This window comes from Pleuronectes platessa, chromosome 5 (genome assembly GCF_947347685.1).
Source record: "Pleuronectes platessa chromosome 5, fPlePla1.1, whole genome shotgun sequence".
NCBI classification, from domain to species: Eukaryota; Metazoa; Chordata; class Actinopteri; order Pleuronectiformes; family Pleuronectidae; genus Pleuronectes; species Pleuronectes platessa.
In genome coordinates this window covers 2,950,240-3,092,162 of record NC_070630.1, presented here as the reverse complement: position 1 = coordinate 3,092,162, position 141,923 = coordinate 2,950,240, and the positions used below count along the sequence as shown (strand labels likewise).

General features: G+C 44.2%; 12 protein-coding genes across 13 annotated transcripts; 8 read left to right on the top strand and 4 right to left on the bottom strand.

Annotated features, from left to right (window-relative positions):
* The first annotated feature begins 5,652 nt into the window (after positions 1–5,652).
* Positions 5,653–12,210, top strand: ppp5c (protein phosphatase 5, catalytic subunit). The gene is made up of 13 exons (XM_053423458.1): positions 5,653–5,781; positions 7,730–7,971; positions 8,682–8,829; positions 8,963–9,084; positions 9,172–9,237; positions 9,417–9,515; positions 9,665–9,770; positions 9,955–10,097; positions 10,351–10,438; positions 10,530–10,570; positions 10,719–10,897; positions 10,990–11,071; positions 11,325–12,210. The coding sequence occupies exons 1-13, from the start codon at positions 5,685–5,687 to the stop codon at positions 11,385–11,387; spliced, it is 1,476 nt and encodes a 491-aa protein (XP_053279433.1). The 5' UTR covers positions 5,653–5,684; the 3' UTR covers positions 11,388–12,210.
* Positions 12,211–13,422: 1,212 nt separating this feature from the next.
* Positions 13,423–17,631, top strand: LOC128440628 (THAP domain-containing protein 5). The gene is made up of 5 exons (XM_053423398.1): positions 13,423–13,596; positions 14,417–14,600; positions 15,357–16,108; positions 16,744–16,930; positions 17,279–17,631. Exons 1-5 carry the CDS (start codon positions 13,529–13,531, stop codon positions 17,396–17,398), a joined length of 1,311 nt encoding a protein of 436 aa, XP_053279373.1. The 5' UTR covers positions 13,423–13,528; the 3' UTR covers positions 17,399–17,631.
* A 4,677-nt stretch (positions 17,632–22,308) lies between these two features.
* Positions 22,309–25,963, bottom strand: LOC128440627 (claudin-3). The gene is made up of 2 exons (XM_053423397.1): positions 25,301–25,963; positions 22,309–23,449 (listed from the first exon to the last, which is right to left on the bottom strand). The coding sequence occupies exons 1-2, from the start codon at positions 25,797–25,799 to the stop codon at positions 22,812–22,814; spliced, it is 1,137 nt and encodes a 378-aa protein (XP_053279372.1). The 5' UTR covers positions 25,800–25,963; the 3' UTR covers positions 22,309–22,811.
* A 3,874-nt stretch (positions 25,964–29,837) lies between these two features.
* LOC128440147 (claudin-4-like) lies at positions 29,838–30,506 on the bottom strand. Its single transcript, XM_053422754.1, has one exon. The coding sequence runs from the start codon at positions 30,504–30,506 to the stop codon at positions 29,838–29,840; it is 669 nt and encodes a 222-aa protein (XP_053278729.1).
* Positions 30,507–37,950: 7,444 nt separating this feature from the next.
* LOC128439884 (claudin-4) lies at positions 37,951–39,098 on the top strand. Its single transcript, XM_053422373.1, has one exon. It carries the CDS (start codon positions 38,149–38,151, stop codon positions 38,770–38,772), a length of 624 nt encoding a protein of 207 aa, XP_053278348.1. The 5' UTR covers positions 37,951–38,148; the 3' UTR covers positions 38,773–39,098.
* Positions 39,099–39,958: 860 nt separating this feature from the next.
* LOC128439882 (claudin-3) lies at positions 39,959–43,854 on the top strand. Its single transcript, XM_053422371.1, has 2 exons — positions 39,959–40,503; positions 42,703–43,854. The coding sequence occupies exons 1-2, from the start codon at positions 40,028–40,030 to the stop codon at positions 43,466–43,468; spliced, it is 1,242 nt and encodes a 413-aa protein (XP_053278346.1). The 5' UTR covers positions 39,959–40,027; the 3' UTR covers positions 43,469–43,854.
* Positions 43,855–45,176: 1,322 nt separating this feature from the next.
* LOC128439883 (claudin-4) lies at positions 45,177–49,189 on the top strand. Its single transcript, XM_053422372.1, has 2 exons — positions 45,177–46,083; positions 48,217–49,189. Exons 1-2 carry the CDS (start codon positions 45,608–45,610, stop codon positions 48,881–48,883), a joined length of 1,143 nt encoding a protein of 380 aa, XP_053278347.1. The 5' UTR covers positions 45,177–45,607; the 3' UTR covers positions 48,884–49,189.
* Positions 49,190–50,659: 1,470 nt separating this feature from the next.
* On the top strand, positions 50,660–51,298 carry cldnj (claudin j). The gene has a single exon (XM_053422957.1). It carries the CDS (start codon positions 50,663–50,665, stop codon positions 51,296–51,298), a length of 636 nt encoding a protein of 211 aa, XP_053278932.1. The 5' UTR covers positions 50,660–50,662.
* Positions 51,299–52,503: 1,205 nt separating this feature from the next.
* On the top strand, positions 52,504–53,753 carry LOC128439925 (claudin-4). Its single transcript, XM_053422447.1, has one exon. The coding sequence runs from the start codon at positions 52,514–52,516 to the stop codon at positions 53,186–53,188; it is 675 nt and encodes a 224-aa protein (XP_053278422.1). The 5' UTR covers positions 52,504–52,513; the 3' UTR covers positions 53,189–53,753.
* A 751-nt stretch (positions 53,754–54,504) lies between these two features.
* sbds (SBDS ribosome maturation factor) lies at positions 54,505–56,966 on the bottom strand. The gene is made up of 5 exons (XM_053422446.1): positions 56,747–56,966; positions 56,494–56,623; positions 55,511–55,711; positions 55,252–55,416; positions 54,505–55,046 (listed from the first exon to the last, which is right to left on the bottom strand). The coding sequence occupies exons 1-5, from the start codon at positions 56,872–56,874 to the stop codon at positions 54,921–54,923; spliced, it is 750 nt and encodes a 249-aa protein (XP_053278421.1). The 5' UTR covers positions 56,875–56,966; the 3' UTR covers positions 54,505–54,920.
* A 348-nt stretch (positions 56,967–57,314) lies between these two features.
* Positions 57,315–117,026, top strand: tyw1 (tRNA-yW synthesizing protein 1 homolog (S. cerevisiae)). 2 transcript variants are annotated; one of them, XM_053422442.1, is made up of 16 exons: positions 57,315–57,452; positions 57,722–57,849; positions 58,548–58,673; positions 59,148–59,249; positions 62,085–62,279; positions 62,404–62,721; positions 63,651–63,773; positions 69,790–69,922; positions 78,046–78,098; positions 78,190–78,308; positions 79,264–79,373; positions 83,368–83,545; positions 86,331–86,466; positions 89,790–89,900; positions 107,379–107,546; positions 115,193–117,026. In XM_053422442.1, the coding sequence occupies exons 1-16, from the start codon at positions 57,389–57,391 to the stop codon at positions 115,412–115,414; spliced, it is 2,286 nt and encodes a 761-aa protein (XP_053278417.1). In that variant the 5' UTR covers positions 57,315–57,388; the 3' UTR covers positions 115,415–117,026. The 2 variants fall into 2 exon arrangements, with proteins under 2 accessions (XP_053278417.1, XP_053278418.1); XM_053422443.1 differs by lacking the exons at positions 107,379–107,546; positions 115,193–117,026 and adding an exon at positions 92,577–92,595.
* On the bottom strand, positions 72,793–74,401 carry LOC128439923 (tripartite motif-containing protein 16-like). The gene has a single exon (XM_053422445.1). It carries the CDS (start codon positions 74,399–74,401, stop codon positions 72,851–72,853), a length of 1,551 nt encoding a protein of 516 aa, XP_053278420.1. The 3' UTR covers positions 72,793–72,850.
* Positions 117,027–141,923: the final 24,897 nt, after the last annotated feature.

Genomic DNA, 141,923 nt, shown 5'->3' with positions numbered 1-141,923 from the left:
AATATTTTAACCATCCATAAGCTATAATGTTATATATTCCTGTAGAAGCCACAAGTCTGTAAAGCATTTTAAGAAAATCTTGTTTTATTCGGGATATCGAGGAGACGTACTACATTACCCATAATCCTCAGGTGTAGTAGTGGTGGCTGACAGTGGTGGAGCTTCCTGTTATCGCGGAAAGTTTTGCCACAGCCATGAAAATCGTGAGTGATTGGATCATTCAGCGAAACATTTCTTTACCTTCATCACGGAGCGAATATGATTTCTCTTTTTAAACAAGGTTAAATTCAAGAAGCGCCTGTAAGTCACTGAGAAGGATCATTTAAAATGGTTAATGGGATGTAAAGTTCCTTCACTCTTGAAATAATTATGTATTCAGTCTTGTACTTTTGTTTTTGTTTCTCCAAATAGTTTTTTGCACTGGATGAAATATTCTATGGTCACGATTCAAAGCTTATGAAGCTTTTACACAAATTTTCTGAAACGTCAATGGAGAAAGTGAACAGGAGATCTGAGAGCTGTTCTTAAATTGGGCTTAATGTTTTTAGAAAGACACGAAAGTGACTTTGCTGTCATCCGGCTCCACAAGATGTATTTCATTTGTTTTTGAATGTAGCTTCTGGCAGAATATCTCCACATGAATCTCCAGAGATCTTGACCCTGAGCTCTCACTGTCTGACAAAAGTATTTTCTTTTCTTCTCACACTCTCCGACGAAAACAAAGCAACACTATTAATTGTGTTACTTTCTAAATCGTGTAATCACAATCCCTGGTTTGATGAGGGACTTTCTGTGTGGAGTTCCCATGTTCTCTCCACACACATTAGACTCATGGTTGATTGGAGACATTAAAACTGACTGCCAGTCTGAACTTGAGTGTCAATGGGTGTTTGTCTGTGAAACACTGGTGACCCGTCCAGGGTGTCTCGCCCAATCAGCTGGGATTGGCTTCAGCTCCCCCCCGACCCTCAAGAGATTACATGGTAGCTTCTTGAAGATGACGGATGGATGGATGGAATGCATGGTATTGAACTTATCCTACACACCACAAATAGAAAACAGGTCAAAACCCTGAATGCTGGTTCCCAGTATGACATTTTTAGTGACCTTTCCCCCCCCCGGCTGTGTGCTGTGTCTGTCCAGAAAGAACATGTTTGAGCTGCTGCTGTTTAAACGAGCTCTGGAAAGAAAGAGTTAGACAGTGACTGGACGAGCTCTCTTGTGCAATGAAGCCTTTGTGAGTCTCGGTGGTTCAGGAGGACGGTTGATGTCATCAGTGTTTGCGGAGGTCACTGTCTATAAATATCGTCCCCTGGGTGTTCCTCCTCTGTCTTTCCTCACACACAGTTTGTTAAAAACCTTTTTCACATCAGATACTTACCGCCTCTTCATCGTGTGTCTATTTCACATCCTCCACCGTCTGCTCTGCTCTATCTTTCTGCATTCCTCCCTGCAAGTTGTGTGTCCCTCTCTCTCTCTCTCTCTCTCTCTCTCTCTCTGTCTCTCTGAGGCACACATGCATTCACGGGCCTATTCGCTTGAATTTCTCATTTCCTGTTTGGGGTGTGTACCCGATCCCTTGTTCTCGTGCCCGGTGCACATGAAACGCTCGTGCTGCTCGAGAGTCAGTGAGAGAGACAGAGAGAATACAAACGAGGGGATGATGGCAGGGGGAGATGTGAACGAGAGAAGAATCAGGCTGAGGACAGTGGCTGGAAAAAGAAAACCAAAGGAAAGAGGAGGGGGAAACAGAAAGTGGTTGATTATAATAATATATACAGATATGGCCAAATAAGGCTTGTGCCATGCTGCAAGATCGTTTTCCATCCTAATCTATGTTTTGAAGGAATCCAGGCGGCTTTCCCTCCCCTTGGCAATTAGCTTTTATTGATTATAATTATCTGTTTAGCCGGCCCATTTTCTAAATTTCCCTTAACAAGCCGGTGGTGCCAGTCGATCGGGGGGGGGGGGGGGGGGGGGGGGGGGGGGCTGCAGACTATGAGCTCTTAAAAAAACTCCTGTGCAGTCTGTCTCACATTTCCACCATCGAGAACTGATTCCACTCGTGTGTGGGCTTCAGGTATGGAGCTGTGGTTTCACTGGCTTCTGCGACTATCCTTATTGTATTAGTCCATGAGTCAAAACTGCCTGTTTGATTGGAAAGTTTTCCGAGAGAAAGCCACAGGGATAGAAAACACACACACAGCAGCCCATACGATGTAAAACCAGACATGGCTTTTTATTATTCAAGTTAGAGTGCTGAAGTAAAAAAAGGAACCTAAATGATGGGGGGGATGGTGGAGTCGTTTTAGACTGTGGAATAAAAAAGTTCCCTATTATTTTAAACCAGTAAAAACAACTTTAATCAACAAATCAATCAGAACTTTATCTACATCACACATTTCAAACAAATCAGATGCATTTCAAGCTGCTTTACAGGTGAAAGAACATAGGAGGTTTAAAGTGAGTTTGAAATAATCAGATTTAGAGACTAAGATACAAATAAATGAATAAATGATAAATGATAAAAAAAATACATATTAATATAAATAAATGTGATAAAACCCACATGTAGACTAAATTGGTGGGAGTATAAGGTTTAGATGTGCATGTCAACAGAAACAGACCCTCAGTGTTTTATGAAATGATGGATAAATACCAGCAAAACACATATCTCACTTATAAGTACGTTAACAAGTTCAGGAACTTTGTCTAAAACGTGCAAAAAGTTCGAAAATAGTTTTTTAGAAACAAACAATTGTGTTTATCTGGTTTAGAATCTTATATAAATCCTCTGTGGTCGACTGCAGCTGTTTCCATTTCAGGCACAGAGGTCAGAAACCCCGACTTTATACTTAAAACAGCCCCACACGAGATGTAAACAGACGCTACACAAAATATATACACAATCGCTTTCTATACGCTGCTCCAGGCCCCACCCATAACCACCGGGGTCACAAGGCCAAGAAGCACAGGAGCGGAGCAGAGGAGGTTTGAGTGTGGAACGGTGAAGCCGGTAGCAGGTATGCATCACGTTCCCTTTTTCCACTCGCTTCATATTTCCAGCTCCGCACAAATAACATAACAAATAATAGATGTGTCACTGCAGGATGTTGATTTACACGTTAACTGATCAATCCGAGGCTCCACTGCTGGAGGGGAGACTTTGTTAACGCTGAGGAACAGTGTGAGCAATTTGCGGATGACTCAGAAACCATATCAGCGACAGAGAGAGATGCCAGTGAGCGAGCACAAGCAAGATAGAGGGAATTAAGAAAAGAGGAGGAAGGGTGGAGCTCCGCAGGATGACTTTCTTCTTCACTTATCTTTAATTTCACTTGAAGTCCTTCTTTGCCCTGCCTGCTAGAAAAACATATGGTTCAAATAAGCAAACCCCCCCCGCCCCCACCGACAGACCCCCTGAAGTCCAGCTCTCATTAGTGAATTATTTGAGTGGAGCAGAGGAGGAGGAAACAAGACTCCGGCCGAGTCAGACATGACGGTTGAAGGGATGGAGGAACCTCAGAGATTAGAGTGTGGTGTTCAAAACACTGTGTCACTGGGTCCTGCATGCTCCAGGATAATAAATAGCAATAAGGTCTGGATCAGGACTGTGTAACACACACTCGGCTCGAAGGCCTCATCGCTCATTGGCTCGCGGCCCTGGAATGTCACTCACATTCTCCCTGACCTTCATCCGTCCCTTTCTCTGGTTGCTCGTATATCTCCGCGCTCGTCCATTATGTGTTTGCTTTAACTTTCTCAGGACCCCTCCGAAGCCCACGCTCATGCATCGTGCACCCAGGAGGACGGCGGTTTCCCTCCTCCGAGCTCCCAGCAGGCCAGAGTCTCTCTACCTCTCTCCCTCCCACTCTGTCTCTCCCACTCACTGTCTGCGTTTACTCTCATGTGGGGCCGAGGCAGTAACGTCAGCTCGCTCACAGTCAGTCTCATCCTGTGTGTTTTTCCTCTTCTTCCTCCCCTCCAAGCTCTATTATAGTAAAACCATCACGGAGCTAGACGTCTTAGGGCTCAGACGAAGAGGCGAGTCATAGGTAATCTTGCTATAAGGGAAAGTGAACTCACTCTCTGGGGCTGGTAAGTGCTCGACAGGGGTCGCGGTGACTCAGCCGGCTGTTTGGCCTCTTACTCTTCACTGCGGGGTGTTGCTTGTGAGTCAGGCCGGCAGACTGGACAGGCCTGGATCCTCCGTGTCACATGCGTCTCTCCAACGTCTCCTTCTCTCTTGAACTTCTAACCCTAACCTTCAAAAACCCAAACACACCAAACCACAAGACGATTCCTCAGAGCGCTGACTTCTCCTCGTCCCTCTCCTCCTGACTCCACTGCCCCTTTTTTAACCCTCTGTTGATGGAAAGATGTTTCGTGTTGGTTGTGTTTGTGCTTAAACGTTGCGTGATGTTGGTTCAAACCAGTTGTGTGACACCGGTGTGTGTCAGATGCCATTTGTGAGTGACTAAAGTTGTAGAGACGTGCACCTGTGCCATGTTTGTCCCCTCGTGAGGTTTGATGAGGACGACTTTGTCTCGCCTGGAGGCATCTGGAGGAAACCCAACCTGAACTCTCCTCTCACGTGAGCTCACATTTTAATGGATTGGAAATGCACTCAGTCACAGAAGCAGAGACCCGAGGACAAACTATTACTACTAACAAATAAAGTCATTACTCAGCATTGATATGGACCGTTTACCTAATTATCAGATAATGATTCACTTGAAAGTCATTACTCACAATCTCAAAAAATGTCTGGTTAACCTCACAAATGGAACTCCCTCGATCAGCAGCTTCACTCAACTCACTTCTGCTCAATCGCACGAGTAGTTACTGCAGCGACGAGTCTATACTGACCCCTGCTGGTCAGTGAACCTAAAGGGCTCAGATGGAAATATTCATATATGTTATTTTATTAATAAAAATAATACTAAGTTTTGAAATTGATATTGTCAGTGTCTCTCATACACACTTTTATTGAACATTGATTTTCGGTGAATGTATGAGTATGTATTAACAATAGAGGGCTGTAATTTAACCTGACGTATTAAGATGATGATGACAATTTTAATAACAATAATATATATGATAATAATAACAATAATAAATAAACAATTTATTTGAACAGCACCTTTAATACAATAAATGCAGCTCACAGTGCTTTACATATTCTACAGATAAATATAAACGTGTTAATATGTAGTTCATATAAGAGAATAGACTTTAAGTAACATTAGAACATGTTCAAATTACGCTTAAAAGAAAAATAAATGAAAAACGAGGAAAGAAGGGAAGAGATTTAAAGATCATAAAGTTACAGGCTGGAGTAGAGAAAGATGTTTTAAGTTTTCGTTTAAAGACGTTTACTCAACTAGCTTATCTCATAATAAAAAATCATAATAATAATAATTAAATACTTTCATGCATTCTTAGTTATTTCTTGTTAATATTAACATGAACACTTTCATAATATAATAATGCAAATACTATTATTATTATTAGAAAGACTCAACTAAATCCTTTGCGTGGGTTTATTATCTGCATTGATATGTCCCTGTATTTTTGTCAAGTTAATAATAATTATGTTTTATTACCATTTTAAATATAATTTATGTCCTCGCGCAGTAACAAGAAAAAAAACAGACTTCCCGACCTTTGCGACAGTTCGGTCAATGGCGCACGGATCGGCGTACGGCAGCGAGAAGAAGATGGCGGAGGGTGGAAATGATGCGGAGCTGCTCAAGGAGAAGGCGAATAAGTACTTTAAAGGTAATTTGGAGGGCTTGTCAGGTCTGTGGCTTTTGTCGGTGGTTTGCAACGGACACGGGTGTGACCGTGAACCGCGTGGGGACGCGGTCGTGGGCGCGCCAAGCTCCAAACCGGAGCCGGGAGCTAACGTCAGGCTAAGCTAGCAGCGCTCGGACAGCATGCTAGCGGTAAACCCCATTCATTGGATTAGCTGCGGCGGCTAAGCGCTAAAGCTGCGGTGTTGACGCACGCTGTGCCCATGTGCCCCAAACACCTGCAGGGGGTTCGATTCCCTCCGAATTTGTGGCGACATTTTGTTCCTCGTGGATTTGTGTAGATTTTCTGCGCAAATGCAACAACTGGAAATGAACGTTGTTGAGCAGCGACGCGTGTGAGCAGCAGCAACAAGGCTCGTGACGCTCACTGTTGATTATCAGGCACTTTTCTCTCCACCTCCATTATTATTCATGATCCTGGATTGTTCTCATCTTTTAAGACGATTTCATTTTGTGAATTATTGATTTAAAGTCTTATTTAGCTTCCGTTTCGTTTCGAGAACTGAGGTTTGACCTGGAACTTGATTTAAGCACATTTCAGCCCCGGGGACATACAGAGACTTCCAGTGACGTTATTAGTGATGCTTCCTGGAGAGTGAACTTTGACTGGTTTCTAAATGACATAACCAGGTGTGTCACGGATTCCTGTAAAAAAACAAAACAAAACAAGGAGTGTCTGATTTGAATTCCTTCTGCACGAAAAACAGAATCATGGCAAAGTTAGTTATTCAACATAATCACGTGGAGCGAGTGTAATGTCAAATCATCAGGTCAAACTAGACAAACTGTGCCACGAGTTGTGTGTTTGCTGTCTTATTCTCACGCTATCACAGACTCTGGAATGTGGATTGTCCACAAAGACAAGTAGGGCTGGAAAATATGGCCAAAAATTGAATCAATAATGGCAAATATTATCATAATTAATGTCCCTTTTTTTTATTTCTTTAACTTTAAAGGTTGATCTTTGACCCTGTGAAACAGCACAAGATGATAAACACCGTAGAAGCATTATAGATTTTGTTTTATTGCCTTTTTTATTAGGGTGACATACAGACCAGTATATCATCCGTCCATAAAGTTGTTGTAACTAAATTATTGTATTAAAATCAGATCAAGTCTCAAGTGGGTGGAAATCAACCCTGTGGATTGATTTAAAGCATCAACATGAATTCACAACCATATTATGTTTATTTTATTTTTAAACTGAAAGCTCTATTTACTCAGCAAGTTAATGTAATTACGTTCTGTGTTTTGTAAACTATATCGAATGTTAAATTTCATATGTTCCTCTGCCATGAAGTTTTCACTTGTGTTGAGTCAGAATAATAATAGCAGGCATCAGGGCTGTGATTGGCTTATAAGCCATTGCAGGTTTTCCATCACTTCACAGCCGCTCACTGGGAACCAGACTAGACAGCTGTTTATCCTGAGTGCACTGGGTTAGCAGTGGTTACATCCTCACAGTTTGCCCACTAATGGGATCAAAGTATGATTTTCTCTATCTCATAACTTCCCCCTGGAGCTAAAAGATTGTGTTACAAAACTCTTGATCTGGTAACTTGAGCCAAAATGTCATCTGTGGTTTTGATCGCTGTAACATCCTGATGAAGCAAAACTATTGTTCCTGGACTCACTGATCCAGGAGATTATATAAATGAAGGTTAATGTGTGTTTTTATTTAAAGCTGCAAATATACAGTTTATGTTTAATGTATAAAGTCCTTTTGGATTAATGAAGTGTCATGATCATCACATTTCAAACGTAGAATACCAGAAACATGACACCAGAACCCAGAGTGATGTCCTCATCGTGTCTCTTATGAATACAGACACTTAAAACAAATAAGACCACTATTCAAACACTAATCAACCAACTGAGCACTGATTTTTATCATGTGATATTTGCCTTTTCAGATAAAGACTATGATAATGCTATCAAGTACTACTCGGAGGCCTTGGAGGTCAATCCTACCAACGCCGTCTACTACAGCAACCGCAGCCTGGCATACCTGCGCACAGAGTGCTATGGCTACGCCCTGGCAGATGCCACCAAGGCCCTGGAGATAGACAAGAACTACATCAAGGGGTATTACCGCCGCGCCACCTCCAACATGGCACTGGGCAAGTTCAAGGCAGCACTTAAGGACTACGAGACGGTGAGATGTGTTTCTTTCGTGTCTATTAGTGGCAGCACGCTTTAAGCTGCCATGTGGTGTGAAACGAGCACATATAGGACGGCTATAAATGTGTTTGCCTGCATTTTTCTCTGAGGAAACGAGTTCCCCTGCTCCATCTGCTGGTCTGTCACCGAGAGTTAGGCTCCTCATGTTGCCTTACAGGCCCAAAATAGGGATTATCCTTAAATCCAGCCATGATGCCAATTAGATCCGGTGTATAGGTTCTCATACCGCAGATAATTTAGGGTCTATTGTTGTGCATGATGTTCTCATAACGGGCCATTTAAACCAGGGCTGTGGCAACAAAGACTCTAAAGCTCAGCCGTCGCAATTTATTGCCCAAACTCGGAACAAGCACCATGACGACAAAAAATGAGTTAATCCTCATGGAGCTCCGAGAGGTTGGAACAAGATTCATATGTATTTATAGAATCCTACTGAAACTATATATATATGACATAGTTTGTTCACATGTATATTCAAGGACAGGGTGGGACTGTGTTTACATGTTGTACAGTATCACACACAGCAAACTATTTTAACTCAAGAAGACACTTTGCATAAATTAGCAATTTCCTATTTAAACTACTGTTTTAACTTTACATTAAATTCTCTGCTTTGATGTCTGTTTTATTAAATTAACCCTTTTGTTCACTTTGTGTCTTTCTCTCCTCTCGCTCTGGTCACAGGTAGTAAAGGTTCGACCAAATGACAAGGATGCGAAGATGAAGTTTCAGGAATGTAATAAGATCGTGAAACAAAAGGCTTTTGAAAGAGCCATCGCCAGCGATGAGATAAGAAAATCTGTTGTGGACTCTCTGGACATTGAAAACATGAGTAAGTTTCCTTTTTTTATTGGACAATGCGTAAATATAAGTTCTTTCCTAATCAAGCAAGGGATAAGAACTCATAAAATAATCCATTTTCTTTACCTCTGATTCTCACTCATTGATGTGACCTTGTGTTGCAGCGATTGAGGACGACTACGTGGGCCCCAAACTGGATGATGGTAAGATCACATCTCAGTTCATGACTGAGATGATGGATTGGTTCAAAGACCAGAGGAAACTGCACAGAAAGTGTGCTTATCAGGTAAACATGGTCATGTGACACCCAGGATGCTCACAGAGGGAATCGAACGTGCAGCTGTAAATTAAACTGTTTTTTGTGCTCTTTCAGATTCTGGTGCAAGTTAAAGATCTTCTCTCGAAGTTACCAAGTCTCATTGAGAACACATTAAAAGAGGTGAGCAGCACTTTGGTCATGATCACTAGTGAAGTGAATTAAAGTTGCATTCTTTCAAGAGAACAATGGAATAGTACTTTTCTCTGATTACCACGTATTTAGTTTTCACAGCACAGAAGTAAATGGACCATAATATAAGATTTAAATAATTTAAGTGTTTCTGTTTCTCTTTGCCACAGACAGAAAAAATAACTATTTGTGGTGACACCCACGGGCAATACTACGATCTCCTCAACATCTTCAAGTTGAACGGCTTACCCTCAGAGACCAACATTTACGTATCCTTCCCTAAAACATCTGGTTTTAGATTTGGGTTCAACGAAGTTATACGACTTGTTTCATGTCATTTTTTACATCTATCACAAAAAACTTCTCAAAGCACTGAATCCAAACCTTGTGCGGCAAAGTCCTTTACCACAGACCTCAGCTGTTCAACGGGGACTTCGTGGATCGTGGCTCTTTCTCCGTTGAAGTCATTCTCACCCTCTTCGGCTTCAAGTTGCTTTACCCAGACAACTTCTTCTTGCTCAGGGGTGAGAACACGCCCTCTGTGCCTCAGTACAAGTCTGTGGACGCATCTTTATTATCCACACACGTCCTGTCCATGTCATTATTAATGTGTCACAACTAATGTGTTATCATAAAGGTCTATGCACAATACTGAAATTTGTTCAATCAGGAACATACATTATACAATAACCAGGCTTGTCCCTGCAGGTAACCACGAGACCGACAACATGAACCAGATGTACGGATTCGAAGGGGAGGTCAAGGCCAAGTACACGGCCCAGATGTTCCAGCTGTTCAGCGAGGTCTTCCAGTGGCTGCCTCTGGCCCAGTGCATCAACAGCAAGATACTGGTGAGCGGTGGAAGAGACTTATTTTGTTGTTGTTCACCGAGGCCTTGCCACAAGTGTTGGGGGTTTAATCGGTGATAACTTTACCTGTCAGGACATCTTGATTCTGAATTTGAAGTTACTGGAGACTGTTTGTTGTTCTTTGTATAATAGAACAACAGCTATAATTGACCTGAATCTTGATAATGTTTTATGTTGGTGTTTAAGGTTTGTTTTTCCGTTTCACACACACTCCTAACAACACTGTCCCTCTCAGGTTATGCACGGGGGGCTGTTCAGTGAAGATGGCGTCACATTGGATGACCTCAGGAAGATTGAGAGGAACCGACAGCCTCCTGACTCAGGTAGCAACCGACTCTGAATCAGTGTCATCGGTTTAAAACTCGCTCTCAGAAAACAAAACAACCTTTGATCCTTCCTCCTCTTTCCCCACAGGTCCCATGTGTGACCTCCTCTGGTCAGATCCACAGCCGCAGGTTAGATTTCACCCACTCAAGATTATATACTCGTTTATTTCATCGTCTCCACCTCCTATCTTTTGGTTAAGAATTAGCTTCACCACTAATCTCATCTCTCTCTCTCTGTCTCTCTCTCTCTGTCTCTCTCTCTCTCTCTCTCTCTCAGAATGGCCGGTCGGTCAGCAAGCGAGGCGTGAGCTGTCAGTTCGGGCCCGATGTGACCGAGCGCTTCCTGGAACAGAACAAGCTCGACTTCATTGTGCGTAGTCACGAGGTCAAGGGAGAGGGCTACGAGATCACTCACTCAGGGAAGTGCATCACCGTGTTCTCAGCGCCCAACTACTGGTACGTACTGGTTTTTTGGCTCATCCTAGAAGTGTTGACTCAGCGTTTATTGCAGCGGTTCACTAACGTTGTCGTGTGATCTGTTCCTCCAGTGACCAGATGGCAAACAAAGGAGCGTATATCCATCTCAGGGGATCAGACCTCAAGCCAGAATTTCACCAGTTCAATGCTGTGGTCAGTATAAAGTTCTCCAGTCTGCAATGTTCACTGGAACCTTGGGAAATGGTGGTTTTAATATCTATAAGACTTTCTGTACCTTTTGTACAAAGGTTGGTCCAGTTTATACAATTTTGTGCTCATTTCCATAATAATAATATATCAGTTAAACAACCACTGACTTGTACTTACAACAGGCTAACAATGACTAATTTTGCAAATCTTTTAAAAAACCCTTGTTAAAGTTTGATCTAATGTTTTTCTTCTACAGCCTCATCCGAATGTTAAGCCCATGGCGTACGCCAACTCGCTAATGCAGATGGGGATGATGTAGATCCGTGTGTGACACTGACGACCTCCCATCTGACCCGAACCATCCCGGCCTCCTCACTCCCTCCAGTGCTCGGACATGCTCTCCTCCATGCTTAGCCTCTGGGATCCCTCTCCCTGACAAACCTCCGCTAGTTGTATGCTGAAAAAAAAAACACGTGGTGTAGTTGAGATGGGGAGAGATCACTCGTACCAGCCCGGCCCAGTTCAGAACTGGATCATGTTATCTGTTTAAAAAAAAAAAATACTGTTTCCATTGTCATTAGTCTGTTCATGAGTTCCATCACCGGGTAAAGACACCGGCCGTGAGATCTCCAGACGAGTCTCCTCGGAGCTGCTTGGTTTTTAAATATTCGACACACTCAGCAGATGGGATCCAGTAGATAGTACGTACCAAAGATCTGTGATTTAAAGATGATTGTTCAGTTTGTACGAGGAGCGTCTTGTGACTCTGAAACCCAGCGTGCCCAGCGAGGAGCGGCATGTGGATCAGTGTTTCTCAAACCATCCTGCAGTATGTCAGTCATTACAAATTAATCTTACGTGTGTGTGATCCCAGTCTGTCACGTGTCTCTGGGTACACTCTTAACGGTGCTGTTTGCCATTAGTGGTGTAATTAGCTGGTTCCGTCATTTAGCTGGTAACTTTTCTTTTTGCACCGCTTCCTGCCGAGGGAAGATTTTGCTGCTCTCCATGTTTTCATCCCCGACCGTCATGGTGCCCCTCACCCGGCAGCTCCTGCACACTCTACTCTCCAAACATAGCTCTGGTGTAACACTGATGGCACTTGATCCCCGGTAACTTCTGACCCCCCCCCCACCCCCCCCCCCCCCCACCATCACCACCACCACCACCACCGTTCTGTGGATGTCTTCAGTGCACAAACGTCCAAAATGCAACCCTGTCTTGAAACGCACAGCTGCATTGTCCAACGGCCCTCAACTTTTTAGATAAAGAAATACACCGACGTGTATGTATATATACTGTATCATTTAAAGATTCCGTGTAATGTTTGGAGAAAAATATTGAATAAAAAAATCCAGTCCTGTGATTTTAGAAACAAGCTGGTATCTTTATTTATGTTGGTCCATATTGTCTTTGTTTGTTTTGTAGTTCTGTGTTCTCTGTGGATGATTAGAATTTATCTGAAACACATTTACTCGAGAACACCATCAAGGAATTTCTTTAGATTTGGATCAAATGTTAGGAACCAACAGAGTTTGATGTTCAAAGGTCAAGAACATTGTGACCTCTCAAAACATAGTAAAATGAGACAATCCTTTTTCATATCAGAGAAAAGTGGATTGGTTTTATTTGGATGTATCATAAATTATATCCAGTTTATCAGTATTTAATATAAATTCAGTAGATTTTTGTGAGTAATTTTTTTTAAACTTTAGTGAATAGAATTATGAAACTTACAGTGAACAGTTCTGTTTCAACACTTTACAGAAAACTCTTTGCTCTCAAAACCAAATCATAAAAAATTCACCACAAGGGTAGAAATCATTCATTATTTTATAATTTTGTATCTCTTTTTAATTGTGTAATTATTTAGCTATGGATGGAATCAGGTAGCGCTTTAGGAAACACTCGTGTTGTGGATCAAAAACAATATAATAAGGTTATTCCACAGTTACACAGCCAATCACAATGTAGATTCATGGATCTGCAGCTATTTGCTAATGAACATGCTTTCACTAATCTGAAATAGTCAATTTATTTTATCTTAATTTTTAACCCAATCCTATTATTTTCGCTTTTGCTTTTTATCGTTATTACAACTTGTTTTAATAGTTTTTTATTTTTATTTTATTTAATTTGTTATTTTTATTTTTAACCCGATCCTCCTGTTATTTTATCTCTTGCTTTTTATCCATTACAACTTCTTTCTCTTCTATTCCATCTCTTCTCATTGTTTAAAATAATAAATGTTTTTATTTCCATTTCAGTAAAAGAAAAGCAACGTGTTTACAGCCCTGTGTGTCGCGGGCCTATGACGTCGCTCTTGATTGAACAGCTGATCGCGTGACGTCACAAGGCGCCGCCAGCCGTCAGCTGACAGCTCACATATACACACACACGAACACACGGTACACGAGATTCCTGTTGTTGTGTAGTGAGCTGGACCCGCGGAACCGAACGATGCCGAAGTACTGTTCGGTCCCGAGCTGCAAGACCGAGTCCTGCATCGGGACCCGGAGCTTCTACAGGTCAGACCCGAACCGACCCGAACCAGGGGCTTCGTTTAATTCATTCACCTTCAGTCTCACTTCCTGTGTCTCTGCCCGGAAGTCGAGAAGCTGGATCTCTGTGTGAGAACTTTCCTGATGTTCGTAGAAAGTCCTGAAGGAACCACGAGGAGAAAGAGAAGAGAAGCCATCAGAGGGTTTATCTGTAAAACACTTTAAACACAGCTGTCCTCCTCCAGGAAGGAAACTTCAGACCTCACATATCAAGACTCAAGTTTTCACATCAGTTCATATCAATAATCATCAGGATGAACGTCTCATTATCATTTCTTCTGAGTTTAAAGACTTGTTTCTCCTCCTGAGTGACGGGTGTGGGTTCAAACTCTTCTTCATGAGCACACAACAATTTAATTATCATATTATTTCTATTTATTTAGTTAAAAGTCACTTTGGAAGCTGCATTTCTGTGATGGAGGTGTTAATTATTAATTTATCTCTCACAACAGAAGTAGAAATAGATTAGATGTAAAGTATGTGTGTGTGTGTGTGGGGTGGTGGAAGGCAGCAGCAGAGAACCAACACCCATGGGTGCAGCTGTCATGTATAAGAGAAACTTGTTTATTACGTAAACCACCACTGACGCTTTTACACTGGAGGTTAATCACATTACACGCAATGATCACATGATCACAGTGTCGATGATCACATGATCACAGTGTCGATGATCACATGATCACAGTGTCCTTGATCACATGACCACAGTGTCCATGATCAGACCTCCACGTGTTCTCGGCCTTCTCCACGTTTCTCACATGATATTAAACTCGTCCTCATATTCCAGGTTCCCTCTGCAGGAGCCGGAGCGGCTGCAGCAGTGGCTGAGGAACATGGGGCGTGAGAACTGGGCTCCCTCTCGACACCAGTACATCTGCCACCAGCACTTTGCGGCGTCGTGCTTCCGGGTGCGTTGGGGGATCCGCTACCTGGAGAGCGACGCCGTGCCCACGCTGTTCCACCAGGTCGAGGTAAAGAGAACCAGGTCATTATATTATTTAACTTGGGTCGTTAAGAGGCTGCTTTACAATAAACAGTTAATTGATCAATGATTGTTTAAATGATATGAAAACTAATAATTTACAGAATAAACAAAGCAGAACAGTTTTAACATTTTATTCAAGAAGAATCTTCTTTTCTTAATTCAAGTTCTATTTACTCGGTTGTATTTGTGTTTTATTAACTTATTAATAATAAAGTTTATGGTTAAAGTGTAAAATGTAATCCCTCAATTTCCTTTCTTTGTCGTACGAGTTTGATAAAAACATTTAAGGAAACTCTTTCTTTGTTTATTTTGTATATCAGCTGATGAATGAACTCCCAAACCTCAGAGTTGACTTCAGGCTTTTCAAGTGTGTCGAGCTCTAGAATCAACACACACACACACACACACACACACACACACACACACACACACACACTGCATTTCTCATATCACAAAGTTGTTTAATTCTTTAAGGTCGAGTGTGAATTATTTCCAGTGATGCATCAGCAGAAATTAAACTTAATATTCACAATTATGTTTTCATGAGAGGAACGAGGGATCATTGTGTTTTCATGACCTTAGAATGAGTCGTTTGTATTTAAATCAGCAGCCTCTTCTTTTCCACGGGGGCGGCCATGTTGCTACATGAGCCCAGAAGGGTCAAACCAAAAAGAGAAGGGGGAAGCGTTTTGATTGAGTGAGTGTTGCATCGGTCCCAAAACACACTTCTGCTTCTTTCTAGAAAAGAAAAGCTGAGGATCAGAGTGAGAAGAGGACAAAACGTGTCCGCCTGCAGGGGGATGAGGACGTCCCGGGGACAGACGGGAGGACGTTGGCTGTGGACGCTGTGGAGGTGGACAACTCGCTGGGCACGGTTCACCTGTATGAGATCACAGTCGACCCGGCGCTGTGCGGTGGCACCGGCCTGGTGGAGTCCAGCGATGGGGTCAAGTCTCTCCACGCAGACCTGAGCTCGCTGACCTCAGGGGACGGATTCCAAACAGGGACGAGTTTCCCTCTAACTCTGTTCCAGACAGTTGAGGACATGAGAGGGGACACGGAGGTGGTGGTGATGTCCGACGGCCTCGCTGCTGACGGGCAGGATGAGCTGGTGAAGGGAATCGCAGCCGCCATTTTAACTCAGGGCCACGACTCCACCCTGGAGGCCGCGGCGTCCCTCAGGGCAGAAGACGTGACCTGTTCCACAGAGGAGACCATCAGCTTCCAAGGAGGACATGAAGTCATCGCCGTCTTCCAGAAGATACCGAGCGTCCTCCCCCCCACCCGGCTCGTCTTCTCCCCGAACACGGTGCTGTCGTCCGCTCTGAGCTCCAAGCCCATCTCGTCCACTGTGCCCATCGTGTCCAAACACGCGTCAGCCCCCCCCACGTCCCTCGTCCTCACGCTGGAAAGACTGGACATGGACGAGGGGGACGAGGGGAAGTCAGACGAGGACGACACAGAGCAGCAGGACCACCAGCTGGAGGAGCACTGGTGAGAACCTTCAGGGGAAACTTCAAGATTTATTCAGAATCTTTAAGAACTGCACAGATGCAGCAGAGTCAGTCAGAGTGATTGACAGTCTCCTCATGATAAATAATAATAATCACAAATGTTGTTTATTCAGCAGTTTTTAAGCTTAACAACAAAATGCTTTTCAAATGCAATAAATGAAATCAGAAATCCATAAAATCCCCTTGTAGGACATTTTGGATCAAATAAAATACAAATAGCTGCTTAAAAAGATCAAAATAGGATTAAATACAAAGAAAATGTGAGCTGGTTTAAAGGAAACATAAAATAATCTATTAAATTAGTATGAACTGTATTTCTATACAATTAGTCAACTCGTATCACTATTCAGATTTATAAACAGTAGAAAAATGAAATTGTGATTTACACAAGGTCCAGATTAATATTTGGATCTGCACCAATATGCAGATTCATAAACATCAGTCTCCTAAACATGTCTTGATTTATTTATCATCAAGATCCATGAATATTGTTTCTGGAAAATTGATCAAAATGTAAAAACAAAACATATCTCACAACTTTGAAAGTATAGAAAAAAAAAATCCTGGATCTCTTCAGCGTTCCTTTCGTCTTTGCTCCTCACACGTTGTCTCCAGCTACCACAGGAGCAGTCTGAGCAAAGAGCAGCTGGAGGCCATCGTCTCTGAGCTGCAGAAGAAGGTGAAGGTTCTGCAGCAGCGTCACCGCCGTCACCTGGAGAAGCTCCTGGGTCTGGAGAACACCGTGAGCCGGCTGAGACAGAGCAACCTGCTGAACGAGGAGCGGCTGCAGCTGCTGGAGCGGGTACCTCCGAGAACCGAGTGTAGAACATAGAGTCGCTGTCCTGTGATGATGTGAGATGTTGACTTCTCTTCTGTCCCTCTCTTCTGTCCCTCTCGTCTGTCCCTCTCGTCTGTCCCTCTCGTCTGTCCCTCTCGTCTGTCCCTCTCCTCTGTCCCTCTCGTCCTTCCCTCTCCTCTGTCCCTCTCCTCTGTCCCTCTCCTCTGTCCCTCTCCTCTGTCCCTCTCTTCTGTCCCTCTCTTCTGTCCCTCTCGTCTGTCCCTCTCTTCTGTCCCTCTCGTCTGTCCCTCTCGTCTGTCCCTCTCGTCTGTCCCTCTCGTCTGTCCCTCTCCTCTGTCCCTCTCGCTGCAGGCTTATGAACAGACCAGTGCCGCGGTGATGGACGCCGGAGAGACTGTGGCCATCGTCTTCGAGGAGGACACGGCCGCGCTCTTGTACATGCCACTGGAGGACGCCGAGGAGGAGCTGTGACTGTCCACATCCTGATGTGTGTGTGTGTGTGTGTGTGTGTGGGGGGGGGGGTGATGGGTCTGCTGGGAGCTTTTGCACAAACACGGATGAGGAATAAGGGACGATGTTGAATGTTGTGTTTTATAAACCTCGACGTCTCAGCTTCTTTCTGCAGCTGCTGTGAATCTGTCGCCTCATGAGAGAGAGAGAGAGTTGGTTTCAGTTGTGCGACGGAATAAAGGGAATGAAACGCTGCAGTGTGTTGTTGTGTTGTTGTGTTGTTGTGTGACGACTGCAGGTTTGGTCGGTGGAAGTTTATTTGTGTTGGTACACGATGACTCAGCAGTGACGGGCAGCAGCCGGTTTGAAGCAGATTCACTGTTTGTGTAATTGAACAGAATCAATGTGAATTTATTAAGAGTCAAATCAAGTTTAAAGATTTTCTACTATTTTCCAGATCTGAGTAGTTCTGTTATCCAGAAAACTCAGTCAGCCTCTTGTTTGAACTGCATGCTGCCTCTGTCTCCACCAGATGGCAGCAGAGGCAGCTGTATCACACTGTAAAATTCATCACCGTCAAATTTAAATGTTGGGATTTGGGTGAAAGAAAATCGAAAATGTTTTTATAATTTTTACACATTTATTTGTCTTATGAGCATCTACTATTCAGTGATGTTTAAATTTAGATGTTTGGCTTCTTCATCTCAGAATCAACTTATTTTGTGTAGTAAATACACAAATAGTTTAGAAAATGAACTTTCAAAAATGATTTTAATGTTTTCTAATTGTTGATTTTCATATTGAAATTCAACATTGAAAAATTAAGATGAAGAAACAAAAATGTGCTGCATTAGAAAGGTGTATTTCTCATTTAATTCATTCACAAAGTTGTTTATTGATAACCACACTGTAAATATGCCAGAATTAACCAAGAGGCTCATTTTCCCCTCTGGATCCTGGTCACATGTAAAGTTCAAGATCAAATAACAAATAAGATAGATGTTTAAAGCAGATACAATGATGTCAATTAATATCAAATAAATTATAATAAAATAAAGATGAAGATGCAAGCAAAAATTTCGGATTTAAGAGAAGGGAACCAACAGTTAGATATTGTGTTATTCCACAGTAACAAGAGAGTAAACTCCTTTAACAACTAATTGTTGCAGGTTTTTAGTTTGACCACTAGAGGGCAGCAGATTGTTCTGATTCTTTCTTTGGGTGAACGTTTCTCACTGAGTCGCTGACGGGTTGTTTTTACTCCTTTCAGGTCATTTTAAAAGTTCCTCACTCAGCCCTTTTTCTTGTCTTCTTTCCCCAAACGTGTTGTTCTATCGCTTCCTTGTTGAAACCTGTGATCACAGATCCTCTCTCTCGTTCGGCCGGCGTCTCTCCAAACACCGAACCGTGACCTCAGTGGTTCGACCCCGGCACCGAGCCGTGAGGGCGAGAGGGAGAGTTTCTTATCTGAGCTCAGACACACGGCTGGAATGTGCAGGGAGGGATCCAGATTTATCGGCAGGTACATTTGCACATAAATCTGCTTCACCAATGAGCTCATACACACACACACACACACATTTATATATTTTACCAGTACGACCTGACCTCAGTAAACCTGTGGCTCATCCCTCTCATGCTGGTTTTCCCCCGTTAACTTTCCCTCAGTAGTTCGGTGGAGACTCAACTTTTCACTTCTCAACAGATGATATTGTACTTTTTTGATATTAGACGAAAATTAATGTTATATTTCATTTGAACGGTGGAGCAGCAACACAACAAATCATAAAACTCAACAATACACGCACTGTCCTCGTGTATTGTTTTTTTTTTTGTTGTGTTATATTTTCATGAGAGCGTCCGATTGGACAGTTTGAAGAGAGATGATGAAGAGTTGAGTAGATGCAGGAATGTGTCACTCATTGAACCTACAACTGAATAACAGGCAGAGAGAGAGAGAGAACGTTTGAAACTCTGGCAGCTCACAGGCGATTGGCTCAAGGCCACAGCGTCAGGCTGTGATTGGACGAAGAGAGAGAGAACGAGCCAGTGGAGCCGAGAGAAGAGCGAGAGCGGGAACCGTGCACCGTGCACGTGACTGAAGGAGGGATGAAGACGGACTGAACCTCAGAGTCAATGAGGTTGTTTCATGATGTCAGAATGAATCAACGACAGAGAATGGAAAAATTCAATCTAATAACAACAAACAGAAAACTACAATTTTAGAGATGATCCTGGATCTTTGTCTTTGTTGTGACTCTGTTGTGTTAAGTTTGACGAACACAACTTTGTGGATGAACAGATTTAAAGATCAGGAAGTCAAACTTTGGCTGATGATAATAATAAACTTTAATTCTTTAGCACAATATAGACAAAAAGATTAAACATGTTGAAATTTTACCAAAAGACAATTTTAAGAAACACAAGATGTTAAAATTACATTTAAAAGGAAATGAAATGAAAAAGAAAAACTAAATGAATAATTATCATTTAATTTTGTATTATATTCAGATTTTATTCATCATATTTGATCTTGTTTAAACTTTGTGCAGCACTTTGAAACTTTGATTTGAAAAGTGCTGTATGAATAAAGTGTATTATTATTATTATAGTAATGTAATAATCTCTAAATTTAAAGGACACACACAGTGAGGGGTGGGGGGGGGGGGGGACAAAGAGCTGAGGGTTTTTTCCTCCTCAGGTAAGAAGCCTCAGTGAGTTCTCGTTCCCACTGACTGGACACAGTGCATCTGTGTTATTTCCAGTGTGTGAGTGTGTGTGTGTGTGTGTGTGGGGGGGGGGCTTTTCTCTCTCTCTGCCTTCAGGTGCCAGGAAACCTCTCTGCCCTTCACATTCCCCAGTATCGGTCACGTGACCACAGCTTGACCAGAGGCAGCGGAGCGAGACCACAGAGACTCACAGAGTTCCTGAGTCAGTTTCCACCTGCTTACATAACTCAGTTTATTAATGATTGACAGGTTTCTTGTCTAAATGTTGTTTTGTCTAAAAAAACAAAACAATCCCTAATTAAAATTAAAGCAGTTTAAACATAATGTGGCTGAACTAGTATTTAATAAATGTGTGTTTAAGGGAATACGTGCCATTTAGTCAGTAAATAAATAATTTATCATCATAAAAACTAAATAAATTCACATATCGCTGCTAATTCTATGTGTTTTATGTTTCAGCGATGTCACACAACCTGGATTATATGTATTTATCATGACATATATTACAACTTGATGTGATCTGACTTCACCTGAACACAAATTAACTTGTAGGTGATAATGTGGTAAAACTTCTTTTCATCACAACTTCAGAAACTTGGTGAGTCTCTTGTCGAAATATTACAAAATACAAACAAAGGAAACTCAAAACAACAACAAAACAACACCTAGAACGAAAGAATATATATAAAAACAGCAGCAGAGTATGAAAGAGTTTTAGTTTGATTGATTTCCAATGTTTTTTAATCAGCAAATAAATAGTTATTGTCTAAAAGAGCAGTTAAATTCACAGAATGATGAACATTTATGCATTTTGAAGTCTGAAAATGTTACACAACAGGACAGTGTGTAAGCAATTTATGGATTCATCATGAAATATATAATATATTCAATTATTACGCAAACCTGACTTCACTTGAACACAAATCTAAACTTAATTTGTTGTGTACAAACCTAAAGATATTTGGGTAAATATGGAAATATGAAGTTTACTATCTTGACTCCATCCATTATGATTTATCTAGATAGAAGTTTTGGGGTTTATTTTATTTTATTTATAATTCAGGCATCTATACCTTCTAGTTCAGCTTCTTGAATAAACTCATCACACTATAAACTGATCTGTGATCTGTAGTTAATGTAACCGTGACTCATGGAGAGCAGATGTCGGAGGCGACACTGATCCGGCAGCGTAACGTGAGAGAAGCTCCGAGGCTCCTCGCCCATATTTACTATGAGATGCTCATGAATCCTTCAAGAGGCCTCCGTCAGCAGGTGTGAGTCCACAACACAGAGACACTGTGGGGTCATGGAAACTGCTGCTGATTGGATAGATCAGTGTTTTCACCCCCTCGTTGTGTGTTTGTGTGTTTGTGTGTTAGCTGGATTACACACAAACTACCTGAAGGATCACTTCAAAGAACAGGTAAAAGGATGTGGAATGGGTTTGAGAAGAGAGTTTGATCTTTAACATTGTGAGATTGTGGATCTTGATGAAAGGAACTGATATGTGTGAGTGTGTGATTGATTTGAAGAGGCCTGCTGGGCCTGGGTGGAGTTTAGAAGATAACAGCCCAGCACGGTGGACGAGAGAAGTGGATCCATCCAGGAATCTGCCACGAGGACTTAAAGCCTCTCAGTTGCCTTGAAGACACAAAACCCTCGAGTGGAAAGTTCCTCTGCTGGACTCCTCTACCTCCATCCCACTCGCCGGCCAGCAGGAGTGTGGTGGAACACGGCAGCTCCCACCAACCGATCTGTGTGACTGTATAAATACGTGTAGCCATCATTTTGGAACTAATCACGCAAACCTGTGGAGCCCGACTTCCTGTCCCCTCTGAGCTCACCGCTTCTCACCTCCGCCCGTTAGCCGATCCCGCGGCTAATCGCTGGGAGCGCGTGTGGTTAAATCGCCAGGTGACGTGGTCCCGGGGATCAGATGTCCGGGTGTCCGTTACACCGGCACCTGGCAGCGTCTCAGTGACTCACGCTGTGCAGGGATGTGAAGTTACACAACCTCTGATGCAGCATGAGCACAAAACGCACAAATGGGTGAAGAGAAATGAGAAAAGATCGTCGTAGAAAAAGTCACGTTTATTTATAAAAAACACTTGTGAGATACATGTACAGTCGTGGAATATAAGACACAGAGACATTTGAAGGCCTCTGCCACGTCCTCACCCCCCCCCCCCCCCCCACACACACACACCCTCAACTCCACTGCACAAAAGGCTGCGTTTAATACAGTTACTACAAGTCGTTACAGGTTATTGATGATTTTTATTCAGTATTTACAGCTTGTGAACCTGTCGATGATCAGTTCTTCAGTTCAGTTCCCAGAAGTGCTTTTATTATGACATCACATGAAGCAGTAACAGTTATAAAAAAAATGTTCAGTCGTAAACATGGAGGGAGCCTGGACTCTGTTAAAAAAAATAAGCAATTGTACAATCATTATTATTGTGTTGATGTAAAAAATAGAAAAAGGCACTGAGGATATTTATTTAGGTTTAAGGCTAAAAAATATAAATTCCACTCAAATGTCCTTCAAATGAACTTTTACAGCCTCAGAAAAACAAAGAGCCTCATTCACAGATTCCTAAATACTACAGGTGGATTCAAACACATCCTTCATCGTGGAGTCTCCTTGCTTCCTTGTCTCCTTGCTCCCTCAGTCCGAGCAGTTCAGTTCCTTTTCCCACCGTCACTCATACGTAGTCTTTCCTCTCCAGCCCGGGGCCTCCAGCGGACCGCTGGGCCGAGTAGGCCATCCTGGACGGGTTGTACCTGGTCTCACGTGGAGGACAGGAGCAGCAGAGGAGGCTGCCGCCGAGAATCATGAGGGCAGCCGCCGCCCAGCCGATGTAGAGCGCGGCGCCCAGCTCCCGCCGCTGGGCGTCGGTGAGCAGCGGGTTGTAGAAGTCCCTGATGATGGTGTTGGCCGACCAGGACACGGGAATGAGCTGCATGACCCCGGAGACGATGAAGAAGACACCGGAGATGATCATCACCTTGGCCTTGGACGCCTCGTCTTCGATGCAGTTGGTGCACTTGGCCCCGGCGATGGCGACGAGCACGGCGAGGATGGCGAGCAGGATGGAGATGATGGTGAGGGCGCGGGCGGCCTGCAGGTCCTGGGACAGGGCGAGCATGGAGTCGTACACCTTACACTGCATCTGGCCCGTGCTCTGGACCACGCAGGTCATCCACAGGCCCTCCCAGATGATCTGCGCCGTCACGATGTTGCTGCCGATGAAGGCCGTCACCCGCCACATGGGGAGGGCGCACGCCGCAATGGCAATAATCCATCCCAGAATGCCCAGAGAGATGCCAATCAACTCCAGCCCTGCAGACATGCTGACACGTCTTCTTCTTCCTCTGCTGCTGCTGAGGAGGAGGAGGAGATCACAGAAAGAACTCGATCTGCAAAGAGGGGGAAGACTCGACCTGAGACCCGACCTGCAATTAAGACAACTTCAGGCTTCTCATCTGTGGGACTGTGATGATCTGTTGCCTGGACTCCACCAGTATCCTTTATAAGGCGGCGCAGGCGGAGGGGAGGAGTCGTTGAAGGAGCTGACATCATGAAAAAGGGGAGGAAGGAGCTGAGCAGTGGCTGCTCTCAGTTTACATGGCCGGCTTCCCAATGGGCCTGACTGCTCAGGGGCCCCGTGCAGCCGAGAGGCCACGAGTGGGTTGTCAGAACCAGAGCAACGGCAAATGGAGACGTTTGAAGAAGATGAGTTGTTCACCTTATCTAACAGAAAGTGGCTCATACATGTATACACCCCTCACTCGAGTGTAAGATCAGATAAACTTCTGCAGGTGACCGGTGATGCTCCTCCACGTCTCTGCCTCCGTGTCATCGCTCTGTGGTGAAAACCTCTCGCTCCATCCAGAGCACCAGCGTGTCAGAGAACTTCCCACCTCCAGATCCACTGGGCTGTCGATGAGGTCACGCTGAGGTTTGGAGAAAAGGTTTCATAAGAACAAGGAACTTTCTGAAACTCTCCTCCTCGTCTTATCTCCTCCTCTAATGATCCTACCGGTCGGCAGACTGCCCTTGGAATTCTTCGGGACAGGGTCTGTGTCTCCCTTTAGCGACTCCCCCCCCCCCCCCCCCCCCCCCTCCTTTGGCATTCTGTGGCCCTGGTGTTGACAATGCCCCCCCCCCCCCACCTGTGCAGTCTCCCCCCCACCCCCCTCACATGAAGCGGGTCCATTGTCTGGGAGCAGGGAGCCGAGTGCGGAGAAGCCGACAAAGCAGCGGTTCATGTTTTCACAGACATGTGGGAGACAAGTGAAAAGATGCTGGGAGGGAAACTCCCATAGTCCAAAGGGGGGGGGGGGGGGGGGGGGGAACCAGTCCAACACTTATCTCTGCTCACGTTGAAGATCAAACATCTCACCGGGTTTACTTTTAAGCTACTTAGTTAAAATTCCAAAGTTTAGACGGAAGATCTAAAGTTTTTTGAATCATCCCTCAAAACAAGATCATTCATTTGTCCTTTTTCATCTTTTTACATTTGTTCCCTTTTGCCAATAGTTAAAAAATTCAGTTTGTGAACATTACAAAAATATGTCTACAATTTATTTTATACGATTTTCCTCAAAACTTCTTAAAACCAGATATTTTTGGCCTCTGAGCCTCAAATAATAACGAAACAGACAAATTCATTCAAAATTAAGAACTTTAATGAAAAAAACATGTCAACAATGCAGATGAGGAGATTTGAACATTAAGCATCATGTTGCTTCTTCACATTACACAAATAACTCTGGAGCTTTTTCATGAAACACAGTTAAAACAGTATGAGTTCTCTAAATGTAGGAAACAAATGTCACAAATAGTTTAATAAAGTATAAAATAAACATCACTAACACAAAGTTGTAGCTTCACTCTTCCAAACAGACACACTAACAGAAGAAGAGTGTGGTTCCTCCCTCTCAACAGTTCAGATCCGTGTTTCAGTTCGATTCCCGTCTCGGAGCAGTTTCTGTCCGCGGTGGTAAAGTGTGAGGAGGCTGCAGGACTGAGTTCACACATAGTCTCTCCTGTTGTAGTCACTGGGGGCGAGCGACCTGGTTTGAGAGTAGATCATCTTGGACGGCGGCCCGTAGCGTTTCTCGGGTTGCGTGGGGCAGCTGGAGCAGAGGAGCCCCCCCCCGATGAGCAGGAAGGCGGCCGCGGCCCAGCCCAGGTACAGAGCGGCGCCGATCTCCCTCTTCTGCGCCTCGGGGATGATGGGGTTGTAGAACTCCATGATGATGGTGTTGGCGGACCAGGACACGGGGACGAGCTGGGTCAGGGAGGCCAGGATGAAGGCCACGCCAGCAGCTATCATCACCCGGGCCTTGGCCGTCTCCTCGTCCACGCAGTTGGTGCACTTCGCCCCCATGACGGCCACCATGAGCCCCAGGACGCCCAGCAGGATGGAGATGATGGTGAGGGCCCGCGCCGCCTGGAGGTCGCCGCTCAGAGCCAACATGGAGTCGTGGATCTTACACTGCATCTGCCCGGTGCTCTGGACCACGCAGTTCATCCAGATGCCCTCCCAGGTGACCTGAGCCGTGACGATGTTCACCCCGATGAAGGCGGTCACTCTCCACATGGGCAGGGCGCAGGACATGATGGCCGAGATCCATCCCAGGACGCCGAGGGCCACTCCGAGGATCTCCAGTCCCACTGAAGGCATGTCTGAGCTCTGTGTGGCTGCGTGGGATCAGACAGAAGAGGATTGAGGGAGTGAGGCCGATCGGACAAATCAACACAACAGTTCTCCAGAGCAGGAGGGGGAGTTCCGCTGGCTATTGGCCAGTGAAGAGTTCAGATTGTCTTGTGTCCCACCTCGTCTGAACAAAACAAACAGGACACCAGCCTTGGCATGTGAACGGCCTCGGCTTAATCATTCATCTTCCTCGGGCCCGGTAGCGCTCCCACCTGTCTGGGTGAGGGGAGAGTCAACAGAGGGCTGTGGTTAAAGGATAACAGACACAGTTAAGATCTGTGGATGAATGATTGAAAGTGGAAGGAACCAGCTTTCCCTCTACACTCGTGTCTGAGGAGACTTAAACTTTACGTTTTTGATGTTCAGACTTTTTCAACAAATCTCGATGAAATAAAATCAGGTTTATTTTGGGAACTGATTTCTATGAGTGTGTGAAATTGACGGGGGCTGCTGGGGCAGGAGATTGGTGCTCTCATGATGCTATGAACTATGTTTAATGAAGCTGTGGAAGAGGGAATCAGGGGTAAAAGGATCATTACTCTGATTATTTGCTCAAACTGAGTCTCTTAATGTTTAATTTACTGTAACCAGACTTTTTAAGGGACTCTGGGAGCTTTAGGCCAAAGGAACCTGAATTGAACTCACACCAGACTCATCATAACACAAACATCTCGTCTTCAAACAAACTTCTGAGATTCTGAAGCTTATCTCAGAAAGTGAGTCTCTGGGTTTGAACTCCTGCAGCTCATCATAGAATTTACGATCGGCAGCTGTTTTGCCTTCCTCCCAATTTGTGGCAGATCGGAATAAAAAAATTAGCGGAATGTAGTTTTTATTGGAGCAGAGAGAGTTCATAAATACTGAAGGACACAGAGGTGGTGAGGAAAAAGGCTTTTAGAGACACGATGAAGAAAATGTTTCTCTCAAAACAATCCTTGACCTTTTATAAGAGATTTAACTTCTCTTCTATTGTTTCTATTATTCAAAACAACAAGAGGATCAAATATGATGTAATGGAATCGATGGGGTGTTGAGCTATGTGCTTTCTGCAGCTTCCCTGACAGGGTTCTGTGATTAATCTGTTTCACTGGTGACCGTGGGAGCGTCATGATGGACACCACATGTGGGAGCTGCAGTGCAAACAACACAAACCCTCTGTACACACGCAGCATGTGCACAAACAACTGATACACACAACATGTATGAACCGGTGTGTATTTCTGTCAGGAATCGAACGTGTTTCCAGTGTTACAGAGAGAGTGTGGGTCTGAAACAATAGCTGGTGTGCCTTTGTGTGCACTGTGTTGATGTGTGTGTGTGTGTGTGTGTGTGTGTGTGTGTGTGTGTGTGTGTGTGTGTGTTTGTGGTGGGGCGGGGGGGGGGGGGGTTATCAGTGTCCTTGCTCTGAAGGTCACAGAGCATCGGGGGCTTCTGCCTCAGTTTAACTTCTGCACGTGCCACAAGAGAAAATACCCTCCTCTATTTACCCCCCCCCCCCCCCCCCCCCCACACACACACTCACCTCCTGTAGCTTCAGGAGGCATTAATCATTCTTACAGCTTCGAAACCCCCCTTTGCTGTTCACTAGTAAATTATTATGGTAGAAACCCTTGATTTCCCGGTGAGGGCCTGGACACGTGCATCTCCATCGCTAAAAGCAAAATCTACATCCTGTTCCCAGTTGTCCACTGGCCAGAAGGTTGCTGGTTCCATCTCTGGCTCTTGGGAGTGACCAAAACACAGAGTCTGATTGAAAAGAGGCGAATGTGATACTGTAAAGTGCTTTGAGGACATTTACCATTTATCTGTAATGGATAAACAAAGTCCTCACTGGACTTTAGGGGAAATTTTGCCCCAGACTGAAGCAAGGCATCATTTTGACGTGAGGGATAAAAAGAGTTACAGTCGCGGGGCAGAACAAACAAGACACACAAATGGTGAAATAGGATCCACACTCACTGAAAGTGTGTGCATGAGCGGGCACAAACCCAACAAGGAGAGAAGAGGGAGGCTTGAGCGAGCACAGACTCACATTAGAGGAGGAGACACACACACACACACACACACACACACACACACACACACACACACACACACACACTCACACACACACACACTCACTCACTCACTCACACACACATGGTTATGAGGAAACCTGTGCTAGAAAGAACATAGAAAGTGACTAACTACTTTTATTGGACAACAGCTAAAGACGCTATTAATGTACAACTACTATAAGATCTGCAGTTATTTGTTTTATTGTGCATCATCACACATCTCACTGACCACGAGCTGGAGACCCCTCCAGTGGGTTTTAACGAGCGTTTGCAAACGATCATCATGTTGTGAAACATTTGCCACAAACAGAAAACCAGCTGCAGGACAGACAGATAAATAAATGAAGCCAGTTCCTCTCATCTCATCGTGGTTCTGGGTTCTGAACAAGCAGTATCAGGGTCTCCGGTTCTCAGGAGGTTACACCGGGACCTTCTTCATGTGGTCGCTCATGCAGTTTCCTCCCGTGAGAACAAAGGACAGCACGTCTCTGTATCAGCTGGTGGCTCAGATTTCACCTCATCTTCATCGTCAGCCCCCTGCTCTCCTGCTGAGGACACAGATCTATAGAGCTGTGTGTTGATCGCTCGACCTCCATGACCTTGACCCACTCTCGGCCAGAAGCTCCTCAGATGTCTCTTATTGTTTTTATCTCTTTGCAGAATTCCTCCCATCTTCTTGTCAAAGCAACAGTTTTATAATGATGAAACGCATTGCTTCATCTAATCAGCCCCTTTTGGCAACAATAATGTGCAAGTTGCATTTTTCATTTCACCTCATCAACAGGGTTTTGTTATTGTTAAATAAAGTCTAGTATATATTCCAGTTTTACAAAACCTTGTTTATCCTAAGAGGCTTTTCCCCCGACAGCACCTGATTTTATTTTGACATTGTGAGCTGCAGAGTCTCGATACCAGTGAGTGTAGCTCAGGAAGTGAGCAGCTGATCAACAGGGTCTTTGTGGCTCCGCACTCTGGCTCACGTTTCCTCACAGATACAAACTTTTTCTTTTTTACCTCTGAGTCAGTTTCACCCTCACAAATGGAGCTCAGGCTACAATGGAAGGGAAGCAGAGGCTGATCTTCTGGAACAAGCCCCCCCATTGTTCCTCTCCACCATTTGCATTGAAATGAAATACCTAATTTTTGTGTGCGCCGGTCGAGCGCTCATTGGTCGGAGCCCGGCAGCTGCCACATACCTCGGTGCTCGTGATGTTACACTTTATATCCATCAACGTCTGACTCAGTGGCAAAGTTACAAACTGCTAAATAACAAGAAGAAGGTTTTTCTTTTCTCATTTAAAAGTTTTAATCTGAGCTGATCTGCATCTGGATATCAAAGACAGCTGAATTAAAAAAAGAGAGAATCTGCTTGTGGAGCAGTGAATCCCTGATAACCCAGTGACCGACATGTGATGGAACACGTGACCCTGGAGCTGGTCTCAGGTCAGACAACGTGATTTACAAGCTCACAGATCTCTGCAAAGTGGGTGAGTGCTGGTGAACGTGCACCAGTTCTCAGATCAGCATTTACAAGGTTTCAAACCTGGAAGACAAACTGCTGCACTGATGAGAGAACAGGGACACATGTGGAAATCTGCAGAGATAAAGTTCTGCAGCTTTGACTTTGAAGAAGAATGAAACCTCAAATACAAAATAAGAGAGATTAGGTTTTTTCAGCCCACATTAAAACATTATGCTTCAAAACTTAGTTTCAATCATGCAAAACCTTTTTTATTAGATTTAAAGCTTTCAATGCCTTTCTTCAGTTTCAGGATATGACATATTTACTCCATATAAAATGTATTGAAACACAAAAATAAAATAAACATAAGGCAAATGGTCTTGACATCATCAAATCATGAAGCTTGCAATTAAAACCAGCGTCGTCCTCCGCACACTGACCCTGGATCAGTCAGTGTTATTGTTTCTTCTTCACGCTCACACACGTTTACACATAGTCTCTTCTGGTGTATCCGTTCACTGACAGCGGTTTGACAGCCGAGTAGTCCTCACGCGGCGGCACAGGGCCCCCCCCCCTCGGCGCCGCGGCCGGCCTGGGGGGGCAGGAGCAACACAACAGGACCCCCCCAATGATCAGCAGGCAGGACGCAGCCCAGCCAAAGTACAGAGCGTTGCCGAACTCCCTCTTGCCCGTCTCCTCCAGCAGCGGGTCGTAGAAGCCCAGCACGATGGCGTGGGCCGTCCAGGACACGGCCACCAGCAGCAGCAGCCCGGCCACCACGAAGGTTCCCCCGGCAGCCACCACCAGCTTCGGCTTGCTGCTCACGTCCCGGCTGCAGTTGGTGCACTTGGCCCCGGCCACCGCCAGGCCGATGCCCACGATGCACAGCACCATGGAGACGATGACCAGGGCCCGGGCCGCCTGCAGGTCCTCGGGGAGCCCCAGCATGGAGTCGTGCACCCTGCAGTGCATCTGACCCGTGCTCTGCACCGAGCAGTTCATCCACAAGCCCTCCCAGATCACCTGGGAGATGACGATGTTCTGACCGATGAAGGCGGCCACGCGCCACATGGGCAGGCCGCAGGCCACCATCACCCCCAGCCACCCGGCCACCGCCAGGATCATGCCGAGGATCTCCACGCCGGCGGAGTACATGGCTGGAGCCGGGGATGAAGAAGGAGCCGGTCAGACCGAGTGCCAGGTCTGAGTGGATAGAAGGCCCTCTGTGTCCGAGGCTCAGCCCTCCTGAGATGGAGGCGATATCGGATCTCGTTGACTCTAAGTCCTGCGTAAGAGTTTTAGAGAGGGTGAGGGGGGGGGGGGACAGATTCTACCTTCTTTATACAGCTTAGACGACTGAAGGTGGAGTCAGCTTCAGGTGGCATCATGTTTACCTTCAATCTACACATGAAGACACTTCAGATTTCTATACGTACGTAAAAACACCTTTAAATGTATGTAAATCAGTCATCAGCAGAAACCATTCTGTGAAGAACAATAAAATATTAAACTTGGTCTCTGGTCAAACATGTTTCCTTTTCCACACGTCATTTACACAGAGTACACAAGTACCTGTAAGTACTCAGTTCTGATTATACTAAAACACGAGTGATTTTTTAAAGTATTTTTTACAAATTTGAGAAAGCGGACGTGTGACAACCTTGAAGAGAATCGCTGAGTCACCATCTGAATGAGATCTCCCTGCAAGATGAGAAGAGCAACAATGACCGGCCTTGTTTTTGTTGGTCCGCTCCTCGATCCCACCTGAGAGGAGAGAGAGAGACACAGGGACTCATTCTGCTTCAGTCCTGTCCTCAGACCGGAGGCCGAGTGGTTCCACATCCAAATAAACAAACTGGGAACATCAGTGAACTGGTGTGAGCCGATGACACTCCTCTGGATCCTAATGGCAAACGTTAAAACCATTAAAACATACCTGGGACTCAATGCTTGGTTCCCTATCCTAAAAATCTAACTCTTAATAATAAGAGCTCAAACTTCTGTCAGAGGAAGTTTATCAATCAGATCAATTCATTATTATTCCCTGAGAAAGATTTGTGTTCATCTGTTCAGTTGTTTTTGTGTAAACTCAGTCAAACTAACAAACACACAAAAACATCCAACACATAAACGATCAAGGGGGAAAATATAACGACAAAAGTCCCAGAAATGTGAGAAAAACATCCCAAGTTGAATTTGAATCTTTATCTGAATCCATGTTTATCTCGCTGAGCTCTTGATGAATAGAAAACAATATCTCCTCATGTATCTAGAACAACTGGTAGAATCCAGAATAGCTCCTTTGTGCGACGCCAGGTGAGCTCTCTGTCATTACAGGCTTTCCTCCAATGAACAGGGGTCACCTGGGGTCAGCGGTCAGAATGATCACTGCTGCTATCTTGTGGTTTACCTCCTCCACCCACACACATACACACACACACACATACACACATACACACACTCCCATCCTCCCGCACCAACACAGACACACACCTGACAGAAACTGGTTAGTCAGAGGAATGAAATCCAAAAAACATCGACTCCTCTGTTTTAATCGTTTTTTTTCTCCTTCAGTTGAGAAAATGTTGCTCATTCAAACTCAAGTTCTCCACATTTATTATATTTATGTTTATGATTTGTTCTCAAAGATCATTTCTGTCACTTGAGGTCTGAGGCTTCATGATTGACAGCCGTGGTCACTACTGAGCCGACTCATGGCTGCAAAGGACCAAGGAAAAGGATAAATATCTAATATATTTGAGATAATTTGGACATTGGTGGAGGAAGTACTCAAATATTCTACCTGGTAAAAGTGCAGTAAAAGTACCACATTTACTTTTCTGCTTGAGTAAAAGTATCAATAGCATAAGTACTTGCTTTAGTATATGCTTAAAGTATTAAAAGTAGTTGCAGATTGTCGCCTATTCCTTAAAAAACGTCCTACTACATCATTATCTGTGTCCGCTGTGTATTTTGTTTAATTCAACATTAACACACAGAAGAATGAAGCTCATGAAAACACAACTTAATTAATGTCATTGTAAAAATGTAGTATTCGAAAAGTACAGATATTTGCTGATCTAGGTAGATGAGTAAATAGTGAAAGTATCCACAGATAAATATATACAAGTGAAGTACAGATACATGAAACATGGAGTGATGCAGTACTTTGGTCACATCCCACCACTGGAAGTTGAGATGCGTTTCTGCTTTAACAAACAAATCCAGTTACCACTTTGGAGAACTGTGTTTATTTGAAAGATTACAATTGTACCTTTGTGTGCGTTAAACTGTAAACATGTGTTGTTACAGGCAGGGGGAGCCAGTATCTCATTATGTCCGTGTTGTGTTGATTATATTTGTCTCTGAGAAAACGCCCTGCATGAGAACATGGGGAGGGGGGGGTGGGGGGGGGGGGGGGCACGTTGGTGTGTATTTCTCATATCAGTGTTTATAAAAATGTGTTACTGTTTACACACAAAACTCCGGTTGGCTGAGAAACCAAGTCTTTAACTCGTCTTGTGATAAACACTTCAAAAAGATTAACATCAGTTTGTTATGTATTACCTGATTTATACTCTGTTTGCTTTTATTTATTTTCTCTCACATATTGTCCCCTAAATGCAGATTGTGAGTCTTATAATGGTTCAGTCCTCCGCTGTCCCTGAAGTGTCCACTGAGGACGTCCTTCCAGTCAAACACTGTGTCCGTCCTCGGCCTCACTTCCCTCCGGGCGGCCGAGGGGAGTTCATCTCTACGTCCTGGAGGTGAAAGGGGAGTTTCTAATTCCAAGGAAAAGTATTTGTATGTCTCATGGAACCTCAGTGGATCCACAGATAAGCTCTGATAAAACAGCCTGAATCCCTGCGTGTGATTGGTTAATGCATCTGGGAGACGCTCACATTTTTTTGGGCCTTTTACCAACTCAGGTTTTTCAGTAGCAGTAAACTGACCATGTGTTTTTCTCAACGCCCTGATAACAGCTTTCTACACACAGTGTCCAAAACACACGAGAACACTTCAAAAGCATGTGAGTTGCTCAATAAAGCAACTGACCAAAAAAACATTATTGCACAATAAAGGTAGACTCACAAATCATTGTGAAAGATTTAATACACTTAAATAAGATGCAGAATAAATATGTGAAAAGCAGAACAAGGGATTATGTTACTCAGGAAGTAAGGATGATGTTTTAATGTCAAAACTATTTTCAGAAAACTGAACAGACCCACGTGAGCCTTTATTGACATTTCTCTGTTTGTTCTTTCTCTCTTTTCACAGGAAAACTCAGGAGCTACAAAGTTTTTGACGTTAAACTTTCAGGGATTTGATTTGTTCTTTCATGCAGCTCTTTGTGTTCTGCTCTGTAAAAAGAAAAAGCTCTGTTCAATTTCAGACGTCAATACAAGTTGTGTCCTCAAAACAAGCAAATCTGTCACGAAAAACAAGTTATTTTAGTTCATATCTTTTTAAAATAAGTTAAAAAGAAATCCAGTGAAGCTAATTACCACTCAAAAACTAGTAACTAACAAAAAAAACAAATTATTGTTTATTTGTAAACAAGGAAAGATGATAACTCTCTTAGATTTGATTTATTTCAAAAATACAAGATACACAAACTGTGTAGAGTTAACAAAGCTCGTATTATAAACCTGTTTCCATCTGGACGGCTTCAGGAACAACCCGTCGCATTTTTACAAGAACTTTTCCTTTATGAAACTTTCTTGCGAATCTTTATGATGCAATTATGTTATTTCTCTGGTGTGATGAATATTTTTAGATTGAACTAAAGCACCTGTTATAGTTTCAGTCCACAGAACCTCACTCTATATTTACTGTGAGTCACGACTGCACATGCACATCCAGTTTGTGTTGTTTTTACTTGATTCGTGCAGTAGAACATCAGGGCTGTTGTGTTGTGTTGTGTTGTTTTCCAAACCAGACACAATCATCATTCAGGGAGTGCACCACGTCCTCGACAGGTGCACTAACCCGACGGCTGCATTCCCTTGGAGAAACACATGCTGCTACTTGCAGAGCACCTTGCTGAACATTCACCTGAGCGGCAGCCAGTCGGACCGGTTCCTACAGGTGCTGCTGTCTAGTGCGGGCTGTGAGTTCTTCACGATCCAAAACTATCACATTTGTCAACATAATTCAAAAAACGTGTGTTTCTTTAGATGTGAGGTTTCAGCACCGATGTGTGTTCATGTTTAGAGAAATAGCACCGGAGCCCAGAGAGAGAAGTCAAGTGAAGGATTAACAAAAACAAAAAACACGCTTTAGGGAAGTCAAACATTCAAATAAATAAGAATAAGGAAGCTTTGGTTGCTTCTGTTTTTCCTGGGAAGACCAACAAAGGGCACATCACTAACATATACTGTAAATACACAAATAACAAACCCTCAGTCCTTCACAACCTGAGCGGCTCACTGAGTGTGAACCGACACTCGTGGCAGCTAAAGCAGAAATGAACTCATGTTTCACACGTTATCTTTGTCACTGTTAAAGACATTAGATGAGATTTGCTTTTGAAACTTTCTCCATAAGCAAGATAACAAAAACAATCAACTATACAAACAGAAAACAGATCTGAAGCTTTGTGTCCTGGAAAGAGAGAATAACAGAAATGAGAATAATTAGTTTGACGTGTTATTTACACTTTACGTCATCTTGAGTCTTGAGGAGCTTCCTGTTTGGGTCATGTGACCACGTGTCAGGGAACATGCATGAGTCACCGAAGATCCCACAGAGATACTGGCTGTCCCAAAATCATCCACTGAAACTGTGACTGTACTGGAAAACAGCCTCAGGGCTCGCAGTGATGACATCACACACACACACACACACACACACACACACACACACACACTTCTGATACATTAAACTATTTTAATCTCCTGGAAAAACACAAACAATGTAACTAAGAACAAATCTCATTACATTACTGCTCAAAACTGATTTTTCTTATTCTTTCACACAAACATAAACTGATCAAATTCACACAATACATTTCTAATCATATTCTATAGCTACCTGACTTTTCCCTGCAATGCATCATGGGTCATTATTGATTCTACCTTTGCTAACATCGCTTATTTTATAACTGCAAATTGATATACTGGTAATTAGTGGTTTCCCACCCTGAACGATTCTGTCTTTAAAGAGGGACACATGGCCGCTCCCCAAAAGTGAAGCCGAGGTGGTGGCTGGCTCCTCCTCCATGTTAGCAGGAGGGACATGGACACAGTGTTCATTACATTACTACGGCACAAACACACATAATGGCAGCGTTCCTATGTGGGAGATTTGGGCTTCATTTCTGGACAGTGGGAGAACTGGGGAACCGTCTCTGTATACTGGCTGTGACTCGAACAGTCAAACTGGTTGTTTGTAGTTAAACTGTTTATTAGCAACTCCAGCAAACTGTCCTGGAATAGATCCTCCTTCGTGAAGATGTCATTGTATTAAACATAAAAAATCGGGATGACAAAATAATAGCAACACCTTTCAGCCCAGATAAACAAACTAACATGTCAGACAGGTCTAACCGGGTGTGACCAATAAACTGACAGCTACGTGTACACACACACACACACACACACAAACAGACACACACACACACACATTTGATCTACATCTGTTGATCAACTTTAAATTCTGGGGAATTCTAGTCAAATTTAAAATCCACAGACTGTCAGTGGTGGACAAAGCGACTGACGGCACCGGGGTTGTGTGTTGAACCTGAAGCTGCACCGTGGCCCAGCCTTCTTAACTGACGGGTTGGACAAGTGGGTGAGAGCAGGAGTCGGCCGTTACTGGGAAGTCTGGGCTTGCCTCAGACAACCTGCTGACACTTGTCCCTTCTGCTCCCTCTGGCACTTTCTCACGGCTGCAGAACACGCTCCGGTCCTCTTCTGCAAATATGTTGCCTCAGTGAGCAGCGTTACTTTCAAAACAAAATGCACGACTTGATTTGAATCAGTTGCAGAATATGCACGTGTGAGGTTATTCCGTGTGGGATAAGTGGTCTTGTATGTGAAATGAGGCATGTTCTTGTCCGAGGCCGATCAGGACGCACACATCACACTAATCTCACCCTGAAACCATCTCTCCTCAGAGTCTTAATTGTGGAAATTCCTCTGAGCCTCCTTGTGTGTGGAACCCAATCTCCATGGCCGGGCCAAAGTCTCTTTAATGATCTTACCTTGGATAAAATAGAGGCATTATAGTCCTAACGGTAGTTTTGGCTCTCAAACACTGCCCCCATTCATTTCTTGAAACAATCTGATTCTCTCTCTACCTCTCGTTGCCCCTTCTCACTATCCCCTCTCTCTTTTTGCATCAGTTTGTCAACTGGATCACTTGGCACGGTGTTTACCAGCTCCCCAACATCTCCCTCCTGATGCCTCCTCACTGTGGACCACTGCTGAGGATCCAGGTGGGACGTGGGCTGCACGTTCTCCTCCACAGATAAACCTCGGTGAGAAGAAGGCTGCGACCCGTCAGCCGCCAAGCACTGACAACTCTGAAAGGTCAGCCGGGTTTTATTCTTCATATTAACTCTTCATGAGAGCACGTCAAAGGTTAAAATATCAATCTTTGTGGTTGATATTGACAGATAAATAGGTGTTTTATGATTTTCACACCCTTGCTTTTGTTTTATAGCTTTTGTTTTGTAAGACTTTCCAGGGGAAGTCATTTTATTTGTGCTTTTCTGTTACACTTCTGTTTAAATCTGTGCAGGATGTGATATGAGCTTGTATTGGTGCAAACACCCGAGGGTGCAGAAGCTGATTAACAGCAGTTTATAATTTATCAGTCACTTATTTATCATTAACAATGTGCTGTTTGGATTGAGTTACACAGAACAGTGACTCTTGTTATATTCTGTGGTCTCAGGATTAAAACTAACACAAAGTAAAAGTGTAGTGAGAGAATAGTCATGTTATGCACTTGTGGATATGATTTATGCAGAGTTTATTCTCTTGAACACTTGTTGTCACTTGTACAATTTCCATTGAGGACGATTGTGCATCTGCAAACAAAAGCTTGTGTGTTCTCCCCTCGACCTGAAACCCGCTCACACACCAAAGGTCAAATGTTAACACGCGACATCGAGAAGCAAAAAAACTTGCATCAAATCAAAACCCGACACTTCCTCGTCTGTTACAAATGGCCTTTTTGTTCAGATCACGATAATTGACCGAAACTCTAAACCTCTTCAATCAGGAAACATTTTTTTTGCAGGAACTTAAAAATGCTAAATAAGGACCCGTGGACCGATGAGGTTCTTCACAGTTCCTCAAACACAGACGGGTGACAGACATCCGGCTGTTTCCAGTCACTTTAACCACAGAACAGATAAGATGCAGACATTTTTTAAAAAGCAACACGAACATACATGACGACATGATGGACAGAAAGGTTTTCAGGGTGCGGCTGCCGCTGGTTTGGAAAGTCGTCTGAGCTCAGTCACTGTTAGTCACCGCCATCGTCACTGATTCACCTGCAGCAAAAACTGACATGATGACACATGTCCCGGGCTGGGAGGGGGGGGGGTGGTGTGTGTGTGGTCGTCACGTCACAGCTTACTGTGCAGGTGTGTGTGTGTGTGTGTGTGTGTCAAGCCCCTCCCGGGTGAAGTGTATATAAGACCCACTCCAACCTTTTCCAAACATTTACTCTTGAGCATCTTTCCAGTGAAACTTCACTGACTTCCAGAGACTCGACTGTTGGACCTTTTTTCACTTTTTTCACTTTTTGGACATCTGAGCAAGAATCTTTCTGAGGAGACATGGTTGCAGCCGGTTTGCAGATCCTGGGCATCGCCCTGTGCATCATTGGCTGGATCGGGGCCATCGTGGCCTGCGCCCTGCCCATGTGGAAGGTGACGGCCTTCATCGGTCAGAACATCGTCACGGCTCAGACCACCTGGGAGGGGATCTGGATGACCTGCGTGGTGCAGAGCACGGGCCAGATGCAGTGCAAGGTGTACGACTCCATGCTGGCTCTCTCCAGGGACCTGCAGGCCGCCCGCGCCCTCATCATCGTCGCTATCATTCTGGGCGTCCTCGGCATCCTCCTGTCCCTCGCTGGGGGCAAGTGCACCAACTGCGTGGAGGACGAGGCCACCAAGGCCAAAGTCTGCGTCGCCTCAGGTGTGATCTTCATCCTCACCGGCGTCTTGACCCTCATCCCCGTGTCCTGGACAGCAAACACCGTCATCCAGAACTTCTACGACCCACTGATGATGGGCTCCCAGAAGAGGGAGCTGGGAGCGGCGCTCTTCATCGGCTGGGGGGGCGCGGCCCTCCTCATCATCGGGGGTGCATTCCTCTGCGCCAACTGCCCTCCCAAGGATAACTTCTCCGCCAAGTACAATGCCCCGCGTTCATCTGCACCCAGGGACTACGTGTGAGGAGCGAGGGGCCGCGTGGGGAGAGACTGATGAAAAGACTTTGTGGTCACATCCCCTACATTGTGTACCATTTGAATTTCACATGGATTTTCCCAGAGCTCCCAGTTCAGCCACTGTCGTTTGTTTCATCGGTGCCAAGATCAAGACGCGAGCACCACACCCCAAACTGCCAATGTGGGCCGAGTGGAGAAGAGATGGAGCAACACACACGTTGTGTTGCTGTGCTTTTGTTACTTGATTCTCTTTTGTTGTCAACATTTGTCCTTTTACATCATTTCATGTTAATGGTCTGAAACTGTAAATAAAGATTTTTTTATTACATTTTCCATGCTTTTGGTGTTGTTGTTATTTACTTGTTATTCAAACAGATTATAGATTTTAGAAAATATTTTGAGTTTATAGATATTTAAAAGATATGATACATGTTTTATAGAAATATAATACTAGATTCCTCATATCAACTTGTCTCGTGATAAATATTTATTATATTACATTTAAAATACTCGGAAAAAATAGGTTTTAAACGGAGACTTCATTTTGATAAAGGCTTATTAAATTACATAATCACAGAAGAGAACAACAAAATACAAATAAAAACAATAATACAAAAAATACACTATAAAATATCTAGGGTTTATAATTCTTGTGAGATAATGAGATTATGTTGATCTTTTACTTTTAAAAACTTGTTTATGTTCTCTGAGTAATTTAGTGTCTCAGTAACTACCTGTTCAACACTGCCCCCTTGCTGTAAAGAAAGATAAAGCATCTTGAGGTTCCTCATTCTCAGGTAAACAACTGAAATTTCATAATTTCAGTTGTTTACTTTCTAATTAAGATTTAACTGTAAATAAACCCATTGTTCAATTTGAATTCACGATGCAGTGGTTTGGTCCAGTTTGTATATTGAACAGTTTGTTTATTGAACACATTTTGTTCAGAGTTTATGAATAAAGTTGTTAAAGTTTGTAAGTTGTTCTTCCGTCTCATCAGTGAAGGAATCAGAGGACGAATGGTTAATTAAAGTCTAAAGCTGTTTTCCTGCATCTGACCTTGAAGCAGCTGGTTTCATGCAGGTCAGCACCAGTAAAGGTCACTGGCTCTGTGTTTGTGTGTAAACTCCCTCCAGCCAATAGGAGCTGAGGACCGAGGTGTCAGATACCCTCATGTCCCGGCTCCTTCTCCTCTTTATAAATACGAGCCGGCACCGTCCCACTCGTCCTTCTCTTTGGATTTAAAGGTGCGAGGAGGAAAAATGGTTTCCCAGGGGATTCAGATGATCGGCATATCGATGGCCGTGATCGGCTGGTTCATGGTGGTGGTGGTGTGCGCCCTGCCCATGTGGAAGGTCACCGCTTTCATCGGCGCCAACATCATCACGGCTCAGACCATCTGGCAGGGCATGTGGATGAACTGCGTGGTGCAGAGCACGGGCCAGATGCAGTGCAAGGTGTACGACTCCATGCTGGCTCTGCCCCAGGACCTGCAGGCCGCCCGCGCCATGACCATCATCTCCATCCTGACGGGGATCTTCGGCGTGGTGGTGGCCATCGCCGGTGGGAAGTGCACCAACTGCATTGAGGACGAGCGGTCCAAGGCAAAGGCTAGCATCCTGGCTGGAGTCCTGTTCATCGTCTCGGGGCTGCTCTGCCTCATCCCCGTGTCCTGGTCGGCCAACACCATCATCACAAACTTCTACAACCCGCTGATGCTCAACGCCCAGAGGTACGAGTTAGGGGCGGCGCTGTACATCGGGTGGGCGGCTGCAGCTCTCCTGCTGCTGGGGGGGGCACTGCTCTGCTGGAACTGCCCCCCCAAACACGAACAGCCCCACTACGTCCCCAAATTCATCCCCGTGAGGTCGACCTCCACGTCCAGAGAGTACGTGTAGGAGGGTTTGACCTTCAGACATGGACTCTCAAGGTCACGGGAACAGGAAAGGAAATGAGGGTTTGATTTAGGATTCAAAAACATATATATTGAATATATATGAAATCATAGGTCGATGAAACAACATCACTGTTTCCACTGTTTTTTTCATGCGTTGGACTTAAACACCAAAACTTGATTTATCATTATATTTTATTTTAAATGTCTAAGTCTAACAACGAGGATTACAAATATAACTTCTACTTACAGCAGATTTGCTTTGGAAATATCTGCTTTAATAACAAAAGGACGTGTCAGTCGTTGCTCTCTCTCTTCTCTGGTGTTTAGTTTAATATGTAAAACATTTTTATCAGTGTCCTTGTCCTTGTAATTCCATATTCAGGTCTTTGAACCTCTCGATACTCTGTTTGATTGTGAATGTTGTACTTTTCTATCAATGTAAATAAAAAATATATTCTGAATGGATTGTTATCTATTTCTTTAACATCAGAAGATTAGTTTTTCTAGAGAATAATCCATAGGTCTTGATTTAACGGTGGTGCATCTTAAGAAGTTTTCCTAATAAACAAACTGAGCCCTTAATTGTCCACAAGTTAAATTACAAGAAACAAACACAACATCTTTTTAATTTGTCCTACAGTGAATAATCTCATTATACACCGAGAGGAGACAAGTTAATCTAAACAATAATTTGCTGACATGTTACATTTTTTTAATCTGTGGCTTCGATCTTTAAAATGTTGTGTTGTGGGTTTTTCATCTCCGCCCTCTCGTCAGCTTCCTGTAAACAAGCATCCCCCCCCCCCCCCCCCCCCCCCCCCCCCCCCCCCCCGGTGGAGACGAGAGTGACCGGGCTCAGTATCATGTGACTGAGGTGTCGACAGGTTTCCATCATGGGATTGATTATAGATGCAAAGTGAGAGAGCGAGCGGCTTCCTGTGTGTGTCTTTGTTTCTCTGACACTGAAACACACATTCTCTCCTCCTCACTCTGGAAATGATCGTCTGTCTTAAATCTTCCTGAATGAAAGTCACATGTTGTGTTTACTCCTTTGACAACCCGACACAGAAACAAACACACACTCAGCATCAGGGACTCAAACAAACAGCGGCTGAAGACAAGAGAGATCAAGTCCCTCTGCTTGTTGTGGGTTTGACTTGTTGTTGATGAGTCACCATTAGCTCACTCTTTGTTTGTTTGTTTGTTTTTATCACTTTCTTTATTGTTGTGAGATTTCTGGATCTTTTCACTGATTTTCCCGAAAATAATTCAGGGATCTGGATGAAATCAGACATATTTAGATTTCTCCATTAGAGATGAAATGTGGTGCACTTAAACTACTATGCTTTACTTATATTTATATGTAGGTAAAATCTGCCCTTTGTGTATAATTTTGACCATAAAAGATGAATTTATGGCTCAGCATCGTGTCAGTTTGATTTAATGTGCGGCCCTGGGGTCCTTTTTGCCTGCCTGGGCCCCAAAGTCCCTTGAACCGCTCCTGGCTGTGATTAAATCAGAATCAAGAGCACAACTAACATAACGGTAGCAAATGAAATAACTCAAACACTATAATAACACAATTGAATAATAAATATCAGCTTGAAACATCTCTAAAAAGGTAAATGTCAATCGCAGCTTCATTATGAAATCATCTCATTATCTCTCATCGATGTGTTTGAGGGTTCAGACGTCCCGACAGAGCTCTCATTTCAAATTGGCACAGTAAAGAGCCTGTTAGTGAAAACAAGGACCCTTGAAGAGTTGATGTAACTCCGCCCCCCCCCCCCCCGTCCTTCCTCCAGCAGACGCACATAAAACTTTGTTATCCAAGGACAGAAGTAAAGCAGTGTTTCAGAACGCCTGCCACTCCTCTAGCTCCAGGAGCAGGAATCTTGTTTGTCCAGAAGAACTCACCTGACGACCGGCCGGCGCCTCCTCCTGCAGCTCGTTCCCCGAGAGGCAGGAGAGCTGCTTCACTCCGACAGACACGAACAGACGTCTGCTCGGAAACGCTTCGCTCTCCGGCCGCGGACAAAGCCTCTTCACCATGGGGAGGATTGGCAAGGAAGTGGCAGGTCAGATCATCAGCTTCATTGGCATGGTCGGGGTGGCGGTGAGCTTGGGCATCCCCATGTGGAGGGTGACCACTTACATCGGAGCCAACATCGTGACGGGTCAGATCGTGTGGGACGGCCTGTGGATGAACTGCGTGATGCAGAGCACGGGCCAGATGCAGTGCAAGCTGAACGAGTCGGTGATGAAGCTGTCCCCGGACCTGCAAGCCGCCCGAGCTCTGGTCATCATCTCCCTCATCTGCGGCTTCCTGGGCTTCATCGTCAGCTTCATCGGGGCCCGGTGCACCGGCTGCCTGAAGAAAGAGGCCTCCCAGGCCAACGTGGTGATCATCAGCGGCTGCCTCATCATCCTGGCCGCCGTCCTGATCCTCATCCCCGTCTGCTGGTCTGCCACCATCACCATCACAGACTTTCAGAACCCCTTGACCCTCCAGACGCAGAAGAGGGAAATCGGAGCGTCCATCTACATCGGCTGGGGCTCGGCGGCCATCCTCCTGATCGGGGGGATCATCCTGACCACCTCGTGTCCTCCTCAGCAGCCCATGTATGGATACCCAGGCTACCCACCAGCACCAGGGTACCCCTACACAGGCCCAGGGCCGAACCCAGCCACGTACGCCCCCGTGTACGCACCCCCGTCCAGCCGACCCTACACAGGGACGGGGTCGTATGCACCCACCAAGCCCTACGCTGCACCCCCCACATACGCTCCTAGAAACTACCAATAGAAGCTGAAAGACTTCCGAGAAACCACGACAGCACCAAAACAGACTTTGTGTTTAGGGGCCGGTAGGTTTCTCCAATAACCTGTTGGAATAAATTCACTCAAGCCATCAATGTTTGTTTATTGTGAATCTCTGATGAAATGATTTTCTGATTTTCTGGATTCCTTTGTTCTCTGAAGCTGAAATCTGCTCGAGTCCCGTCACGAGAGAAATGTTGCATCAACAAGCTTGTGTTTGCACTGAGGCTGGAGAAGCTGTTCAGCAGTTAATATATTTATTCACTCGTCATACAGAGAATATTTTGTACGTATAGTGATGACTTGTGATTTGTGATGTGTTTGTTTTCTGCCACTTGATGAAAATGATTTCAATAAAACGTTTGTAGAATATTCACGTGTCTGTTTTTATGGATTCACGACATTCACGACCGATCAACACTCGTTAGGATCAATGTGCTTGATCATAAACTGGGAACTTCCTGTGTCACAGGTATCAGGCACACAAAACATACAAGATCAATAAAATACACAAAGTACAAAACTTGACCCAATATAATATATAAGCAGGTCTTGTCTAGTGACAAACTTTAAATGTTAAAAGATCAGAAAAGAAACGTGTGAACAGAAACTTGTCAGACAAACAAACCCTCGTCACAAACTGTCCGAAGAGGAAGTGTAACTCAAACCTCAGATCCACGTGTCACTGCAGGAAGTTGTTTGTTTCTATCAGAGTTATGCTAGAAAAGAAAAGAAAAGGCCAAATCACAGAATTATGGAAATGATAAAACATTAGAAGAAAAGAACCAGACGATAAAGAGCATCACGGTCTCTGGATGTAGATTCAGTCGAGTGGTTTCAGGATGAACTGAGCAGAAGGTGAAAGCTAAAACAAACCAGTGGAACCAACACATTCCTCTGCAGCAGAGTCACTGGAACAAACTCTCAGAACAATGAGTTGGTTCCGGTGAGTTTGTCTGTGACACAAATAACATTCATACTGTTGCTCATACAACACTTTTCAAAAGAAGGTCATAAAAATAATAATAATAATAAACAGACTAAACAGTCTTTTAACCAGCCGTTACTATAATCTGTGTTTTAATATCAGACACAATTCATTATTATCATTAAGTGTGAGACGAGGAGAAAAGGGTCGGGAACCAAACCTGCTGATCTTGGTTTAAACAACACGTGAACAAATGAATAATGAATAAATCCTCTGATCAGTTGTGTGTTTTATTGAACATAGTGAAAAGGCCGAGTCAGATCCCATCTAATGGTCAGAACTCTAACATAACTATAATTTAATCACTTGAATCTAAAGGCGGTGAAATGCAAATCAGAGGATCTGACTAACATCTTTAAAAAAGCCTTTTTGTTGTGATCTAATCAACTGCCACATTGATCAGTGTGATACTTTCATTCAACCTGGAAATCAAACACACAAATCCCCTCCTGTGGGGATGATGTCCTGTATCATGAGATTTGAAATAATGAGTTTCTCAGACCAGGTTTAATTATCAGCTCTGTAGAGAGTTACACACTCAGCAACATGGCTCAGAGAGCAACACATGTGATAAACAGGGAAACAAAACCAAAAAGACAACAGGAAACATCTGACGTGGAAGACATCGATGTTTATCAGTTAAGTAGTAATACAATGATCAGTTGAATTTTCCATTACATCGATTAAAGAGAGGTCAGAACACGGTGCTTTCCGTTAGCGTCGGACATCCGGTGAAACTCCCTCCGTGGTGGAGGAGCTGTTCTCTGAAGGGAAACCAGTCACGGGACCGGATCTTCCAGTCGATGGCCCAATCAAAGTTTGGCCACTGGTCCCCTGCATCGTTTGAATGAGGAATGCTGGGCGGCTCCAACGGCCTCGTTCACACAGAGCCATCGACGCTCATCTCATCGAAACTGCTGCGGCTCCACATACAGATGCTGTGAAGAATCTGGTCGGACTGGTAGGTCGCTCCACACACAGGTTTCAGGTCAGAGGGAAGGACACTGGGACTCCGCCTCCATGGACGACGTCCTTAAAAGCCAAGAACAAGAGCCACAGTGTTCATTCAACTGCCCAACCCGAGCCTGAGCTTCAGAGACGCTGCACCCGCCTCCAACAGGAAAGAAAGATCTCATCATGGTGTCTATGGGACGACAGATGCTGGGCTTTGTCCTGGCCATCATTGGCTTCCTGGGGACCATCATCGTGTGCGCCCTGCCCATGTGGAAGGTCACGGCCTTCATCGGCGCCAACATCGTGACGGCGCAGGTCATCTGGGAAGGCTTGTGGATGAACTGTGTCACGCAGAGCACCGGGCAGATGCAGTGCAAGATCTACGATTCTCTCCTGGCGCTGCCTCAGGACCTCCAGGCCGCCAGGTCCCTCATCGTCATCGCCATCATCGTCTCCGCCCTGGGGGTTCTCCTGGGCATCGCTGGGGGCAAGTGCACCAACTTCATCGAGGACCCAAACTCCAAAGCCAAGGTGGCCATCGCTGCCGGGATTATCTTCATCATTGCCGGGGTTCTCGTCCTCATCCCAGTCTGCTGGTCGGCCAACACCATCATCAGGGATTTCTACAACCCCCTCATGACCAACGCTCAGAGGAGAGAGCTGGGGGCCGCGCTCTACATCGGCTGGGGCACGGCCGCGCTCCTCCTGCTGGGCGGTGCCCTCCTCTGCAGCTCCTGCCCGGCTAAGGACAGTCCCGAGTATCCGGTCAAGTACTCCGGCGCCAGGTCAGCAGCCACCAGCCGAGCCTACGTCTGAGAGCCGGCTCGCTCCGACAAAGACTTCAAACTATTTGACTTTTCTTGAGTAACCCTCCGTCGTTGCGAGTCACTGAAAGCCCCACGAGTTGTGTCTCTGAGAACTGGTTGTCTAGGAAGTTCCGCTTTCTTTGGTGAAGGCGAGAGAGAGAGAGACGGTTTCTTAGAGAACGAGGAACCAAAGACCTGATGTGAAAACTCCAGAACTGGCAAGAAAACCGTCCAACAGTTTGACGACTGAGCTTTTCTGTGTTCGGCTTGTATCAAACCTTGTTTTCCTCTGAATGAAAGGAACTCTGTACAGTGCCGATAATATATTGTGTATTTTATTGTGTGAAATATTCTGCAATCATCTTTGTGCATCATGAAAAAATACTTTGTTCATCGAAATCCCTGATTTTTAATAAAACTTTTACCTAACTGATGTCTACGTGTTCATATTTCTTTAACTGAATAATTATGTGTTTTAAGTTTGAGGTAAAGACAACTTTAAAACAGGAAATTCAAACTGCTGCATGTTTAATATTTGTAATCAGGAAGAGATTGAAGGGCTGATCATTTCCAGGCCATGGGGCAAAAGACCGGGTGAAGAAAACAGTGATGAACCGGTTTCTGACTGATAATAACAACTCTGCACTTGTAATAACAAAGCCTCCATTTTGTGTGAGCTCTCGGTGCAGGCGTTAAACCGGCTCCACCGGTTCTACAGTGCGAGGTGCCAATCAAAGCCGTGTCACAGGACGAGTGAGAGTGGGTTGGTTTTAGAATTCAAACAATCTGGAATGGATACTCGAACAAGGAAAAGACAAGAGGACATTTTGAAAGAGGACCAATGATTATAAAGATCTCAGAGTGGATACTTGTCCCATAGAAACTCTGTGCCCGGTAGAAATTGTCCTATAAATTGTGTTTTTCATCAACACATCAACAGCAAATAAGTTTTGTAAGAATCATAATCACTGGTTAAATTACAAGGCCCTAAATTCCCTGATATCTTTATCAAGTTACACACATTCATAGATATCACTGCTCTTAATGTGCCAGATCGTTTCATCAAGATTCATGATTTATCTTTGAAAATCTTTGAAAATGACCAAAATCTAGAATCTGTCCCCGACCCTGACCCCCACCACATCCCTCCACCGGGTTTTCTGTGAGCGTCTAAAAACACAGTTCAGTGTATTTGGAATTAACTCGAAAGTAAATCATAATCAAATAGATTTAAAATTAGATGTTTACACAAGTGACGTGAGGCAGCTCACACCCTGTTTCTGCTTGAGACCTGGTTTCACATTCCTCTGTAGTTACTGAGGAATGTGAGAGAATCTCCTTCACCCCCGGATTCATTTATGACTTCATGACTAAGAACTCCTTCAGACATCCAAACATGTATTTAACGTTTTACTTTGACTTTTTAGCTTGGTCCAGGTCCCATCCACTAACAAAAAGGAGATGGGGGTCATGACCTGTACTGCGCCCAGCCACCAGGGGGCAATCAGATGCTTTGGCTGTCAGATCTAATTCTTCACAACCTGGTGGGGGGGATTTATTTCTAGTTCATCACTCTCATTGTTGTGTAAGTGAACGTGTGCAGAGACAAATCACTGTGTCGTGAACGGTTTAGTCTCAGTTTGCAGATTTGTGTCTTTGTCTTTTGTACAAACGTCGATACTCCGGGTTCTGTCCGTCCAACGTGACACGTCCGTCCTCCCCCCCTCTCGAGAGAACCGACAAATCCTCTTGTAACTCAAGCCTCACATCCATCCAGAGGAAGAACTGAAACCCCAACCTTCATTGTCCCCGTGCACAAAGAATCCTGCGCGGCTGGTATTCTTTGGCAGGGCCTGTGATCGGTCTTTAATAACTCTGGCTTTCACGCCTTCCTTTCTTCAGTGTCATTCTGCTTCAGTGTCATTCTGCTTCGGATGCACACGAGCTCCCGATCGACGCTGGAGATTTTCTCCGAAACTCCCAGAGAGTGAACACCATGACTTCCATGGGGATGCAGATGGCGGGCTGCGCTCTGGGCCTCCTGGGCTGGATCGGGGTGATCATCGCCTGCGCCGCGCCCATGTGGCGGGTCTCTGCTTTCATCGGCAGCAACATCGTGACCTCGCAGACCTTCTGGGAGGGCATCTGGATGACCTGCGTGGTCCAGAGCACAGGCCAGCTGCAGTGCAAGATCTACGACTCCATGTTGGCTCTGAGCGTAGACCTCCAGGCGGCCCGGGCCCTGATGGTGGTCTCCATCGTCGCTGGCATCATTGGGATCTTCATCGCCTTCGCCGGAGGAAAGTGCACCAACTTCATTCCGGATCAGAGGGCGAAGGCGAGGGCGTCGGTGGCCGCCGGCGTGATGCTGATCCTCAGTGGACTCCTGTGCCTCATCCCCGTGTCCTGGACCGCCAGTGAGATCATCAGGAACTTCTACAGCCCCTTGCTGGTGGACGCCCAGAGGCGAGAGCTCGGGGCGTCTCTTTACATCGGCTGGGGCGCCGGGGGCCTGCTGCTGCTGGGAGGGGGCCTGCTGTGTGCCACCTGCCCCCCCAAGGAGGAAGACTCCCCGTCGGTGAAGTACCTCCTGAACAAGCCCAGAAAAGTGGATTCAATTGTGTCCTACGCGCCATCAAAGACGTATATCTGACGTCTGGTTGACGACTCTGTGTTTGAAACTGAAGCTTGGAGTTTAATCCAGAAACATTTGTGGACGTGCAAGCGATGAAGAATGAAGACAAAGGGACAAAATGAAGGAAATGTGGACGTTATCGTCTTGAAGGAATCAAACTGTGGAGATTTCTTTAAATCTGAATGTTACTCGTGACATCCTCTGTGCACGGGGAAACTTTAAAGTGTGTTTTACAGGTTTGGGAATTGATTTGTTTCAGCACTTTGCAACTTTTGATATATATTCGAGACTCTATTTTTCACAATAAATGAACTTCTGTTGTCAGCTGTGTTTCTCTCAGGCTTCTTGTTTACAGTGTACATTTTAATTCCCCTGTGGTCATTGATACCAAACAGAGAGAAGTGAGAGAACCTGTTTGTCAGGTTCTTTTACCAGAATTCACCCAACAGGTGACTCAGGGACTCACACACCTGTCAGCTGAAAGATGACACACTTTTCAAAGTTTCGTCCGACACTGACGCACAAATACTAGATTTATTTATTTATAGGTTGTTGTCCACAGAGGACGTTTGTGTGTTTGAAAAGGGTTTTTATTTTTCCTTTTACAACCAATACCTCAAATTAAAGATAATTGCTTCTAAATAGAATCAAGTGGACGTCACAGATTTAATTAGTGTTGAATTCCTGTTTCCAGTGATTCAGTTCTTCCTGACCTGTCAGTCATGAGACCCACCTTTTCACCTTGATAGTGAAATACTGAAACATTTAAGTTTGCCTGCTCAAATTCCCAAATCAAGTTATTAAGATCATATATAATAAACCAGGTAACATAGGATAGAGGAGGGTCAGTCCGATAGATTCTTACATTCATCAACTCAACTCCAGAAATGCAAATTCCCTTCGCCAAAGAGGTTTGAGTTTCACTTGAGTTCGTTAATTAGGATTACTCAAAAACTACGGGACAGATCGCCCCCTGGTGGAGGGATGTGTTACAGCTCAGTGAGGAACCTTTTACATCAGGGGGCAGTTCAAGGAAGTTATTTTCACTTTATATAACTTTGTGTGATTTTTCAACATTTTTCATCTTTTTCTCGAGAACAATTGATGAATAAAACCAGGCTTATTTAAAACACTGATATTTTATTTTAAGTGTGAGCAGTTTGGTGCAGAAATACAAAATCAGGATCTAGTGAATTTAAATGTGTGTTTGTTTCCTGGTGTGATCTCTGTTGTGAAAGCAAATTACATCATCAGTGTGTTTAGGTTCTTTATGGGACATGGTGTCACCTGGTGGCCTTTTGCCTCAATGGCTCGAAAATCGGTGTATTTCTGGATTTACAGAAAATTTTAATATTTTGCTCTTTTATTTCTCACCAAACTATTTCAGATCCAGTATGAGATTATTGTATTTGTTTTAAAAGCTTTAATTTACTCTGCTCCACCTTCCACAATGACGTGTTCCCCCTTCGATGCTGTTTTTAAGGTTAAACTGAAGTCCCACATATTCTGTAGAATGTTTTCAATAAACTTTTAGACTTTTAATCAACTTTATTTTACGATATATTGTTTTATTCTATTTTATTCTTGTATGTAGTTATTTATTTAATGCACAGACCAAGTTTGCATGATTCCTTGCAGTAGCTTGGAAAAAAAAACAAACAATCATTCACATTTATATATCACTGCACCCCATCAGAATGTCAGGATGTGAGTAAGAGAGGATAGAATCTCTCCATTCTGAGTAAAAACCTCTTCTTCTATTTCTCTTTCAGGGTGTGAGGTCGTGTCCTCTGTCCCATGGCTCTGCAGGAGCTGGGCATCAGCCTGTCCATGATCGGCGTGGCTGGGACCATCCTGATCTGCGCCCTGCCCATGTGGAAGGTGACGGCCTTCATCGGCACTCACCTGGTGGTCATGCAGGTGTTCTGGGAGGGCCTGTGGATGACCTGTGTGAGCGAGTACACGGGTCAGCTGCAGTGCAAGCTCTACGACGCCCTGCTGGACCTGGCGCCCGAGCTGCAGGCCGCTCGGGGCCTCATCTGCATCAGCCTGGTGCTGGGATGTTTGGGGTTCCTCGTCTTCCTCCTGGGAGCCCGCTGCACCAACTGCCTGAGCCACCCGGGGATAAAGGCCCGGGTGGTGCTGGGCTCCGGGGCCATCTTCTGCCTGTCGTCGCTGACCACCATAGTGGCCGTTTCCTGGACGGCCAACACCGTCATCCGGGACTTCCACAACCCGCGGGTCCCCGAGGTGCTGAAGAGAGAGCTCGGAGCCGCCATATACATCGGCTTCGTGACCTCTGGGCTGCTGTTCTGTGGGGGGGCCATTCTGTGCACGAGCTGCCCGCCTCGGAGGCCCAGGTTCCCCTCCAGCGGGTACACCCGGGCCAGGAGCCCCCCCCAGGGCAGCTATGCCATCAAAAACTATGTCTGAGGTCAGGATGGAAGGAATAACTAACACATCTTGAACTGTGCAATGTAGTAACATGACCAAATCTAGATAAACATCAAATCTCAACTCTGAGAAAGGACTCTTCTTTATACATTTAAATTTGTTGTAATAATATAAGAATATTATCCACTTTACTTTGATTCTTGTTTAATCTTTGTGGACATTTAAAGTGTTGTAATGAGCAGTTGAACTATTAGATGCTTATAACAGGATGTGTATTTCACTGTTTGTCTTATACAGCTGTGGCTAACTGGCATTTCTGTTTTTAATAACAGCTGCAAACTGCCCCAGTGGATCATCGTAGTTTTAATTTGTTGCCAGTTCCTTTCAATTAAAGGAAACTAGAATGAGACTCAGTAGTAAGACAGCAGTCCTCTTAAATTCAATAACGCTGCACCAAACTACGCACACTCATAAATATCAGTTCCCAAAATATAAGATTGTTTTTCGTAGATCCATAAATGATTCCCTGGGAGATCCCAAAATCCAAAATCTTTCCTGGTTTCCATGATGTAATGGGTTCCCCCCCGACCCGTATCACCTCCTTTTTATTTTGGTGGAAATCCGTTCAGTAGTTTCTGTGTAATGTGCTTTCAGACGAAACAAAGGAACAGGTGTGAAGGTGAAAACATAACCTCCTGGGGGGGGGGGGGAGGTACAGGAAACAGTGGAATGTGCATGTGACCTTTGCACTGGTCCAGTAGGAAACAGCGTTAGTCGTGTGTTATTAACTATCTGTGTGACATTAACCCGTGTGTCAAACGTTTCCATTCAAAAATAAACACACCAGAGTATAAACAGGTTTGAATTGAGTTCGTCTTCTGCAGCGAGAACACAAACCTTCATGTCAGAGACAAGTTGTGGCTCTTTAAATCAAATCTCCTCTCAGAAGCACAACAGCGCCTGAATAACCCTGAGCACAGTGGAACCTTTGTTTCTGCCTCTCGGCACCAACTGGGAGAAAGGGATTGTTTTGAAACCATAGCAGAGCAAACAGAGGGATTCCCCATCTCCACCCAGCTGCGGCCTGTGCCTTCTTCTCCCCATGAACACCAAAGAACTGGTTTCTCCTCTCTGCACAGACACACACACACTTGTCCAGATTCCCTCTGCCTGACTCATGCACACACACGTTGAAACAACACCCCGCCCCAGACAGCCGGGCCTGCAGTGAAGAGGAGGAGCAGGCCTGCAGTCATGATGCGGCAGCTGGAGCTCGCTGCCCTGGGCCTGGCCTTCACCGGGTGGATCTGTGCCATCCTGACCCGCTGCCTGGCCCTGTGGAAGGTGAGCGGCACCCTGGACAACAACACGGCCACCCTGCCGGCCTACTGGGACGGGGTGTGGCTGGAATGGGACCACTGGGACCTGGCCCACGATGGCAGCCTGCACTGCTCGTTCTACCAGTCTCTCATGTCTCTCTCTGGAAGCTTTCGGACGTGGAGGGCCCTCATCATGGCAGCCGTCGGGGCCGGGGCCTTTGCTGTGGGGATCAGTGCAGTGGGGGCGGTGTGGTTCCCCCAGCGTAACCAGGTCAAAGTGGTTTCTGGAAGTCTCTTTGTTTTGTCTGGAATCCTGCTGCTGGTTCCCACAGCCTGGACGGCCCATCACACCAGTCAGCCACTGGATGGCGCTGAGATGCTGAGGAGAGACTGGGGACCGGCCCTGTACCTGGGATGGATCTCTGTGGCTCTGATGCTGGTGGGAGGGGGGTTCCTCACCACCAGGTGCCCCACCAGGGAGAGTCCGACCCAGCCGCCTAAAGAGGGCAGGTACCCGACTGTGGAGGATGAGAGCAGTCACCCTCTGAGCAGGATCAACAGAACTACGTTCACCAACAGCCAGTACGAGCGCAGGTCAGAGCCCATCTGAGGGACTGGAGCGGAACGAGAGAGAGCGAAGGATTCAACTGGAGAATCGTTAATAACTGGGACGACTGGGGGTCGATTTAACAGCAGAGGTCAAACTCCAGCTGCACATGTTAGGTAAAGAAACACTGGTTTAAAATAAGAAGGAATTCAACACTAGAAAAGCACAAGGTTGTGGGTCATTGTGCTATTTAACTAGGTTTAGTCATAGAGGTGTGGATGGGATTTTAAATAAGAATTGTGTTTCTTTAATGCTAACACACTGAATATACCACAAACACATGTTTTACACACAATCCTCATTTATCCCTAAAACATAATTTCCCTGTGACTTGATACTCGTGAGTTTTGATGAAGTTACTGAATCTCATGAAACTGTGCGACACTGACCAGCGCCCTCGATGCTTCTAATATAATGTGATGCCTTAAAAGTGAGTGAGTTCATACTGATCTGAGACCAGACACTGTACTGCACCGGATTAAGAGTCATGAGGTTTCACATTTGTTTGGTTTATTGTTGAGTGAAAAAAAACATGTTGGGATGAGGACGGAATAAAACACTGAAAGGAGCATTTGTTCAGAGAAGTTATTGGATTTAAATAATTTCCATCATTTGAAAGGAGAGGAGGTGTGATGGAGAAGAGGAGGACGGTGGGTTGTGGGTCCGTTGATACGCTTTCAAACGATCGGACATGAAACTGAACTTTTATTTGAAGTTTTATATCAATGTTAAGTTGTAGTGTCAGAACTAAACACTTTCAGAGACAGAGAGCTTGATTCTGAATGGGCTCTTTGACTTTTACACACAATTAAACAGTCAAACCTGAAATGAAAACAACTGTCCTAGTTTTGCTTTTGACTGAAACAACTGGAGTTTTCTTTTCATTTAAATGCAAATGTCACACATTTCTAATTTAGACTTTATTCTTCTGAGCTTTTAATTGTGATAAAAAGTTGATTGAAAACCCTGTAATCCTTTTTGTTCCTGTGACCTCAAACCCAGGGTCTTTGTGATCATTCTTCTCAAGTCAAAACATCTGGACCTTGTTGTGCGTGTGTGTGTGTTTGTGTTTCCTGATTTTGTTTTGCTAATAAAAACACTTTAAAGCATCTTTGATGTTTCAGTCTACCAGCTACTTCACATTTCACCTGTGATTACTAATATCAGCTTCATATATGAACACTGCCTTGTAAACAATGAAAGTAACATACTGTACTATTGTAATATTCAAGACAGGTACTTTCCATTTACCAGGTATTTCTGAGCTAAAAGCAAATGTTGGATTTCCTTGTGTTATGAAAAACCACTGAGCATTTACATATTTTTGTTAAATATTTATTTGTGACAGAGCAAACTCATTTTTTATGACAAAATATTATTTAGTTAATTATCCATACGGTATATGAGCATGTCTACATGGCACGCAAAGTCTGATGCAAGGCAGCTACAATAATGTTGTAGACATAAGGGAAAATATAATAATAATAATTCAATGCAGGCAAACATGCTTTTTTACTCACCTGCAATTTATACATTTTCAAAATACTTCCCAGAGGAAATGCAAACGAAAGAAAACACTTTCAGTCAAATTAATTATTCACACAAGAAGCTGGGAAATAAAAATGTCTGATCTGATCATATATATATATATATATATATATATTCTCTTTATTGAGCTCGTGTGCTGCAGTGGAGTTAGTGTGGATAAGGTGCAGAGTCCAGACTGGTTGGTTTCCTATAGCTTCTCGTCTCCCTCCTCCACGTCCTTCAGACTGAGAACCTCCAGGGAGCCGCGGCCTCGGGTCTCACAGCGGATCAGCTCGTCCATCTCCCGGTAGCAGCCGGGGTCCACCAGACACACCTGAGTGGGGGGGGGGGGGCGGGAGGGAGACACAGATGTTAAAATAAGGGAAAATGGGAACTTTAAAATCATGGGAGACTACAGTTTTAGCTGATGTCTGATTGTAGCTCTGCACACATCCACAGTCCTGAAAACCCGATTGTTGTATTCAGTGACTGTGCAGTTTGCTCTGGGACGTTCACCCACAGGCCTTCGTGTCCCTCACCATCTCCAGCTGCTCGTCGAAGTCTTCACTCTCCACCACCTGCAGGAGCGGCTTCAGCTTCTCCTTCAGCCTCTTGGCCTCTTTGGCCGGCAGCACCAGCCGCAGCCTCATGTGGGCTCTCTGGATCTCCATGGTCTCCTTCAGCTGCCGGATCACCTCCAGAGCCTGGGGAGAGGACACAAGAACAAAGAAGTCCAGCCTAAAGAACTTGGTGGGTATTGATGCCTTCATGAAAGAGCAAACCAGTGCTTCCCCTCACCTGCTGCTTCGTGCTCTTATTGGGCTTGACCGAGTAGTGGATGTCCTTCATCGCCCGCTCGATCAGGTTGACTGTGTAGGGCCTCTTGGTCTCTGGGTTGACACACTTCTCCGCCACTATCGTCGCGATGTCCCGGAACATGGTCTCCAGCTGACTGTGCCGCTCCTTGTCCGACACCTGGAGCTCTCCTTTGGCCAAGATCTGCCCATTAACAAGCAGAAAGGTTGAAGGTCAGGGGGGGGGGGGGGGGGGGGGGGGCAGAGGATATTGAAGAGAGCAGTAGCATGGGAAACTCTCATCTATGGCTATGGAGCCTCCTCTAGAGCGGCCCTCTCCCTGAGGAACTCAAACCACAAACCAGAGACTGCACCGAACTGTCCAACTTCAAGATATGACTAAATATTTACATGGACAAGTATTGAAATCAATATACAGAGACAGAGCAAAGGACGAGGATCATTATGGGTGATGAGAGGCATCTGATCGTCTCCAGTCTGGCACATTTAACACTTGGTTTTTAAGTTTTGATGCCAGTTTTTAGTTTTCCATCTTTTAAGAGTTATATCCTGTTAGTGTTTTATCATATTACATGTTTTGGGGCCGCTGCGATACTCAACTCACTGTTGTTCTGCGTTATTATTCCGGGTCTTACATGATACTATGTCCTTTTGTACAGTTTTGCTATTGTTGTTGTTTGTTGTACAATGTGTTGTTCTGGAGCTGCTGTAGCACTTTGGCCCGAACCAAAATTTCCCCATGGGGTCAACAGAGTACATCTGATTTGATTTGACCACCTCAAATTATAAAGAAACTGATTCTGAAACTTCGGACGTCCAGCTGATGTGGACCAAACTCTCCAATGTCTACTCCTGTAAAACCCAGAGCTGCTTAAAGGTCCCATGTCAGTGAACGTGTCTCGTGTGGGTCTGTGGTTGTTGCTGCAGTGAATCTAGTCGATGGACATCCGGGACAGGGTGTCTCACCTGTTTGCATATCTCTGTCAGGTCGTCCGTCTCAAAGGCTTTGGTCAGATCCTCCTTCTTCGCCACTTGACCCTTGGACACGTTGACGAAGACGGACTGAGTCTGCAGCACCTCGTCCAGGTCCTTCTCCCTGGAGGACAAACAGGAAGTCAGAGTTACAGCTAATAGGACGTTTAACGAGAGACAACAGAAGGTAAACACATTGTTGTGGAAGCTGGACACGTGCAGATTTGTTGTTGTTGTTGACACTCACGCTCCGGATCTCCAGCTCAGCACTTTGTTCTTGTAACAGGCGATCTCGAAGCGCTTCCCCCCTTTCTTCATCCGCACCACCGCCACGTTGGTGAGGCGGATCTGGTTTGTTGGAGTGAAAATCGACATGTTGACGATGCGACGCCACTGACAACTGCGCCACTGACCAGGAGGAGAGCACGAGTGCGCTGTCGATCACTGTCCCCTGCGCAACAATGGGCCTTCGCGAAGGTTCCGCCGGTACTAATGGAAAAACAACAAACAGTCGGAATAATTTAAAAAACGACTTCATTTTAGGTTTTAATTTAAAAAATAATATATTTTGACACAAGAACTACACGTGGATATGAATCTTGGATACACCTGAGCATTAAAGTAGAACATTCGGTTAATATATTAGAAATACAACTTTAAAAACAGCCAAACACAAAACTGCAAAGTGACCAAATATTTATTTACACAATCAAGAAAACAAAATGAGTTTTATTATAATTTATCAAGGCTTCATTTTAATTTTTAGTTTTGCCGCTATTCGTCGGACTTCATCCACACCGCTACAGAACTCCACTTCCCAGCATGCTCCGCGGCCAGACAACATGGTGGCTTACAGTTCCAGGTGCTGAGGATTGTTCACGCTTCAGAGATGCTGAGCCTCATCTTCTTCATCTTCCTCTTCGCGGGCCGCGTGTCAGCCTCGGACGCTGAAGGTGAATCCGCTTTGTTCACGTCCCGACTCCGGGCGGACTTTGTGCTAACGCTGCTAGCTAGCACGTGATGCTAGCCGGGCTCTCGCCTCCTCCAACCTCCTCCAGGTCACCCGAGGTGAAGAGGATATTTCCGGGTTGGGGTTCAAGACCCGACGCCGCTGTCTGCCGCAGCCCATGAACCCCGCTTTATTGCATGAGTGCACGTAGCATTGTTGTGCTAGCTTAGCTTCCCTGTAACACACAGAGTTTGATGCCTTGTCTGTCTCCAGGTCCTCAGGATGAGCACAGACACACTGACAGCTACGTCACGTCCCTCTGGCACAACCGACTGTACCTGTACTCAGCTGCGGCTCTGGTGTTCGGGGTCTGGTTCTCCCTGAAGGTGGCTCTGAAGAAGGTGAACTCCCTCTTCCTCACACCCCCTCTTCCTCACACCCCCTCTCCCTCACATCCCCTCTTCCTCATGATGGTCCATTCAGTCCCACAATGGGGACATTTGCAGTAATACAGCAGCAAGAGTCCAAATAGACATCAGCAAGTAATACGTGACATGCAATACTAAAGTGTAAGGAATGTAAAGAATATATAAAATAATATGAATGGAATTAAACTAGAATAAACAGTGTAAAGACAGGAGAAATATGTGCACATGAACCGTGGATAATGCACAGACAGATGAATATAGCTCAGTAAAGAGTTAAAGTGTTAAGTTCATAATGGTGGTGCATGTAGTTCTACTGGGAGCAGAACTGGTTGTACAGTCCCACTGCTGCTGCAGGAAGGAACGACCTGCGATACCTCACCTTCAGACACAGGGAGCTGCCCAGTACTGTGGTGGTGTCCTGCAGTGGGTGGGACTGGTTGTCCATCATCCTCCTCCTCTGTCCCAGCACCTCCACTGGGTCAATGGGGAAATCCCAGGACCGAGCTGATCCTCCTCATCAGGACACCCAGTCTCTTCCTGGCAGCAGTTGTAATAATAATACAGTTGAAATGTCTTGTTAGTCTTCTGGTGTAGATTTCTGTGAAACTGCTTCTTTGTCCTCTTGTTGTCCATCTTTAAGATCCGTGGTTTCTTCCTCTGTGTGTTTCCAGACAAGCTTCTCTAAGCATGTTGGTCCGTGTCTCTACGAAGCTGTGAAGAGGAACCACCGCTCTGACTCTGTGGAGGACGTGTCCGGAGTTAAGATCTTCTACGGTTCACAAACTGGAACAGCAAAGGTAGAGATGCTCATAGTGTTGACATTAAAGACAAGATCATCCTGTAAGCTGATGTGAAATCCGGGTTTCCAAAACTTATAGTACTGTATTTCATATATATTGAGCTCTATGTTTATTCATTTTTTATTTTATTTTCTTGTTCTTATTTTTTATGACATTGCTCCTATTGCCATCACCTGACCTCCTCTTCTAATCCAACACCTTTTGATTGTACTGTTAATCTGTGTTAACTCACATATGACATATTAAACTGGAAACTTGAGGATATAACCAGTCACTGACACAATGCTAAAGAATAAAAATAACTTTTATATAGGTCAGATTTAATTCAGGGCTATACAAACGAACCTGGTTGACCATAACCATGTATTCAGCTTATGTAAAGCAGAATTTGACACAAAATATGTAAGTGAAGTATATTTATCATTCTGAAAAGTTAGAGAAGCAACAACTGACACTTTTTCATTTTCTCAGGGTTTTGCAAAGGAGCTGTCGGAGGAGGTGAAGACTTTGGGAATACCAGCGGAGGTGACTAACATGAAAGACTACGATCCAGATGATCGACTGGCTGATGAGGTGAAATGATCATAATAATCTTTATTTATATAGCACAAATATAATAAGGGCATGAATAGTTTATGATTTAAAACAAAAGAATATAGGAAATCAGCAGATCGCAGCTGAAGGAAGGAACCAGACCGTTCAAGGCTTTTAAATCGAGTAGTAAAATCTTAAAATCAAATATTAATCTCACAGGAAGCAGGTGAAGTGCTCCACGGATTTGTGTAATGTGGACGTTTCTCTTGTATCCACAGCTCATCCATTACACTCATCGTGTGAGGAAGAAATGAAAAATGACCTGATATGCCTGAAGCTGTAAAGCACCACTTTAGTCACTTGAGCATCAAAGTAAAACTCTGAATTTAAAAAATCTGTTCTGAGCCTTTTTCTGAACACGATTGCATAAAGTCCCCAGATCAGAGGAGAGGTTATTAAAGCGTTTAGTGCCGGGGCCACAGGGCATCATTATAATCATCTCTAATTAGGAGTCATTCAACTGAGGTGTTTGGACATCCAATTTTTAATTTCAGCAACGCAGTACATGAAAGAGGATGAATCAGCGAAACCAGGCTTTCATAGGAAAGATAATTGGGTGTCATCCGCGTCAATAGAAAGCAGTTTCATGGCTATTTGCCCCAGTGGGAATAAAGAAGACAGTTTGGAGATTAGACACTTCAGAGCTGCATCACTACATAATTCTTCAGATGGGTGGTTATGATATTAGGGTTCATTGTATCACAGGCTGAACTGAGGTCAAGGAATTGAAATGAAGACCTGTTCTGATTCGGCTTCAATAGGTTATTCATGAGTGAGTTTAATCATAGGGATGTAGAGAAGGCTTCTTTGAAAGGGTGTTATCAGTGTCATGTTTATAACCACGAGGGGAAAATACCAGTAGACGAACTACAGTGACTGTCTGAAATACAGCTTTTATAAACCAAGTGGGATATCAGCCTGAAGGGCAGGTGAGGGATTCACAGGGTTAATGCTGAGGAAGTGTTCATCCTCCGTGCAGCCGATCTCTACAGTTTTATTATAAAGGTAATATAGAAATTCCTCACGTGTCTCTGGGGAGGATTCAGCTTTCTGCCTGGGCAGGGGACCAGTCACATAATTTATGATTTTAAAATGGATTCTGGGAGTGTGACCCTTCTTTGCATTCTGATTTGAAAAATGTGTTTTGCTCCCCCTCTTTGATTTTTCGCTGATAAGTGGACAGTAAATCTCTCCGGGAGGCAAAAGAATCTCTGTGTTCATCAGCTCTGATCAGCATTCCTCAGTTGTCTGTTTAGATTTTGTAATTCTTTATTTAGCCCCAGCAGAGAAGAAGGGTTGAGCGTTTTTATATCTGATTGAAGAAACATAATCTAAAAATGTTTGAGCAAAAAGCTATTAAAAAAAGCACAGACAAGCTTATTAACAGGTGTTTGTGTTCTCTGGTAGTAATGTGTTGGAGGCCGTCCCGGGGGAAGCTGAGTCCAAAGAGAAGATGCTTTGTCTTTGTCTCATAAAGGTCGGACAGGTGATAAAAACATAATAGTGCGATGAGGTATTCGTCCCTAAAACCTGATAAGGTCATTTAAAAGATTGTCCTTGAACAAGAACCTGAACCACCAAACATCAGAGCTGCTCCTCTTAACCCTTAACTTCATCATTTCATAAATTAAGCAACTAATTTATGCATCAGTTAATCGTTGCAGCGCTGCTCAGAGGATAAGGAAGCTGTATGAACTGCAGTGAGAGTTTGCCCTGGGCTGTCAATTCAATCTCTCAAATGTAACTTCAAGGCCTGGAAACGTGCACTTACATGCAAGACTCAATTAGAACAGAATTAATCAGAGTCTAAGAAATGATAAGTTATTAATTTAGAGCCGAAACAACAAACAGCACAGTAATCCTGAAGTTCTGTGATGTTGCAGACGACAGCACAGAGGAGAACTCGTTACACTAATCCTGCTCAGTTGAAGAAAGATGGATTAATCTCATCAGTGTTGCCTTTTTTTTATTTTGTGGCCACTGTGCACTGAGAAGATGAATCAGAGATTGGTTTACTGCTGCACGGCAGGAGAGAGAATATCCATTTATTCAACAGGGCAGTAATATAGTTTTCTGTGATGGAAAGAAAAATGAGAAAGGAGAAGACGGCCGGCAGCTGTCGCCCCCTGGACTCAGCTGGACATGGGACAGCTGCTTCACTTCAGAAGTTTCCTGGTTATTCATACATAAACCCACTTTATATTCTGTCTAGACAGATTTTCTAGTCTTGGGGACAAGTCAGCATAATCTACTTTCTGCATTATTCATCAAACAGCTTCCACAAGTGATAAATGCTGAAGTGGTTTTTCCTGGAGGAAGTTGTTCATTGTGCTTTGGTGCATTGTTCTCCGGCTACAACTTAAAGTAGACATAAAAAAGTAATTTCCCAAAACTTGTTTGGTGTCTCCTTTCTGCTCCATATCATTCAGAGTTAATCCATAGTTTAGTTTCTCAAATTCAAATTAACACTAGTGTTTAATTTTGTTTTCCAAAAAAGAAACCCTACGTTTTATACTAGTTCTTTTTATGAGAAAGCAAATGTCTTATCACGTGAGAACAGGTGATGGACATGAAACTGGAAGAATAAAAATATGTCAGGATGAGGAAGAGGAGTCGTGTATCAGACGATGAGTTTTTGTGTTGATGTTCTCTAAAGAGAAAAACTGGGCTTCTCACAACAGAACTCATACGTCATGTCCTGCTTCTGCTGCTCTTCACTCGCCTTAATGTTCCAGAGTCTTCCTGTTGTTATGGATGACTCTGACCCAAATGTCTTAATGCACTGTCTCACTGTCCTTCTATGTCGCCACTCAGTGCACCAGTAAGTCGCTGTGCGTGTTCCTGGTGGCCACGTACACGGACGGACAGCCCACAGAGAACGCAGAGTGGTTCTGCAAGTGGCTGGAGGAGGCGTCCACTGATTTCCGATACGGGAAGACCTTCCTCAAAGGCCTCAGATACGCTGTATTTGGTCTGGGCAACTCTGTCTACGAAGGCCACTACAACACGGTGAGAGATTTATGTCAGAATAACGATAACACTGCTTTGTCACATGCTTTATAATCAGTTGAAGATGTTTCACAACGGCAGTTCAGCAGCGGGAAACATAATCTGTTCCTCTTCCAACTCCCAGGTGGGTACAAATGTGGACAAGTGGCTGTGGATGCTGAGTGGCATGCGGATCATGACCCGAGGAGAGGGCGACTGCAACGTGGTGAAGAGCCGTCATGGCAGCGTCCAGGCCGACTTCCAGGCCTGGAAGGAGAAGTTCCTGGACCGGCTCCAGACCCTGGCCAAGGGAGAGAAGAAGAGCTGCAGCAGGGACTGTAAAACCGGAGGCTCCTGTAAGAACCAGAAAGAAGATGGAGATGTGGTGAAGGAGCAGGAGGAGGAGGAAGAGGAGGAGGAGGAGAAGGAGGAGGAGGCAGCGCCGCAGGAGGTCAGCTCCGAGGTAATGATCCGGAACGACACAATGATTAAATATGATTAACCCACAACTGGTACATCCTAAATCTAATCAAGTTTTATTTGTTTGAAGTTGTATTAAGTGAAAGACCCAAAAGCTAAGCATGACTCTATTAATTATTCCACATATAGTGTCCATGTGTTCAGAGTCAGATCCGTGTTTTTTGTGTAGTTTTCACTCTCCTGTAAATGTTACGACATCGTTCTTGGACAAACAACTTGTTTGTTTCCTCCCGTGACCTTCGCCCGGAGTTTTAATCATTAACAGTTTTAACATCATCGTGATTCCTCTTTCTTGTATCATCATTAGATCATAAAGTAGAGAATAACTCCGCCAATCCTTAGGGTCGAAATCGAAAACTGATATTTGAATATGAAAAAATGTCCTGTCAGTCAAATCAGAGGACAGGAAGAAGAGTGTTTCTCTCATTTTATTTTACGTTTGTTTTACTCTGTTAATCCTTTTTTAACGACACTGATGTTTTTCAAGGGCAGCACGATGTCGTGTGATATCATCTCTGTCAACACTGTCAATCATTCTAAAAATTCGAAAAGTTGCGGCAATTGCTGAAAATATAGATTTCACAACATGTGGGCAGCATCTTCCACGCCGGGCCATGATTTATAACAAACTATCAAACGCTATGTACGTGCGATGGTTTTCATATTTAATCAGGCAGCATGAGAGGGGGATAATTATGTATAATAAATACTTCCCCATATGGGCCCCCCCCTGCTCAATGAAGTTTTTAATTGGTTACGGGTTGGAACATATGTGACTCTCTGCGGTCGGGAGGATTCATTTGCATTTTCCATTCTGTCGTCTGTCTCCTCGTGTCCTTGACCTTTTTTCTTTTTTCCTGAAAACATTTTGGAATCCATAATGGTGGATTTTGTTCTTCTCTCTCGTTTCAGGAAGAACTGATGGAATCCAGCAGTGATGAGGACGAGTCCGGGCCGCAGGACGAGAAGAGATCAGGTTCCGTGGTGGACATGGAGGATCTGGGCAACATCATGACCAGCATGAAGAAAGCCAAGGTCAGACCTCTTCCACTGAACACTGTCCAAGTCACCATGGGCCTCAAACTGATCCCAGTTACCAGCGCAGCATTCCGAGATTGAGTACTGTACGTTTCTGCTTCTCGATATGAGGCCGATGTGGAGCACGTAGCTGCTTGCATCATAGCTGTACAGTCTGGAGGTTGTTGTTGCCTCATCAGGCAGCAGGTTTATTTTCGGTGTGTCTGTGTTGAGGTCTACAAACGCGTTAATCCAGTCTAAGAGTGTTAGGTGAGGAGGAAAGAGTGGTGACACCGAGGGAGAGATGGCAGATGGGCCGAGAGACACCAGACCCCGGCAGGCGAGAAGCAGAAGCTTGCGTAATAGTGAGGACGCCCACCTCACAGACTTGTGAGGAACGGGTGACTCAAGAAGAGCAAGAGAAAGATGGTGGAGGCTTTTTATACACCGGGTAATAAGAAGTGAGCGATGAGAGCAAAGAAAATAGAGAATATTAATGTTCCAGTTGTTTTGAATCATCTCATCTCAGGTGGAAAAATACATGGAAACTTTGAATTGATTGAGTTTATAATAAATTCTGTTCACGAGGAAATGCAGCAAGCTGGGAGTCAAACCGGCAACCTCATATCTATCGTTTACTGCAAACCTTGTGAAATAGTAGTCGATCAACCTGTAAGCCTATTTATTTATTTTGTGGATATTATACATTTCTTGTTTCTTAACACTCATTAACACTTTAAAAATAAACTCCAGGTGCAGTTTTTCGTTCTCAGCTGGAAATATTAGGTCAAAACAACAAGATGCTCAGAAAATGTTCTGATGAAATTCAACATTTTAAGGAAGATTTGCATTGTTTTTTGTATTTTCTCTTCAGGTTAGTGTGAAATCATTCTCTTCGGTTTTTGAGTCACTACCTTAAAACATTCCATGTGACCGCAGTTGACATGAGCCGCTCTGGTTCCTAAAGTTTGTTCTCATGAATGAAAGATGCTTCACGACAGAGTTCCTGTTGAGCTGGAGAGAAGTCAACGTGTTCATGTCTCACACGCAGACGAGGGACATGACGTGAACAACAGGACTGCCCTTGTTCTGTGACATTAATATTACAGTGTGTTGCGTGTTGGCTTTGGGAGGTTTGGACAGACGTCTTTGTAGGAGTCCTCAGATCTTATCGGTTGTGTCTGTCGCTGTGAGAAGAGCCAGACTACGTTTAGTTTATAATCTCATTCACTCCCATTCCTCCCATTAGCCTGCTGCTAATATCTTTTCATTCAACCTGTAACTTGTCTCATAACATTCTAATTATTTGCTGCGATAGCTCGTGTCATGATGACAAGTTGTCTGTGCGTAGAGGAAACTAATTAGTGTTGTGTTTGCATAATTTGGTCACACAGAGCAGGCGGCACAAGATGTAATTAGCTCTTTTTTTTTTTTTTACATTAAACATTTTCTCTCGCCAAGAGAGGACGAGTATTTAGCCAAGCTACAAATTAAGTGTGAACAAGGAAATTAGCTAATTTACGACTGAGCAGCAGCAGCTTAGATTCAGGGCTTCAGTCTGTTTAGTGCGACTCCCTGTTCATAACTCAGACTGCTGAATATGGAGTTGATCTTTCACAACTGAGTCTCCAGTTATTAAATAATTATTGACTCTGTGTTGCTGTATTCGACACGAAGCTGAAGATCAGCCATGGTTTGGATCTGCTTGAGATGCGTCTCTTCAGAACTGATCTCAGGCCGTGTTTGACCACTAGGTGATGGCAGAGACCCTCAGTTAACCTGGACTCAGATCTGAGTGAGTCATTGGCCCCCGGCTGATATTCAACACTCGAAGATATTTGCATGAATCAACCAGATCGACGCTTCACAGATCTTTTTTTCTACATTCCCACTGTTTATGCAACCGAACTGAAACCAGACCTTCATTTATATCTGAGTCTATATTCATGTGCTCTGAGTCACCGCTGGTAAAAGCTCGTTAAGTGAATTGTTCTAGATTCAATCATTTTCCTCTGTTGCTTCCATTGAGATAGATTTTATTACCGTATTCCCCTAATGATCATGGTAATGTTTCATCACCTTTGTTTACTCATATTTTTCCATATTCATCATTACACAGCTATGGGAGCCTCCATAGGAATACACAGACGTGGCCTTGCAGTTAAAGTTAGAGTCGGCATGTTAACCTTCCTGGTCTGAGGCCAACCACTGCAGAACCCACAGACTGAAATGTCAACATGTTTATCTTTAATCTAATGATCTAGACTTGATCTGTTTTTATGGATTTGTCTGAACTTAATTTTTAAAAACATGTGGTCTTTAAAATTCATTTCAGAAACGGAGCCTGCTGCATTAATTGTTTTTAAATGATTGATTAATTGATTAACTGTCTCCTTTCTCAACAAATCATCTCTCACTTGAACAAGTTACTTCGTCCAGCCCTATGAATCCAGATGATGAAGAGCTTAATATGCTGCAGATGGATTTATCTGCATTGAATATGAGAGACTGAATTAATACTGAAGCTGATAAGTTCTTGTCTGCGATTCTTCAAACGTCCTCATTGATCGACCGGCTGTGATTGGCTTCCAGACTGCAGCGCTCATATTGCTCAGTTTTAGTCTATGTCCGTCTTTGGCTGTAGATTTATTCATATTCTACCAAGTATCAGTTTTACCATTGCTGCTCTTATGGATTTTTCACCTTTGCATTGGCAATTAAGATGTCCCATGCAGGAGACGTCTGTTTCTGCCACTTGTCCAGTTCATGCAGGCAAAGTGTTGCCAGATAGAAGATAGTGTGGAACGGATCAATAACCTGAGCAGCTGCACAGCGTCCTCATGTGTGATGTCATCTCGGTCCAGGGGAAAGAAGCTGAGGTGCAGATGTTGCCGTGACTTAAAGCTCTGTGGTGTTAACGAGGAAACTCAGTGGTGGCAAAGGAGAAACTGAGCAAGTCTTTTGTTTGCTAAATATGTGACCAACAGTTGAAAATACATTGAACTACTTAATCTGGATAGTTTCTTCCACGTCTCATCCTTCAATCAAGTTTCGTGGAAATCTGTTAAGTAGTTTTTGCTTAATCCTGCTGACAAACAAACACACAAACAAACAAACAAACAAACAGGGATGAAAACACAACCTCAATGGTAGCATATTAGTTAGTATGAAAGTCATGTTGTGTATGTTGTGTACCCTTTCCATCACCACCTCTATAGCTCCATGTAAACAGCTGTTTAAACACTGACAAAGAAACGACTCATTACAGGAATGAAGGATTTGGTTGCTTCACAATGTTCAAGTCACAGATTTGTCATCCTCTTCATGCAGGTGACACACAAACTGTGAAGAGAATGATACAATACTTTAGCACTTGTAAATATACATGAATCATTTATTATTGTTTCTATCCACTGAAATGTAGATATACATATTAAGGCTTTAATTATTATAATAATAAAAAACGTGGGTAATTCAGGTTCTTTATTCAGTATTAATCACATCCTCATTTGTACGTGTGTAACTGTAGAACGAGTTCCTGGTACTTTATGAATTTATTCTATTCCCAGATCTTCTTCCACTTCTTCTTCTCTCTCTCTCATGTCTCTGAGTCTTTGCGTTTGTCCGTTGATCACCCGCCCGTCTCTGTGTGTTGTCGATGCACTGTCCAGCTGCATCAGCCTCATTTTTGTGTCACGGTTCCAGAGCTCAGTTCTCTGCTGTGAGATGTCCTGGTTCTGTTTGTCCGGACAGGCCCGCTCATGACTGGACGTCTGAGGCTAACAGACGAGAGGGCGAAGGCTAACCAGTGGGGATCAGAGGCCGGGGCCAGATGAATCACAAGGGCCACACGCGAAACACCACAGGGACAGATTGTTGCACTGTCGGCTGCATGTTGTGTATGTTTTCTGAATTTTCAGTGTGTGGAAAGGGACATCTTTGTCGCCTGAGAGTAAGAAACTAGTCTCCTCACGATCTGAGAGATGAGAGCGTTAAGAGCTGCTATGGTTTAGATTTTTCCCGGTGGAAGGTGAAAGTACACCTCTGTCTGGAGACCGATGGGCCCTGGACACCTGAGGTCACGCTCAGACACACAATCCATAGGTTGTGTATTCACAACACTCATGTCTAAGCTTGGTCTCTTCTCTGTGATAATCTTAGGCTGCGTCCGAAATCACTCATTCACCCCAATAGGCTCTCACAGGATTTTGACATACAACCAAATCTACTGGTGGCAAATCACACAATGAATTAAAATGTTTATTTGACACCTAGTTTTAATACTTTTATTTATTTATGTCTACATTTGTATGACGGGTTCTGTCGTCTCTCTTCCACAAGGGCGATGCATGATGGTTTATATTGTTCGGTTAGGGACCATTTGTTGTACTCTATTTTTCATGATAAATTATGGGAAACAACCAGTGCACTATGTGGGAACTAAAAAATCTGCTACCACTACAAGGCAAACAGACGAGGTTTTGCGAATGCTGCTGCTGCACGTCTGCAGGATGTGTACAAAATCAGCTTTAACGTCCAAAACAATCAGTCACAGTTGTTTCAAGTTTCCAGTTTGCTCTTTAGAAAAAGGTCTGATGGAGCTCACACTGCTCCAGTCGAGTGGTAATCACACCGGCTTGGCTGAAGCACCTAGAGCTCGCTCGCCCACATTTCTCAGAGACTCTTTCACGACTCAGTGGCACATTTCTGTAGCGTTTCCAGCCGTGAGACCAATGAACAGGAGCCGTGGGCCTGCAGCGAGCTGCACAGGAGCCGGGGGAACGTCTCTGTTCCTCAGGAACACGCATACAAACACTCGTCAATGTTTGCTGACAGCGTATCGGCCCCTTAAGAGTGCTGCTGTGCTGAGAAGGCGACATACACTATATCCTGATACAAGCCAAAGCAGAGGCACCAGTAGAGTTATTGTGAGGAGCTGTCACTCAAACATGTTTAATCTGAACGGCAGCTCGTCCACCACTTCACTTTCTAAAGAGTAACATCGACTCTACTCTAATACCTACTCCCCTGGGGCAACTCTTCTAGCAGAACTTAATCTTCTGTTCAATCTGTAAACAGCATCTGTAAGATATTTATATTTACAAATAAATGCTGTTCACAACACAAATGCAATCCCGGCCTGAAGGAAGCTGTTAATCTTTGAAAGGAAAAGGCTGCTGTGGCTTTGTTCATAAAAAGCCGTTGTGATATAAAGTCCAAGAATTGTCGTATCAAGCTCAAGTCCCTTTGTTGCATTTCACTGGTTTCCTGAAGGACCTGAAGACAACTACACTGTGTAGACGAGACGAGGCCCCTTTGCTCAACAACCCATTGCTAAAAGGTTATTTCACACACAAAGTTATATAAGAACTAAATCACAGCCCTTGATTTCCACTTCCTTGCAACATCTAACGCTTTAGAGGAGCTTTTTAGTATTTCTTACTTTTAACTTGTTTCCTTTTAAAGTCTTAAAAAGCCTTTCTGAATAAGTAGTAGCTGCTTCCTTAGTATTTGATGCATCGTGATTAAAACTCAAGCAAAACCCTCGAGCTCTTTGTTTCTTTGACATTCTCTGATGCTGCTGAAGATAAAACATGCAGGTATTTAATCTGCTCTGGCTCTTCAGGACTGACGGGTGTGATTAAGTTGTTGTTCTGTAGGCAACACAACACAAAACCCCTTGAGTCGACGTTGGCCAGTGACTCATTACTAACCTGGATGGTTCTTTACCAAGTTAGCAGAGGAACAGGGAACTGTTGTGACTCCAGGTCGGCCCACATCAAACCTTGACTCCTCTCATCATTGCCATTGTCCAGTGATGATGGTGTGGTCAAACAGAAACCTATAACTCATATATCTTAGAACATGATCAGGTAGAAATGAGATTGCAAACATTTTTAAATCGAGATCATGATTTGATCATATAACTTAAATTTCTATTCATTTTAAAGATGTATACAGCAACCAAAGGCTGATGTTTCAAGATACAACAGATCTTGGTTTTAATGACTGATTGTGAATTCTGGGTCTACAGAGCAAAGAGGAGGGTCGAGGAGCCGGACAGATGGTGAAGCTGTCGAAGCTGAACGGAGTGAAGAAGACTGAGGATGAAGAGGAGAGGAGAGAGATGATCACCCCGGCCCTGAGAGAGGCACTGACCAAACAAGGTGAGGAGCAGAGAATCCATTTTTAGTAAAACAACATGTTATGACTTGTATATACAAAATATACAGCCAGTTTGAGGGGAACATCTGCCCGGTATCACTGGTGACCGTATAATATACACTGTGTATAATATATGCATAGGATTTAGCTGCATTGCTTGGCAATAAGAAAATCACTTTGCAAACCGAGCACACCAGCTGCTGCTGCATGTCTTTAACCTTGCCAAGGTCACAAGGGCGGCAAAGATGTAATTCACTCTGGAACAGAAATTAGGAGTCGTGACTTTTTTTATTTTTTATTTCAGCAGTATGCATTACAAGCATGCCCCCCCCCCCCCCCAATCCCCTAATTCCTTAACAGAGGTGTCAGTTTTCTCAGGGTCAAGTTACCTCAGGTACTTAATGTTGTTTTCTTCCTAATCATTGCTCATCCATTTGCCTCAAACACTGATGCTCCATGGAGAAAGAGGGAATATGTCAGCTTTCAGAAGCTGAAAGTGCATCTTGATCCACTCTTTATTTTATCTGGGGGAATGTTTGTTGTCTAATGGCTCTGAAAAGACGTCCTGCTGTCCAGTTACCCTCCTCCTGTCCTCAGGGCCCCGTCCAGGCCTCAGCAGAACGACTCTCAGCTTCTATCATCATAAAGTTCCTAATTCAATGACCAGCATTAAGGAAAACTGTTATTGTCTAGATTTTTTGGGTTATGACATTAAATCACTTAAACGAGGGGAAAGTGGGAAAGTTTCACCGAGTCCTTTATGTTTAAAACTTTCGATTTTTAATTGGATTAAGATGATGAGGAAATATCCTCGAAAAATCATGATGAAGGAAAAACTTTAATGATATAATCAAGAACCAGTGCAAGAACAGACAGAGTATCAGTCTTACTGCTCAGTTAAAGTACAAATATCTCTGTTCAAATCTTATGTTCTATGTCAATACATCTTCCAAATTAAATACAATATTAATTAAATAGTTTTCTTAATTACCATTTCCTGATTCATTGTCCCTGACCATCATATATTTACTTAAAGTAGGTTGCAGGCTGATTTGAGTCAGTCCGTCCGCCCGTCTGTCACAGCAATAATTTAGGTAGTGTTTTAAACCGGATTAAACTTGGCAAGATGAGTGGGAGTTAGGTCAGGACCTGCATTATTGATTTTTATTTTTCCAAATCCATTAAAATTCAATATAAAAGCATGGGATCAAACATTTGGTCAGATGGAAACACTCAAATTATTCTGGATTTTGACCAAACTTGAAATGCAGGTGTCTGAGATCCACTGGCAACATCTTGCGTTGAACAGTCACATTTAGTTTCCTTCGTGATGATGAATGATCGAACTCAATGAATAAATAATGTCATGATGAAATAACTGTGTCTTTCAACATAATAGAACCTGCTGAAGTGACTGTGTTCCCTTTTTATTCAGCATGAAACGAAAACCTGCTCATTAATGCTCAGAGGCTTCAACTCAAGCTGGTAGAGCTGCTTCCCTCTGTCGAGTACAAAGGAGTTAGAGCCTCTGAGCATTAATGATGTAGCTTTGATATAAATAGCTGCAACACACATGTGCCCACAAAATCATCCTCATTGGGTCTTAGATAGATAGATAAATAGACAGATAGATAGATAGATAGATAGATAGATAGATTACTTTATTCATCCCCGAAGGGAAATTAAGTCGTCATAGCAGTCAGTATATTTGAATACAATAAAATACAATAGGATAAAATAAAATAAAAAATATTGAGGTAGAAAGAATAAAAACAGAAACACAAGATAAATAGGTAGATAAGGGGCAGTGGTAATAGTACTGATGATATGATGGTAATGTTATTGTTAGACAGTATATACAAATAGTACAGTATATATAGTATATAATATAACATAATATATATTTACATATGATAGTAATTATACCAATATAATAGCAGTATATAGTAATAATGGCAGCAACAGTATATATAATAATAATAGTAAATATAATAATAATAATAACATGTACACATGTATAAATATGTGTATATAGACTTGTATATACAAAGAATATACAAAGAGTATGATATGATATATAGTAGAGGTATAAATATAAGTATTTGACTATACAATAGATAATATAATATACTATGAGTGTAAGAATATGTAGACAGAGTGTGCAAAAGACAATATTATTGTATAAATGATATATAATATCAATATGGTTTATATTAACACATACAATCTCATATACAGTGGTATTATCGTTATATGATTTTGTATGATTATTTTTTGCTAGTTTTTGGAAGTTACACAAATTGTATCAGTTCGTTATTCAAAACTTACTTAGAAAGATGAAACTTCTAATGCATAAACATTTTAACAATGTAGCACATATTCAATACTAAAGACTGAGTGCAGCATCTCTGAGTGCATTCCTAGTTTAATATATGTCTTTCATATTTTTCAATAAGAGGTTTAGCTTAAACTTTATTTTAATTAAACTATAAGAACCAAATAAATAAAGTGACACAACTATGGGATTTAGATTTAGCATTTGAAATAATAACAATTCAGTTTAATTTTGCAAGAGCTTGGTTATTATTAATTATAATTTAAATTACATTTATTACCTTGCAGATTTGTCTCGCCTTCTCTGAGACTCTCTACTCACAGTCGAACTATTAATTTTTACTATATATATATATTTATATATTTATAGAAACGCATGAATGTGGTTAGTGATAAGTAAACATGCTGGTCGATCATCTATCAACATAACGACCAATGAGAGGACGTCATAGTGCCGCCCATCAGGAATGATTGACAGCTGATCTCTGTGCGGAGCAGAAACGTCACCACGACAAACTTTGATCGACAAACATGGCGACAAAAGAAGTTAAAGATTTACACACAGAATCTAAATCACTGCTTTTAATGACCTGAGTCTATTTGAGTTTACAGAACTCAGCTGTGGATCCATGATAATAAAGACTAACTCCAGCATAGAGAGGCTGAGTGAATGTGGTCTGGACTCTGTGGAGGAGAGTCATGGTGTCAGAGACGCTGTAGAAGGACAGAACACCTGCTCTGTGATCCAGGTACACTCCTACTCTGGAGGACACAGGACCTGACACTGGAGTGTTGATGTTGTTGTAATCACAAAAAAAGGACCAAGATTTATCATTGCATCCAAATAAACATTCAGGTGAGAATCCTGCTCTGCTGATGTTCTTGTATGTGACTGCTACATCAACTCCTTCTCTCCCCCCCATCTCCACCTCCCAGTAACAACGTCCAGTCAGACTCTCTCTACTCAGGACCTGATCCCAAACAGTGAATCTGTCTGGGTGATCAGAATAAGACTGTTCTTCACTCGTCCATGTTACTTTTCTGTTTCCCTCGGATAATAACAGATGTTTGTATGCTGTGTTTGGATCCAGTGTGATTTCCTGTGAATATCTTAAGAAGTCAGCTCTGGTCTCTGGCTCTGGTTGTGGCAGTAAAACATCCACTTGAGACACAATCTGTAAAATCTCTGTCTCTGTCTCACTCAGAATGTCCTGTAGTCGACCTCTGACCTGGGACACAGCTGCTGTCACGTCCTCAAAGTTCCTCAGAGGACGGATCCTGAAGCTGGATGAGTGTGTAGATCCACTGAGTGGTGACAGTGAGGGGTAGTTGTGTAGAAACTGGTTGTGGTCCTCTGTGTCTGAGAGCTGCTTCAGTTCCTGGTCTTTCCTCTTCAGCTCAGTGATCTCCTGCTCCAGTCTCTCCTGAAGCTCTCTGACTCGACTCACTTCAGTTTGCTGCTGGGTTCTGATCTGCTGCTTCACATCAGAGCTTCTTTTCTCCAGCAGAGGGATCAGCTCAGTGAAGATCTCCTCACTGTCCTCCACTGCTTTATCAGCAGAGCCATTGACGGCCTCCTCCTCCTGTTGAAGCAGCTTCACGTCTTTCTCTGTGTCCTGGACTCTCTGCTGGATTGTTTGTCTCCTCAGCCCGAGCTCTCTCAGCCTCTCAGTCCTTTCTGCTGCAGCTGACACTGTGTCGTGGTCTTTATGTTCATCCACAGAGCAGAGATAACAGATACACTGCTGATCAGTGCGGATGAACATCTTCATCACCTCGTCGTGACGAGAGCAGATGTTCTCCTGGAGCTTCTCAGAGGGCTCCACCAGCTTGTGCTTCTTCAATGGAGCTGCCTGAAGATGAGGCTGGAGGTGTTTTTCACCATTAGAGGTCAAACGAACCCAACAAGACTTGAGAGCTTTGAGGAGTCCAGTCTTCTTCAGCTTCTCCACAGGCTTCGGTGTGAAGGTCTGTCTACACTGAGGGCAACTGTAGCTCCCTCTCTCCTCCCCTTTGTCCCAGTGGGTGTTAATACAGCTCATACAGTAGCTGTGTCCACATCCTGTAGCCACCGGATCCTTCAGGGGATCCAAACAGATCGAACAACAGAATCTTTCTCTGTCCAGTTGATTTTCTTGCTGCGCCATTTCAGCTGCTGCCAGAGACTGAAGAACTGATAAACTTCCTCTGAACAGAAACAGATCTCTGCTCCTCCCTCCTCCCTCTCAGCTACCTTTGTTGCCACACTGTTTAAAGGCAGCTACCTTTTAAAAAAGGCACGAATATTAATTGGCTATGATACATTAATAACCATTTTATACAGAGGAGTAAAGTCACAGCAAATTTGAGTCTTTTTATGTAACTCACTGAAAAGAAAGCAGATTACCAGTTTCAGTCATTCAGTATCATGTTCCATTGACATCACTGCAAAGTCCAACCACATTCATGTGTACCAGATTGTTGTGCCTCGTTTTAACAACAGCTCAACTCTCTATCAACATCTAAAAAGGAAGCCTGGATAAAGGTCACTACACAGAGAGACACAAACTGGTCACCTTGGCAGTCTTGATATGATTTGCCCCGAGATTGTTCTGTGGGTCGGAAAGTACAACTTACTTAGTATTTGTAATTATACTCCTAACACACCTTGAAATTGTCTCACAATAAATGAACCAAGATTTTGTAAACAATCATATTAATAACCAGGGGTCTCCGGGGGGCAACGTTTAGCTATTTTCCAGAATACGTAAATTTTCACCACTTTCAAATTTTCTGCAAATTTTGGTAAGAATTTGAGCTTATTAAAACCCTCAGAAAGCCAATTAATTTGCCTGATAAATAATAATAATCCTCACAATATCAATAGGAGCTCACTGTCTGTCAGTGCCTGTCAATGCTTGGGCCCTAAAACTGTGCAAGAAGAAAATGCAATAAAATACACAGAAGATAATAGAAAACTAAATTAGAAAATGACAATTGACAAACATTTTTTTTATTTCTATAGCCCATATTCACAAACCACAATTTGTCTCATAGGGGCTTTAACGTGGTGTGACGTCCTCTGTCCTTAACCCTCAGGCTGAATTAAAAAGATTTAAAATGTAGGACTTTAAATTTGATTTTATAATAATATAATAATTTATATAAAGACATTTTACTATTCTAATATTTAGTTAATTCAGGCTGTTGGCTTACACAACACTCTATAAATAGGACTAAGCAAGACTTCATTTGACCAAATGCTGACCTATTTCATGGTGTGTGTGTGTGTGTGTGTTGGCACCGTTCAGTCCCAGTGGACAGTTTAGTTTTTATTTGCAAAGTAAAAGGAACGAAGGATGAAAGTTTTGGCTTCGTTTGAATGAGACTTGGTCTTGGACGGATGTTTATAGCCGATTTTTCTGGCTTGACATGATGGAGGCAAAAGTCCCACTAATGAACGCATCCAAGAAAGTTTGGACATGGCTCCGTGTTTCAAGCAAATCCTGTGCCATCAACTTTCAGATGGAGTCCAACCTGTACACGGTTTCCTCAAATCAGAACCTGGAATGTCACCGTTATGGTTTAGTGAAAACTGGGTTTGTTTCTCTAGTTTTTGCTCCATTTATAGCTGAAGGTGACGTGTTTGTCGGCAACAACAGAAAACAACAGAACTGGGTTATCGGTCAGTGTTGTGTTGTAGGTGGACGCCATAAAAGTGTTATCTCTGATGTCGCTGCAGATTTCTAAATGAGGCGATAATCTAAATTCAGAGAGTTTAACAAGAGGCTGCGGCAAGAAAACATCAATTTGTTCTGATCAATATGAATCTTGATGACAAATCAGGCATATTTAGAGGAGTGATTGTAGCTTGGTGGAAATCTGTGCTATCCTTGCCACCATTCTAGTTGTTTTTGAATAAACAAATCTGCTCCCTGCTCATTTTCTTCCCCCCCCAGGTGGCTCAGAGTGGAAAACAGAGTATCACACATAAATAGTAAATAAGGTTGCACCCAACTAGCTTTCATCTCAAGTTATTTAGTTCCACAGATTGCTCAGAGCTGCCACCATTGGTTTTTTGCCCTGCAGATTAAAAGTCTTCTTTGTTCAGCAGATATTTGCTGCAGCAGTTTACAGTTGATGTGGTCTGGTGGCAAATTGAAGTCGTCTATAAAGAGCTGGTTGAGAAGCAGGTGGTCACTAGTTTAACCATAGAAGCCGATGTTTGAGTAACAGGCTTTTCACTTTGTATTCAGTCTGTTCATCTGAACTCTTATGCCTTCACGTCACGACCAGCAGCTGAAGGAATCATGTTTTCGGGTTGTGAACACAATATCTCAAGAGCGCCTTGAAGAAATGTCTTCAAATCTGGATCAGATGTTTGGTTGGACCCACGAATGAACTGCTTAGAATTTGGTGGTCAAAGGTCAAAGTGTGACCTCACCATACATGTTCTATGCCTTGTGTACAGAACATCTCGGGGGAGTTTCTTCAAATTTGGCACAAATGTTCTCTCAGACCCTAAAATCAGATCAGAATCAGATGGTCTCAAACCACGATATCTTCAAGTTTCGTTAAAATGTGACCAGATGAACTCAAAGATGAACTGATGAGAATATTTTGGTTGATGTTTACTGGTCATGGTGACTTCATATGAGTCTGTAAAAAAAATTTAAACTGTATTTGTTGGCGAAGGAAAACGAGCTCCGGGTCATTTATTTACTTTTCCCTGAAACACTGATGCTTTGCACTTGTAGATATAAAGTCACTGGAAATTGATTTCTCTAACAAACACAAGTGAGGAAACTTTGTTCCCATTAGGACTTTTAATAATAGTTAAATAAACTGTCAGCAGGTCCAGGTCCCTGCTGTGGTTCCCACTGGGATCCTTTATGTCTATGAGCCTTGCAGTAACTAGGAACGAGGTCAGACGAGGACACGCTCCGAGGGGTTTTAAGGCCGAGAATCAATTTGATGTCGGTCACAGCACCACAGCAAACATTAGGTGAAGAAATTCAATCCTGTCTGTGTGTCTGTGTGTGTGGGTGTGTGTGTGTGTGTGTCTTTGGCTCCTCATTTGTAAGAGGAGTGTTTTTTCCACTGGTCAAGAACATCATTGACCGGCCACAGGCAGTTTTATTCAGGTGATAAATCTAGGGGAAGGAGAGTGTGTGAGCATTTTATTTTTCTTCAGATATTCTCCTTAATTGCCGTGACGAACGATGACTGAGTTGGATTTGACTCATCAAGCATTAAACCTGAGATGTGTTGACGCTGTGAGAGCTCATATCCATCTTAACTAAAGTTTCCTGCTGTGTTTTATTGAGACATTTAATCCACACGGGTAAAGTAGAGTCTGTAAAGAAATAAAAAATAGAAGCCTGCAGCGAGGACTCTCCCAACATGGCCGTTTGTATCCGGTGGTATGAGGCTGTGACAGAGAGGCAGACTTATAAAGAAAGTGAATTGGACACAGTTCTTCCTCCTCCTGAGCTGAAAGGGAGCTGGAAGTCCTCTCCTCCTCTTCCTCCTCTTCCTCCTCTCCCTCCTCTTCTTCCTGCTGCTAGCGTGTCCTTGAGCACTTGCTCGTGGATTTACTGAGATGATGAGTAGCTTTGAGCAAAGGAATGTGAATGAACAGGATTCTGTGAAAGCATGACTTTATAGACATGCCACTCACAGATAATGTAATCTCCACTTCCATGTGTATTAGTTATAAGCTGAATTTGTCTGAAATGGTTTTGTGTGGAAGTCGTACGCACAGATTCTGTGATTCTTATTCTCCTCACATGCTCTTTCTCTTTCTCTGCAGGCTACAAACTAATTGGAAGTCACTCAGGGGTGAAGCTTTGTCGATGGACCAAGGTATTAGATTCACCTCTTCATAATAAAGCTTTATATTTTTTGAAGAACTGACGATGTGTTTAACATTGACTGTGTCTCTTCTGCTGGTTAGTCCATGCTGCGAGGCAGAGGAGGCTGCTACAAACACACGTTCTACGGGATCGAGTCCCACCGCTGCATGGAAACCACCCCCAGCCTCGCCTGTGCTAACAAGTGCGTCTTCTGCTGGAGGTATGTACCCTGCAGACAAACCCACCAGCATTTGAGGAATATTAGTAGAGCTCGACTGATTTTACTCCCAAACTCGCAAAAGTCACATCGATAAATCAACCGGGCTTTATTATTTTTCTCCATGTTTAGTTTTCCTGTTTAGAAAAGGGATGAGCTTGTTACCTTCATGAGGCACTGAGCAATGTTCTCTTTCTGCGGCACACACACGTTTATTATTAATGTGCAGAAGACAAACGGCGAGCACGACTGTGAGGCCTGAAGGTGAACAGTGATTCGTGGTGACACTGGGGAGAGACTGGGCCCTCTCCAGCCCTCAACATTCATTTGGAAAAGGCGACTGTGCTGAGCGTTGAAAGGTCGCTGTCAGAATGTGCCGCGGTGCACCGCTCCCCTGTCGCCACAGATATGCCGGTCTCTCTGCAGGCAGATATGTGCGATGACGGGGGAGTCAGCAGTTTCAGGGCACAGACGCCATCCTTCTCTGCAGCAACAGGTGGAAGTGGATGTGACGGACACGGCTGGTGCGTGTGGTGTGTGCCCATATGCACGCAACAGACTGTCGGAGATCTCTTATGTCTCAGGATTTGCTTTTTGCACCCACACATCACACATTTACAGTGAATAGGTGTCACCAACACCTAGAGGAGGTGCAATCTTCAGAGTAGGATTGGATTCTTTCCCTTTATGTGTTTTTCATAGCGTGAGAATACACACAACCAGCTTGTTTCACCTTCAGATTGAGAATTACCTTCTGTGGTCTTCTGATATTTTAGATAGAAGGATGTTCTCGTGTTTCCAGTGAAATGTGTTTATTAACTGTGTTATTGTGACTGCCGGCTGATACTTGGTTCAGCCTCTGTGATGAAACAATAAGAGATAATTGTGTTTATGTATGTATATTGTGTTAGAATTTGTCCAGCTCCTCATCTGTTTTGTTTGTCTGCCCCTCTCACAGACATCACACCAACCCAGTGGGCACCGAGTGGCGCTGGAAGATGGACCCAGCAGAGAAGATCCTGCAGGAGGCCGTGGAGAAGCACCAGAGCCTCATCCGACAGTTCAGAGGTTTGTTTATGATCCATCTCTGTTTCTGTGACAAGTCTGTCTGGCTCTTTATTTATAGACCCACCAGTTATGAGTGCACATTATACATGTTATTCATCACACTCTGCCCGGTTCCTTCTTACAGCTCATGACCTCTAACACTCAGGGAAGTGTAGCAGAGGGAAGATCAGAATGCTAATGGTTTGTCTGTTGTTTCATCCCACCCTCGCTATAGTAGCTCATCAATCACTCCTCAACACACACACACACACACACACACACGCACACATTCACACACACAATGTTATTTCCCCATCTTGCTCCTTCACTGCTTCCTATTCGTCCCAACTCTCTTTATTTTCAACAGTGGTGCTGTAACCTCTCAGATGGTTCTACAGAAAGAACAGGATTTACACTGGTTGTTATTTTGTAGTAGAAGAATTAACCTCGTCTGGATCCACAGTTCTGGGCTCCATTCGTACGACTTGTACTTGATACTATTTCCATGTGGGATTTGATTCTCTGGCTTCCACCAGCGTTGGCTGAGGACGTCTGGTTTGGCGCCCAAAGCTCAGGCTGAACTGAATTTCGTGATCGTTCTGCGAGTATTCCCTGAGCAGATTTTCTCTAAGAGCTTTAGAGGAAATGTTGTCAAAACAAAGTGGTGACACATTAATCAGATACTTATCAAAGACAAACAAGCGCTCATTAGTAAATTGTTTGTATTCCACAGGGATTTTAAGCCTAAAAAACAAGATCTTCACCAGTTTAGAATTAAGCGTTGAACAGAAGTTGCAGCCGACCGTACATGATTCTTATTGACTTGTCTGTTTAAGCAAAGAGCTTCTTGCATGAGACGGGAGATAACGTATAAATTCAACTGTGGAAATCAAGTGTTTTTGCAGATTAACACCGGAATTTATCCTTATTATCAAAAGCTCTCGAATCTCGATGTCTTTCCAAGTTGACGTCTAATACAAAATCCACAGTACGTTGACATGCATGACTGCAGCTCCAGAGGAAGTATCCTTAAAGCCGGGTTTAGATCCTGTGACCATCAGAGTCAGATGATCTAAACCACAAAGCCACTGCAGATCCCATTATAATATAACGAGGCCGTTGTACTGAAATGATGTAGATGCCAAATGCTAAAAACTTTTATAGCTCGTATCGTTCTCTGTGTGATTCATAATGAGCTATCAGGCATCTTGTCATTGGAAATGTAATTTCCTGATGTGATTATAATGGAACTATTGTGCTCACGAGCTTATGTTGACAGTAAGCTGCTCTCTAGTCCACTCAGAGTGAAAAACACATTTGTCACTGAAGCGATTACAGCTCTAATGCTTTGTGCTGGAAATAATAAAAAGTACGTTTTTCGATGCTTTGACAAATCAAAGCTTTACAGTTGAAATAACAAGTATAAAGGAGCAAAGTGAAATCCCATATTGTCATTATCGTCTATAATTTCCTTTCCAGTTTGGCAGCGTCCACAGAGATGCTCTGGTGAATGTGTAACACGATGAATTATCCAGATGACTCCTCTGAAGCTCTGTTTGATTTACCAGATCTCAGTTTCTGCTCTGACTGCTTGATAATCTTCTGCCTAAAAGGTCTCATCCAATGGCAGCTTTAAATACCACGTTGCTGTTTATTATGTAAAGTTATTAGTCACCTTTTAAAGTGTGAATATAAGCTGTTTAATGTGCTGCCACTTTTCACTTATGTGTTTTATATCAGGTTCTTCTCCCCTGAGTTCTGTGTCCAATGACACTGATCTCTGTGTTGATATATTTCTGTTATCACAGGAAGTTGGGACAGGATATATACAATAACAATTTGCGGGACAATTTGAAACTATAAACAACTAGTCTAATGGTTTATTGAGGGTTTAATTTGCACTTTGATTATTTGATTTAGTATTTCATATTTAGCCCTTTGATTTGACCTTCCTGCATGAGTGTGTGCTCGAGGCATCACGATACGTTTCAAATGACTTAATGTCACCGTGTGGCACATTTGCATATGAGGAAGAAGATTGGGGATGTTCTGACTTTCACAGCCAAGTCAGTCCATGAATTAAACATTTAGTTCTGTCATTCTCTTAGGAACAACATCACCGCACTTTTAACATTTGGGAAGACTCAGTCCCGTCATGAATTATCTACTTAACTGTATGAACTTTTAATTGTAAGTCTCTTGATGAGAAAATACCAGTGGAAAGTGTTTCAGTAAGAATGAGAGAAAAGCCAATTAAACCTGAAGTCTGCAAAGGACAGGATAATGATTTCCTAACCATCTTCCATGCGTGTGGGTGTCTCAACACAGAGCGCAGGTCGAGTCCAGGAGAAATCGAAGGGCTTTGATAATGGCTGTCATCTCTTGAATCAATTCACTGGCTTCTAATAGAGTCCCATGTCCTCGCTGATGGACTTGATTTCACTCTCCGCCCCGAGAGGGTGAACTGTGTGAGACTTTAATGGAATTTCACATAACTAATTCCACAAGATGCATACATTTAATGAGATATCTGACACACACACACACACACACACACTCACACACACACACACCATCAGCCTCAGCTGGCTGTTATGCACAGAGTTAAGTGGGATTTCTCCTGGGGGGGGGGGACAGCTTGCCTTTCTGATGTCTTTGCACATGTCCTGCGATGTAATTTGTCCTTGAAAGGCGGCGCGGCAACAGTTCCACCACAGAGAATTTTGATACCTTATCAATAATTCATAGACGTTCTCATAAGGCATACGAAGGCAACAGTCCAAAGTTTTATTTAATTAGGATTCCCGGCTTGTAGCCTTAAATGAAATGGCATCTGCTGTAGCTACATCAATATGACATCAAATCCCAGGGAAAGGGTCTGAAACGAGTTTCTATTCCCTGAGTGTCTATCGACTTTTTACTGTGTTTACTGGCATTTATGTCTTCATGCTGCCAGCCACGGTTTGGAGATAAAGATGGACGGCATCACAGTTAAAGCCAAACCATCCTGTTCACACCCGGGTGGCTCATAAACCCGGCCTCCTCCATGTTAGCAGTTAGGACATGGACCAATTAAAATATCAGGTTATTGATGTTTGTTCAAGTGTTAATTGTCCAATAAGTCTGGTTTTAATCAATTATTTAATGCTCTGAAAATGTGGCGTGATGTTATGACTTAAGAGATGCTATATTTTGAAATTAAGACCTCATCACCAGGTGGTTTAGTAAATCAGATTTGGCCAGATTATCTAATCAATGTAAAATTGTTGTACCGTACGGTTGAAATCCCAATGTGGAAAACCATAATTTCCTTTAGAAAAACTAAAACTAATAGAAGTTAAGACATGAGTTTTCCTTCTTACTCTAATTTGATTGAGTCTGGAAATCAATATAATTCACAGCAGCATCTTATAACTGAGGCTGAGGGCCGCAGGGTTTTTTATGCTTCTTTTTTATGATTATATTTTTTATTTAGTATTCTGAAAATTGAAGAGAAATAGTCAGTTAAACTTAAAAACATCCTTTGTACTTTCACGATCCTGTTAAAGCCACTACTGAGCCTGTGTTTACTGCACCTTGCATTTTCTCCTTGTTTATCCACTGAACAGCGAAAGGAGCCAAGACCACCCAGCGGAAAGAAAGAAGGAGAAGAGAGAGAGAGGGAGAGAGAGAGATGCTCTGGGCCGACCTCCCAAAGCTCAAACTTAATATGCTGTGTCTTCCCTCCCCTCCCCTTCCCCTCCCATCCTCTCCCTCCATTTTTCATGAGCATGAAGTTTCTCTTTAAAGTCTGACCTCCAGCAGTTATTCAACCGAGCAGTGTTTGTGTGAGGCCCCTTGATTTCACTGATGGGAGACAATGACGAGATCAAAGTTGGAATCGACTTCACAACCGTCATCTAATCAGCCACTGATCTCTCTACTTCTCTCTCTCTCTCTCTCTCTCTCTCTCTCTCTCTCTCTCTCTCTCTCTCTCTCTCTCTCTCTGTCTCTCTCCCTCGCTCTCTCTCCGCAGGGGTTCCTGGCGTGAAGCCCGAGCGCTACGAGGAGGGTTTGGCAGTCAAGCACTGTGCCCTCTCCCTGGTGGGCGAGCCAATCATGTACCCCGAAATCAACACCTTCATCCGCCTCCTCCACTCCCAACACATCTCCAGCTTCCTGGTCACAAATGCACAGTTTCCAGAGGAAATCAGGTCAGAGCTGAACAGAGATGTTGTTTTTTGTGGATGATAAAACTTGTTTGTTACTTTTCCAAACGTACTGTACGTCCCAGTCGGTTTCTCTCATGTCTTTAAAGTTCTCCTGCCTTTCTCTGGGAGGAGGAATTGGAAAGAATCTGATTAGTTGCATGGGAAGGTTATCTCTACCTTACCATATAAAGTGCCTTGAGATGATGTATGTTACAATTTGGCGCTTTTAATTGGTTTTCAAGACTAAAGTCATTTTCACACCTGCAAGTCTTAACCATGGTTCATTTCTTTCTTTCATTGTTTTCATTTTATCCAGTGAGTTTTGGTTTCATGTGTTCGTCCTGTTATTATCACAGACATGGGCTGTGTCTACCTATACTTGACATTGATTGGTTTGTAGACGGGCGGACATTTGAACAGCTTAATTTTATGATATCATTGTGACACAGCTTCTAGCTTCACCAACTTTAGGCGCAGAACTCCACAATGGCTCAAATGCTCATAATCAACTTCCTGGCATTGGTCCGATAGTCTGAAGTTTCCTAAAAACAAACAGTCCGGATCATGGCTCAGGTGTTGAAGTGTTGAATGAATGATGTTATTTATAATGCACATGATTATTTATTTTTTAAATCGCGCCAGGTTGTCAGATTACCTCCCCTTGGTGCTTCGAGCAGGACACGTAAAACTCAATTGGCTCAAGATTCAGCTTCAGAGGCGGACACGTCCAAAACTTGGCTCGTCAAGTCAAAGCTGTCGGCAGGACCAGATGGCAGGAAGGAGCGAGGGAGAGAGTTTCTCTCTAATTCAGATGAACTGTCCCTTTACACCATAATTGCAGAATATTGAAACCGGTGCCGGAGTGCTGAAACATGCATTCTCTCTAATGACCACACGCTGCTGGCTCCACATGCACTCTCACATATTCCACATCTTTAAAAAAATAAATAAAAATCTTCCACATAAGATGTAGCATCTCAACTTCACCACTAGTCCAGACATGCTATGCTCGTGTTGTGCTGCCTGTGAAATGAATAGTGGGACCAGCACTGAAACGGCTGTTTGCCTCTATTAAGGCGGAGGGGAAGAGTTCCTGTCTGTACTTTCTTCACCAGAGCATTTTTCATGCAAAGCAACTGCATGAAAAATTCATAAGAGACGAAACAACCTCAGGTGGAGCAGGTGGACTGTTTGCAAATACACACACACACGTGTCGTGCTTCAAATGCAAGAGAGAGTGTGTGTGTGTGTGTGTGTGTGTGTGTGTGTGTGTGTGTGTGTGTGTGTGTGTGTGTGTGTGTGTGTGTGTGTGTGTGTGTGTGTGTGTGTGTGTGTGTGTGTGTGTGTGTGTGTGTGTGTGTGTGTGTGTGTGTCGGTCGACATGAGACGTTTGGTGTCTGGGGAGGAAACCCTGAAGTGACCTCGAGGTGTCATTATCCTCAACCCTGCAGCTTCTCCCCACCCGGCTCTGTCAACACAGCCCTGTGGTGCGGAGCCTCTCTGACATCACTTTGTGTCGGAGATAAATAAAACAAAGCTTGGTCCCATCACCGCGTTAGAAGAAGTCACTAAACAGCACAAGACAACATGTGGAGGCAGATGTAATGTTAATGTTAACTCACACAGGAGTCGTCTACCCAACATGGTCTAGGTAATTAATGGGAAACACTGCATATAGCTTCAAGTGCACTGCAGGAGTGAGGCTAAGCTGAACAGTGGAGATCTCAGTCAGCTCCACAGATGAGCTGATTCACGTCTTTTCCTGTAAAGTGTCCAGAATGTTTTAATACTGGTGCTGTCACTGGTGGGAACGTCTCCACACCTACACATACCCAGGCAGTGGCCCGTCTCTCACCGAACCCAGACAGAAAATGATGAATGCCTGTGGAGCTGCTTGACATAAACATTAATCTTTCATGTCCAGATGTTTACCCTGGTTTCTGTCACTCTCTGTGTCCTCTAACCCCCCCCCCCCCCCCCCCATCAAGAGATGCCACTCTGTCTTGAGACCTTGCAACTTGTCACCGAGACATAAAGTGACACATGGGATCTGTCGGCTAACTAGATATCGTGTCCTCGCTGAGCAGGTTGAAGACAAGGACAGCAGGCGTCAGCTCTTTCTCTTTCTCTCTCCTGTCTGACTCAGCCACTTGGTTGGAGAGGAGCTGTTTCAGTTTATTGGCTCAATATATCAGCACAGCTATGGGAAGTGATTCTTCAGAAAGCAGAAGAAAGAACAAGAATTTCCTTAATTCCCTTCTTGATGTTCACTCGGTTATTTCCTTATTTATCTGGCTAATTGGTTGTTTTTTTACATCTTTACATAATCGCCTCTCTTCACACAGCAGATTCATCTTCTCCCATCTAAAAACACCCTGCGCTTATCTTTGCTGCAGTCGTGTTAATCTTTTAGTTTCTGGTTCTGTTTACTTCTCCGATGCTTCCTCCTGCTTTTAAAAGGTTCTGCGGCTACATGCAAATCAATTAATATATTTAGAAGCTCTAATTAGTTTTCAACAAATACCCCCCCCCCCCCCCCCCCCTTTCTTCATCCCTCCTTTGTAATGAATGTTTCTTTCAGTAGAAGATATTCTGAGTGGATCTTAACGGGACAAATTTATATTCAGGCCAAATGTTTACTTTCTTGTATCTGACTGAACTGCAGAGAGGTGTTTGTTTTGTTTTTATATTCAAATGCATCTCAGGTGTTTCTATGATTTTTCTTGCCAGACTCTCTTTATCATTCAAACTCTCTCGTTCTTATCTTCCCTCCCTCTGTGGTTTCCAGGAGCCTGGTGCCAGTCACCCAGTTGTACGTGAGTGTGGACGCGAGCACCAGAGACAGCCTGAAGAAGATTGACCGGCCACTTTTCAAGGACTTCTGGCCACGTTTCCTGGACAGCCTCAAGGCCCTGGGAGAGAAGGTAGGCTGTCCACGGTGCTAGTTTGATTTCCAGACACGAGATTGGAGATGTGAGGATGTGAGCAAGAAGTTGAAATGTATGGGACTCCAGAGTTAAGTGCTACTCAAGACATATGTCTGCTCAGTCATATTCACCCAGATAAACTATGCAAAACTATGTTGGGCAGTTGTAAAATTCTAAAGCTCTATATATATACATGCCTTAACTATGCAGAGTGAGTGCCAGTGCATGTTCATTATGTGTGGATTCACTCCAAGTAGTCGGAGTTATGACTTCGTAATCATAAATAATGTATCTGCAGTATTTTTTTTATAATATCATGTGGCTTTGTGAAACACCGGGAAATCCTCTGTGCTTGTGTTTGGAAGCTGGACTAAAACTAGGACTTGACAATATGTCTCACTTTTAAACACCTTTAAAAATAATTGTTAGTTTTTTTAATATATTTCAGTCTACACAATGACAATATCTTCAGTATCACTGAAAATATTAATTCTGTCACAGTTATGTTCTCCCAGCTCCGGTTGTTTTGCCAACCTGTTTCCTCTGTGCAGACTCTTGGGTGGAATGTTACTGATTCTTAAAGCTTCTACATTTTGTCTTGGCGTATCAGAGTTGAAATGCCACATCCACAGAGAATCCTTCAGATACCCCCCCCACAGCAGTTGAAGAGAAAAGGAAGTCCAATAACCTTGCAGTCCTGTTTATCATTCACGAAATGGATGGAAGCTCCGTCATCACAGGCTGAATCTAACCTCAACGCTTCATGTCCAAATCAATTCCTTTGGTCCGTGTGCTCCTCCAATAAACCAGAGTGAGCCACGGCCACAGAGAGCCTGGGAAACATGTGGGCTGTGAAGTCTCTCCCAGGGAGCCTCTGTTTCCCCGACCTGTAATGAGCCGGCTTCTTTAGCAAACAACGGACAAATTCATTAGCACTCAGCTGGAGGCGCCGGTGACTCGCTCGGCTCGAGGCAAATCACTGGTGACGGATCATTGCACTCTAATTGCATCTGGATCGCTATTTTCACCACGGGCCAACAGGCGAGTGCCAGTGCGCCAGGAATAACACCACGTCTCCGAGTTAAGATAATCAGGAGCCTCCCATTAAACACCAGCCACTGGGAAGCTGGGATGTTCAGCTCCACTCACGTCTGTGGTCATTTAAAGGTCATTACTGTAAATGATCCCTTCCACATTAATCCCTGAACGGACTCACTTCCAAACAGCCTCCTCAATCTAGACTCTAATTACTGCAAATGATAAATGTTGATGAGCCACAACCTTCATCCATTAGGCTAATTGACTTGACCTGCATGTCTTTGGACTGTGGGTGGAAGCCAAAAGTGCCGAGTAAAGAGAAGTGGGGAAAACATGCAAACTCCACACAGGAATAACTTTTAGGTTCAAATCCAGGTCCTTCTCGCTGTGAGGCACCAGTGTGCTGCACTGGTCTAACTCCAGTCTAATACTGGAAAGTAAAGCCAACGTGGAAGTGCATGCAAACCATGACCAGCATAAACCAACAGTTTCTATAGAAATATCACTTCTCACTTGATTTTATATTTAGTAAACAATTCTTCAATGCTGCATGATGTTCATTTGGTAAAGTATGGTCCCATTCAGAGTCAGGTAGATGATAAAGCCCTGTATGTGTCGGGGTGGGGATGCCATGTGATTGACAGCTTGCACCGACATATTGGGTTTGCTCCACCCACCCACACACACACTTCACCAGATACACTTACTTATGGTTACTAACCCTAACCCTAAATAATGTTGATATTCCTTTAACTTGGTTCTTTCCTCTTCTATAGTTTAATGTTGAAATTCTACAACATTTTCACATCTGGTATTTGTTTCGGACTAAAGTTTAAAGTTGAAGGGGTCCGTACCAATAAAGGTAGATGTGAGAGCGCCCCTAGTGGTGTGGTCATATCCACTCTGTCCACAAGTATTTACTGTTATTTAGTGTTTTTTGTTTTAGCCCCTTTTTTAATCATGTCAGCAGGATTACGCAAAACCTACTGAATTGATTTCCTTACTGGAAGAATGAGAGATGGACCGAAAAAGAATTGGAGGCATTGGTATTGTGTGGTGCAGCTTGATTACATTTGACTGCTGGGTCCTGCGCTCTACTAAGTGGAAACCTATTTACGCATGTCCCCGAGGGTAGTGCGTTTAATTGTGTGTGTGAATGTGTACACCTCACTTTGACAACATGTCGGTGTGTAGCTTCCCAGCTTCTAAAAATAACCTCTCTGTTCCCATCACCTCCGGTCCGCCTCTCATTGCTCCAGACGTCTCCATTTCACGGTGGTTCTCTGGCTCCCTCCTGCCTGAGCGTCCATCCCTCTCTCTTCTCCTCCTGCCAGCGCTCCTCCACCTGGCCTCCCTGCCGCGGTTCAGTGGGACTGATGGAGTTGTCCCTCGGTGTCGGATTTAGAAAAGAGGCAGCTTGAAATACATCACCTTCCTGCTTCCACCGGCCAATTATCCCCCTACTCTACTGGTCTGAAAGGACCCAGTGTTATAGATAACCTTCTAGTGAGAGCTACTGAGAGAGAGGGGGGGGGGGGGAGGAATGAGTACACTCTCTTCTCCACCTGTCATTTACTAGTTTCTTTACATCATCCATTTTTCAGGTCCTCTGTCCTCACAATCCCCCGTCTCTCATCTCCTCTGCTCGTCTTTTCATGCCTCTCTTCCTCTCAGTCACATTCTCAATAATCCTCTTTCTGGTGCCACACAGCAACAACAGTATTCTGAATCCACTCCGCTGAGCCGGGAGCCGGGATCTATTCAGTCCTCTTATTCACCCGGGGAAAGTGGAACAGGCTCATATAAGACCTGCTTTTCTTGGCCTTGATTCAGATCTGTATATATTAAGTATCTTCCAATAAATACTCCTATTTAATATCTTTTTTTAATGTAAACCCCTATACATTATACTTGCATTAACCTGTTGGTTAAATACAATGTCACTGAAATGATATAGCCCAGGGTCCTCTAATGTTTGTCAGAGTGGATCTATTGCAGTGAGGATAAAAACAATTTAACTAGCCTCTCCTCGGGCACCAGGAGAGCACATGCTTCTGCCAAGGCCAACGCCCTCTTCCCACCATGTTCAGGAAAGTGGAATCTAGTCTGGTTTGTCTGGATCCACTCCAGAATGTAATGGCTTCTTCTTCAGCCCTCCACGGAATTTTATGGAAATCGGTTCTGTAGTTTTTACGTAATCCTGCTAATCGACAAACAAGCGGCAATGAATTAATTGAATGTGGTTGTAATGTCCACCTCCTGTCCCTGTCCCCCCTGTGCAGAGACAGAGGACGGTGTACAGGCTGACCCTGGTGAAGGCCTGGAACGTGGAGGAGATGCTGTCCTACTCGGAGCTCATTTCTCTGGGTCAGCCGGACTTCATCGAGGTCAAGGTAGGACTCAGCCCTTGTTCCTCCGTCCCCTCTCAGTTAATGTCTCATATTTCATAGAGTAATAAATCTTTGTTTTCCTTTTTTTTTTATTTCGTTATTAGTGTCTTTGTTCTCATTATTTTTTTGCACCCAGCTCTGATGTGTTTCTGGAGTAAACCCTCCTAAATCAAAGCTTGTCACACTTGTTCCTCATTTAATGAGTTTTCTGAAACTAAACGAATCAGTAACTCTGGCACCCCACCAGTTTAAACACCCGGGGAACCGGCTGAACAAACAACCAAACTCAAAGCTTCACTTCCTGCAAGCTCTGCTTCTATTCCTCTTTTTATTTGAAATATTAGACCCTCACCAAATCACATCACATATCATTATTCCTCTCAGCAACAGCCGAGGAGTCGTTTAACGCTTTTTATGATGCAGGAACTTCAAGGTTCTTTCCCTGCTGGTGAATTTATGTGTAAGGAGATTTGTTTGTGAGCTTGTTAGAATGTGAGAGACGTTCTAATTTACTTCCCTCCCAAGGACAAGGCCTCCTAAACGATGCCACCTATGTGACATCTATATTTATTCCACGCCAAACGCCAGCACTGCTGTGATGCTAACACCCTTCGGCTTTTATGGAGCCGGAGTCTGTGTCCAAATATGTGTCAGTAGAAAAAGCGGCATAATTCACTGGACTAGTGGGCTGTGAACTGCAGCGACCTCATGCCGCTCACTTGGCGGAGAAGGTATTAATAGTATGGGGGGGGGGGCACCTGGTGGCAGTCTGAGCTGGGTTGTCATAGTGACACACTCGCCTCAGCCTGTGTTCATTAGTTCGAGTCACATCGAGGTTTGATTCAGTAACAACAACAGCAGCAGCAGAAGTCGTTGTAGTAACAGATTCTCTCAGCTCCTTCTCTCCTGTATGTGGGGACATCTTCCTCCGACTTTAAGAAAACCTCATTCACTGAGATTTACGAGGTTCCGTTTCAAAGCCATTTGTTATTATCGACTACTCTGTCATGTTTTCACAGCACGGTGGATTGGTAATGTATTGAATAATAGGTTTTTGGGGGAAGGAGGCAAGGACACATGAAAACAGTGCTCATCCATAGCAGAAGCTGTAAAATTAAACTATTTATCTCAGCCACAGAGCGTTTATAAAGATGGATGACACGTTTTCACCTTCTCTCGTTTTAAGATAGAGCTAAAATATCCTCGTGCATGGTCGCACTGAGGGGAAGGAGCTGTGGTATCGAGGTCGAGCGGCCATTAGCGAGTTGGTCGCAGCTGTTAATCATGATGGTTCACCACATTTTTTATAGCATCACTAAAGTAATTCATTGATTTGAATTTGGTACATGCCAGGGCGGGTTTATGAGCTTGTGATGGCAGATTTTATATTTAGTTATGTTTCATGCAAGGAATGACAGTTATAGATGGGAATGTTATTCTGATATGTATTTCTGTGTGTTTAAGACTGAAAACATGTGGGGTCAGCTTGGCAGACTCAGATGTGTATTCGTTGGAGATTCCTTTGTGCCTCTGATGAAACAAAAGGTCTTAACAGCAGGGTCCATCCTACTGTCTGCGATAGAGTGCATAGGTGTTACAGTCAGAGACAGGGGTCTCTGGGAAAACAGGTTTTAACACTTGGAGTCTAAGCAGATGCCTGATGTTGATGTGTAGTGAGACCTTCGAAGGGGTCCTTCATTCAGATTGGAGGTGACCAAATCTAAGCCTGAAGACAACACGCAGAGAACTGATTGGATAAACATTCTACCTCTGTGAAAGGAGGGACTTATTTAGTATAAATCAAATGTGATTCCATTGTTCTGTGCCATTGACCCCAGTCTGACTAAGTGACAGGGTGCTCTGGTCCCTAGCTGCAGCTAGGTAGAATTGTATGAACCAGAATTGATAATTGTCTTTGCTGTGAAATGTAATAAAATGTTCCATTACAAGCTACACTGTAGCCAGCCACCAGGGGGCGATCAAGGGACTTTGCTTCACTTTATCGTCCATCTTTGTATTCAGTCTGAATGGATATGACAGTGAAAGGGTTTGTTTTAATCCCTCTAGTGTTTCTTTTGCATTATTAATATTAACATCAAAGTGGTGGCACAAGTTGGTAATACTTTGTAACTTCTATATTATATATAAGTGTAACATTTTATGGTTTTTAGATCTAATAACATTAATATTTGATGTTATTCGAGTCACTTTCTAAGCTTCTCCTCTCAGACTTCCTGCTTTGGACCCGTCATCGTCCTGCAGCAGATTCTGTTTGCTCCTCACACGTGAATTTCTCACTCGTCAGGACCATGTGCTCCATTAAAGTGGATTAGAATTGAATGCACGAGCCTTTATTGTGTAGTAGCTTCACGTTGGAAACAATAGACAGCGTTTGCTTCTCCGTCTGGTTCCACTGCGTTCTTGTAATTTAATTGTTTCGATCCATCCTCTGTCCCCAGCTCTCAACCTGCTGCAGTGCGTCTGTTCATTTGTTTGTTGCAGGTCTGACACGGTTTTTCATTTATGGTGAGGTTGTCTCTGTGCAGCCTCTGGCATTTAGGGGAGAGTGTGTTTCTTCATATATGCAGGAGCTGCTGAGCCTGTTGATGTATGGACCCGCTGGGGAATAGACTTGGAACTTTGTTTGTTTGTGTTGATTTGTATTCTGCTTCGTTACAGTGAAAACCACAGGAATGTGCTGTGTGGTGCAGTTTATCCTCGCTTCATTTAAAACACTGTGGAAGAAAGAAATAGGTCAGCATAATGAATCGGCTCCACCTCAGGTTGCGGAGATCAGAGCCCCGACCTTGGAAGTGAACCAAAGTCGGGATGCAGTCGTCCTGCAGGGGGTGGAGGCGATCTGGTTTGAACAGGTGATCAGCTCCACCCTCCTTACACATGAATACACCCGTCACACGTGTCCCACAGGCCAAACGTCCTGCTTTACAGAGCAGAGGCAGAGTTAACATACATGACGCCCCTCTTACTGCTCAGAGCCCCCACATGGGAATCCTGCCCCTCACCCTCTGATTCATAATCCACAGCCTCCCTTGGCATCCAGGCTGTGTTTACTGAGCTCTACTGGGTGGAGACATTGACTCATTATCCCACCAGAGAACTGCCCAGTACCAGCACCTTCTTATCTGTGGGCCAGCAGCAGATCCCAGCATGTTGGGGTTAACGTGTCCTATTCAAGGACAATGTAACGATTGGTAATGAGGAGGAATGTTTAACATTTAGTTATTGTCCAACAGAGACTCTGTGCAAGTTCACGTTTAACTCTTTGCACGTGGTGGAGTCAGAATAACAAATTGTGGTCCACTAGAGTAAGTTTTTGTTCTGTTATAAATGCATCTTATTTGTCTCTTACTATACACTGCTGCAGTGCCCCCCCCCCCCCCCCCTTCTGAAGCCTAATATTGACGTCTCATAACTTTCAAATGTTGATGTCGGCCAAACGATCGTCTACCATAGAGTAAAATATGTTTTTGTTTTTCTGTCCAAATGCACATTGTTGACATTTGCTTGGTGGCACCCGGCGGCGAGTTGTTCATGTCCTCTTCCTTTCTCCCTCTGGTGCTGCAGCACACTGTTGATGGTGCAGAAATAAGAGAACACACACACGCACACACACACAAACACACACACACACACACACACACACACACACATCAGAAATGGTTATAACTCAACTTTATTTTGTTAGAGATGTGCAGGGGAAAGCACGAGTGGCAGTTGTTGCCTTGAGCAGCCTCTTGATTCAGCTGTTCACCGTATGGATCTATCTGCAGGTTCCCAGTTTGCCAGCACTGCAGCACGGTGAACAGACCAGTGGAGATACACCACACTCACCTCGGGCTGCTGGTGCCCACTGAAGCTCCAGTTCACACAGATTATCACATTTAAAAAAGCAACAGAGTGACATTTTCTTAGTTGTGGATTAGAAAGGATTATATTTTTGTTTTTTAGGAATTCGTTAGTTTTTCTTTATCTTCTTCCAAAGATTTGCTTGTTTTGCACTTTTGCATTTACTTGAATAATAAAAGCTGACTCATTTCTGCTGGATACCATTCACTTTGCATTAAGCTCCACATACAGATGAGAATTTGTCCAAGGAATCACTCGTTTGGCTGATTTTAGTGAAACAAGAAAAGTTTGTCCACCAGAGACTTTCACAGATTTACATTCACAAGTTTCAGTAGAATCGTTATTAAACTTTCTCAGTAGTCGGAACAAACAGAAGTGTATATACGTTTCTCTTCAAATTAATGAGATAAGGGAACTGGGGCTGTAATGAGGGATTCTTGCTGTCGGAAGGTCAGATCATGTGGGCGGGCGCCAAAACTATATAAAGTGTGTTTGTGTGGTTGTGTGTTTGCTGGTGTGTGTGTGAAGATATTTTCCTTTTCCCCCCCTAACAAATTGTTTTTAGCACTTTTGCTGACCTGGCACTAAAGCTCCTATACAGAAACTCTCTTTCCTACCAATCACCCTGTAGCAGCCTGTACTCGACACTCAGATCTGTTTCCAGGTCACTTCCTGTTCATCCTCCATCCACTGAAGTGTAATTGCCCAATTTCACAGCTGGTTTTCCCACAAGCCGCCTGGAGAAGCGTGAGTCCTGCTGTGGTTTGGCTGGTGGCGTGGACACTGGTGACAGGACATCTGTTTCCTAAACTGAGCCTAATGGGACCCAGTTCTATTTTCACTGGCCAACGTTTAGTCTGCTGCTGGATGTGGATGGGGAGAATAAATCTGATACTGTGGTTTGGACTCTCCAATATAGACAGAATCGCATCATCATCAATAGTAATTTCATATCCAGATGATGCATATTGTTACTCTAACGTTTGGAGAATTCAGCTGGTAACTTTTTCCATGTTCGTGATTCTTTGGAGTTTGTTTTGTCAGTTTATCAACTTCAAACAAGCAAATCTTCACCCGAGAGGTTGTGTCTTCACTTTGTGTGACAGAGAGACAACTGCATTAGATGCCACTTGTGGGAATATATGCACACAACTGCAGCTGAAAAATGGAGGTCTGATCGTCTGCGTGGACGGTAAACACTTTATGGATGATATTCCAAGTGGCAAATAGAGCTGAAACTAGAGGTTTACAGAGCAGCAATAGAGCAAAACACATTTCTGTAAAAGTGTCTGGTCTGCAGAACAATGACATAAACAATCCGGCATCAAATGAAAAGGTAGAACTTTCTTATAACCCTGGGTGAGTATTGCTGGGCCTATTTAGAAGGTGTTTAGATGTTTGAATTTGAAGGGCAACTAAAAATGAATTAATCCCCTTAACAGAGAAAGACCAGCCCGACTTGTTATTTCTGCCACTCTTGCACTTTTGCTTCTGGCCTTTTCATGTACAGTCTGTGCGTCAGGCTGTCCTGATGATAAACAGAGAATATATTTATATATATATTATATATTTTATTTTCTAATTCATGGCACCGAGGCTCTGTCTCTTATATATGGAGCCAGAACAGTCTCAAAAGGAATAAATGCACACAGAAATGAATACATGCGCAAAAAAGATCCACAAATGTATTTGGGGATTTATATATGTATGTGACTCAAAACACAAATACATTTTCAATGCACACATAAATATGTTTCATTCCATATATAAGTAAAAAAAATTCACATGTAAAACATAAGATTCATAAACATATTTTCGATGCACACACAAATAGAAAAAAAATTCACAAATATATGCATGTAAAGGTATTTGTCTTTTTCTCTTTCCTCTGGTCGATGTGTTAAAATCTGCTCTTCACTCACGTCCATCATGTGTTGTAAATGTCAAAGCAATTTTTTTTGCCATCTGTGCAAAATGGACGAGTTGTGTGACAGTTCAAGGATCCACGGCTCCGGCTCCTCCTCCTCGTCTTCACCTCTGCATTAAGCACATTTTACCAAATGTCTCCTTTACTTCTTCTACCAGCTGTTTTAATGCTTAGTAATGAACCATTTGCTTGTAGCATTGTGGTGTTTTTTTTCATGTGTTGTTAGCGGGTGTAAAACACACTCCTCCGGAACTAAGTCCTCCCCTGAGACGTGGCTGGATTTTCTATTAAGGATTTTGCGTAGGAGTGTGTATTGATCCATCACTTCACAGCATTTCATTATATTGGAGAAAGAGCAACACTAACAAGACAGCAGGGAACATTGGACTGGACAAGCAATCACAGACATGCGTCAAACGTGGTCGTGGGCTGGACACAGACACTGACATGTCAGTATAATGAAGCCATTTTCCACTTTGTTCACGCACACGTTACTTTTATCACTCGAAGACGGGCTGAAGCAAATCACACATTTTCTCTCTGTATCATTTTATATTGCTTATATAATGGTCTGTATCCTCGAGAAGTCATTGAACTGTATAAATCAGAAAACCTAGAAACCTGCACTTTTATTATATTGCATTATATATTTTATTGCGTATATATATTGTTGGCTTGTTGAGACGGTTGTTGTGCTGACGTTGGCCGACTGGAAAAATGTCAGTAAAGCAAATCTGTGTCGGCTCAGTTTGATTTTTCTAAGATAATTATAAAGATTGTTGACGGATGAAAACATAATTTATCTTTTTCCCATCTCCACCTTAATGCACCTGAAGAGGGACGGAGGCTCCAGGGCCCTGAAGCGCTCATGAAAGTATAAACACCATTCTCCCAAAAGATATTCCTCAAGTTGTTGTTGTTTTGATGACGGATTTTCCAGATCTCCATCCAACACAATCCAATAGGTGTTTAATTAGCTGGAGCTCTGGAGACTCTGAAGACTGTAGCTCATGATTCACGTTACTCTCACACTCACTAACTGATGGAGGGAGCAGAGGCCTGGTTCTGCTGGAAGAAACTTTGTTCTAACTTTCTTTAATCAGATGTCAAATTCTTCAAAGGAGCCTAAAAGTTAACTCATCAGAATAACTGATTGATTTGCAGCTAACTTACATTCTAAAGGGACAAGTTGAACCAAACCAAGCCAGAAATAATCTAATGTGTATTTTCCTCCCTATTTATTCAGTTGTTTTGCTTCATCCGTCTTCACAGACTGTGGAGACAGACGAGGGTTGTCCCTGCATTTGATGAAAGTTGAGTTATAACCATTTCTGGTGTGTGTGTGTGTGTGTGTGTGTGTGTGTGTGTGTGTGTGTGTGTGTGTGTGTGTGTGTGTGTGTGTGTGTGTGTGTGTGTGTGTGTGTGTGTGTGTGTGTGTGTGTGTGTGTGTGTGTGTGTGTGTGTGTGTGTGTGTGTGTGTGTGTCTGTCTGTCAAGTTATCTGGGTGATGTTTTAAACTGTGCTTGCCCAACTTGAAATGGCACTGTTACACAGAGGACGCAGGACAGCTCAAATCCTTCTCCTTGATTTTATTGAACATGAATCTTTCTGAACATGACCAACAAACATTCCGTAGTCTTATTCGGATTTAGGATCAGGATTAGGTTGAAAACCTATTGATAAAGACAAATTAAATCAAGTTAGTTCAAATAAATCAAAATGCCTAATCAAACATTTAAATCAAATCCAAATATATGTTAGATATCATAAACAAATCTATATAATTACAATATCACTATGATGTAAAACAACAATGGTCTTCCATACAAACATTTTCACCATGTGCGCCTCCACCAAACGTGCCCAAGACGTCACTAAGGACGTCTGCGCCGACCCATGCGCTGTCACATAGAAGACATGACAAACGGGAAAAAGTGCCAGAAACATACGCATTGTGCAAACTACACCTTAGTTCAAAATATAAATACCATACCAATGCGTGCTATCGTGTCCTCCAATGCACAAGGACAAGGAGGTCACACTCTATCTATTCATTCTATCGTTGCTCTTCAACAGGAAGAAGGATGACCAGTCGTCTCACATCCCTGCAGAGAATGGACACAGGGGTTCTCTTCAAGAGTTTCCTGGCTCCTTGTCTGCTTGTGTCCCCTGTGCTTGGCTTCATGACTGGAACAGGGTAGCTTGGAAAGGTCCTCACATTTACATCTCTGACGATTCCTCTTCGGTCAGCATTAACACTGACTACCCTGGCCAATTTATATTGACTCCTCAAGGCATTTTGGTCAGCCAGCCAGACCACATCTCCCACTGCAACGTTCCTCTCTCTTGTGTGCCACTTGCTCCTTATGAACAGGTTAGGACCAGCTAGCTGGCACCACTTCTTCCAGAATTTGCTGACCTCTGCTTGTATGGTTTGGAGTCTCTTGTATGGGTAACCTTCAAACTTGAAATCTCCCGGGTCTCCTCTTGGGCTGGCTCGTCCCAGTATGAGGGAATTGGGACTGATGTATTCCACACAGTCCTCTCGGCTTTGAATCCTGGCATCTATCGGTCTTTCATTTGCCAGGTTGGCTGCCATGAAGAGGAATGTTTGGAATTCCCCCCATGTGAGAACTCCATCACCACCAAGGTTGTTCAGGGCTCGCTTCACTATCTTGACAGCTGCCTCTGCTGCTCCATTTCTGTGGGGAGAGTCTGCAGGGTGAATCCTCCATGACCACTCTGTTCCATGATTGACAGCTTCCTCTTCAATCTGAGACCTGTTCAGTCTGCTCAGAAATCTGTGAAGCTCCTCCAGAGCAGGTCTGGCCCCTACAAAGTTTGTGCCAGGATCTGTCCACAATTTCCTAGGGTGTCCCCTCAGTGCAGAGAATCTTTGGTAGGCCAGCAGAAATCCCTCAGAAGACTGGTCACTCACAACATCAGTGTGTATGGCTCTTGAAGCCATGCAGCAGAATACAACCCCCCAGACTTTGAGTTTGACCCTTTTCCTTACTTCATCTTTTACCTCATAAGGTCCGAACAGGTCCATGGTTGTAAACTCAAATGGCAATGCTGGGCCTGTTCGCTCTGGTGGCAACTCACTCATGATCTGCTGGCACTGTTTTGCCCTGTTTTTCCTGCATAACACACAACTGTCTACTACTTGTTTTGCAATTCTTCGACCTTTGATTACCCAGGCTTTTTTCCTCATCCTGAGCAAGGTTCCTGCTATTCCCTCATGGTTTGCCTTGTGGGCTTCCTGTGCCAGCAATGTAGACACCCATGCCTCGTATGGTAAGACGGGCACTGCAGTTTTGTCTTCATCAAACATCTGAATCCTGCCTCCACAAACCAAGAGCTCAGAGTCCGCATCTCTGTATACTGCCAGTCTGCTTAGGGTAGTGTCAGGAAAAGCTACACCTTCCTGAGCTTCACTAAAGAGATCCCTGAGGCCATCTTCACGCTCTCTCACTGTAAGCACAGTTTGCTTGGCCTTTTCCTTTAGTGATGACACTTTATGCTTAGCTTCTTGAGTTCTTGACTGGCTTTTCATCTCTATCCACTTCTTGGCAGCTCGCCATATCCAGGCGATGATCCTGACCAGCTTGGACAAGGAGCTGTAATTCCTCACTTCCAGTAGGTTCTTTATTTCCCATCTCCTGGGTGCCCTTCCTGCCAGAAGAGCTGGATCAGCGGCCATACTTTTCTCTCCACTTTCACCCTTCAGGTCTTTTTGTGGGGCACTTGCTTGGCTTATCTTAGCTTGAGCCCTTGTCATTCCTGCTGAGAATGCCTTTCTCTGGAGTCTGTTGACACTCTCTCTAGCGTGCACTGCAACCTCTCCTGCTGACTTTTTAGGCCACTCCTCCACTGGCCACTTTAGGAACTCTGGCCCATCCTGCCATGTGGAATCCTCCTTTAGATCTTCATGAGTGCCTCCTCTTGTAATGATGTCAGCAATGTTATGCTCTCCAGGGATCCACCACCAGTCTTCAACTGAGCCAGCCTTCTGGATTTCACCCACTCTGTTCGCAAAGAAAGTTTGGTACCCATAACTCTCTCTTTGAATGGCTCCTAGGACTGTTTGACTGTCCACCAGGTGGAGCCATCGCTCTATCTCCAGGCCTCCATGCTTCTCAACGTACTTCCTGAGCCTGGCTGCAAAGACAGCGCCGCAGATCTCAGCCTTCACGGCCTCCCCTTTCTGATCCAGTGGAGTCAGCTTGGCTTTCGACTCTACAAACCGGATATCGACTCCTTTACTAGTGTTCCACCTCAGGTACATCACAGCTCCATATGATTTGTCACTCCCGTCTGAGAATGTGATTCCCCATGGTTTCCCTTTCCAGTGAGCTGGTGTCAGGCTTCTTTGAAACTGAACTTGTCCAAGCTGCGCATACTCCTCAAACAGCTGAATGGCTTCTTCTCTGAGGCTCTCTGACAGTGGTTTATCCCAGGTCTCACGGGTCAACTTCCCTCCTCCTGCCTCCTGGAATGCTCTCCTAACAAGGATAGCGCCCTTCTGTTTCAGAGGTGATACCAAACCGATGGGGTCGTAGAGTCCAGCTACTTGGCTTAACAGGTCCCTTCTTGTCAGCGGGTTAGGCGTTCCAGGTTTCACCTCCATTCTGAGAAGATCCTTGCCTACTCTCATCTTCTTTTTCCTTTTGGAAAAGTTGATCGAGGTCATCATGTAGAGCTTGTCCTCCTCCACCTTGTATCCAATGCCCAGGGCTTTGTTATCTTCATCCCTCATTTGGTTTGGGAGGATGAAGGTTTTCTTCTCCATCCCTTCCACTCTTGATGTCAGGACCTTTGCTGCAGCCTCCGGCCTCCCACTTTGGCCTGACCGGACCCACGGTTTCAGAAAGAAGCCTCCGGCTCTCAGAATTTCTTCAACGCCTTCAGTCATCTTGTCTAGTTCCTCCAGGCTGTTATGGGAAGTTAGAATGTCATCCACATAACTGTCCTTTTCCAGGACTCTGCGCTCCTCTTCCATGTGAGCAAAGATGGCCAATCTTGCTGTCTCCCGCATAGCTACCTGTGCAATGCAACCGGCTGGTCTGTCTCCAATGTTCACCCTTGTGATGGCATATTGACCCATCTCCTCATCTGGATTGTCCCTCCAAAGGAATCGGTGGAGATGCATCTCTCGCTCTTCTAGCCACACTGAATTATACATCTTCCTGATGTCTCCAAGTGCAGCATACACACCTCTTCTGAATCTCAGCAGCACAGCTCTGATCGGGTTTAAAACATCACCCAGATAACTTGACAGTTGAAAACCAGCGGAGCAGCTTGGAGAAGTGGATAAAAGGCCTTGGAAGTCCAGGAAAAGCTGTTGACGCAGGAGAAGAGAGCTGTGCTGGTCCGTGAGGTCAAGATGGCGGAAGACGTCGTGGAGAAGACTGTGAAGCAGCTCAAGAAGGAGAGAACCGCTGCGAAAAGCACCTTCACCAGACAGGCCAACTTCCTCAGCAAAGGGGCAGACAGCATGGTGGAAGCAGAGCTGAGGGAGGAGTTCGCCGAGCTCTCATACTGCCGGAAAATCGTTCTTGAAGCGAATGATGATTATAAGACAGGGCTTTTGGCTGAGTCTCAAGAGCCAGAAGAGGAAGACGTGGTTCTTGAAGAGAGGGAGGAGCTAGACGTTGAGAGAGCCGCTAACGAAGCAGAAGCAAGGTTTGGAGAGGTGAGAAGAATTGTCCAAACAAACCTGTGGTCCAGATATGGCCAATACGCTATCACAACTGCAATCACTGAAGGAGAGAAGGCCTGCAGTCGGGCGGAGAAGTTACCTGTGGAGAGTACTCACCTGGATGCATATGAGATGCACCTGACTCTACTGGAGAAAAGGATCAATGAGGCTGCCAGAGTTATGTCAAACTGGGAGCGGTGGATCCCCAAGGCTGAAAGAAAGGAGCTAGATGGCAGGGTCAAGGACCTGAAAGCTTTGAACGGCAACCTTGAACTGAGGAAGGCTGAGTTTGTCACTGCACGGAGGATGTCGAAGGATGCGCTGGCTGCAGGAGCCTCAGGACTTGAAGCAGTGAGAGCACATCCCCCGCCAGCAAAACCAATTGTCAGGATAAAACCAACCACACTGCCCATCTTTTCAGGCTGCAAAAGAGAATACCACAGATGGAAGAAAGACTGGGAGAGCCTTCAAAGACAGGGAGAGCCGTCTGGCTCAGCCGAGGTCAAGAAAATTCAACTCCTGGACAGCGTGGATGACAAGATTGGGAAGGATATCCGGCTGTCAACCTACAACACTGCAGAGGATATGTTCAGAGTCATGGACAACCGGTATGGAAATAAATCGACTATTGCCATAGAAATCCTGGAGGAGTTGGAGCAAATACCCCCTGCAAGGGGAAGCCAGCCAAGGAGAGTCATCGACCTGATCCAAGCAGTGGAAAAATCCCTAGCAGACCTCACAGAGCTGGGAATCTCTGGCGCAATCAAGAACCCTCTCGTCATTAAATCCATTGAGAGCAAGTTACCCGACTTTGTAAAGAGAGACTGGCTAGCCTTTATGGTAAATTCTAGCAATAATGTCACCACAGACAACCACTTTGACATGCTCCTGAAGTTCCTAAAGAATCAAGAAGAGATCCTAGAGAGACTTGACCAGCTAAGGTTTGTGGAGAAGATAGAAGTATGCTTCTACAAGAACCACAAAGAAAGGAGGGCTGGAAGATGTGTGTGTTGTCTGCGGTGATGGAAGGCACAGTGACAAGATTTTCTTCTGTAGAAAGTTCAAAGGGCTGAAGCTACAAGAGAAGAATGCTATTGTAAAGAAGCTGGGAGCATGCAGAAAATGTCTTGGATGTCATGAAGATGATGGATACTGCAGAGACACTTTCCTATGCAGGAACAAAGACTGTAAGAAGGGAGACTCCTCAGATCACCATTACTTTATTTGCCCCAATGGAGAAAACAAGAGTGGAAACGAGAAGAGAAGTGGGAAAGATGGCAGAAGAAAGAGCAAACTAACAGCCGAACAGGAAGGATTCTTGGCTGAGCTGTCCTCAGTGCAAGCAGAAAGGTGCAGAATGGCATTCACGAACAAAGCTACAGAGGGTGGCATGAAGAACCACCAGTCCCAGCTATTGAAGAAAAGTGGCCTGTGCGAGCTTCCTGTCATTATGATGCTGATGGAGGTAACTGCTAATGCTGGGCAGAAGATTGGAGCTCTTGTTGATCTTGCCTCAGACACAAACTATATCACCCATAAGGCTGCACACAGGCTGAGGCTGCGGAGTGAAGAAATAACCCTGGTTGTGCATGGTGTAGGCGGAATGACCATCAAGGTGAACACGGAAAGATATCTTCTTCGAGTCAGAGTGAAAACCCCCAAAGGAGCGGAGAAGGCTCATGAACTGATCTGTTACGGCCTGGATGAGATTGCCAAGGTGCACAAAGTTGTCAAGCCGGAAAAGTTGCAGAAGTTCTTCCCAGAAGTGAAGCTTGAGGAATTAAGGAGGCCGGAAAAGATTGATCTGCTCATCAGCCATCGCGAGGGAAGACTTGCTCCACAAAGGGTTAAAGTTGTTGGGGACCTCGTCCTGTGGGAGAGTCCATTGGGAATGACAGTGGGCGGAGCACACCCCGACCTGTTCGAGGAGATAGAGGTGGCAGCACATGAGTCCAGAACACACTTTGCTCGCTCCATGAGAACTGCTGCAGTCAAGTATGAGGAGATAGTTGAGAGCCCAAGTACTGAAGCAGCCCGTATGCAGCGAAAGGACAGTGCAAAGGAAACGGTTACAGCTGCTGCAAACCGTGAGTTCCTGGAGTGGTGGAGATGGGACAGCATCGGAGCAGCCTGTGAGCCAAAGTGTGGAGGATGTCGCTGTGGAAACTGCCAACCAGGAGGAAAGGAAATGACACTGGCTGAAGAAAGGGAGCTTGAAATAATAAAAGAAGGACTCACCTATGTCCAAGGAGACTCTCACACAACATCGCCGCATTGGGATGCAAAGTATCCATGGACAGAAGATCCTGCCTCGCTCCCCAACAACAAAGGTGCAGTTGAAGCTACATTCTTGAGAACAGAAAGACAACTAAGGAGGGAGCCAGAGTGGAAATCAGCATACAGAGCCCAGGTCCACGAGATGGTTGAGAGGGGCGCAGCCGTAAAACTCACTAATGAGGTCATCAGCAAGTGGACAGGACCAGTGTGGTATGTAAGCCATTTGGTGGCGCCAAACCCTCACTCAGTGACGACTCCAGTCCGGCTTGTGTGGAACAGCAGCCAGAAGTGCAGGGGAGTGAGCATGAATGATATTCTGCTAAAGGGGCCAGATGTTTTAAACCCGATCAGAGCTGTGCTGCTGAGATTCAGAAGAGGTGTGTATGCTGCACTTGGAGACATCAGGAAGATGTATAATTCAGTGTGGCTAGAAGAGCGAGAGATGCATCTCCACCGATTCCTTTGGAGGGACAATCCAGATGAGGAGATGGGTCAATATGCCATCACAAGGGTGAACATTGTGCTTGCCCAACTTGAAATGGCACTGTTACACAGAGGACGCAGGACAGCTCAAATCCTTCTCCTTGATTTTATTGAACATGAATCTTTCTGAACATGACCAACAAACATTCCGTAGTCTTATTCGGATTTAGGATTAGGATCAGGATTAGGTTGAAAACCTATTGATAAAGACAAATTAAATCAAGTTAGTTCAAATAAATCAAAATGCCTAATCAAACATTTAAATCAAATCCAAATATCTGTTAGATATCATAAACAAATCTATATAATTACAATATCACTATGATGTAAAACAACGATGGTCTTCCATACAAACATTTTCACCATGTGCGCCTCCACCAAACGTGCCCAAGACGTCACTAAGGACGTCTGCGCCGACCCATGCGCTGTCACATAGAAGACATGACAAACGGGAAAAAGTGCCAGAAACATACGCATTGTGCAAACTACACCTTAGTTCAAAATATAAATACCATACCAATGCGTGCTATCGTGTCCTCCAATGCACAAACCCTTCATAGCCCGGCCGGAAATCGCGGACCTTTATTTCCTCACCCGTGCTCACTCACCTCACGTGCCGTAATCAGGCAAGTGCCGCCCGGTGTGTGCGCAAATGTGTGTGCGCATCTCCCCTCCACGCCACTAGAGGTTTTTTAATCTAAATGCGATCTCTGTCTTTACAGTGTGTGTGTGTGTGTGTGTGTGTGTGTGTGTGTGTGTGTGTGTGTGTGTGTGTGTGTGTGTGTGTGTGTGTGTGTGTGTGTGTGTGTGTGTGTGTGTGTGTGTGTGTGTGTGTGTGTGTGTGTGTGTCCTCCCTCGACAGCAGCAAGACATTTGCTATTGACCCATTAATTATTAGTCCATCATCTTGTGTGGTGCAACACATTCTGCTCGGGCAATTTACCATCCGCTGTCCGATGGTCGTCCGATGTGTGATTTATCATCTCAGCGTCAGTAGCAGCTACCTGCCTCTGTTCCCTCGCTCGCTCAGGGAGGAGAGAGAGAGAGAGAGAGAGAGAGAGAGAGAGAGAGAGAGAGAGAGAGAGAGAGAGAGAGAGAGAGAGAGAGAGAGAGAGAGAGAGAGAGAGAGAGAGAGAGAGAGAGAGAGAGAGAGAGAGAGAGAGAGAGAGAGAGAGAGAGAGAGAGAGAGAGAGAGAATTTCGGTAAGGGTGTAAATCTGGAGATTAATTTGGTGTAGCGGCATGTACGCACAGCGGGGGGGCCTTGGGGATCAGCATTTATGATTTCCCCTTAAAAGTCGAAGCATTATTTGTAAACAGGTGAAAGGTCCTTTCCCCTTTATCTCCTCCACTTTCTCATAAGTTCCTCGATGATTCAATGCCCTCGCTCCCTCCATATATCTCAAAGATCTTCTCCTCCTCCTGCCCCGGCCCATTCCCGGTGATTTATAGAGGCCTGAAGAGTTGATCTTTATTCAGCGGGGCCTCCAGGCAAACCCGATAATACCAAGGTCCCTCATAAATTCCGCCCAGCGCCCTGTTTTACCCCCGAGCTGCACCCTGTTCTCTTTCTCCAGACTCGACCCCGAAAGAGTGAAGAGCCGAGTCAGGTTTCTCTGTGAGGGGAATTCACAAGTAGCCCTTCAGGACATATGTGGTTAAATTACTGAAGAGACGGCTGCAGTTCAACACCAGAGCCAGAGGTCCCCTTCGGCTGCAGTCTGGCAATATCAGGGCCAATCAGATGAGTTGTGAGAATGTTTTGGCACACGGATAAAGCTGGTAAATCCGTCTGAGACGAACCAGTGTTTTCATGGGTTGTAAATTAGGCTTATTGGATTTTGGGGAAACATTCATTTCTTTATCTCCCCCCCGGCAGATAATTTCTTTCTGAGTCCAAGAGATTGTTTGTTTGAATATTTCTCTGCGACGTCCTGGGGCTTTTTTCATCACATCCAAGTAAACAACAAGAGGGAAATGAGAGAAATGCAATAAAAATAAAGTCTTATTGAAGTTATATTTTTGATCACATGATACATTCATGCTAATCTAAATAATAATAAAAACTTACAGGACGGCCAGTTGGGTTTTTCTTCATGTGATGGACATTTAATAACCCAAGTACTTTCTAAGTAACTGTGGGCTAAGGGGGTTATACTCTATGTTGACATTAGAAAGGAAATACATTAACATCATGACCTTTCAGATGAGTGATAATCAGATGTGTGTGATGTCATCGCTCAGATGCACGAGGCTCTGAGAGGCTGTTTTTAAATCCTGAAGCTCAAACAGACACTGAAGTGAAACCCCTTGCAGATTCCAGATCAGTCCTCTCTCTCCCGTCTTCACAGTGTTTTCTCTGTGTGTTTCGGGAGCTCGGCTATTGACGCACTCTCCTCATGGCTCCCTCACACCTTCTTGCTCTCAGCCCGACTCATCGGTAGTTTGTCCGTGCCGGAGGGAGCTGTCACCCCCCCCCCCCCCCCCCCCACCCCCGGTCACTTGCAACCACAGCACAGATCGTTCAGTATTGATCAGAGAACAACCGGCGTTCAGCTGCTATTTTGATTGATTTCCGTGGCCGTGTCCAGATGGTGTTTCACTTCCTCCTCCAGTTCTCTCAGCGGTCGAGTCTGAGATTATGTGTCAGCTCAGAAAATAAACTGCCGATAATGATAATTGTCAGTTTATGAAGCCTTTTTGTCATCGATACGAACCAGACTGAATAGAATACCTCTTCACCTAAAGACCTCTTTACAGACTCACTTCTACTTTTCATCTCCTTATTCATCCCCCCTTCCTACCGTCATGGAAAACCTGGAAAAGTCATGGGATTTTAAAATGTGTTTTTCCAGGCCTGGAAAAGTCATGGAAATAACGTAATCCCAAAGGTTTTGGAAAAGTCATGGAAATTTGTTATATTCATATTTTCATGTCGTTCATTTACACAGGGTTTTAAATAATTCATATGCTTTTAAAGAAATACGCTCAAAATATAAGAGGGCATACTTGGGTTTGTGTCATTGAAGGTAAACTGTATGCCTTGGAATTCTCATTGTTAGTTTAAATACTAAAGTTTGTCACTTTTACGCGTACACATCGAGATTTCACAAAATGTTCGGTCATGGAAACTTGGTTTAAAGTTATTGAAAAGTTATGGAAATCCACTGGTCAAAATGTGTATGAACCCTGTCCATAGTTCCTCACGGTGTGTTGTGTGTGTCCAGGGCGTGACGTACTGTGGGGAGAGCTCTGCCAGCACCCTGACCATGGCCAACGTGCCCTGGCACCAGGAGGTGGTGGCCTTCGTCCAGCAGCTCGTTGACATGCTGCCCCATTACGAGATCGCCTGTGAGCACGAGCACTCCAACTGTCTGCTGATCGCACACACCAAGGTAAGAACACTTGAGGTGAACTCACACATGAAAACACTCAAACACAACTAACACTACATTTGAGCTTGTAAATGGATCAAACCTGGTTTTATCCTGTTAGCTCGCTCAGACCTGGTAGTGGAAGGATCACTGCTTGCTGCTCTGCTGGGTTTTACATGTTGCATCTTATTTGTCAAATATGTGCCAAGATGTTCTTGGTTCCAGCTTCTCAGATGTGACGGTCAGAATGTTTCTTAGTCCCTGTGTTAGTAAGTTTGAGCTTTTGACTGTTGATCTGACAAAACAAGCAATTTGATGTTGTCGTCTTTGAAATGGTGATAAAGAAATAAAGTGTTTTTTTTCCTCTATTTATTAGTTTAGACAGAATAATTTGTTTTTAAAACAAGTTATTGATTTTTTAAACTTTCTAATACTACTTTATCAGTACACCTAAATACCTTTAGTGTCAAACTCCTAGTGTACAACAGAGTGTAGATGCTTGTGTGTTCAGTAGGAGCCTCAGTCTGAAGGATATTCATTAAGTGCAGCTCGTTAACATTTCTAACACACACACGTGCTTTATCTTCTTAAACGGCTCATAAAGTTAAATTTGTGTTTTGATTTTGTCTTTTTGTGTTATTTAGATAATCAATTCTCCTGTCTGCCCTCTTTTCCAAATATGAATCAGAGCTGTTTGCTCTGGCAGACGCTCGCTGCCCCACAATGCCTCAGTCAGTCGGGGGGGCTCTGTCCGTCAACGATTAACAAATGATGATTAATTGCTGTCTTGACTCTCACTGGCAGAACACATCACACACACACACACACACACTCATTCACATTTACTCGTTTACAAACACAGACACACACACAGATCATCCACCTCGTGTTTTATCACCCAAGCTAACTGGTCTTGATTTTATTTAATGGTTGTTTGTTTTCAAAGAGCAGTTTACGGTTGTGTTTACCTCTTTATGCTGGAGCTTTATTTGGATTGATAACAGGAAATAAATACAGTTTTTAAAGATAATGATTCCTCTTCATGTTGGCAATATTAACTCAGGCTTAAATTAATTTGGTTCTGGCTGGAAATAGGAAATGTCCAACATTTAAGGGGAACTTCTATAAAAGGAAATGTATTTATAGCCGGGCCAGCAGCGTAGCTGGAGGCACCGACTGTCTCGGTTTGTCAGTCGACTGAATAACCTGCAGAAGAAATGACTGGACGTGGTGTCTGGTGCTGGTTAGGGTTAGGTTAGCATGCTGCTATCCTCAACTAGTCTTACAGAGCTGCAGCAGAGATGTACACTATTAAGATAAACTCACGTACATTAATGCAATGATCATCTTCATCATCTCTATCAGTACCTTTCTGTTGATGACACACACACACACACACACACACACACACACACACACACACACACACACACACACACACTAAGTCCCAGGAGACAACAAGCTGTTAGAAAGACTTAAGTTCTCTCTTTTCTCTCTAGGACACATCATTATTTCACTGAAGTGGTTTTACACCTTCTTTATATCTCCTCGCCCCCCCCCACCCCCCACCCTCTCTCTTTCCATTATCATCATTCTCTCACCTTCACGGATATAGATGTGGCCATTAGTGTGACTGCTTTAGATACATTAGACCAATTATTTGCACCTTCTCGCCTACAACTGTCAGTGTTTCTTAATACACTCACACACACACACACACACAGACACACACACACTCTCTTCCCATCCCTCTCCACTTCCTGCACGCGCTCACACAGATTGCAGTATTAGTGCTCGGTGCTCTGAGGCGGGATCTATCTGCCTGTTAACTGATATCTGGAGCTGAGGCACCGTGAGGAGGATGAACAGCGTTCTGCACTCACACACTCGTCTGCTCAGGCTTTCTAGGAACCTGTGAAGATTTTTTTAAAGATGAAATAGATTCAAACACACACACACACACTTTACCTCAAATTAAAACCTTTTCAAATGTTTCTCTCTTTCCAAAATGGAAATATTAATATACATGTTATCAGGGCATTATTGTGTTTTGTGTGATGAAGTACACGCATCAGATCTGGTCTTAATTCAAGTTCATAAAGTAAAATGTCTTCATTGTTGAAGACGCTGAGTTAAACCCCCTTAAAACTTAAAGCAAGATATAAAACCTGAGCTGTAGTGACTATGAATCATGGACTGAAAACAAAGATGGACGACAAGTCACAACTTCCTCCCACTGTCCAGAAATGAAGTAGCAATATCCCAGATGTGCACGCTGCCATTGTTCAGTAACAGGGGGGGGGGGGGGGGGTTCCAGGATATCCAGGTCCCATCGATACACAGCTTTAACCCTGTTTTTAAACCTTCAAATAACAAAGTAAACCCAAACTTGTCAGAAACGTAAACACATGAACATACATGTGTGATTAACGTGTATTCTTTTGTAATCATTGTATTTATTGTTCTTGCTCCTGAATTTGATTGATCCACATTTTTTTAACAATTCTATTACATTTTCAAACAGAAAAGAAAAGTGAGATCTTCTCTAGTTATGATTAGATTAGATTCAACTTTATTGTCATTGCACAGTAAAAGTAATTATGCAACGAAATGCAGTTTAGCATCTAACCAGAAGTGCAAACCAGGCAGTAAAAGTGCAGAGTATTGTGCATATTTAAAGTGAATATGTAAATAAATAAGAAATGTATATGGAATATTACAATATTAAGAGGTATTGTATGGTATAAGAACGATGAATACACTATGAGCAAGATAAATATATATAAATATGAATACACTATAGGCAGGATAATACAGTAGTAAAAGGAGGGAGGGTGTGTGGCAGTCCTAGTAACTAGTTAACACTTACCACTTACTCTCAAGTACAGGTTTAAAGTTAGTACTTGGAATCATCTGAATTTATGTATCACAACTAGAGAAGAACTTCACTATTAAAATATGATGGAAATGAGGTCGAGGGTAAAAGTTAACAGGGAAATTAAAGCGTAATCACAAACTGGAGCGTTGAGGATGAGCCTGTTTAAATGTTTAAATGTGTACAGAGGCGTGCGTGTCTTCAGGCGGACATCAATAATCCAGCAGAGTTCTGGAGCTGGAGGCATTTTGAGGTTCCTTCTGAGAACCTCTGAAGCCTGATGTTATTTTGTTAAGTGTCTTCAGTGTCTCCGCAGCAGGACGAGTGTCCTCCAGGTCTTAACTTGCATAACAGCCGAGTGTGAGACACATCACAGTCCTCGGATCTCAGCTCCAGATGGATGAGATCAGTGTTTGATGTAGTCCTTTAAAGGCATCGAAGCTGTGTGTGTGTGTGTGTGTGTGTGTGTGTGTGTTTGTGTGTGTGTCTGTGTGTGTGTACATCCTCTCCACACTGACACATCATCATTAGTTTCTCTGGGATCCTCCCATTCATAGTCATTTCTCTCTCTTCTCTGCATCTTTGCTTTTCTCACCCCTCACCACTTTCATCTCTCCTCTCAGTTTCCGTCCACTTCTGTTTCTCTCGCTTCTCTTTCTGTCAAACGACTGTGTGAGGAAAACAAAACCAGAATCTACACAATTAAGACACAAAGCTCCCTGACTCTCAGATCGCTGTGAGGAGCCAAGCGGTGTCTCTTAGCCTCCTGCTGTGCTGCTGCAGATGTTCGGCTGTCAGCTGAGCCGGGGCACAGACACACACTGACTGTCTGTCTGTAGTTTACAAACACAATCCAGCATCCACACTGACAGACTGGGAGACTGACGGGAACATTTTACATTCTGATATACTTGTTGAGGACATCATCAACTCGCTCACTGGGAGTTTCCCTGCTGTGTTCTCACAAGTTTCTCCTGGTTCACGTCCACCAGTCGACCTGAAAGTCTTTCCTCTCTCGTCCTCTAACACAAATCCGTCTCCAGGCCCAAACATGAGAAGACGACACTGACCTGGAAGATAATGAACATTCCAATATGCTATAAGCAATCAAATTATTCCCCTAACACAGTGAGCGGTGATATTTGACTGACTAAACAGAAACAGAACACACTATGTTTAGAATCATCTCCCTTCCAGACGCTTATTTTTCATTAAAGAAAACACAGGAGACCCGTGTGAAAGTCGGGTTCAGCTCTTTGTCGTTTGCCTCGACATGAGCGCCCCCCCCCCCCCCGTGGCGCTCGCTGGAAGACGCTGCCCTCAGCATCCTCCTGATCCTCATCATCCTCACTGATCCTCAACATCCTCCTGATCCTCATCATCCTCACTGATCCTCAACATCCTCCTGATTCTCAGCATCCTCCTCATCCTCATCATCCTCCTGATCCTCATCATCCTCCTGATCCTCATCATCCTCACTGATCCTCAACATCCTCCTGATTCTCAGCATCCTCCTCATCCTCAGCATCCTCCTGATCCTCATCATCCTCCTGATCCTCATCATCCTCACTGATCCTCAACATCCTCCTGATCCTCAACATCCTCCTGATCCTCAGCATCCTCCTGATCCTCAACATCCTCACTGATCCTCATCATCCTCACTGATCCTCATCATCCTCCTGATCCTCAGCATCCTCCTCATCCTCAGCATCCTCCTGATCCTCATCATCCTCCTGATCCTCATCATCCTCACTGATCCTCAACATCCTCCTGATCCTCAACATCCTCCTGATCCCCAGCATCCTCCTGATCCTCAACATCCTCACTGATCCTCATCATCCTCACTGATCCTCATCATCCTCCTGATCCTCAGCATCCTCCTCATCCTCAGCATCCTCCTCATCCTCAGCATCCTCCTGATCCTCAACATCCTCCTGATCCTCAGCATCCTCCTGATCCTCAACATCCTCCTGATCCTCAGCATCCTCACTGATCCTCAACATCCTCCTGATCCTCAACATCCTCACTGATCCTCAACATCCTCACTGATCCTCAACATCCTCCTGATCCTCAACATCCTCCTGATCCTCATCATCCTCACTGATCCTCAACATCCTCCTGATCCTCAGCATCCTCCTGATCCTCAACATCCTCCTGATCCTCAACATACTCACTGATCCTCAACATCCTCCTGATCCTCAACATACTCACTGATCCTCAACATCCTCCTGATCTCAACATCCTCCTGATCCTCAGCATCCTCCTGATCCTCAGCATCCTCCTGATCCTCAACATCCTCACTGATCCTCAACATCCTCACTGATCCTCAACATCCTCACTGATCCTCAACATCCTCCTGATCCTCAGCATCCTCCTGATCCTCAATATCCTCCTGCTCCTCAACATCCTCCTGATCCTCAACATCCTCACTGATCCTCAGCATCCTCCTGATCCTCAGCATCCTCCTGATCCTCATCATCCTCACTGATCCTCAGCATCCTCCTGATCCTCAGCATCCTCCTCATCCTCAGCATCCTCCTGATCCTCAACATCCTCCTGATCCTCAACATCCTCCTGATCCTCATCATCCTCCTCATCCTCAGCATCCTCCTGATCCTCAACATCCTCCTGATCCTCATCATCCTCACTGATCCTCAACATCCTCCTGATCCTCAGCATCCTCCTGATCCTCAACATCCTCCTGATCCTCAGCATCCTCACTGATCCACAACATCCTCCTGATCCTCAACATCCTCCTGATCCTCAACATCCTCACTGATCCTCAACATCCTCACTGATCCTCAACATCCTCACTGATCCTCAACATCCTCCTGATCCTCATCATCCTCACTGATCCTCAACATCCTCCTGATCCTCAGCATCCTCCTGATCCTCAACGTCCTCCTGATCCTCATCATCCTCACTGATCCTCAACATCCTCACTGATCCTCAACATCCTCACTGATCCTCAACATCCTCACTGATCCTCAACATCCTCCTGATCCTCAACATCCTCCTGATCCTCATCATCCTCACTGATCCTCAGCATCCTCCTGATCCTCATCATCCTCACTGATCCTCACAAAGTCCCTGTGAGTGGAAACAACATGGCCGCCTTGTTCCCTGCACAGAACAGCTCTGCTTTGTTGCTCCGAGACTGAAGCTGTTTGCAGAGATGCTGCCTGAGCAAATATTAGCCCCTCTCATTACCAGAGACATTAACTCCCGGTAGATGCTGCTTTAATCTGCCTCTTCTCAGGCCTCATTAGCAATGCAGTGGGAAGCTTCTCTCTAATGGCCGAGGCCGACGCAGGCCGACATTCAAACGCTCGGTGCCGTTACTCCCCCGGTGCAAAGTCTTTAACTGGGCGAGTTAATGTGAGTCAGAACATTTTGTCATTTTGAGTCATTTCTCAGAATGTAATGTGAACATGAGGGGGTCGGGGGGGGTCGGGGCCAAAGCTGCCTTGAACCTGAAAGAGCTTTTTAAAGTCTGAAAGCTAAAAGCACGACACTCGTCCCCAGTGACGGGCTTCTGCTTCCAAACATTTCCCAAGAGGGAGCTCCAGATATCGAGGAGCATTTAAACATCAAGCTTTTGTTGCACGTGAACAAAAGTAAACATTCAGAGGACGCGTTGTGTTGTTGTGTGTGTAACTCGCTCGCTGCTCGGCTCTCTCTCTGGTTTCGTCCCAGTATTTCCCAGCAGACACCGGGGGGGAACACAGTGTTGTATCTGCTGCAGAGCTGGGAGTACTGGGGAGGCAGAGGTCCCACTCTTCACCTCCTGCACTGGTTTGGAGAAGGAGCAGCATTAGAGGAGCAGGACGGTGTTGGAGGCGTCTTCCTCACTGTCAAGCACACAAGCTCTTTCTCTCTCTCTGTGCTCGTTAGTGTTTCTTGATCAAACACACACACACACACACACACACACACACACACACACACACACACACAGTTTCCTGCTGCCCGCTCTCCTTCTGTCCATTTGTCTCCCTCCTGTCTTCTCTCTACTATGATGGATGGCGAATCGGGTGAAGGAGTAAGAAGCAGGGATTGATAAAGGAGAAGAAGGGAGGAGGTGGAGCTGGTTTAAAAAAGAAAAGGCTAAAGTAACAGCGAGTGGCAGATGTGGATCGCCTCACTGAGAGAAGGTTCCTGGTTTGAATCCCGCTCGGCCGGGTTCTTTCTAAATGTTTGCATCTTCTCCACGTTCTCTGGTTTCTAGAGTCACAACACAGAGATCAGGTTGTGTTAATAGGCAAATGTAAATTGTCTGTAGGTGTTTGTCTCTTGTCTGTCGTGTCTGTGATTGGCTCCAGTCCTTCGTAACCCCTCAGAACGATAAGTGTTATAAATGATGGATGGAGGATTCATGGATCTTAACATCAGACGTGCTTACAAGAAAGATAATTATCTGTTTTTGAAACTTGATGTGGATCCAAATACATTTTTTAATATTCTGTAAACTCAGAGTTTAATAACCGTGTGCGATCTAAAGATTCAGGTAATGATCTATTTTTCTTTTTCAGGCTTCAGATACAAAACTTATATTTGTGGTAGCTCACATTGCAGACCAAAATATCCATTAATCTCAAATAAGCACTGAAAATACTTAATCTGAAGGCCGTCTGTTGTATCTTTGGTTTTGTGTTTCATTATTAAAACATCCAATCGGATTCTTTGTAGTTTCTAAAAATAACATTTGCTTTCATTTGGTTACAAAACAAGGTTTTTAAATGAATCCCAGGTTTCTTTATTAAGTGTTTCTCCTTTTCCCATGTGCTTCCAGTTCAAGGTGGCCGGCGAGTGGTGGACGTGGATCGACTATGAGCGTTTCCAGGAGTTAGTCCGGGCCCACGAGGAGAGCGGGGGCCAGCGGAGCTTCTCGGCCTTGGATTACACCGCTAAGACCCCCGGCTGGGCTCTGTTCGGGGCCCACGAGCAGGGATTCGACCCGACGGACACGCGCTTCCAACGACGCAACAAAACCAAAGACATCTCAGGATGCTGAGAGCGAGAGAGAGAGAGAGAGAGAGAGAGAGAGAGAATGAACAGAGCGAGTACTGATTGTGAAGAATAGGCCTCAATGATGATTTTATCCCCGTTCACTTTGGACAATAACTTTTCTGCAGCTGCGTTCATTCTCTTCTGAACTTAGATCCTGTCCCTCGATCTTTAATCGTTTTGGCTCCACCAGAAACTTCCAGAATCACTTCTTCACCTACATTCCCCTTCTCGGTTATCTGGACCTGCTTCTTCTTTCTATCGTTCATTGTTTATAGATGTTCTTCATCTCTTTCTGTTCCAAGGGGTCAATATTATAAATGTCTCTTGATTTAGTCTTTATGAGTCCGGCAGCACTTAGGGAGATCTTACCCGGTTGAGGTGGAACCAGGTGGAGCCTCCACAATCATCAGCCTAATTTCTGATGTGTGTTTTTTTTTATAGCCCAGGACATGATTAGCATGTGAGGAGCGTCTCTTCCACTTCTCCTCCCTCCCCGCCGTGGGAGCTGCACCTCCTTCCCAGACACCTTCTGCTCTTCCACCTACTCATTAGGACGGTGGCTCCTCTGCAGTGAGGGAGGAGCATCTCCACCGGGAGGGTCTCTTTCCAGAAACAGGCTTCTCACTGCGCTCTTTGCTTTTTAGCTTCTTCTTTTTTTTACCCCCAGTACAATTGTTGCTCTGTTGCAGATTCATCCAGTGTCGGCTCCGCTCGGCTCCAAAGCTCCGAGCCGGGAGAGTTTCAGCTTCTCACCGACGCTTTACACCATTTTTGTTCCACATGAGTAGAAAGTGGGTTTTATTACAAAACATTCCAACATTATAATGAATGTATTTGACTTATTTCTGTATCTTGATGTTGAAAACACTGCTTGATGAAGTGGGGGTGGATTTCAGTCTCAGGAAAACAAAGCCATCAGAAGCTGCTTTCAGTCGAGCACCAACATTTAACTGAAATTTCCCAGAGGGGTCGAATGTCCAACGTCCAAATATCCAAGTGGCTCCAGATATTTTCCAGAACTTTTCTAGAGTAAAATGTCCAGAAGATGCCTGAGTGAGTTCTTCTGAGAATAAGGCAGGAAAATATCTGGAAGATTCATAAGAATTCAAATATCTCAAGAGGAAAAATTGGAGTTGTACAAGAAGACGGTAATTTGAAAAGACAGAGACAAAAGAGAGTTTTGGACGATAAAGTCCTGACGCCTGTCGACTGAACACATGATTTCCTCAGTGGACTTTTAACATCATGTTGTGCTTCCTGCATAATCTAAATAGGCTCCGCCCCTCGCCTGAATGTCCTGGACTCAGGAGAATGGCCACACCCAGTTTCCCAGAGTCCATGTCTGAAACCAGCTTTGTTCTAGTACCTTAAAGTCGGTTATGGTCCTGAATCCTCTCGTGACTTCACATCTCCCAGCTCCTTGGTGAACAGACACAACACTGGGCTCAGAGATAGATAAACAGTTAATGTAATAATCAGCTGATCCAGGTTCAGTCCCCATCCAGGAGAGTGTAGGAGCATCATGTGACTTCAGTCCAGTGTTTCAGAGGAAAAAGCCTTTGCTGACATTTTAGTTTACGTTTATTTTAATTTGTTGTCTTTATGAATGTGAACCAGATTGAAAATTGTCACTGTAATAAATGTGTTGGTAAAAAATCTGCTTTGTCATGTGGGAGTATCATGTATCGCACAACCGCACACAAACATACACACACAAACACACACACAAAGATGCATTCAGGTGCACTTTTCATACAGGTTTTTCTGGCAGTTATTATTTTTTGTTTCCACTTGGGACAAAGTGGGACGTTGACATTTGAAGACAATACTTGTGGAGCTTCCTGTGCTGCACTCAGAGGAGGACAGACACACTCTGGTTGAACAGGACAGAGCGAAGGTGAAGCTCCAGTGACATTAAAGCTGCTCCTGTTCTTTCTTTAGAACTTTACTCAGATGCTCCTGCAGAAGTAAATTCTATATTCTGTTTAGTTTCTCTCCCTCATATTAGATCTCACGGCTAATATCGATTTTTGGCTCAAATTCTGACATCAGGTTTAAAAACATTAAAGATATATTTGGGACTCTGTTTATTAAAAACAACTCGGCAAAAAGTTCAACCATACACTTTATTGTAATATGCCATAATGAGAAACAGCCAAATAAAAAGAACTTGAATTAGGACAATAAACAGAAATGCACATCTGCATTATTTATTCTTTAAAATCAAAGTTTTCATAGTTGAATTTGAGGAAACTGTTTGTTCTTGGTGGAGGTATCGTCTTTTATAAAGAGTCATTTCAGTGACTCTTGCCTAATTTTGTTATTCTTCCCATTTAAAATCAACAACAATCAGTTTCCCTGTCTGTCCAACAACCTTCAGATTGAAGCTTTAATAAACTAATTAACATAACATCTAGTTTAAATGTGCTACATATATTCCAGACTGGGAACTGAAAGTTAATTTAGCATTAAGAATGTTCCCTGTCTGTACTCCAGTGCGCTCACAGTGTTCGCTGCTCTGGCTCTGGTTGTTTCCCTGGCGCACTTAAACAGCTCCACTGGTCCCATTCATCACGTCCGAGACCAGTTACCGTCTGTTCGTTCCCAGTTATGATGAACGGGTTGTAACTGGACTAAGTGGTAATTTACTGTAAATGATGAATTGATTCACTGCAGCTTTTTAATTTCTCGATCATCTCGTCTGGTTCCAGAAGCAGAAGTTAGACGTTTGTCTGTGAAGCAGCGTTTTCTTCTTGCAGATGCATTGTTAACATCTGATAGAATTATTAAAGCTTATGAATTATCTTCTGTTACAATTCAGTGAATATGTTTATTTAAACTCTTAAGACGGTAAAAGATCAGGAGAGAGGAAAAATACGAATCTCTGAACAAAGAGAAAACTTGGTCGAGGTCAGAAACATGTTCTCTCTTATTGTCTCAGTCTGTTCCTGAAAGAAACAAGTGTTGTCTCCACGCAGATCCAGGATCAGATGAATGTTTCATCCTGTGGACACATGCAGGGAATCATTTTTGAATGAGAATGTTTTTTTGCTTTCATCGTCCGCCAGTGATTCTGCTTCAACACAGTCAGGGAGACAAATAATTCATGTTTGAGACCAAGTGATAAAAAACATGTGATCACACTCACTGTGTTCGTGGAGGAACTCTGAGAGGAGCAGGATTATAACCTCCAATGCTGGAGTCTGTGATTTGAGTTATTCTGCTCTTACATGAATAAAAGCCCTGATTTAAAGAAGCATGCAGATAAAACATGAAGCTGAAAACACACAGACACACTTGGCTTCGTCCTCCTCACTCATGGTGAAGTGTCATTTGAAACCTGAATATTTTTTATTTTGAAATATTATATATATCAGTGTTTGTGTGTGTGTGTGTGTGTGTGTGTGTGTGTGTGTGTGTGTGTGTGTGTGTGTGTGTGTGTGTGTGTGTGTGTGTGTGTGTGTGTGTGTGTGTGTGTGTGTGTGTGTGTGTGTGTGTGTGTGTGTGTGTGTGTGTGTGTTTGAGCCAGATGTCTCAGAGAGGACCACCGTCCCTCAGCCCGTCCTGTCTGTGTCCATCTGTCACTCCTCTCCCCTCCTGGTGGATCATGGTCATTGGCAGATGCTTGATTCAGCTTCATTGTTCCCTGACTCCATGGAGACACGTGGACACTCTACTGTGGGACAGACTCTGCTCATCTAGATGATAAGTTCAGGGATGTGACGGTCAAGCATGAAATGTGGAGGCAGAGCGGTAAACACACAGTGAAGAGCCGGTGAGGGAATCAAACCTGCAGCTGCTGCAGGACGCATGGGTGATTGTGATGTTTTTGTGATTCAGTCTTTGGAGCTGATAGGTCAAAGGTTAAAGGGATAGTTCACCCAAAAAAGAAGAATCGCTCAATATCTACTCAGCAATTACCATTATGAAAAACATTGAATGGCGACCACTTCTTCAAACGTTAAAAAACTACACAAAAACAACACAACCTGCCTCCGTTCTAATCCTGTGATGTCATCAAAGTGTCCTTGAGCCCCGAGGTTCAAGTTCAACTCAAAACGAGTTCATTTCACACAAGTTCTGAACCTAAAAGTCGTCTGATACTTTCACAAACCAGAAAGTTCGATCAGTATTTCAATTTATAATATTCAACATATATGTGTTTTAGATGTTGTCCTCTGTTGTAGCTTCACGCTCCAGCTCCTCTAGAAGATCATTTAAATGAAGCTCAGTGTATCGATGTAGAGTTGATGCAGTGGAACAAAGTCACATCTGAGCTCCAGTGTGAGGTTGTGTGTTTCTGCTCCAGCTGAATCCATGTGTCACGTCCCTGGAGCTCAGCTGAAGGTTCTGTCAACAGGGCGACCCACCTGACCTCCTGACCTCCTGACCCCCTGACCTCCTGACCTCTGGGACCTCCTGACCTCTGGGACCTCACCACGTCCGTCACTTATCGTCCGGTGCTGCTGAGGAACAATCCCTGACACTTCAGGATGGTTCATAGTTTCCTGCCTCTGTCTGAGCCGGGTGTTTGTGGGCAGCGACCCTGATTGGCTCCCGTGCTAATCGGCTCTTTAAACAGAGCGACTCAATTAACCAAACAGTCGCTCTGCAAACTGATGCCCTCTTCTTCTCGATGGGGGATTTGCTTTCTAATGGAGAAAACAGATTCTACGCCTGACAACTGACTGGTGGCAGATCACACAGCAGCGTGATGAATCATAGAAAATCTGTCTCCATGATGAGCTCGGCGTTTAGAGGAGGTGTGAGCGAATCGCCTGCTGTGGATCCTGGAGGGTTCTCTCTCTCCCTGAGGCTCAGCTGTCACATGGTCTGTTTCACAGCACGAAGGTTCAGCTCCATCAGACACAATCAGAAGATCAGGTTCATGTTGAAGGACTTCATGGACCGCCACAGCTTCTCTTCATTGTTTAGTCTTTTATACGCAACTTCAAAAGTTACAAGATCAACAAGGTGATTTATCTGTCAGCTTCTGTTTCTCTCTCTCTCTCACACACACACACACACACACACACACACACACACACACACACTGAGTCTTTGAGGATTTGCTCCGTGTTTGCAGTAAATCTTCAGATATTAACAAGAGGTTTAGTAGCTACAGACACAGACAGTGGATAAAGATGATCTGTAGCTGATTGTTCTCCAGAGACATCGAGACCAGTGACACTCGAATCACCTCCAGAGTGAGACAAGCTTTTGTTTTATTACACTTGTTGTGTAGCACACAGGTTGTGTAGCACACAGGTGTGGACGTGCAGCAACAGGAAGTGTTTGTTCTGCACGTTTGAATTTGTTTGTCACACCAGCGATCGAAGCTGTTTCCTTGTGTTGTTCAGTTGCAGGGACACAAACAGACACACAACTGACCTTCAGGGACAAAACTGGTTCAGTTGGAATTAGATCAGTTTGAAGCTTGAATCCAATGAACAGTCGATTCATCACAGAACGTTTAAAACAGGGTTTGGTCCACGGACATAACGTGGACACACACACGCACACTGCGTCCTACACCATGAAATGTGTGTACTGTGTGTTGATCAGGAGGCACAGAGCATCGTCCACTAACCAGAAGGTTGCTGGTTCCATCCTCAATGTTTCCTTGAGCAAGATACTGAACCAGAATTGTATGAATGGTTTGATTCCTGTGAGCAGAAGATGTGTGAAAGTCCATTGACCACATATTTTTGATTGTTTAAGTTCTTTCACACACGCTCACGTCTTTTAGGAGTTTACATAACTGAACATGAAATATAAAACAAAGCCACATACGACCACACAAACCTGCAGAGAAAAATATCCTTCGTCAAAAGTTCTAATGTTCAGTCGTCTTCATGGTCCTGGACAGAAGGCCTATCAGAAACCTGCAACATTTTCTAAAGGTCAAGGGCCCTGATTGGCTCCTGGTCCCTGGGCACATGCACACATCTCCAAAGGGGAGTCAGGATAATGGTTCAGTCCATTTCCATCATCATCTCCCTCTTCAGCAGCAGAGCAGAGTCAAACCAAGATGGAGACTGAACCAGAGCTACAGGAGAGAGAACATCTGAAGTAGATTCTCTGTGTGTCGGCTGCAGATGTGAATATAAAGAGACTTTACACCATCGATGAGTCTGTTTCCTGCTGTTCTTGACAAGTAGAGCACAACAACGTTCACGGCTACACAACCTCAGCTGTATGAGCACACACATGAAGACATCCACCCCATGTTTCATCACCCGCACACTCCAGGTATCAAACTCCAGCCCTGTTCTCCAGCTCCTCCTGGGGATCCCAACCGGGACACATGGGAAATGTAGTCCCTCCTGCGGGTTGTGTGTCCTCCCCGGTGAACAGGCCAGACCTACCACCCAGCACCAGCTGTAGAAAGTCTTATTTACCTCTTTGTTTACCTGCTGCTTGTTTGGCTCAGTCTGTGATTGAATCGGAGCCGGCGGCGAAACAGAGACCTTTGATCTTTTCCATAAAATAACAGAATGTGCCGTCATAACAGACCCGTCAGTGGCTGAGAGAAATAAATGCCAACTTCTCATTCTTTATAATAACTTCATAATTTAATGCAGTTCTTGTAATACTGCAAATGCCTCATCGCATTAAAAGTCCAACTGTTACGCAACACATTACAGTTCCTGCCGTGTACACGCGTGTGCACGTCCTGCTGCAGATGGAAGCTGATGAGAGACACGTGGGAATTACCTGAACACTCTCTGACCTTCCCCTGGAACACGCTGAGCTGCGTGTCGGCCTCGCTCTGCAGACTGACAGCAGCCCACAGGCTTTTATTCAAACTGGGTAAAAGCAGCGTTCAGAGCTTAGAACAGATCAAAGGGCGAAGAAGATGGAAGAAGGAGAGAACACAGAACAGCAGAAGATCCTTCCTGTGGTCCAGAGCTGAGCCGGGAGAAGGAAACACAGATATTCATTTGATTAATTCTGCCATGAGAGAAACTGATGCTGCTCTGATTAGTGAGTTTGCTTCATGATGCCTTTCACCGCCGTGCACATCTGTAAACACAAAGCTGTCATTCCTCTGATTCACTCGTTTGTCTTTATAAGAACATGAAATTCTCTCGAGCAGGAGCAGAGTGTTTCTATAATGAGTCTGAGTCTTTAATCTTCATCGTTCACGTGAACCTGCATCTTGGTCTCAGCTGAGATGAAGTTTCTCCTCGAGTTCCTTCAACGTGCTGCAAAGAAGATTCTGTCTCAAAACACAAGAACATGCTGTGATGTGGAGGAGCCGATGGAGGAGCAGGAGCGTGATGGAGCCGATGGAGGAGCAGGAACGTGATGGAGCCGATGGAGGAGCAGGAGCGTGATGGAGCCGATGGAGGAGCAGGAACGTGATGGAGCCGATGGAGGAGCAGGAGCGTGATGGAGCCGATGGAGGAGCAGGAACGTGATGGAGCCGATGGAGGAGCAGGAGCGTGATGGAGCCGATGGAGGAGCAGGAACGTGATGGAGCCGATGGAGGAGCAGGAACGTGATGGAGCCGATGGAGGAGCAGGAGCGTGATGGAGCCGATGGAGGAGCAGGAGCGTGATGGAGCCGATGGAGGAGCAGGAGCGTGATGGAGCCGATGGAGGAGCAGGAGCGTGATGGAGCCGATGGAGGAGCAGGAACGTGATGGAGCCGATGGAGGAGCAGGAGCGTGATGGAGCCGATGGAGGAGCAGGAGCGTGATGGAGCCGATGGAGGAGCAGGAACGTGATGGAGCCGATGGAGGAGCAGGAGCGTGATGGAGCCGATGGAGGAGCAGGAGCGTGATGGAGCCGATGGAGGAGCAGGAACGTGATGGAGCCGATGGAGGAGCAGGAGCGTGATGGAGCCGATGGAGGAGCAGGAGCGTGATGGAGCCGATGGAGGAGCAGGAACGTGATGGAGCCGATGGAGGAGCAGGAACGTGATGGAGCCGATGGAGGAGCAGGAGCGTGATGGAGCCGATGGAGGAGCAGGAACGTGATGGAGCCGATGGAGGAGCAGGAGCGTGATGGAGCCGATGGAGGAGCAGGAACGTGATGGAGCCGATGAAGGAGCAGGAACGTGATGGAGCCGATGGAGGAGCAGGAGCGTGATGGAGCCGATGGAGGAGCAGGAACGTGATGGAGCCGATGGAGGAGCAGGAACGTGATGGAGCCGATGGAGGAGCAGGAGCGTGATGGAGCCGATGGAGGAGCAGGAGCGTGATGGAGCCGATGGAGGAGCAGGAGCGTGATGGAGCCGATGGAGGAGCAGGAACGTGATGGAGCCGATGGAGGAGCAGGAGCGTGATGGAGCCGATGGAGGAGCAGGAACGTGATGGAGCCGATGGAGGAGCAGGAACGTGATGGAGCCGATGGAGGAGCAGGAGCGTGATGGAGCCGATGGAGGAGCAGGAGCGTGATGGAGCCGATGGAGGAGCAGGAACGTGATGGAGCCGATGGAGGAGCAGGAGCGTGATGGAGCTGATGGAGGAGCAGGAACGTGATGGAGCCGATGGAGGAGCAGGAGCGTGATGGAGCCGATGGAGGAGCAGGAACGTGATGGAGCCGATGGAGGAGCAGGAGCGTGATGGAGCTGATGGAGGAGCAGGAACGTGATGGAGCCGATGGAGGAGCAGGAGCGTGATGGAGCTGATGGAGGAGCAGGAGCGTGAGCGTCCTTCAGCCGGTTTGCAGCCTCCTGATGGACACAGCAGATCCTGTGTGATACAAACATGTGAAACACCTCAGCCTGGACCACGAGTGTTGTTGTAGGACAGAGAGGAGGTTGATGACAAACTCAGTCTCTAATGGCTCCTCGGGTAAATGTATTTCCCTCTGTCCATAAAACATGCTTCTGTAAATGGTCTAGATGTTATTATTCAAATGAGCACATTAGCTTTTATTACCTCGTTGCAGCAAAACGTTCAAACTCATTCACAAACTCACTGGACTGTGGGAGGAGGCAACTACTCACAAGTGTGAAGCACTGTGTACGTGTGTGTCTGTGTGTGTGCGTGTGTGTGTGTGTGTGGTAGCATTTCACACAATACAAGATAACAGCTTAAGTCTTACTTTTTCTTAATTTACTGAATTTTGTATTCACTACCATAGTTTTAAGAATGAAAATCAGCCGATGTTTGTGTAGGTGTCAAGAAGATCAGTTGGCAAACAAACCCCTGAAGATGTTTGCTCAAAGGACGAGGAAGAAAGTGACGAGGGTCATGGCAGACAACTGCCATCGTCTCTACAGCCAGTTTGAGTCTTGAGCTCCAGGAGGCGCTGTAGAGTCCCTCTGGAACTGGAAGTGGATTTAAGAAGTCCCTCATCCCATCAAGCCATCAAGATCCTTCACTTTCCTCTGGCTGGTTATATGTTGTTGTTCTTTTCTGGGGCTGAAGACAAATGTCCATCTCGGTGGAGAATAGAGATCTTTTCTATTCTTTTCTATTCTATTCTATTCTATTTTTACATAATGTTTTTTTCTTTTGCTTTGAACTGGTTAATTATTGTAGTAACTGATTGAAAATCTAATTTGATCTCATCTTTCTCTATAATCACAGTCCCTGGAGAAGAATCACGTTATGTAGTCAACTAAGACAAATAAATAATCTTTATATCTTCATGCTGACTGATGTTTCATTCTCTTAACCTGGACTTCATTGTATTTAAATGAATGTTCCTCCAGTGTCTCTGTCCTGTTAACGTTCTGTAGATTCCTGTGTCCGTCTCCTACAACATGAGATTCAGTAGCTCCTGTAGTTTCACTGCAGCGAGTCCAGAACCGACTGATGGACTCATTAGAATCCTCTTTGAACAAGTGAGATGAAGCCACAGCAGGACCAGAGACACTGTGACTCACTGCTTGGAGAACACACACACACACACACACACACACTCACACACACACTCAGTTATGCAGTCACACTCACACATGCACATACACACACCTCATGGTGACAAGCTTTCCGAGGCTGAACTGGTGAAGGAACTGAGCACAGATTGGATATGTGATACATGGAGTGTGTATGTGTGTGTGTGTGTGTGTGTGTGTGTGTGTGTGTGTGTCTGTGTGTGTGTGTGTGTCAGTGTGTACTAAAGGAGAATAGCTCACAGTGTTCCCGCTCGACAAACCCCCCAAAAACTGATAAAACTGCAAAGACAGCAGTTTATTTCAAAGTTCCCTCTCTGGCTCAGTGAGTCAGTTATCATCAGGTTCTCTCTCTGCAGCTCTTCTCTCCCCTCTGGCGTCTCATTAACCAACTGGGCTCTTGAGCCTTTTGATCTCACTCCCCTGGGAACCATTACACCCATTAACAAACTGAGCGTAATCAGATTTCAACTGGTGGTTCACTCACGTTCAGAGACGTTCAAACAGCGACAGGATCTTCTAGTTTATGATTTTCAGAATTGAAGAAGCAGCAGGAAAATATCCATCACATTCAGTGGAGGGGGGGGGGGGGGGCTGGGCTGAGCAGCAGGAGGCAGATACTGTTATATAATTAATATCTACCTACTGGTTAAATTTAAACACCTGATCTCAATAATGAAGCATTTAAACCATCAAACCGGGAAAAAATACAGTTTGCTCCCAACTAAATTATTCATATCCTTATGTAAATGTGTTTCTATATTTGTATGTATATATGCACTCATAATAACACGAAGGTCACATGACCACGTCAATCTGCTTGTGAATAACAGGTGTGAGTGAGTCAGGTGTCAATCACTGTCACTCACAGTGAGACACAAGATGTGTTACAACATCAGAACTCACGTGTGTTCATTTCTCTCTTCGTGTCTGTTTCATTCATCAGTGCACTTCACGCTTTATAGTACACAATCTACTGTTGTCACTTTATTGTTGTGTCTTTGTGTTGCCTGTTTTTTTAGGGCAGAGCGTTGTGTTGCCTGGTTTTCGGGCAGAGCGTTGTGTCGCCTGGTTTTCGGGCAGAGAGTTGTGTTGTCTGGTTTTCGGGCCGAGCGTTGTGTTGCTTGGTTTTAGGGCGGGCGTTGTGTTGCCTGGTTTTCGTTCACATGAAGTCCCACTGAGTGAAAACCTGCTAAAAGCCTCAAACTGTGAAAGAGAACATTTCCCTCTCGGCCTCCGTGGGCACATTAGCCTGAATCCAGACTGAGACCTGAGGTGAAGTTACAAAACGCTGTGAGACAAACACATTGGTTTTGATTACACTGACAGGAAGTGGGAGAGAGGGAGAGAGAGGGAGAGAGGGAGAGAGGGAGAGAGTGGGAGAGAGGGAGAGAGGGAGAGAGTGGGAGAGCAGAGGGAGAAATGAAGCGTCACATGAGCTGAGAGATTTTTTTCAGTGAAGCAGGAGATTAAAATATAGAGTCAGTGAAACGCTGCGGAGAAAAGACTCAACTAAACTTCTCCCCACATAACTTCTTCTTTTATAAAGTTATGTTTGGTTAATTTATATTCAATGTTAACCTCAAGTTCATTGTATTATTCAGTGGTCAGATTATTATTATTTCAACAGTTTGTCTGTTCATAATATGTTTTCATGTCTTTTATGTGAATTCAATTATTATAATTTATTTATTCATTCATATATTTATTCATTTATTTATATATCTGACAGAACCTTGTTAGAATATGTTGCCATTGCAATTTGTAAATAAGAAAATAAAGCAAACACAAATCAATATTCAAACCAATATGAAATTCTTTCTTTCTTTCTTTCTTTCTTTCTTTCTTTCTTTCTTTCTTTCTTTCCTCTTCTGTTCTTGTCCCACAATCCTACATCCAACAATGATTTATCAGAATAAAACAGGAAGTTTTTGCTCAATAATTAAGTTGTGCCATGTGTACATTAAAAGTCATGTTTTGTGTAGTTCAGGAAAATAAAGCAAGAACTGGAGGATTTAACAGTGGCAATAAAATCATAAAAACAAACTGTCTGAGACTAAAGAGCAAATAAATCAAATTAAACGTTTATTAATGAGCTTTGTTCTCGAATATTAAGTAAAATAATAATAATTGAAATAATAACAATGATGATTTTTTCATGGTGGTGGCCAGTGAGAACTTTACTTTGAAGGTTATGTCCGGATATCATCATCTTATCTAATTATCCTTCACCTACATTAGTTATACTTCTGTCAGAGAATGGAGATGAGAGCAGTGATGGATTGAAGGTGTCACGTGAACAGTGCTGGACTCGTCACGTGTTTCCCTCCGGATAGAAACGACAAAACGAAAACAGATCAGAGACGCACAAGTTCGAGCTCAGCCAATCAGCGCGCTCCGTCCGGGTTGGAGCGTCTCCTCCGGCCACGCGCGCCTCTCATCGATCCACAACCCACACGTGTGAGCGCGCGCGTGTGTGTGTGTGTGAGTGTGTGTGTGTGTGTTGTCGTGCATGGATTTGGACTTTGAGTCGTCGCAGCTGAGCAGTGAAATCTTCTCTGAGCTTTAATTCTCCTCCCGGATCCAAGCAGGAGCGAGTGGGGGGGGATTAGAGGAGAAGAATTGATGAGAGTTTGGTGAAAAGTGACATCTCCATCTTTTTTATTGTTATTATTATTATTATGACCGTGGGAATAAACAGCTGCTCTGAATCCAGGATGAAAGGAATAACTCAGCAGTAACACACCAGAGGAGCCGGATCGATCCACGAGGCTGGTGGAGGGATTCGAACCCCCGGAGTCTGGAGACTGGATTCTGCTGGGATCGATTCTCGGATTTGATCACGTGCTCGCAGCCTCAGAGGTGAGTTACAGGGAAAGAGCCCTCGAGCTTTTAGGTTCCTTCTTCTGTCGGACACCTGTTGATTGGATCAGTGTCAATAATAATAACATCAATAATAATAATAAGGATAATAATAATAATAATAATAATAATAATAATAATTCTAATATGAGCTGATGGTGAACTTTGAGTGTGTGAAGAACGAAGTCTCCTTCATATTCTACTTTTCCTTCAAGCGTAATAAGGTTTGTGAAAAAAACCTAAAGTTCTTAAATGAAATATTGACTCGTGACCTGTTTAAGATGTTAAATGTTAATCATCCAGAATTTTTAACATGACGTGACAGAAGTGATTCTGTGAACTCGATTCAAAACGACATCAGTAAATCATAAGAAAACAGGATGATGATGATGATGATGATGATGATGGTTGATCCAGATCCTTTCACATCGGTGACACACAGTTCAGGGGCGTGTGCGTGCGTGTGTGCATGTTGGGTGTGTGTGTGTGGGGGGGCTGCGAATGAGATGTCGTGGAGCTGTGACATGTCTCAGCAGGGCGCCCCCCCCCCCCCCATCACCATCCATCACCATCCATCCTACAAGTTCCGCAGCATCCACCTCTCGAGCTCCACACGGTGGTGCACGTTGTGTTGTTGTTTGCCAGCTCACTACAATACACAAAGTGCGTGAGTGTGTGCGTGCGTGTGGACTCCATTGTTGTCAACACCTTTTCCAGTATAAACACTGACCAGTGGACCTCATGGGGACCAGTGGACCTCATGGGGACCAGAATCCAGTCCTAATGAGGCTAAACGTCTCTATGTCTCCTGGTTGAGGTTGATCCAGATGAGAGTTGTGTTTGTAGGTTGTGTGTCTATAGAATGAAGTTGTCATCATAAAGTTCGGAGTAAAGGTCTTTGTCCACAACGCTGGAGGTCAAAGTCCTGATAAGGAAAACATGTGTGTGCTTGGTCCTGGTCTGTTGTTGGGACCTGATCCGTTTTACACGTTCACATTATGGGGACATGTCCTCTTTATGGGGACAATAAACAAATCCCCATTAAAAATGATTATGTTTGAAGGTGAAGACATGTTCAGGTTCAGGTTTGGATAAGTTGATACGTTTCCAGGTAATCAATGTAAGTCAAGGAGACACAATTGTGTGTGTGTGTGTTTGTGTGTGTGTGTGTGTGTGTGTGTGTGTGTGTGTGTGTGTGTGTGTGTTTATCACCTCCTCCTCTATAAACACTGCTCTTGTGAGGACCAGGTCACCTGCTGTTAAACCCTATGAGACACAGTTAAATATGATTGATTGATTATTGACCTCATGGGGACAGAGCTCCGTCCTAATGAGGCTTCACATCATCTCTGAGCTCCTGGTTATGGTGAGAGATAAGGTGTGTGTGTGTCTTGGTGTGTGTGTTTGTTTTAGTGTGTGTGTGTGTGTGTTTGCTTCACACACACTCACCAACACTCTCCTCTTGTTCTTTCACCTCATCTGTCAGTCTTGCTTCCTCCTTTTTCTCCCATGTCCTTTGCTTTTGGCAGGAGTGTCTGTCCACACCCTGTCTCTCTCTTTCTCTCCTCCTGTCTCCTCTGCCTCTCTCCTCCCATCCCTCCTTGTCTCCCCCCCCCCCCCCCTCTCTCTCTCTCTCCCTGTGCAGTTTGCGAGCGCGGCTGCAGGCAGGGCTGAGTCTGTCACTGGGACTCACTAATGAGCCTTCAGCTCTGTCTCCCCATGTGGAGGAATGTTTGCACTGGAGAGCGAGTGAGCCGGCGAAGGAGGGGAGAGAGAGAGAGCAAGAGAGAGAGAGCGAGAGGGAGAGAGAGAGAGAGCAAGAGAGCGAGAGGTAGCGAGCAAGAGGGAGAGAGAGGGAGTGAGTGATCAGCCGAGGAGGGAGAGCGAGAGAGGAGCCGTCGTACCTGCTGCTCTCGCTGCTCAAATATCAAACCAGGGATTTGTGGGAACCGATGCTGCTGCTCTGGGACCAGCCCAAACTGTGGAGGCAGCCCGTCTCAGTGGTGCGTGGACAGGCAGTCTGCTGCTGGAGGCTGCGTCTGAGCGTCTGATGGAGGAGGAGGTCACCGAGCCCGATCCCCAGGCGCTGGAGCACGCCGCTCCTCCACCGGGGACGCACTCGGAGGTGAACGGGGACCTGCCGGGGAACCCGTGCCTGAGGGACGGGTCGGAGGACGTGATGGAGAGTCCGGTGAGGGAGCCTGTGGTGCTGCAGTATCCTGCCCAGTACACCCCCGGCCAGCAGTGTGGGTAAGAACCAGCCGGAGAGGGGGTGTGCAGCTGCAGGGAGGACGGGGACACTCCTGTGGGACAGTTTGGTGGATGTTTGACTCCCGGTCAGCAGTGATGGGTTGATGAATTACCTTAACCTTTAATATCAGAGACAGGCGCCTCAGGCTTGAGTCTCGTTGAAGCTCGGTGAAGATCTCAGCTCGTTCTTCACAGCAGAGCGACAGACGAGCAGCCGCTGGTCAGGAACACGTCTCCATGATGACCTGCTCTGTCTTTTTAGCATATTTGCTTATTTGTGTGTTTGCTGCTGCAGCCTGCACGACTATGAAACGTGCACAGACTCATCAGTGGTGTGAGATTGGTGATACAACTGACATGTGATCAGAATACGTCGCCTCTGCTCCGATGTAAAGTTCACAGATTCAACAGGAACCTGTCGTTCCCTCACGTGTGTGTGTGTGTGTGTGTGTGTGTGTGTGTGTGTGTGTGTGTGTGTGTGTGTGTGTGTGTGTGTTGTGTGTGTGTGTGTGTGTGTGTGTGTGTGTGTGTATCACCTGCTCCCTGTTGTTGAGTTTCCTTCTGGACGTTCTGGAGGAAACCGGTGAAAAGTTGCTGCTGCAGCCTCTTTCGGTTTGAGTGGAAACTTTTTAATTAACTTTGTAATGTGAGCGCTCGTCCCTCTGTGACGCTGTCTCCAGGTCTCTGTGACGAGGATGTGATCAGACCCCCCCCCCCCCCCCCGTGGTCTACTGATAACTTTATTTTACCTGGTCTATATTTTAGATTCTGTCGTTGCCGGTACACAATGTTCTGTTTGTGCCCCCCCCCCCCCCCTCGGCCTGGTGCTATTGGCCGTTGTGCTGCGGGGTCTGATGTGAGACATCACCATCTGGCCTCCTTGTCATGCAGAAAGCTTTGAATGAATATGAGCTCTTTTCATCGAGCTCTCTTCAAAGAGGCCGGACTCAGAGCCGAGGGCTGGTTCCGTGTTTTGGTGACGGTCCTTATTTCTTGAAAGGTCGAGAGGTTTGGAACTAGGTCATTAAAGACACAGAGGTTTGAACTCAAAGTTCTGACTGACATGTTGTCATATCACAAAGTTTCAGCTCAGAGACGATCAGGTGACTCAACGTACGTGAATAGAATTGGTGGAAATGTTGGATGTAGAATTATTATTCTTTCACATTTGGAGAATTGGTCTTTGATATTTTCTTTTTCTGAAGAATTTACAGACGCTCAGGACAAAAAAACGTTTACAGGATATTTGAATCCAATTGAATTTTAAAACGATCTCAATGCACTTCATCATTTTATAAAGACGTTTTATAGAGAAGCACAACAGCTGCCACAACAAGATATTTGAATTCAAATGATCAATAACTTATTCAACAGAAATCAAACAAAACAACAATGACTTGCTGATTTATAGTTCTCACATGTTGACGATAAGCTATGTGAGTATATTATTTTGAATAAAAATGAACATTACGAATTGAAAAACCGATTCTTTTAACCTCCAAGTTAGTTTTTCGTCCGTTTTGTGGTTTCAGAATCGTCAAAAATATTAGTTCTTGACTCACAAAATTCTTGTGATCGTCGCCTCAGATCGATTCAGAAAGTTGTCGACAGTATTTGTACACGAGTTTTTGTTGTCATCACTTATAAAACAATTAATGCAATTTTAAAATCGGCTCTAAATAGTTGCTTCTAATGTGAATTAGTCACATGTTACTTTTGTCACTTGCAAAGCAGGTTGCTCATCTTTCACAAGCAGCCAACACTTAATGTGTTTATATGATTTATATATAGTATCTATATGATCTTTGCTCTGTTATTATGTCAACATTGAAAAGTGGCGTCTGTGTGGTTTAAACACCTTAAACACACAAACTCAACACATTTTGTTTCCCGCGTCCACACAACAACATCACAACTCCGAGGAGAACGTGAATCCAGAGTTATTCATTTGATGAAAACAATCCGATATATTAAGATAACTGATATTTAGCTCTGTGCTCTGTGTGTTGCGTTCAGGTGCGTCACCGATGTCCAGTTCTTTGCAGCGTTTTAATGTCAACATGGCGTCTTCCTGCTCCTTCCTTCAGGGTCAAAGTGTTTTGATTAGTCATCTTTGTCTCATCCTTGTAGTGTCACCGTGTGCACAGTGTTTCCCGTGCACACACGTTGAGTGGAGGTTTATTTATGTCTCAGCTGTAATTGGGTTCAGCTCGGCTGTGACCCGGTCTTAACAACACTGTGAAGACTTTAAAGCTCGATAATGATGCAGTAATAGTTTGTGTCGCACCGAGCTGCTACAGTGGAAGTACACTCTGAATTTATGCTTCCAGTGGTTTTTACTTTCTGAAGAATCTTCCTCCCTGTGACTGATCATCATCATTAAAGCAGCAGCCGACCCACGAGCTTCATTCTACTGCTTTAATCACCGTGATCCATCAGAGAGCCGAGAGATGAGCGGCTGCTCTGAGACGCAGGATCCGTCAAAGTGTTCAGACCAATCAGATCGTTTCGTTCAGGTTAACGAGGCTGCTGGTTGTTTGTGTGCAGAACTTTCTTCTTTGAACCGTCTCATGTTCACAAGTCCTCATCTCCCCGGCGGGGGGGCTGTGTAAAGTGCTTCACAGGGAAATGCAGGAGAATTGAAAGGTTTCAAAGTCTGAGAGCAAACGTTTTTCTGTTTTGTGTAAGAGGTGTGAGGTGTAGAGCTGCTCAAACTAGATCTGCGCTCGGTGGAGTCGCCTTTAATTCAATCCAGCTGCAGCAAAACTGCACAGACTTGAATATATATATATATATATATATATATATATATAAAAATCCCCTGAATATATTTGATTGTTTTCATCAAGACCCATTAATTATTCCCTTGGAAATCAGGGAAATTTTCAAAGAACACACGTCTTTTTTAGTGATTACGTCAGCAACTCGATAATTTTCAGACTTTCTGAATTCTTCCGACTTTAGGTGGCGTTCATGTGAATTTTCCCAATTCTGATCGAATATTTCAGAGTAGTTCGACACAACATGAAAGCACAATAACTCCTTGGGAAGCCCATACATCTCATAACCACATGCACATAGCCTCCTTGGCAGGGTTAATTAATCTGTGTTGTAGCCAATACCCGGGACAATGGGCATCAATAATTTCTATACAATTCAAAATAAAATCTTCAAGTTGCTAATTTGTTCACATCTAAGAGCCATAAAGCAGCGAGTCATTGTTCATTCGACAGGAAACACAAAATGTAAATATGCTGCACTTCCCCTACAAGCTGCCAGATGTTCATTTTCCAGATCTGCACCAAATGTAAGTCCCCTGAGTTCTGAACCTCCAGAAAAACCAACAAACCACGTTCCAGATTCCTGACCTGTATCTGTGGCCACGTGTTTCTCAGACATCAAACTTAACCTTCACTTCCAGTCACCAGAAAACAAATGTACTGGTTTTATCGTGGTCTGGGAAATACATCTGGATTTACCAGTAAAGCTCCTCCGACGTCAGAGTGAGTTAAAGCTTCTCGTGTCCAATCAGAGCGAGTGCAGCCGTCATCACTCGAGAGTCTGAGCCAAACGCCGAGTCCCAGTGAGACCATTTGGGAACCAGCATCAGCTAATGGGCTCGAGCGTCGTGTAGAATGTGAGTTACTGGTCCATAAAACACGGACATGTTTCATCTGAACACGTTCATGTGTGATCGTACACGTTGTTAAACTGTTGATGTCTCAGATCAGCAGCCGCTCGTCTCCCTGTTGTGAGGCAGTTACACATTTCACTCCACTGAAGTTGAAGAGGAGTCAAAAGCAATATTTGATGATAATTCACGGGCTGAAAAAAGAATCGTAGATTTAAAAAATAAGTAATTTTACGGAAATAAAGTCATAATTTTTGTCAACGTGTCATTTTAGAGCAGGAACATCAGACGATCATTCTGTTATAGAATCAGGAATCTTTTTCTTTATTATCTTAAAATTAGAACTTTATTCTCATATTAAGATGAGTTGCTTCTCCATTAAAACTGATTGATTAAATCAATCCAAATTTGATTCGTATAGCCCATATTCACAAATAACAATTTGTCTCACAGTTTTTTTTATATAATAAATATTAATTCATGATCCTTATTCTCTGTCGTAGCCTGTAAGTGAGGATTGGTTATTTTCCTGGTTTCAAAGCAGCTTAGGTTTTAAAAACACTCACTACAGAGAGATCCTGACCGAGGAAGGTCGGTGGTTCGATTCCTCTGACATCTACCTGATAGTGTACGAATGCTGTGTGATACAAAAAGGGATTTATGTCTTTCTGGACTCTGAGATTATGTATTCACCATTTCATAATTTATAGACTAACAACTGAAACGCAATGCATCAAATAATAAATCGGCATTGACGTGTAAGAAGAAAAACAAAGTCTGTACGTGTTGGTAAAGATTTGTAGATTCAGGATTTGTCTCGGCCGCCTGCCCAGTAAAACACTGAGTTACTGGTTCTATCTCCATTTAACCAGCCAGTCAATCTGAGCATTAAATCCCATAATCCTCTGCTCTTTTTTCTCTTCAGCTGATACATGGCTGTTTGATGAGGGGGGGGGGGGGGTCACCTCCTGATTTAAGTGATTACTGTCCTGCTCCTCAGGGTCTCAGCTGCTCAGGATCAATCTCCTCCAGGGTCCTGATGCAGCTCTGTTCTCCTCCCGCTCCAGGGCTGTGATCATGATCAGCCTGTTTACTGGAAGACTTCAGAAGAATCAAAGTGACCTTCTCACTCTCTGATGATCGTTTATTTGCTCATGTTTATGCTATTTTTAGTTTTTAAGCGATGGTGTTAATCCGCCATAAACTCCTGAGCGAGCAAACAGCCGAGGAGCCGTGTTCTACGATGAACTCAATTAGTAGACGGGTGTCAAATTCAACCCCAGGGTTACAGCTCAGGCCGAGAGGAAGACATGGGGGGGGGGGGGAAGTGAGTGGGAGAATAATAAGATGAGATAATAGAAAGTAGAAAAATCATACCAGTGGCTGGAAGAGGCTGCACAGAACCAGTAGAGACAGGGGTCCACCGCACCAGCAGGACCTCAGATAGAGGCTGTGCAGAGACAACCTGAGACAGTCCAGCTCAGGACAGCAGGGGGTGAGATCCAGGAACATGGGCCGAGGGGGCTGGACACCTCCAGGCGGGTGGGATCCTGTGGGGCTTCCAGATCCAGACGGACAAACTGCTGATCTCTGACCAGCTGGATCAGCAGAAGGTGACAATTCTGATTGATGTGGACCACGAGGTGGCAGCTGATGATGGATCCTAATGGTGGCAGTGGACAAGGACTGTGGACCATAGTGGATCCACTCTTGATGGTGGATCATGTCGTTACTGGCTCCTGACCATAGACCTGATTGCAGCAGGACAGCTTGATATATAGTGTTTCTCCTCAGGTTCTTGACCATTGCTGACAATAATCCATCAATTCATTGACCTTCAGTTATCCTTCAAGATGTTTACCCTCATCAATGCTGCTAAAACCTTTATCCTGATGATGTTCTCCTCTACACTTGACATCTATTACACTTCTGTCCGTCCTGGGAGAGGGATCCTCACATGTGTCTCTCTGAGGTTTCTACGTATTTGTACCTGTTAAAAGGGTTTTAGTAGTTTTTCCTGACTCCTGTTGAGGGTTAAGGACAGAGGATGTCTCACCATGTTGAAGCCCTATGAGATAAATTGTGATTTGTGATTATGGGCTATACAAATACAATTTGATTGATTGATGAGGATCCCGAGCGACAAGAACATTGAGATGGAGGCGTGGAAAATACCACAGACTGCAAGAGGAGCTGGAGAAAGCAAATCGTTTCTAGATTCATTCAGTAACATAAACGTTTTCCTATCAGTAAAACGTTCCCACTGATACAGACGTGGCTGTGAAAGACTCATAACCACAGATTCTTATCGGCCTCCTGATAAATCAGTGGAGCTCTACTTCAGAGCTGCATCACTTCATCACGACTCCTCCTCCTCTGTGGGAGAAACTCTTAATCCTCTCAAAGGTCCCTGCTCACTTTCTTCTTCTCCTGAGGTTTTCATCTTTAGCAGGATTTGTTAAAGACTAAGATCTTAATCATGAGGAGAAATTATTATTTACTCATAATTTCCTCACCAGGAGAAACTAGAAAGCTTTGTTAATAAGACGTCTCAGCACATGAGCTCACTTCTCATCTCCTGTGATGATGAACATGATGTCCTTGAGATGCTGTCGTACAAAATCATCTCATCTCACCCGTTCCAACCCTCTAACATTCAGTTGTTGATAAAAAACTCAAAAGGTTTAATTTGTCCAGTTTGGGCTTCTGTAAAAAACATGGCGGCCTCCGTAGAGAGGATCCTCTCCCGATGTAAATATAAACTATTTCAATACAAAGGCTCATTCTAGGGTTAAAAAACAAACAATTTGTACAATTTAGATTAAAAACAAACTTGTGACATCATCACTAGAGTTATTTTATATTCGATTTAAATCCTTTCACCTAAATCTTGGACCTTTAATGAGTCGAGCTTCCTGTGACTCGTCTCTTTTAGTTTCCTCTGAACAGAACGTGTCAGGACTTTTAATTGTGGACGTTCAGGGATGCGGAGGATGTTTCATTTGCCAAAGGTTATAAAAGAAGATTCGATGTTCGAGGGACTTTAAACATCGATGAGGATTCTAATTCTCTAATCTCCTCTTTAAAGATATATGAGAGTAACTTCAATCAATGGGACTAAAGGTGCTTGAGGAGGAGGAGGAGGCTGTAGAACTGAAAGAAAAACAAGAAGGTGACAAAAGGAAACATAAAAGTAACAAATATAAACTTTTGTGAATTATAAAATAAAACCAATTCTGGAAAAGTCTGTTTTGAGAGTTCGTTCAAAAGATAAAGTTTGACCCTCGGGCTTCAATTAATAGAAGAATAGATCGAACACCTTATAAGTTGGGTTTTGATATTAATATATTAATAGAGCTGAGCAGCTCTCTACTAAAACACTGATTAGCTGTCGACCAATCAATTTATTCATCAATGCTCCGACTGCAGCAGCTGTTTTTCTCTCACTCACCGTGTTTCATGGAAAATGTTTTATTACTCCTCACCTCCGAGTCCAGATGAAGAGAACATCAGTCGAATCAAACATGAGATTAAAAGAGATTAATGGTTTGTCTAAAAAAGCAATGATGCTCCTGACAGAAGCTGGAACTCATCTGTCAGACGTAGAAAATGGAAAACACACACTCGATGGGACGTAACGCACAAAAGTACGTGTGTTCACTCTGTCCCTGCTTGATGAAGAGACACCTGCGTCAAACGGTCGAGAACCCACGACCTTCCTCCTGTGACGATGACAGGGAAAGAGCCGAAGGGAAGGACGTTTGTAATATTCCTACTGACAGCAGAGAGATGACTGAATAATTGATGAATCAGGAAGTGAGAGCTTCGGGCGCAGGCTCGGACATTTTGATGTGCACGCTTATTAAACTGACAAGAAAGATGCGAGGGAGCGGGTTTCAGTTTGAGAGTCAGCAGACGACTCGCAGGGTCCAAACTTCCAAAGATATGTGTTTTATCAATTACTCTAACGTCATTTATTTTATTTATAATTAGATTTATGCCCTGGATCTATATTTAGGTGGCTGGTGTTTTTGGTGCAGATCCAAATACCAATCTGGATGTAGTGAATTTAAAGTAGGTTTCATAAGAGGACTGCAAACTTCTTTAAGATGATTTCTCAAATGTTTCTTCAGGAGGGAACCGACTTCTCAGGCTCGACACCAGTTTATTCGTGGTCTAAAAATAATTGTATTAATGTTCGTGGAAACTTGGCTGAGGACACGACTGCAGATTTGACTCAAGAACCCAAAGAACCGAACCTCATCAATCTTTATGTTTAAATCCCTCTTCAGTCTCACAAGTTGCCTCCTGACAGAAAAGCTTTTTTAAACTTTAGGATCTGACTCTGCAGAAACGTGTGAAGTTCAGCCGATGAAGACACAAACTCACCGATCCGGCTGCTGCTTCACAGAACTTCTGTGTTTTTGAATTCTGTCTCCTCAAGGTGCTCGTCGAGGAGAAATCCAATTAGAGAGGAAGTCGTCCTCCATGTGCTCTTATTCCCTCCTGCGCCCTCGGGCTTCGATTTATTGAATAATTGATTGCTTCAGTCACATTTGCACAAACAGTCACGTGCACACAAACACACTCACACACACACACACACACACACACACACACACACATTTCCTACATCTACCTCTTCTCACCCGAGTCTCCCTCACTGTGTGACTTCCCATTTAGAGAATGAGTTCTGCTTAGTTTATAGATCTCGTTCACGCTTTGATTTGTTTTCTCTCCAGCTCATATCACAGATGAACCGGCTCCCTGCAGCCGATTAAGGTTTTTCACAATTCATGTTGCTTTTTATTTGTCTTCGGAGGATTCGTGCTCCTCACAGGTCGTTTCTCATAACTGGGATATTTGATTAGTGGCTCGTTTGAATGTCTGATCACATTAATTAGACACATAAACAGTTTGTGGAGCTTTTCATTGGCTTGTCTTGTGCTTGTTCAAATCTACTGAGCTGATTTAATGATATTTCGTGAAGAGGGTGTAACTTCTTTGTTTTCCAAATTTTCCTCGATTTATAGAACAATTAATGGATTTTGATGAATAAATGTTTTGATATTTAATGTGTATATGTTGTATTGTTTTTTTAGCGGAATTATGCAAAAAACACCAAACCGATTTGCTTTGAATAGATAGATTTATCGATACTTTATTAATCCCGTGGGAAATTTCGGTCGTACAGTAACTTATAAACTTATACACTTAACCGACATACATTCATAAAACACATATACATAGGTAGAACATTGCAGATAGAGGTACATGAATGGGTCTGACCCTATGGTGCAGAATGCAATGATGTGATTGTGTCAGTGTCTAGTATGAAAGTGTTCTTGTGCTGCTGGAGTGGATAGTACAAGAAGATATATATATAAATATAAAAACAGCTAAATATGTATATATAAATATATAAGAATATGTAAATGGTGAAAGGTAAAAGTCTGTGAATGGGGCTAGTATAGCCAGTAAAGGGATGGACAGTTGGTATATGATGAGATGAGAAGAGTTGTGTCAGAGTGGGATGTGACCCAAAAGAAGAAACCATTGGCTTCTGAAACACAATTGTATAAAGTGTTGGATCCAGAAATTCATCTCTTACATTCTCTCACCACCTCCTTGCTCCTCATTGTGTCCAGAATTAATTGCACCTGAACCCCCCCCCCCCCCCCCCCGTGAGTGAGACCTCCCTCCCTGTCCGACCTCTAAATGTGTCCTCCCTCTGCGCCTCAGGGAGAAGATGCCGTTCCACCACGTGACGGCCGGGCTGCTCTACAAGGGGAACTACCTGAGCCGCTCTCTGTCGGAGAGCGACAGCGACGTGATGGCCAGCATCTCCGTGGAGGAGCTCGATGGTGAGACTCCCAGTTACATGTGATTTACCTGCTTCCTGCTTTTCCACCTCCACAACCACTGCCAGCGTTTTACTACTATGACTATGAGCAGGTGATATTTAGTTTTATGTTTTTACTTAGAGAAAATACAGTTGAATCATTTATTTATCCAACACGATGTCTTTGTTCTGATCAAAACCCAAAGCCCCTCTAATCTGTTCTGATCCGGTTTCAGGTGATTTATGTTCAGGCTCACATTAACGTTCACTCTCGGGTTCTTACTCCTGGAACATGGAGCCGCATACAGATGGTTCTCCGCTCGTTGCAGCTGCTGCATGAAGAACGCCTGCTTTGAGCTTGTTTTCAGAGCTGTGAACCCGAATGGAGCTTTGCTTTGAGGAAACATTAAAGCAGCACCATGTTGCTTTGAATGAGCGAGAGCGCCCTCTGCAGCCACACAGGGGGATTTATCCAGTTGAGGTCACTGGATATTACCCATGATCCTCTGCTTCCCTGACCCAGACGGGCTGCGGCTGTAACAACAGCCACCAAACTCTGTTTTAGGATTCTTTACGTTTAAAGGTTTCCTGCTGAATATTGGAGATAAACTCTGGTTCTTAATAACGTCTGAATCTTTTTAACGGATCCACAGTTCAGCTTCACTCTTCAACTTGCTGCAGCTGATCATTACAAACCAGTGAAGAGCTGAACGGGCTCATTAACGTCGCTCAGTCTTGATTTGAGAGCTGGACTCAGAGCCACTTCAATCAGATCTAACAGCACGAAGGCCCGAAGCCCCCCCCCCCCCCCCCCCCCCCCCCCCCGCGTGACGCAGGTCTAAGATCTGCTGTGCCACAGGAAGCAGCTGTTTCATTCGCCCCCCCGTCGCTCTCACAGGTTGAAAGTGAACAGAAGTGAAATCTCAGACCAGGTTAAACACATGAGGCTGTGAATGAAAGTGTTGCTTCTTCTGATATTCAGGTGATGTGTCTGAGGCCCGGGAGGTTTTAGGCTTTAAGGAAAGATGCTGAAATCGCCTCCTGCTGATCCGAGCCAACACACCCGGTGATAGATTCCTCTATACAGAGCTGATCTCACCTGGAGCCCGGGTCGCTCTGCAGGCTCCTCTGTCCTCTCTACAGAGCTGATCTCACCTGGAGCCCGGGTCGCTCTACGGAGCTGATCTCACCTGGAGCCCGGGTCGCTCTGCAGGCTCCTCTGTCCTCTCTACAGAGCTGATCTCACCTGAAACCCGGTCGCTCTGCAGGCTCCTCTGTCCTCTCTACAGAGCTGATCTCACCTGGAGCCCGGGTCGCTCTGCAGGCTCCTCTGTCCTCTCTACGGAGCTGATCTCACCTGGAGCACGGGTCGCTCTGCAGGCTCCTCTGTCCTCTCTACAGAGCTGATCTCACCTGAAACCCGGTCGCTCTGCAGGCTCCTCTGTCCTCTCTACAGAGCTGATCTCACCTGAAACCCGGTCGCTCTGCAGGCTCCTCTGTCCTCTCTACGGAGCTGATCTCACATTGAGCCCGGGTCGCTCTGCAGGCTCCTCTGTCCGACTCCTGGCTCCGGTTATCAACCCTCTCTGTTCTGGAGTCTGTCAGAGAGGAATCATCGGAGCCGCTCCAACACAAACCTGATCGATAACCGTCGGCCGCCTCACGAACAAACAAACAGCCTCCCGCAGGCACAACGCCAGAAATATGAATCCATTGATGCAACATTAAGCTGCCGCCTGGGAAATTGGCTGCACGATGATAACTGCATATACGCTCTGTCGGGGGGGGGGAATATGCATGGAGTTATTAGCAGAGGGTGCTTTTCTCATTCCTGTTTCACGAGTACGTGTTGTTTGGTGAATATGAAATAGTTTGGTGGTTCCAGGCTGAGGTCGAATCAACACTGAGACACAAAATGCAGATGTTTCTTCTACAGGAGGAAAAGCTCAGGGTGTTGGTGACGACCATGAGACAGAAGCTAAATGGAATTCAGCCATTGTTCATTTTATCATTTACCTTTGCTTTTTCCTGCTGTGACCTGTCTGCAGTGAAAAAGGTTTATTATGTTATCGTGTC

What these genes read in the sequence shown, in the direction of transcription:
- ppp5c (XM_053423458.1), top strand. Translation starts at nt 5,685, where the DNA reads ATGGCGCACGGATCGGCGTACGGCAGCGAGAAGAAGATGGCGGAGGGT. An exon ending in TTCTCAGCGCCCAACTACTG is followed by an intron (nt 10,898 to 10,989) that starts GTACGTACTGGT and finishes CTGTTCCTCCAG; the next exon opens with TGACCAGATGGCAAACAAAG. An exon ending in TTCACCAGTTCAATGCTGTG is followed by an intron (nt 11,072 to 11,324) that starts GTCAGTATAAAG and finishes TTTCTTCTACAG; the next exon opens with CCTCATCCGAATGTTAAGCC.
- LOC128440628 (XM_053423398.1), top strand. Translation starts at nt 13,529, where the DNA reads ATGCCGAAGTACTGTTCGGTCCCGAGCTGCAAGACCGAGTCCTGCATC. An exon ending in CACCAGCTGGAGGAGCACTG is followed by an intron (nt 16,109 to 16,743) that starts GTGAGAACCTTC and finishes CGTTGTCTCCAG; the next exon opens with CTACCACAGGAGCAGTCTGA. An exon ending in GGCTGCAGCTGCTGGAGCGG is followed by an intron (nt 16,931 to 17,278) that starts GTACCTCCGAGA and finishes CTCTCGCTGCAG; the next exon opens with GCTTATGAACAGACCAGTGC.
- LOC128440627 (XM_053423397.1), bottom strand. Translation starts at nt 25,799, where the DNA reads ATGCCTTCAGTGGGACTGGAGATCCTCGGAGTGGCCCTCGGCGTCCTG. An exon ending in CGGCGCCGCTCTGTACCTGG is followed by an intron (nt 23,450 to 25,300) that starts GCTGGGCCGCGG and finishes GCATGTCTGCAG; the next exon opens with GGCTGGAGTTGATTGGCATC.
- LOC128440147 (XM_053422754.1), bottom strand. Translation starts at nt 30,506, where the DNA reads ATGTACTCCGCCGGCGTGGAGATCCTCGGCATGATCCTGGCGGTGGCC.
- LOC128439884 (XM_053422373.1), top strand. Translation starts at nt 38,149, where the DNA reads ATGGTTGCAGCCGGTTTGCAGATCCTGGGCATCGCCCTGTGCATCATT.
- LOC128439882 (XM_053422371.1), top strand. Translation starts at nt 40,028, where the DNA reads ATGGTTTCCCAGGGGATTCAGATGATCGGCATATCGATGGCCGTGATC. An exon ending in CTCAACGCCCAGAGGTACGA is followed by an intron (nt 40,504 to 42,702) that starts GTTAGGGGCGGC and finishes CCGCGGACAAAG; the next exon opens with CCTCTTCACCATGGGGAGGA.
- LOC128439883 (XM_053422372.1), top strand. Translation starts at nt 45,608, where the DNA reads ATGGTGTCTATGGGACGACAGATGCTGGGCTTTGTCCTGGCCATCATT. An exon ending in ACCAACGCTCAGAGGAGAGA is followed by an intron (nt 46,084 to 48,216) that starts GCTGGGGGCCGC and finishes AAACTCCCAGAG; the next exon opens with AGTGAACACCATGACTTCCA.
- cldnj (XM_053422957.1), top strand. Translation starts at nt 50,663, where the DNA reads ATGGCTCTGCAGGAGCTGGGCATCAGCCTGTCCATGATCGGCGTGGCT.
- LOC128439925 (XM_053422447.1), top strand. Translation starts at nt 52,514, where the DNA reads ATGATGCGGCAGCTGGAGCTCGCTGCCCTGGGCCTGGCCTTCACCGGG.
- sbds (XM_053422446.1), bottom strand. Translation starts at nt 56,874, where the DNA reads ATGTCGATTTTCACTCCAACAAACCAGATCCGCCTCACCAACGTGGCG. An exon ending in ATAAGAGCACGAAGCAGCAG is followed by an intron (nt 55,417 to 55,510) that starts GTGAGGGGAAGC and finishes TCCTCTCCCCAG; the next exon opens with GCTCTGGAGGTGATCCGGCA. An exon ending in TCGACGAGCAGCTGGAGATG is followed by an intron (nt 55,047 to 55,251) that starts GTGAGGGACACG and finishes CCCCCCACTCAG; the next exon opens with GTGTGTCTGGTGGACCCCGG.
- tyw1 (XM_053422442.1), top strand. Translation starts at nt 57,389, where the DNA reads ATGCTGAGCCTCATCTTCTTCATCTTCCTCTTCGCGGGCCGCGTGTCA. An exon ending in TGAAGGTGGCTCTGAAGAAG is followed by an intron (nt 57,850 to 58,547) that starts GTGAACTCCCTC and finishes GTGTGTTTCCAG; the next exon opens with ACAAGCTTCTCTAAGCATGT. An exon ending in CCAGCATGAAGAAAGCCAAG is followed by an intron (nt 63,774 to 69,789) that starts GTCAGACCTCTT and finishes CTGGGTCTACAG; the next exon opens with AGCAAAGAGGAGGGTCGAGG.
- LOC128439923 (XM_053422445.1), bottom strand. Translation starts at nt 74,401, where the DNA reads ATGGCGCAGCAAGAAAATCAACTGGACAGAGAAAGATTCTGTTGTTCG.